General features: G+C 37.9%; 1 protein-coding gene across 1 annotated transcript; it reads left to right on the top strand.

Annotated features, from left to right (window-relative positions):
* The first annotated feature begins 59,975 nt into the window (after positions 1-59,975).
* Positions 59,976-137,502, top strand: LOC149226734 (uncharacterized protein At4g15970-like). Its single transcript, XM_089380283.1, has 4 exons — positions 59,976-60,222; positions 131,990-132,210; positions 134,114-134,500; positions 137,008-137,502. Exons 1-4 carry the CDS (start codon positions 59,976-59,978, stop codon positions 137,500-137,502), a joined length of 1,350 nt encoding a protein of 449 aa, XP_089236409.1.
* Positions 137,503-144,179: the final 6,677 nt, after the last annotated feature.

Below are 144,179 nucleotides of genomic sequence, written 5' to 3'. Positions count from 1 at the left end.
AGCTTGATCTAATTTGAATATGTTGTTACAATTTCGTTGCAGAAGTGTCTATGATCCACACTTGATCAGTTTGAAGTTGTGATGGTGTCTTCAAAAATTTGTTTTCTAAATGTAGCATACCTTGTTGCTCACTTGGAACGGGGAAGGACTTCTGTGACGATCTCGGGGCTGCTTTTACTTTTGTCGAGAATGTTGAAGAGTTGATTTCACTTGAGCATGTATGTGAACAATGTTCATATAATTATTGTGTTACCTTGCGAAATCGCAGGTGAGAGAGCCATGTTAAGAATAAAATATTTATACTAACATCACATAAATCATGATATAATTTATTTTGGAATTTTTTTATCAATAAAAATGAAATTGTAGTAAAATTTTGGAAAAATTATGTATATAAAATGTTTATACTAACATCGCATAAATCATGATATAATTTATTTTGGAAATTTTTTAGTAGGAAAAATGAAATTGTAGTAAATTTTTGGAAAAATTATGTATTATTGTGTAGAGAAGCACTTTTCAAAGTAGTATGGTAACAATGTTGTGATGTTAACATAAACATTTTTATTTGGTAAAAAATAAGTTAAAATTAAAAATAATAATAATAAAATAAAATAAACACAAATCTCTTGATAATTAAAACTATAAAATTATAAAGTTAAATTAAATTATAAATTTTCCTTGGTTTACATGCCCATGGTATTGGTTCATGGTATAAGGAAATACATTATGGAATGCTAGAGTAGTAGGTTAGATCCATCTTACTTCCATACTTGATCCCTCTCGACCCTTGTAGATTGGACTTAAAATACATCTAGATGGATATAGTTAAAAGAGTGTTACAATCCATAATACTAAGTTGGTTAAATTGATAGGATTTTTATGGTGAGGTTCCTCCTCACGACACTGTAGAAAATTCGCAAACCTTCATAGAATATACCATTTCGATGGTGTGATTAACTGTGAGCCTCTGATCTGTGATTTGCTTTGCCTAAGGTTCTTTGACTCTTAATAACCACGCACCAACCACATGGCATAGTGTGACATCATAACTGTGGAAATGACATTACTTCATAAAGACAGTGACCAGTGCCTTCTGAGGCTAGGCCCTTTAGCTTGGGACAGGGGGCCAATTCTTTAGAATAATGCGCTACAAATTGTTCCAATGTGTAATGCATGGGACCACATCACACGTGCATGGGCCTTTATAATATCATGAAATCACAATCAATGATTTCACAATGTAGCATTTGGTTGCAGTCCTAAAACTTGCAATCTCCGATGAGTGACGTGGCCTGATCTACATGGAGAGGAAATGGATGAAGCCCCAAATCAGAGCCCTCTCTATTGGCGATTTCCAATCAGAGGTGTAACCTTGGTGCATGACATGTCAATTCGTTGATCGCCGATTGCCAATCACCTTCTACGTTTGGGCCTTAGTCCTATGGCTCTTCATGTGACCGCAGTCTGGCCCCTGTATCAAAGCCCTTCAATTAGAGGTTATCAATCAGAGGTTTCAATTCGATGCACAGTACACCTCAACCTACGATCGCTGACATCCCATATGTGATGTCATCACTGCCACATATCTGCCACATGTCACCTTTTGAAAAATGCCATGTTCTGCCCTTGATTCCTTTGAACTCTTTATGATCGTGGTGTTAGCCCCAAAATCGAAGCTCTCTCTATCGGCGATTTCCAATCAGAGGTGTAATCTTTGTGCATGACATGTCAATTCACCGATTGTCAATCATCGATCACCTTCTACATTTGGGCGTTGGTCCTGTGGCTCTTCACGTGACTCCAGTCTAGCCCCCGTATCGGAGCTCTTCAATCGAAGGTTATCAATTAGAGGTTTCACTTTGATGCACAATACAACTTAACCTTTGATTGCTAATCTGCCATACGTGACGCCATCATTGCCATGTATCTGCCACGTGTCACATTTTGAATAATGCCATGTGCTGCCCTGTTTTGGCCTATTGTGAGCCTTGAAATTTTTGAATCAGCTTGCCACTTGTCAACCTTGTTGGCACATCGTGATGACGTCAGCCTCCACATGTCACTTGTCGCAACCAATTGTTGGCTTCAACGCATCCCTTAATGAATCCAATCACTGTTGGTCGTGTGTCTCTTATCAGAGCTAATGTTTTTGCTACCACATGTCCCTTTGGGAGGAGAGATAAAATGCTCAAGATTCTTTGGTTTTGCAGACAAATCATTTGTTAATTTGTTATCGTCCATCCCAACACTTTGACACTAGTGGTCCATTGCTAGTGGTTTCCTCGCATATTGCAACTTGTAACTCACAACTCGTCATATCGACACTTTTAAGATGTGGCTGAGAGGAGATGCGATGTTCTATTGAATTCCAGATATCAGAATGAATAACAATCTTCGAAGTCGGAAGTCGAAACTTGAAAAAATAGGGCATTTGGAGGCTGATAATGATCGCTAGATATCTAAAACAGATAAGGCAGTGACATCTTGGACCTACCAGACATTCCTATTGGTCTAATGGCCAGACGAACCTATTTATAAAAAGATTTCCATAAAGCAAGTAGGGATGAAGAAGAGTTCTGGAGACAGAAGTCCAGAAATATTTGGTTACATGCCGGAGACAAAAATACAAGCTACTTCCATAAGCAAGTTGAAGCACACAAGCACTTCAAAATAGTAAATGAAATTCACTATAAAAACACTGTGGTTAAAGATTTTGAAGGCACAAAGGAGCAACCCACTTCTTCTTCAAAGATATTTACTCAGCCCTGGGAGACCTTCCTATCGTTTCTCAAGCCTACCCGATTGATCGAATTCCTCATTGTGTTCAAGATTCTGATAATATTATGCTGACTTCTCCGATCAATATGAATGAGCTTAAAAAAGCTTTGGATTGCATGGAACTGAATAAAGCTCCTGGCCCTGATGGTTTCACAGCAAGGTTTTACCTGACTTGCTGGCCTACAATTAAAAAATATCTTCTGAGAATGGTCAGGAAATCTTAGACATGTACCAAAATTGGAGGCAGTACCAAATTGACCTTCCTTGCCTTGATTCCGAAAGATAAAGGCACCACCGACTTCAGCAGATTCCGGCCCATCTTTCGGTGTAATGCAAGTTATAAGCTGGTTACCAAATAATAGCCAACCATCTTAAGAAAATTCTGCTGGTCATCATCCCTGAAAACCAAGGACGATTCATCAAAAGGAGAAAGATTCTTGACAGTATTGAAGCAATTCACTCAGGCTGTCATTGAAAAGAGAAAGGTATGGTGATTAAGCTAGATTTGGCAAATGCCTTTGATAGGGTGAGACATGAATTCTTGTTTTCTGTGATGGAGAAATTTGGCTTCTCAAAAGCTCTCATAAATTGGGTGAAAGCCTGCATAGCCTCCCCTTATATAGAGCCATTGGTTAATGGTCGATCAACGGAATTATTCCAAGCCTCGAGGGGGCTAAGACAAGGTTGCCCATTGTCCCCGCTTCTTTACGCCATTCAAGATTTGGTGCTCAGCTTCTAGCTAGACTATTGTCAACAGATCCAAACACAGCTAAGCCTTAGGATGGCTCACAATGTTAAAGACATAAATCATGTCCAGTTTGCTAATGATACATTATTGCTTGGAGGAGATAGCATAAATTCTTCTAGGTCCTTCAAGAAGGAGCTGGACATTTATAGGGAGGTTTTGGGCAGTAAGATCAACTACCTAAAAAGCACAATCTATGGTTGGAATTGCTCGATCAAGGAATTGACAGACATAGAAAGGCTGTTAGAAATGGAAGGAATCCTGACCTAGGAGTCATTTAAGTATCTTTGGATCCCAATCTTCAAATCAAATCCTAAAGTAGCTCACTGGATGCCCTTGCTAGACAAGCTAAAACTCAGAATACAAGCTTGGGGAGCCTCATGGTTGAATAATGCTGGGAAGGTAATCCTAATGAAATCTATTCTCATAAGTCTTCCTTTATATCAGAATTCCATTCTACTTGCCCCTAAAATATTTATTAGTAAAGTGGATGGTCTTCTGAGAAGATTTCTGTGGGAGGGGGGGAATAATGAAAGAAGGCTCCATTTAGTAAACTGGGACACTCTTGAGAAGCCATTCTTGGAAGGAGGTCTCCAAATATGTGATCTGGCAGCCCAAAATCTTGCTCTGGGTTCCAAGCTCCTTTGGAACATTGTTTCTGGGAATCCTAGTTAGAGCACGAGAGTTTTGTGGAAAAAATATTTTCATGGGCAGCGCTTGAGGTGTTTGTACCAACCTCCAATAATAACCAAAGGATCATTGGTATTCAAACTCTGTCTCACAGCTATGGAGCATTTCAGTCACAAGCTATATTGGATCCTAGGTAATGGGAAAAAAATAAGAATTTGGGAACATTCGATCCTTGGAGATCAGCCCTTGAATCATATGGAAGAACTTGTAAATATCAGAGTTTGGCTTCAAGCCAGCAATCTGAAAATCCTTTGGGACATCTCCAATTGGACTGTTGATGCAGGAAGTCTTTGGGACGATTGGAATCTAGGGGAGGTCCCTCAATGGTTGGATGGTGAAGCCACTTTATTGTTGGATTTTCTCCAAGGAAAATCTCCTTTAAAGGCCTCTTCTAAGGACAAAAGAGGGTGGGGCTCACTTTCAGGCTCATATTCAATAGCAGAAGGTTACAAAAGTATGATGGCTATCCCAAACGTTCCCCCAGAGCCAACTTAATGGAAATCTATTTGGTATTTTCCTCCTCTTCCCAAAAATTGACTTCTTTTGCTGGACATTGGCGCATAAAAATATCCTCATTAGAGATAACCTGAGAAGGCGTGGAATGGAAGGACGCTCTAGGTGCCCTCTCTATGTTTCGGATGAAGAAACAACGAATCATCTATTGTTAATGTGCCCCTTTGCTCAACAAGTTTGGAGGGGTGTCCTGATGTTAGGACCTAACAAAATAGAGCTTCCCAGAAACATTCCAGACCTACTAAGAAACTGGGCCAAGTTATCCCTATTCTATCTCTCCAAAAAAAGACTTCTCAAGGCTGGCTGGATGTGGATTCCCAAATTCACATGCTAGAAATTGTGGCTGGAGAGGAACAACCAAATTTTCAGGGAGCAGAGTTGTAATCCTCTCAAAATTATCACTAAAATCAAAGCTCTGTTGGGTGAGGCCTTAGAAGCCAAACCCGCCATAAGAAATGGTATGATTCTGGACAACGAGGAAGATCAACGGCTAAAAGAGCTAGTTCCAAACCATCAGGATAGACCCATTCCTCCTGCAAAAGCCTTTTCTCATTGGGAAATTTGTCTGGAAGAACAGGAATTCATTAAATGGAGATCAACTCTAGATGATCACTGCCTTTTCTTTGATGAGGCCTCTAAAGGTAACACAGGAGCGATGGGTGGGTGGAGTTATCTTGAGTCCTGGAGGCTCAATTGAGCTGCATTTTGCATGGGGTTTGGGCCATGAAACAAACAACAGAGTGGAGGCTCTTGCTCTGTGGCAGGTTCTAAATCTGGCTATCAAGAGGAATTTCCCATCCATCTCAGTCTTTGGAGACTCTAGACTAAGGCTATGAACTCTCAAAAGAACCCTTATCAGGTACAATTAGCCTCCACACTTAAAAAAATCAGGCTAGTTTTGCCCAAGTTTCACAAAATCTCCTTCTTTCATATTTTGAGGAAGTTAAACTCACATGCGGACTTGGAAGCCAATCTAGGCTCTCTCTGGAGCAGGAGATCACTGTTAGTAAATGATATTGAATCGAACTGCAACATTCCATAATTCTGGAGAAGACTGGGCCTCTGTTCCTCTGAGCAATCCTCTGTTTCATATTACTCTCCAATACCCAGAGCTTCGGGACCGGACCAAAATGAGCTGGCAGCTGTTAGGAGACTCGGACTCATCTACAAGGAAAAAATCAGAACGCAACCCCGTCATTTTTGCTCTCTGCTCTCTGTTGGAATTCATTGTTGCGTCATTCTGCAATCAGTTGGGTAGGTGCTGGGGGGTTCACAAGGGCTACATCAAGGCTAGTTTAGATAGTAGAAAGGCCTCTGCTACAATTTATGATGAAACGACAAGCAATGCCGGCAATGTTGACACCTCACTTGGAAAACTTGAGCACAAAGTAAGAATCCACCAGACAAACCAAAAGAAAACAAGCAATGAGCTATTGGAAGACTCGGCAATGAAAGTCCAGTGCGATGGGTCTCCTCTCTGCAAGCTAGGAAGTAGAGCTAAGACGCGGCAAGCAAACGCAACGGAAAATCAAGATGCCACTCTGAAACCAGATCAAGTGCATATTCAAGCCATTATCTGCAAACACAGTGTAATCCCTTCAATGTACTTATCAGAAGCTAAATGTACTCTCCTCACCTCCTATCAAAACAAAAGCAAAATCTGTAACAAGGAAACATAGAGTAGCCCTGTTAAAGCCTTTGGCAGCTGTTTTTCCGAATCTTAAATAAAATCTAGCCGTTATTGTCAAAAATAAAAAAATCGTGGAAATTATTTTTGAAATTTCCAATACATGCAGCATTGGTCCTGTATAATAATAAATAAATATCTAAATTCTGAATCTCCGAACTGTGTTATGGACCTCCAACCACTAATATGCCGTTGAAAATAGCAACAAGAAATGCTAAAAAATAGAAATGCTATAAATAGCATTTCAGGTACCAGTGTTGAAAATAGCAACAAGGAATGATAAAATAGAAATGCTAAAAATAGCATTGCTATAAATAGCATTTCAGGATATATTCCAATTTTAATTAGTCCTTGAATTAAAATTGAGAATTAAAATTCCAATTTGGTATCAGCAGCGATTTGAAAAATAATTAGTTAATTCATCTTGAGTTAATTAGTTGGAGAAAATCAAACATGAAGTCTTTGTGAAGACATGCAACAATTATCCCTTTGATTGAGGAAGTTATCCCTTAATTAAGGAGATAAGGATGAGTTGTATTTGAGTTTGGATTAGTTAGCTCAGTTAACTGAGTCAAGTCCAGTTAAATTAGTTCCAAACAGTTTGTGGAACTAATTGTGAGTTAAGTCAGTTATTATGCATGCATGCAGCTAGTGTTCTCCAGATAACTGAATATTCTCCCATAAATAGCTCATGCATGTTAGTTCAGAGAAAGATCTAGTTGAGATTAAAGGAAGGGATAGTGTACTATCAGTTGGAGGAAATTTCCTATAAAGGAAACTCATCCATGCAGAAGGAATCATCTCCTTCAGGATTGCGTAGTTATTTCAGAGGTGAGTGAGCAGTGTGTGAGGTAATTACACACAGGTGGCAGCTTGAGGACCCATGAGAAACTGCGCAAGGAAATAGGAGGCTTGGAGGACTGAAGGAAGGCATATGTGTTGTCTATTCTGTCTATGAGTAGCAGTGAGGGATTGTACTGAGAGTTGGATAGCTTGAGAGCTACAGCTTTGTGTAATCCTGAGATATTTCCACTTGTATGATAATACAGATAGCAGGGTTTTTAGCTGAGGCTTTCCCCAGGGTATTCTTCTGCGTTTCATGTGTATGATTTCTTCTTCATCTGTTATATGTGTTCTATTTGATCTAGCTCAAAATCGATTAAGCTTCTGCAAGTTTATTTGTAGAATTAGATCAAGTATTTTGCTTTAGTTACATTGCATTATCACGTGATCTATAGTGGGAATTTCTACATATGAAACCTCGATTGTTTTATCATACTAAACTTAAATGTAAAATCGCATCCGCACCTTAATTTAGATTTTGGAATAAAACCTCCGATAAGATCCACTATCTATGCATGTATCTTGCTCTCGATGTCTATTTTATTCATTAATTACCACCAGTTAGCCGATTATGTGCATTACTATCGTTTTATTCTCCCTCATATGAAGATCACATGTTTTACGCTATTTTACATAGGTAAATTAATATGATCAATAGACCTTTTTATTTTCCACAGATTTCCAAAATATTTCTTCTGGTGTCAAGGTTTCAATGCCCAAAAACTATGACATATATTTAATCAATATGCCACATTTTTTAAATGATTGCAACTTAAATCCTCTACATGCATCTTGGTCTCGGCGGCTACTCTATTCATTAATCTAATTAATGGACCGACTATGTGCATTTATTTTCGCTTTATTCTCTCTTGCACAAAATTGATATGTTTTATGCCCTGGACACTTTATATGCATTTATTCAAATGAGCCACATTGATATGCTGGATCAAACTTTTGACTTGCAAGATTTCGAAAAGGATTCTTCTCATGTCAAAGTTTCAAAATCCCAAAACTCCCATGTATATTTAATTAATATGTCACATTTTCGTGTGATTAAGGTTTGAAAATTATCCACACATCCTGATGTCGAGGAATGTTCTATTCAATAATATAATTAATGGCCCGCCTATGTGCATTTATTATCACTTTAATCTTGCTTAGACGAGCATCTCTATTATTTTCTCTATAATTGGTAACCCCGTGACCTCTGCCACATGTCCTGACTCTGATTTATTGCTCCTGCTGCTTAGCTGGTAGATGGGCGTGTGCTCTATTTAGCCTCTTCACGTCGCACTATTCCGCTGTTCTTTTGAATTGCATTTTCTTCTGTTGTTGTTATGCTATTCATGGTCTCTTGTTGTTGCTCTTACTATTGCCACTACATGTCATGCTACTACCTTCAACCAGATAAATTCCTCGAAATTTCAATAACAAACAGGTGAGAATCGAGAACCTGCTAACCATATCATCTTCTGCACTCAAATGGAAAGTATCAATGTTTTCATACTATGTATATAGCTTAGAAATGTGCATTGTCATGACGTATAACACACCCACCTATAGAGTTTCTGAAATGCCATATATAGACAACCAACTTTCTATGCTTAAACATTTCAATTTTCCTTTCCCCTTATCTTTGACTATTGGCAACAATCTAAATTGTAAATCTTTCTTCTTTCATTTGACTCCAAGTATGCCAATCCTGTGAATGACATCGCTTACTACTTTATTTCCGCTTCTCTTCCAATGTTGACAGCATTTTATGGGGTTTCACCTTTCAGGACATCTCCTTTCCTCGTCATCATGGAAGTTTCCTTGACAACGAATGCCACCACTTTGTTTCTCGTTGGATCTACAATGATCCAACCATCGCTCTAAATTGTTGAGCTCGACCTTCCTTCTTCCACAAAGACATTGTCCCAATGCTACCACATTTCCCTCTCTAACAGTACCTCTTAGCATAGAACTTTGCTTCCATCTGCTTACAATGGCCATGTTATCTCTGGTGCCCTCCAGTTGGGCTCGATTATCATTCTCAAAGAAGTCAGTTGCACTTTTTTGCACAACTATGCATATGTTCACTCTTCACCATATTCTTGATGTTTTTCTATTCCTTCCATCTCTCCACCGTTGTCACTCCGACGAATGCCACATTTATTTTCTATTTCTTTCCTTCTTTTCAAGACTCTGCAAACTATTGAATTGGAATTTCTCGAACGTCATGCAACTTTGATTGGTGACCTACACCTTCTTCAAATTGTACAAACATCGACATACCAACCTGGCTCTTCAACGTCACATGCCCACACCTCATCTATTGTTGCTTCAACATAGGATTCCGCGTCATCATCAACTCAGTTGTCCTCCACTTTGCCTACTGCCATTCCATTCATGGCGCTAAGACCCTATCATAAACAATGGTCGATCCAGGGTAGGGTGCTTGGAAAAACATCAGTGCACTCCTACAACAATGCTTGAGGCTCTGGAAAGATCTTTGGATTTGACATCATTGATTATTCCAATGATACAATCGATATCTCTTCCTTTGGTGACCTGGAAGATTCCTTGCATGACCTTGTCCAAATTGGGAAGCTTTACATGGTTTCAAATGGCACTGTGAAACAAACAAACACAAATTACAACCATCTGGATAGCAAATGGGAAGTCTCCCTCTCTGTAACTTCCACTGTTGAACCTTCATTAGATGGTGTTCCCACAATTCCTTTTCCATCATTTTCGTTTTAAATCTATAGATGAAATCAGATCTGCAAACCTCGGCTCAATTGTCGACATCATTGGCATTGTCAAGTCCACTTCTCCAACTTCCACCATTCATCGAAGAGATGGCTCTGAAACACCTAGGAAAACTCTCAGCTTGGAAGACATGTCTTACTATAGTATCGACACCACCCTATAGGGGGAGCATTGCCACACCTTGGGTAAGAAACTCGTTGAACTCGCCTCTTCTGGTGCTTTGACCATGCTTGCAATGAAGGGGGTTGCATAGTCGAATTTAATGGAAGAACTGTTGGGACTATCTCGACCACCAGCCTCATGCTAGATCCCACCATTCTATAGATTGAAGAGATGAAATCATGGCTTCATCAAAGAGACTACTTGGCCTCTTCACCATTGTTAAATAGAAAATTCTCGGGGCCTTCCAAGTGGTGCCACCCACAACATACAATTATCTACCTCATAGAATCGCATCCCGCCAGAAAACCAAGATGGTTCTTTGTTTGTGGAACCATCACCTCTATTGACATGGAATATTTCTACTTCCTTGCATGCCCTCTCTCATATATAGCATGCAATGCATGAAAAAAGTTTTCAACCACTCAAATGGAATGTGTCACTACACAAAATGTGGTGGGGCCTTCCTGGAATGTGACTATCGATGTGTGCTTAAACTTGAAATGCATGACCACACAAGCGTACTAGAAAATTTCATTACATTTGATGATGCTACAACTAAACTCATGGGTGACCAAGCATAATACTTGTTCATACTCTCCAGTGATCCTGGTGCTATCCACGAGCTTCATGCAAGGGTTTCATGCCATCCTTTCCTCTTCACATTGTCTGTGAAAACAAATATCTTCAATGGTGTGGACCATTTGAAGTTTGTACTAATCAATTCAGAAGAAGTCACCTATAGCTATGCATGTTTCATTCTCCTCCAGGAAATTGAAAAGATGTCTATTGCTTCATTTGTTTGACATCTTTGAAAGTCTATCTCTTTTCCCCATGCCACCCTGAAGTGTAAACAATAAATTCTATATGGTTTTCCGTTCATTGTCATTTCATTCCTTGCCACCCCCCTTATTTTTGTTCACTTCATCATTGTACTTCTCTTCTTTATGTATATACACCTATGGTACATGTTGCAGCTTCCACCTTTGCATATTTCTCCATCTTTTGATTTTACATATAGTATATATGTTTTTTTTCTTCTTCCTTCTAAACAAAATAGAATATTTACATCCTTTATATTGTTCTTTGTGCACCTAAATACAAATTGTGGCTTCTTACAAAGGGTTTTCGTTTGGTTGCCTTAAATATACTTAGTAAATGAATGATAGATAGTTATCAATCACCACAAAAATACTTCATTGAAACAAGATTGATTCTAATCTCATTCTACACTCGAAAGATAGCTTTGACAAAGTTCCAACAACAACATTTGAATAGAAAGACATTACTACATAAACTCTATTATAAAAAGGTTTCTTTGCCCACTAAACTTCAACTACTTTTTCAAAAGACACATCTACTTTATAAGCTAGAAGGCACTATTTCAAAAATATACCCACTAATGAAGTTCTTTATTTTGGGGGCTATGTACCTTATCTTTGTGCTTAAGACAAGTCTTTCTCATCTCCTATATTCACTTGAACTTGTGTCCCCATATTTGTATCAGGATGGACATGCCAACATCTTCTGCAAACCCTTCAAGAAATGCTCATAAGAGACTCCTTTATGTACAAAATAAAGACTCCTCCAACAAACAAAGACGACTCAAATATAAAGCTGATTTAAACACCCAAACATTTCCAGCTATAGCCCCGTCTAATGTTTCTCTTCCCCAACATCCCAAAGCTTCACTTGAAAACCCATCTCCCTCAACATTCCCCGCTTCGGTTGTACCTACCCTTCAATTTCCTCCATTCACTTCCACTTCTTTCCCATATACATTGCACACCCCGACCATCGACTCATCCTCCTTCACCCTCCCATCCCCATATTTTGGTCAACCCTGCCCTTAACCATGCACATCGCTGATTTTGTGAAAGGATAGATGACCTCTCTCCATTGCATATCTTCTCCATATGCGAAGAATCATACCCAAATATGAAAACAAAATTCTTACATGGTAACCTCTATTGCTCCCGATGTGCAACTACAAAATCCACCTACCGATTCTCCCTTGTGAACAACATGGACCTTGGCGACCAACCTTTTTTACTTGCTGCTCTAACACAAATAGAAGAAATGCTCATATCACATGTCAGCCCAATCTTGCAAGTCACCCATGCACGAGGTGTAAAATACAAATACATTGGTCATACTATTTGTTTCCCGCAATACATCAATGCCATCGCCAAAAATTTACCACTTGGTTTCCGAATTGGACATTGTCGTTGTTACTAGGCATGACTCTGACCACAAAACATATGATTTCATTGTTAGTCATGCACATGTTCTTGCAGCTTCAATGTACAAACTAGCCCATGATCCCTACTACAAGGATGTCCAACTGGACCAAGCTACAATATCTACCTTGCCGACTCACCCTACCGATATGTCTTCTCTCGTGTGCCGCATCTCCCCCTCCTCTCTTGAACCACGACTTGTATTCCCTACTTTTGATGATAACATTATTTCACACCCCACTCCAACAAACCTCCAACCATTCTCTTCTATATCAACACTCCCTAATTCCCATACTGAGCTTGAAGAAATACACAACTAACTGTAATCTCCCCATCTTAATTGCACTACTTCACTTTCCTAGCCCTTTATTTCCCCCTCCGCTATCAATGGATATATCAAAGAAGGCCTCTTTGCTATGGCGTTCCCCACACTCTTCCCCACAGGGGCTGCCATGCTTGGTCAACCACGTCTTAGAAAAGTTGAAATGCAAGAATATGTTGTTCACCTCATACGCTACTATGATAACCATTTTTCCCAACATCAAAGGTTCCAGTATTACTTGTACAATCTTATGTTGCGGCATCGTAGTCAAGCAACTGCTACTGTTTTCATGAAGAGAAACCTTGAAGAGGTCTTTCCAATGGTTGTTACAGACCTTCATGCACACCTTCATGACATGCCTAATTCCATGCTTCCCAACCAAATTATGCGCTTCGAATCAAGCCTTAGAGGAACACGCTCGTTCTGGAACAAATGCAGAGGTGAAATTCTAATATGATCATACAAATAGGTACACAACTCTGACATGCTATACATATGGAGAGAAAACATCGATTGCCAACTGGCTTTGTCTCGGCATGTTGTTTTCTGCTACATCGCGAAATATGCATCAAAACTAGAAACAAAATCAAAATTTTATTGACAAATGTTGTCACGTGTCTCCTAGGCTGTCCACCCCAAAACACTTGTTGTTAATGTTGTATAAAATTTTTTAACAGAAACAATTGTCGAGAGGGACATCAACGCACATGAAACATGCCACATGCTACAAAAACTGCCCCTTTCACTTTATAGCCTCTCATTTGTTTCCCTCAATGTTACTTGAATTGTTTTCCGATGTATTTCGCATGGTCTAGGTTCCCCCTTCCCAACACCACCCTTCATTGTAGCATACATGAATAGTCCTGCTTCGGTTCTTGAAGTTGCAATTTCCTGGTCTTTCTTTGCTCGTCAAAAACATAACCAATGGAAACAAATAAATCTTTGCAATATTGTTCATGTCCTCCCTTTCTATTCCTTTATCACTTCTCATACTAATGCATACTACGCTTCTTTCTGCTGGAGTGAACTACGTCTATACTTCCCTTTTCACACACTCACATCAGACATAGGCTCCACTGATGAATCAATCATTTCGAATTGGGAACAAAAAATATATGCGTATATTCCATGGCATGTTCATCGAGCCCTTAAACCCCCCTTTCCCCTTGCTCTGATGACACCTCCACTAATGATATGTCGAACTCCCCTGAATCTAAAGACATTAATGAATGGAAATTCCTTTCTTAGCTACACCCTGGAAACAACATGGAAATTGATGACATTGACATGCTTGGACATCATGACTTTGACTCTAACCACAATTGGGCCCATACTACCATCCCTCTCCCTTTGCAAGAGACAACTATATGTTTCATAGACTTTAGTCGCTCATCCACCCAAATCCATTCTAGCCCGTCTCCAGTTCCCTGCTCTCTCACCTTACTATCGGCCACCCAACAAGTTTCTTTCACCATTGTCCTCACCCACTTTAGGACCACTTCCTCCATTCCTCCATTTAGAATGCTCATCTAAGGTACTGCTGGCATGGAGAAGTCTCATTTAATTGATTTCTTGAAAGATACATTTCTTGTTGAATCTCTTCCCAATTCAAGTCCATTGCTCCTATTCGCTCCAACAAGTGTTGCAACGTTTAACATAAAGGTGCTTACAATCCATTCTGCCCTTAGAATTCCTTTAGTGTAAATGCGTCCTTTTGAGGTCCAACGACTTTTTCATCTCCAAGAAAAACTTCATCACATCAAATACATTTTAATTGACGAAATGATATTTATTGGCCCTAATTTTTTTTCACACATATATGATCGCTTAAGGGAGGTATTTCCTTCATATCAGAATGTGCCTGTTAGCAACCAGTCTATCATACTTGTTGGTGATACTAGGAAATTACCTCCTGTGAAGGACATCCCCATGTATGTCAGCACATCATGCGGAAATTCCCCTTGGCGCACCATTGACATGGTTGTCACACTATCTACCATCTTTCGTCAACAAGGGGTAGACCCTCTTCAAATTGTATTCCGACAATTGCTCACAAATCTCAGAAATGAAACACCAACAGTAGAAGACTAGAATCTTCTCATGTCAAGGAAAAATTCCTTTTTGTCAAAGGATGAGCAGCGGGAATTTGATAATGCAATGCACCTATATCCAACCAACCTAGCTGTCAAATTGCATAACAAACAAATTCTCAAAAAATTGAACATGCCAATTGCACGATGCTACATAGAGAAAAGGAACCACCATCCTACTGGTGCACACGACTGAGATGAACAGTTGGATGCAAAAGTTATTATTTGCAATGAACAACATGTTTCCTCACATGTAACTTGTGGGTTGAAGTAGGTCTTGTAAACAGAGCACTTGGAAAAGTAATTTCCATTTTCTATGCAGCTAGATCAAAACCCCCTCAATTACCATCCTTTGTTGTTGTTGACTTCTTCCAATACAAAGGCCCGCCATGGGACACCTTCAACCCATCTTATGTTCCACTTCCCCCAATAATGCGAGGGTCTCATAGGCAAATTCCCCTTCGAATGGCATGGGGTTTGACAATACATAAATCACAAGGAATGACATTACCAAAGGTGACAGTGGACATTGGCAACATAGACCAACAAGGCTTAACATTCATTGCTATCTCCAGAGTTCAAACATTGGCTGATCTTCGCATCTCTCCACCATTTTCCTTCAACCGCTACTCTTGCATGCAAGGCAATGCTTACATCAAGCGTAAGCAACAAGAGGAATCCATACTAGCATCAAAGTCTTTACAACCACCTGCAGTTTGATCGCTGCGTCTAGCCCCTTTTGATTCCATTTCAGTAAGCATACTTTGCATTCAATTTCACAATAGTTGCTTTCTTTTACAAGTAGTTGTTGTGAAACTCAGTTAAAATTCCATAAATTTCCCCCTTTGTACATTAATCTTTAGAAAAAAAAGGCGAACTTTACAAATTCCATTTCACTGATTGATATGAGCATACTTTTACAACTTTGCTTCAAATCAAATACTTTCAAAAATGCTTGTCAAGGAAATAGAAACTAAAATATCTGTTCTCAGTTATTACCAAATCTCTTTTCAGCTCTCCAAGGAGTGACTTATGACAGAAGTTCGCAGTGATTTTTTGAAACAACAAAAGGACTCAAAACCTACTCTAAACAAACTCTCCAAACTGTTGTTGTAAAAAATACAACACCCTCAACTTGACTTTATTATTATCATATTGGTAATGGGAACCCCTATTTATTTGCAACTCCCTTTTGGATCATTTTTTATTTCACTTTTTCTTATGCTGTCGTTCTATTTTATTTTTCAATTTGACTTCATCTTCTTTTTTAAAGCTTCTTTTTTATTATTCATTAATTAGAATAAATGAAACAAATAGCCCCTGAGTCCAACACTTGTATTGCCGTGTGACTTTAACCCTTTTATATTGAACTAGCCCCTTCCGATTTCATTTCAGTAAGCATACTTTTGATTCAATTTTAAAATAGTTACTTTATTTTACGAATAGTTGTTGTGAAACTCAGTTAAAATTCCAAAACTTTTCCCCTTTCTAAAAAAATATAATGTTCACTTGTGTTTAGGCTTTTTTTTTTTTTACAAGTTTGCATTTTTGTGATTGATGTGAGCATGGTTTTACAACTCTGATTCAAATAAAATACTTTCAAAATGCTTGGCAACAAAAAAAAACAAAACTTCTCTCAGTTACTCGCAAATCTTTTTTCATCCTTAAAGGTGTCCGTTCCGATAAACGATTACCTCCGACCTCCGATATTAGAGAACTTGCGAGATTAGCATATCTCAATATCGCAGGGCAACCCTTTATCGCATATTAGAGAGTAGAGATTTTGAATCATGTCACATAATAAAAACGCCGATAGGGAATCTTTGGTTTGCCAAAATAGAGTATAATATGCCACGTGGGCTCCTTCCATATTGCTTATTATAATATGCCGAAAACGTTTAAAAGGGATATCACTTATGTGTTTTAGAGTTTAGATATTTGCTTATTATTATAAAGAACCAATGTTATATGTATTAGAGTTTTAGTATCAAATATTTCTAAAATAATTCCTCCAATGTCATAACTCTAATATAACTCTATTATCAAAAGGGTCCTCCTACCAATAGACTACAACCACTCTATGGATTTTTTTCCACGTCATTCCGACCAATCATGCAAGGCAAAATTTGGTTCCACCAATCAGAAACCTCCTTTGACTAGAGTTTTGACCATCCAAAGGATAAGGTTATCCCAAAATTTCCTTTAAGTTCATAGCCTCACTCCTATGCATCGAAACAAGGCCTTCTCTCTGATTCTTGTCATGACTCGACCAAGGGACCTCGACTCAGCATCGCATAGTGTCTTAGACGAAGAGCTCTAGAACCTCCCTGGTTCTAATCTCTATTGTTGCAAAGGTTTCTTTGACCCAGTCTTTCTGACTATGTCTCTATCTCAGGAATCTCATAGACTCCCAGATGTGCTTCACGGTTTGCTGAAGATACCTTTGGTTACTTAGGAAAATCTACGACGTTATCCATCCTGAGCTTGGGTGATATGTTCTGCAATGGATTCTTGGTCGACAAGTCTTCCGTTCCCACTGGGGGGGAATCCTGTCCAAGGTGGCATAGGCGCTCCTGCATCTCTTACGTACCACGGGTTTGGTGTACACTCCTAAGAGGTTCCTACATTGCCTACCACACATTGATAGTGCTAAACCCTATGCCGAGCCTACAAGCAACTCCATGGCGCTTGAAGAAATCTTCAAGTGCCTCGAAAACCATCCTAAGACGCTAATAGTAGGTATCTAGCCTACTGAGAAGGCTAGGTTGAACGTCATTTAGGCAAAGCTGTCGGCTTGTCTGATCCCAGGGGAAAACTCCCCTTGACATTAATCCAATGCTTGCCATGCAACACAACAACTTGTAACTTGGAAAACAAAAGGCATGCAAGTGGATAAGGACCCTACTATCCAACGAGTCTTCCATGTAATATTCATATTAATAAAAGGGTCTTAGACCCCACTATCTTTCAAGTTTGATCCAACCTCTCATGGATCGACCATGACATGTAATGAGTTCTATCTCTTCCTTAATAAGTTATTAATCTTTGTTATCATGCAGTTTGTTATATCATGCAATTTATTATGACTCTTAAGCATCAAACATTCTATGTTTACCTTTAGCATTCATTACACACATATTTGCCTTCAGATTTTACACACATGTATATATATATATATATATATATATATATATATATATATAACTCATCCCCATAGGGATTTACCACATATGCAAACATATCAACATAATGCATTCCTTCAATCCAGAACTAGTAGTGGAATCATAGGTTTACCCATCACAACTTTCAAAATGAGACAACACAAAACATTTGCGATATGGGTACCTCCAATGTGGAACGGATGTGATAACATAATTAACTCATTTTAATAATTGTATCAGGTCCATAATATCAGAGGTTTTGATATCAGAGATAATCACAACATGCCATAGTTTGCAAACTTGTGCTATAATAAAGCTCCGATATGGTGGACACCAAATTATAATTAAACTCGTTTTAATATAAATATTTCATCCATATTGTTGACCATTTTAGATGATGGCACATAACGAAAGTTCCGATAAACGGCTGTGATCTTAGATTAAATCCAATCTTATAATTATATTAGGTCTGCAAGTGAATCGATGATCGATGATTTGATATTAGAGGTTTCATTCAAAAGTCTTGATATCAAGGCAGACGCAAAATTCTTATTAATAAACGTTAATATACCATATCAATTCCAGATATCAGAGATTGGAGCAAATCCGAGGTTGAAGATTATCGCATATCGTAGCACACGCCTTTAAGAATATTGGCGGGATATGGATATCAAAGGAAGTGCTCTATCGCAAGTTAGAGATCAGGGGGTTTCAAGTGCTAACATATAACAAAAACACCAAATCATCAACTGCACATATATGATATCATTGTTCGTCTGTATACTTAACAAATTTTGATTAAAACACATCAATGGTGATACTAATCTAATCACATGCAATAACATATATGACAAACTTGATTTAAAACAAACTTCAATTAAAATAGTACTTCAGCTCAAAAACATAGCATCAACGTAAAGATAATAGTACCCGATACACATTCACTCTGCTCATAAGTAAAATCAGTGTGGTTCTTCTTTCTATTAAGACTTGTTTACAACTATAGTAGTAAAAACCAAAATACTTCTCGCAAAATTTCAGAACCCCCTTTCTTCATAACAATGAAGGGGATTTAAAGTTTAAAATCAAAACTCAAATATAGAAAAGTCCATAAAATGTTGCCTTGGTCCAAACAAACCACACTTAAAAATAAAAATACAAACTAATAGTACACTAATGTTACAAAAAGTTGATTAAGACTTGGACGAAGATTGCTTTGCCAATCGCTATTGAAGTTCACATATATCTGTCATTGGCTTCAATTCAGGTGGATGTTCAGGCCTAATGTGCATATGTGTAGTGAATAATGCATCATTGAGTGTTGGCAACACCTAACTGGTTGTATTTAGAAGACACCTCAGCATCAACCATTGCCCATGTGGTTTGACTAGGAAATGGCAATGGCATTCCAAGTCAATCTTTGATAGAGCTTTTATCCGCTCAACCTTCTTCTTTGATGATTCTTGCCAAGATTTTTTCAATATTTTAACATCAGGCAACGTATCTTTTGGGTACTCTGAGATTAAATTTACTTGCAACAAGCTATCGTTGATTGATTCAATCATGTTACTAGATATGTCCCTGGCACTATAGATTTACATCTCCACATTTCTAAGCCTTATCTCCCATTGTTGGAAGACAATCTCTTTTTGAGATTCTTCAATTTTGGGTAAATTTCCTAATTGACCCTCAGAGCTATTCTGCCCGTCAATAAAATCAAAAATTTTCTCTTCAACTTCCTTGCTATATGTCCTCATATTGGATAGATGATTCACAAGTGTATCAACTGATTGGCACATCTCTTCGATTATGGCCAACTTTTGGAAAAATAGAACTTGTTGATGAGTAAGCAGGTTATTCATCTCCTCCGATTCTTTCATGAATTTTGCTGTCTCAAGATTAGCCTTCAGTTGCTCAATCCTGCGCTCTAGCTCTTGTATATGGGCATCCCAACTATTCATGTCAGATTCATATTGAATCTTCAGCCCATCAAAACTGGTTTGCAATTATAAAAATTGAGCTTGCCATTGTTGGACGATTCCTTGTTTTTCATTTTCTAAATTTTGTTCAAGGTACCTTATTCTATCATCTTTCTCCCTTAGGAGTTGTTGCACTTTTGTGGCTTTCTCAATTATTGCACTAGAATACACTCATGCATATTATGATAGTCTCCCAAGATCTTCAATAGGGGTCACTTGGGCATATTTCCACAATACAAAGCCTGCCTTTGTTCAATCCTTCTCCTCTTTCTCTACCTGCTAACTACTGCTCTATGTTTGGGACTATAAAATACATCCAGAGGAGGAATCTCCTCAATATTGAGAATGACCTCAGAGTTCGAAAAAAACTGGGATGATTTCTAGATCATTAGTGTCCATAGTTTCTTTAGAAGCCTCAACAATGAACGAGGTCTTCTAAGTGATTACAAGAGTTTGAGCAATTTGTGTCTGTGACGAAGTTTGTTGTTTTTTAAGGTCAGTATCTTTAAGAAACTGATCCCAAATCACATCCAAACTTTCTTCTGTCGTTACCTTCTTTGCCTTTGATTTTCTAGCTGCCGATTTTTTAGTTACATGAACTCCATCCTGACTTTGAGATGCGCTCGTTCATGTGTCTTGTTCCGTGTTTTGGTGATTTAGATTCAAAATTTCACTAGGCAAATGGGAAATCCTTTTTACCCCATATTGATGAAACTGCACTAATTCCTCGAGGCTGAGCTATGTTGTTGCTTCTTTTTCAACCTCTGTATAATTTGAGGCCGATTGAAAGAAATCGTCAAATTTATAAAGCTCGTTTGTTAACTGCCTGATCTTTGCCTGTGTTGTAATATTTTTGGTAGTATTAATTGGATCATACTACTAATTTGGAATGGTTTGGAAGTTCATCTATTGGATTTCATCCATCTCCTTAGTAGCATGTTTGAAATTCTTTAAAGAATATAATCCACAATGAAACAGAAAAAAAAGCCACATTGTCTTCTCGCTTTCTTTCATGACCTTAGACAGGCCATTTCCCACAGTCTGGTAGGATATTTCTCGGGCTAGGAGCTTATCGGGGACATACAAGGGCAACACATGAGGTTATGCAAGGCTGTCAAAAATTCGAACATGGGTAAATGATTCCTCCCCAGACCATCTTCCACCTGATAATGTTAGGTCCCTATACTACTAGTGTAACCCCTTATTGTTATTAGTGCAACCCCCTTATTGTATTATTGTGCGCATATAGTCCCCATGTTGTTATTATTATTCCCCACAGAAGCCCACTATTGTTATTATTGTGCCCCTACAATATTATTGTTATGTAGGCTCTGATTGTATTGGGACAGCTTAGACTCCTATATATAGAAAGGAGGTATTGTCATTTGTATGATCCAAGAATTGTTCATTTGTGTAATGTAAAGGAGATTTCCCCCTCGAAGAGGCTGATTTTGAAGTTGTTGATCTATATTTTCTATCTTTTTGTGAGCTCGTTTCATAACATTTGGTATTAGAGCTTTGGATTCTAGGGTTTCGTTGCTCCAAACAGGTCATCATGGCATGTTCGCTTTAAATTTTTCTTTGTGAAGTTTCAGAAGCTAAAAAAACAACCCATTTGAGCCAAAATCGTTTTGAACCTTGGGTACGAATTTAAGATCTTGTATAGCTATATTTTCAGAGATATGATCTGAGGAAGTTAGGGTTTTTGCAAGCTCTAGAATTCCATCTCAAACAGGTCATCGTGGAATTTTCACTATAATTTTGTTTCTATGAAGGTTCAGACTCTAAAATTAAAACCCATTTGAGCTGAAATCTTGGTGAATCTCAGGCCCAAATTGAAGATCTTGTTTCGTTATATTTTCAGAGATATGGTCCAAGATATTTATGGTTTTTGCAGGCTCCCTAATTACATCCCAAATAGGTGACCTTGGGAAAAGCATCATAACTTTCTCTTTGAGCATCGTATTGAAATTTCGACAGAAGTTACAAAAATAGGACAGACTGTACTTCTCTGTGCATTGTTTTCAGGTCCGAAGGTTGAAATAGCGACATGTGCCACTTCTTACAATTTCTCTCTACTTAAAAAGTATATAATCAAGTCGTCTTAGGAGATTGGGCATAACCCTTTCTTGGAGAATCAAATTTTGATCAGACTTGTTGCATTGGAAGGAGGACGTAGAGGGATACCACAGGTCGTAATTCCAGACCTTGGTGATCCGAACTTGCAGAGATACAATAGATTCAAGATAGATATCCTAAAAGCAAGAAAAAGAATGACTTGAATCAAGAAAATAGAAACACTTAGTAATCAAAATTGGATGGATGATTTGAATAATGTGATCCAAGCTAATATAAATAGTTTTATCTATTCCATGGAAGTGGATATCGATGGTATGGAAGCATATTGGAAGAAAGGCATGGAATATTTGTAGAAATACATGGAAGGTTTGAAGGAAGGTGGGACAAAGCTGCTACAAGAAAAACCTCCTAATGACGAAAAGGTAGTAGAGGAAACTCATGATCAGAAAAAAATAAATGTTAATCATGATTTCATAAAATATAACATTGGATTGAAGACCCACCATATTCCAAAGATTGATATGAGGAAGTTTGATGGCAGGGATCCCATAACATGGATACTACATATGGAAAAATGTTTTGATCTACGTGATGTGCAATTGTTACAAAAGGTACGTATTGCATCTTTATATTTAGAACCAAATCAAATTTTAGGGTATAAAGGGCTTTGTTCTCGTAAACCACTTGTCACCTGGTCAATTTTCATGGAGGAAATGATAGCACATTATGAGGATACAAAGAGAAACACATTCTTTAGCCAATTGATAAATCTCAAACAAAAGGGTTCAAGGATTCCAAAAATTGAGTATAAGGGTAAATGATATTCCAAATAAACAGATGATTGATGTCTTCATAGGGATGTTAAAGGATAACATTCAACATGAGTTTCATCTTTGGGAACCTGATTAATTGGAGAAGGCATACATATTGGCAAGAAAAAATGAAAGAAAAATTATGGCAACAAGGAAGCTTACCACTCATAACTATAAATATGGAAGTGTTGTTGCTCCTAGCTTTTCACCACCTACAAGGTTGACACCACAACAATTGGAAGAAAAAATAGCAAAAGGGCTTTGTTACAATTGTGATAGAAAATACACTAAAGGTCATAAGTGTGATGAGAAGAAATTAATCTACATAGATGGGGAAGAGGAGCAAGAAAAGGACCAAGAAACGTTAAAAGAAGAGGATATACACCAGGAACCAATCCTAGAGAAAGAAGAAATGAATCTAACAATATCTTGTAATGCATTGACAGGAATTACCACTCCTCAAACTCTCAATATATAAGGGCATATCAAGAAGAAAAAGGTAATAATGTTGATTGATTCGGGTAGTACCTGTTAGCGCTTGAAATTTCACCTCAGGCTGAGAAAGGTAAACTCCAAGGCAACATCAAACCACTTAGCCTCGTTGCTAGCCCTACGGGGCAGGAGAGGGCTCTCTCCGGTCTATCTCAGTAAAGATCTTCAATGGGCGAGATGACCAATAGGGAAACACTGATTTTAGGCTAGTAAACTCATCAAAAGGGTTGATTTTGGGTTTTTAGGGTTTTTGGTGGCAAATTGAGGAGATGGCAATTTTGGGTGCGGGGATTGGACACAGTTTCTGCAGGGGGTTCTTTGGGGCGAGGTAGGAGACAGTATTGATGCCTTTGATTGAGGTGGATGATTAAGAATGACAGATGAGGAGTTAAGGAGAGCAAACAATAACTTTGAATTCTCCTTAAACAGTAGAAAACATTGAAATTAAGCAAACTTAAAAGCAGAGCATGACAGTCATGAGTTCTACTTTAACACTTCATTTGCTTAATGCGCAGAAGGAAAAGAAAGGAAATGATTCACATAACACACTTACAAGTACATAGAGAAACACACCATCAATACATGTAACCACAAGAATCCCAAAAAGGACTGCAAAACCCTGGTCTTCCTTAGCCAAAAATTGCAGAGATACAGTGAATAATACAATGATAGCTTCTCCCTCAAGAGTCCAACCTCTCCAACCATGAAAATGATTGAGAAAATACATAATATATGCAAGCTAACACCTTTCCTTGCCTCTAGGGGTCGAGCTCATCCTTCTAGGAGCTGTTTCAACCAATTCTAAACTGAGCACTAAAATCTAGGCAGTCAAAACAACTTGCCTCTATAAGCTAGGAAACCAATTCATTCATTAAATGTTTGCCTATCTGATGTATGAATCTTCTAGAAGAGATAAATAAGTGTAAAAGTGTCATAAAATTACATCATTTACAACAAAGAGGATAAAAATCAACTCCAAAAAGTCAAACATAGTCAAAACTGCGTTTTGCTGAGCTGTAGGCTAAAATCCTGAGCAATTTGCCTGACGGGTCGCGCGCCTTTGAGAGCACTTTTGGGGCACTTCCATGTGTTCAAATGAGGCAAGAGTAGCTTTGTTGGAAAGTTCTGTGAGTCTACTTTCCAACCCAACTAGAATTTCTGAATTTGGTTGTCATTTGCCCCTCCAAAATGGCAATCTCCCGAGACTGCTTTATGTGTGTCAAAAATGTGGCAGAAAGTCATTTTTTGCTTGTTTTTTGACTTTCTGGAGGCCCAAAACTTCATAAAATCCCTTGGCAATGGATGAGCATGTGTAACTTTTCATGAAAAATCCAGAAATGCTGATTTTTTTGAAAATAGAGTTGCCAAGTGAAAGGGTCGCGCGGGGGGTGAGACCCGTCAAGCGGAAAAACCTGTGTTTGGCACAAAAAATTCACAATTGACAAAATTTTCTCCTAATTTCTTAAAATTTGGGCTGGGAGTCCCCAATAAAGTACCATGCTCAGTCAAAGAGGCTTTGGCCAAAATTTGGAGTGGATCGGGCCTTTTCCGTCGTTTTAGTGCCTTGGCCAACCTCCTTGGATCCGACGATTGCAATTTTGATATTTCTCTAAAACCATGACACCTGTGCAAAAAGTGAAGGAGGTTTTTATTTTTTGGTATGTTATGGAAAAAAACCTCTCTCAGTTTTCAAAAATTCATTTTTGATTGCTCTGAAACGGCTTTTGAGTGAGACTGATCCCGATGTGTGAAGCAAGGAATTTCGTGGAAATGAAGCGAAATGAAGGGGATAGGGGGATTCTAAATTCTTGGGGAAATTTTTGGGAGTGGGGAGGGATGTTAGGAAGTAGGGGAAATTGGAATCGCAGAGATTGAGTGAGGGGAAGGGGTCCAAAAGGGCAGAACACAGGCCAAACCTAGAAAATTGCCAGGTTGTAGCTAGAAACTAGGGTTTGTGCACAAATGAGTAATTTGGCGGATCTAAGGGATGGGAAGTGTTTGATAAGGTACTTTAAAGATAGGGGAAGGTGTATGAACATCAGGATACAAGTTTTGCCGATGATTTGACCATCCAAGAGAAATTAGCTTCAAAACCCTAGGAGAGGAAAATGACCTTACCTAGGCACAACTGAAGCATGGACAAGGTGTAAAATGACTCATTAGACACTGACATGATAATGAAAACCATATGAATGATGATAGACTCAGCTGAATGATGACATGGACCGCCATTTGGAAAACTTTAGAAGGAGTGAAAGCAAACCCTAGACCTAATGCCTAGTGACCAAATTTTGCTTGAAGACTAACTGAAATGACAAAATATGACCTTGACACTTTAAAATCATTTTGTAAGAGCATATTTGATCACTGGAGGAAGGCTGGAAAGACTGACACTAACAGTACCCATAATTTTATTCATTGTAAGATAGCCAAGGAATTGAATTACTTCCTATATCCAGCACCATAGTGTCAAGTAATGGTTGAAAATGGAGGAACCATAAATTTCTCTGGAAGGTGTCATAATATCAAGCTATCCATGGGAGAATATGTCTTGAATAGTCCAATGTTTTCCATTCCAATGGGTGGGGCAAATGTTGTACTAGGAGTCCAATGGATACAATCTTTGGGTACGATAGCTTTTAATTTTCAAGAACTTTTCTTGATTTTTTTTGGGAAGGAAAGGAAGTTGAATTAAGGGTTATCGCAAGGAATCAGGGAATGATAATCAGCTCTAACAACATGACAAAGCTTCTAAATAAAGAACAATGGGGCATAATTGCAAAATTATGTTCACTAGAGGTTCCCACATCAAAATCATCTATTTCTCGAGATCTCCAAAATGTTTTGGACAATTATTCCAAAGTATTTGAGACTCCCAAAGGCCTCCCACCTATTCATGATCATGATCATTCCATTCATTTGATTCCAAGAAGTGTTCCCCTAAACATCAGGCCTTACAGATATCCATATGCCCAAAAGAGTGAAATTGAACATATGGTTGCAGAAATGTTAGAAGTTGGTATAATTCAACCTAGTCAAAGTACTTTCTCTACTCTAGTGGTATTGGTACACAAGAAGGATGGATCATGACGCATGTGTCCGAATTATAGGGATCTCAACAAGATTAATAGTAAAGATAAATTTCCCCTTCCTGTCATTGATGAATTATTGGATGAATCACATGGAGAAATTTAGTTCACCAAGTTGGATCTTCGTTCAGGATATCATCAAATCAGAATGCAGACTAAACACATTCCAAAACCAACATTTAGAACTCATGAGGGTCATTATGAATTTTTGGTCATGCCTTTTGCCTTACCAATGCACCTTCTACATTTCAAGGTTTGATGAATTCGATTTCAAACCCTTCCTTAGAAAATATGTGTTAGTATTTTTTGATGATATACTAATCTAAAGAAAGTCTTGGAAGGATCGTGTTAAACATGTTGACAGGGTGCCAAACTATTGGAGGAGAAACAATTATATGCAAAAAGTTCCAAATGATTCTTTTGAGTACAAGAGGCGGAATATTTGGGTGCTCAGTTAGCATAGATCATCTTATCATCCTCAATCTGATGGGAAAACTGAGATAGTGAACAAATGTTTGGAAGGATATATTCGTTGCTTTGTTTCTGATAAACAAACATAATGGGTCAAGTGGTTTCCTCTTGCTAAATGTTGGTATAACACTTCCTTCCATACTGCAGAAAAAATGACCCCATTTATGGCACTTTATGTATATCATCCACTGTCCATCACATCATCTTTAAAACAAAATTCTAAGGTTCAAGCAGTGGAAGATCATATCGAGCATCAACAAAAAGGTTCTCAAACTCTTAAAGGATAACCTCACTTTGGCGTAAAATAGAATGAAACAACAGACATATCAACAATGAAGCAAAATAAGTTTTGATGTAGGTGACTGGGTATTTCTATGACTACAACCATATAAACAAATGTCCCTCAAGCAAGCTAAGATGGATAATAAATTATCACCAAAGTATTATGGTCCATAAAAGGTGTTACAGAATATTGGTACTATGGCATATAAATTGGAGCTTCCTGCGTCTTCCCGAGTGCACCCAGTTTTCCATGTTTCATGCTTAAAGAAGAATATAGGTGAGAATATCCCAGTTCAAACAATATTTCCAAAACTTGACGAGGAAGGAAAAATCATATTGGAACCGGAAGCAGTCACAAAAATAAGAAATCGACAGCTACGAAATCGATCAATTTTAGAGTATCTCATCAAGTGGAAGAACTTACCCACTAAAGATTCCACATGGGAGGATGAGAATTTTATACAGAAACATCCAGAACTGCTTAAGCATTGAGGAAAACACCTTTTTAAGGATAGGGGCATGTTAGGTCCCTATACTACTAGTGTAACCCCTTATTGTTATTAGTGAAACTCCCTTACTGTATTATTGTGTCCATATAGTCCCCATTGTTGTTATTATTATGCCCCATAGAAGCCCACCATTGTTATTGTTGTGCCCCTACAATATTATTGTTATGTAGGCTCTGATTGTATTGGGACCCCTTGTACTCTTATATATAGAAAGGAGGTCTTGTCATTTGTATGATCCAAGAATTGTTCATTTTTGTAATGTAAAGGAGGTTGCCCCCTCGAAGAGGTTGATTTTGAAGTCATTGATCTATATTTTCTATCTTTTTGTAAGTTGGTTTCATAACAGATAAGAGGTCAATGTTTCCTTCAGCAGAGATTCTAGGGCACTTCTCATTGAAAACAAAATGGTAAATAAGAAGGACGACACCATGGCTAATATTGTAAAAATGGGGTCTATATCTCGACTCCCATAGAATATTATCTTAAATGTGAATAGGCAAAGGGTCTTCAATAGTCCATTTCCATCCTATGGGTGGAAAAGATGAAGTGAAACAAATACAATCCATAATGTAGGCACTCATGTAGGATGGGAGAACAATAGCTTTAGAAAAAGTATGTTTTTTCCCATATTATAGGATTTCATTGCTTAAGTTGTTGGACATAATAGTTTCCTAGTCCATTACATAACTATTATACGCAGCTTCAATCAAGGGTACCCATTGGTCTGAAAATTTATGGGTATTGTAATAACCAAACAATCTACACATCATTGCAATAACAAAACAATAGGGTGCATTAATAGAGGCTATAACATACATACCCTTGTCCTTCCGCTTATGCTTTCTTGGGTCTCTTCTTCATCCTTGAATGACCTCATATTGGTGTTCATTTTCCTGCATGAACTTATCAATGGAGTCTTTATCATATTTCATTTGAGCTGGTGGGAGGTGGTACATTGTAGACAAATATTTTCCAGTGAAAGAGTTGATGACCATCTGTCTCTTGGTCATAAAGTTCCTATCTGTGGTGTTCATATGATCAATGACCCATCTGATCATATCCATATAAGGCAATATGCTTGGCTGAGTGCCAATTCTATGAAGAAACTAATTGGCCACATCACTGTATGTAATTTTTGAAACATGAACCCTATCCTCTACTGTGATTATTCTTCGTGTGACTTTTGGCCCTTCATATTCAAAAATCTTATACATGTCCTCCCAGCTAGAGACCCTAGCATCAAGGGTGCATGTCGTGTCAGAAAATAACACAGGAATTTCTGTGACCTTAAGAGGAGGAGAAAATATCTATTTTTGAATGAGAATTTTCCTTCTAGGTTTAGCCAATCGAGACATTTCTTGTGAATTCTATTTATCGGGACTAGCCTGCGAGGAAAAAGCACAAGAATTACCAATGCCTACACTTAGAGAAATTGACCAATTAGGCATGAAACCAATAATTTTATGAGATCAATCTTCAAGAATCGTTAGTATTAATGAAAGCATTTAGAATATCGAAAACCATAAATTCACTGCATTTCACCATTAATTGACAAAACGTGCATCCACATGTCCTTTGACACATGCCAGCTTTACCAGAGATTTTTATCGGAGAAATCCCTCTATCTCCGGACCCGATTACTTTTATCAGAACACCTTTAATATAAAATCGCATCCGCCCTTCATCACAACTTTTGGAATGAAAACTTCGCTTAGATCTGTCGATCTCCAATTGCAATATGTATTATGCCCTCAATTACCTTTATTATAAAGACTTCAATGTAATATTGTACACACCAGCTTTACCAGAGATTTTATCGCAGAAATCAGATGGTTTTTCTAGTAAAAATTGTGATCTCATCTATCTCTGAGCCCGATTAATTTTATCAGAACATCTTTAATATAAAATCGCATTCACCCTTCATCACAGTTTTGGAATGAAACTTTTGCTTACATCCACCGATCTCCAATTGCGATATGCTAATAGCTGTTGATTCCTTTGAACTCTTTGTGACCGTCGTACTAACCCCCAAATCGAAGCCCTCTCTATTGTCCATTTCCAATCAGAGGTGTAACGTTGGTGCACGACATGTCAATTCGCTGATTTTTGATCACCGATCACCTTCTGCATTTTTCCCTTGGTCTGGTGGATCTTCACGTGACTATAGTCTAACCCCCGTATCAGAGCCCTTCAATAGAAGGTTAATAATCGAAGGTTTCACTTCGATGCAAAATATGCCTCAACCACTGATCACTGATCTCCCATATGTGACGCCATCGCTCACGCATATTTTCCATCTGTCACCTTGTGAGTAATTCCACGTGTTACCATTTTTTGACCTATTGTAAGCCTTGAAACTATCAAATCTGCCTACCACGTATCAATCGTGTTGGTACGCTGTGATTATGTCAGCCTCTACGTGTCACTTCTTGTAACCGATTACTGGCTGCCATGCATCCCTTAACGCATACAATCACTGTTTTCTATCGGATCTAGTATTTTGCTACCACTCATCCCTTTGGGAGGAGAGAGAAAAGGCTCCAACTTATTTTGTTTTGCAGACAAATCCTTCGTTAATTTGTTATTGCCCATCCTGACATATTAACACTAGTGACCCATTCCCAGCGATTTCATTGTGTATCACAACTTGCATATTGCCATTTTTGAAACATTGTTCCTCTGCCTCAATTCCAAAGATAAAGTACATAGCTTGGACCCCTGACCGCCGATTGTCGATATCATAGGACTTCCGACTACCGATATTGACTTTCATATAGTGTCACCTCTAATAATCATTGATCGCCGATATCATATGTGGATGCAATTCGTTTTTTTATAATGTTTTCGTGTGATTTCGCCTCCATTGTGTCACAACTTTCCAATATCGCATATTTGTGACGCTTGTCATGTTAAAACCTCTGATATCAAAACCTTTGATACCTAATAAGCTCTCTTTTTGGCTCAAACAAGGATGAACTCAGGGTCCGCATGCCCTATCAGCGCTGCTTTGCGCGTCTTAGTGCAAATGCTATTTTATAGATTTTATTATATTTATATTTATATAAATTATATAGTTAACAAGACAATTAAGTAAATTACTTATGTTTATCATATCTTTTCGATTATTTAAAAATATGTAATCAAACTATGCTTAGTACTTCCTTACATGTATGCCATGCTATAGATCTATATGATTTTGAAATATTTTAAATTTTGTAATCCAACTACGTCAACATTTTATCATATATGTTTTGGAAATATTCCAAAATATGTATTCTATTTATACCCAACACTTTATTACATGTTAATGTTATACCATGGTCACTAATACGATATGACTGTAAACTAAATTCATTGGCTATATATATGTTAAATTTAATAGAAAATATCTATGAATCACTTAAATTGCGTGGTCAAGTATATGATAATTTACAATTCAAACATATTTATGATGATTTACAGGTCAAACATATCTATAGAGATCTTAATGCTATTGAAAGAAGAAATGCTCTTGGTCACTAGTGAATGTCATCTAAATTATTATTATATGGGTATTTGCAGGTCAAGTAATGTTTTTCCCATGTTTGAATTGAAAGGCCACTATTAGACTCTGTTTGATGATAACTGAATAGTAAAAATATTAGTTATGTCTTGAAAAATGCATGTGCACTATTTTTGAAAGCTAAAAACTTTAACTTTTTATTTAGTAATGAATTAATGAATCATAACCAAATGAGCTCTATCCATCCATGGATATGGTATTTAATGCATTATACACTAACACATATATCGACCTATTTATAAATTATACGAGTAAGAGACCTTCAGAACATATTAATTCTGAATCCTGATACCTTCAGAACATGCCAATTACTCTCTGTTTTGGCAAAAAGTGTCTCACTTTTTCTCATGAAATTGGAAAAACTGACTCTCAAACTTAGATGCAAGATCGATCTTGTTTAATTGTTGAATTTGATTTAATTGTAGTTTTCCGAATTTTAAAGGACAAGAGTGAAGTAAACTGTTTAATTTTGTTACTGTCTTTTAAATTTCTAAAATATTTGGTAATCTGTAATCTAGTTAAGGATGACCTACTTACAATAGTGTGTCCTCTACTAAGTCAAAGTTAATAGTTGACATTGTTTCTGTGGAGTGTTGAAGTTGACTTGATTATAGATTTCCCAAATTTGATGGATAAGAATGAAGTCAATTATTTGACTTTGCTCCTATCTCTCAAAATATTTGAAAATGTCATAGTCTATCTGTTAGAAGTTTTGGAGGCTTTTAAGTCTTATTTTCCGGTCTAATTTTCCTAGAGTATGGCAAAGATTTGTTGGAATCACATGTTTTATTTGTGAACTATCTACAATCCAAGTGCCCCAGGGTAGGGTCCTGAATCCATATATGCAGTAAAAAACCAAGTGTAAACAACACACATCAAGATCTGACCAAAAAAAGTTTCACCAGATTTCAACCAAGAACTCCATAATGTCTAATAGTTAGAAAACACTTTTGAAAATCTGTAATCTAGATAAGGATGGCCTACTTGGAATAGGGTGTCCTCCACTTAGTCAAAGTTAACACTTGATTTTTTTTGTATCCAATATGATCACCTAAACATATGAACTTTGCTTCTGCTCAGTTTGATTACTTGAACTATTACAATTTATTCAAATTTGAAAATTGAATATTTCCTTAATAATGAAAAGGACTTAAACCAACTTATTTAAGTTTTGGAACTTTTCCAGCCAATTTTCCTTCAAATTCTATAGATATTTATTAAAATGACAAAATTTAGTTATGTAATTTGCACTATTCAAGTGCTCCAAATTTTTTTTAGACAGATGAATCTATTTGTGTAATAAACAAAGCATTTAAAAAAACTAAAAATCATAGTCTCACCCACCATTGTATCACCGAATTCCAGGAAAAACAATCCAAATCATAGAATAGTTAAACAATGCATAATGAAAAGAATTTTCTATTTCTCTTGACTAGAAAGGTTCATACAATTTGAACATTAATTACTTCATGAAGTCCCAGCTGTGAGGTTAATCTAATTTGAATATGTTGTTACAAATTTGTTATAGAAGTGTCTATGATCCACACTTGATCAATTTGATGTTGTGATGGTGTCGTAAAACAATTTTTTTTCTAAATGTAACCATACCTTGTTGCCCACCTGGAACAGGAAGGACTTCTGTGATGGTCTGAGGGTTGCTTTTACTTTTGTAAAGAATGTTGAAGAGTTGATTTCACTTGAGCACATATCTGAACAATGTTAATATATTCATTGTGTTACCTTGTGAAATTGTAGGTGCGAGAGCCATGTTAAGGATTTTATACTAACATCACATAAATCATGATATAGTTTATTTTGGAGAACTTTTAGCAATAAAAATGAAATTGTAGTAAATTTTTGGAAAAATTATGTATATAAATTGTTTATACTAACATCACATAAATCATGATATAATTTATTCTGGAATTTTTTAGTAAGAAAAATGGAATTGCAGTAAATTTTTGGAAAAATTATGTATTAATGTGTCGAGAAGCATTCTTCAAAGTAGTAAGACAACAATATTGTAATATTAACATAAACATTTTGATTTGGTAAAAAAAAAATTAAAAAAAAATACAAATCTCTTAATATTTAAAACTATAAAATTATAAAGTTAAACTAAATTATAAAATTACCTTGGTTTACATGCCCATCAGATTGGTTCATGGTATTAGGAAATCCATTATAGAATATTAGAGTAGTAAGTTAAATCCACTTACTTCCAAACTTAATCTTTGTCAGCACTGGTAAATTAAACTTAAAATACATCTAAATGAATATAGTTAAACAAATGTTACAATCCATAATATCAAATTTATTTATAAATTTTATTATATTTATAATTATATAAACTATAAATTTAAAGGAAAATTAAATCAGAAAAATTAAATCAATTACTTATCTTTATCATATTTTTCCCTTATTTAAAAATATGTAATTAAATTATGCTTAGTACTTCCATACATGCCATACAATAAATCATTAATATTATATGATTTTTAAATATTTTAAAATTTGTAATCCAATTACGTCTATTTATACCCAACACTTTATTACATGGTAACGCTATACCATGGATCACTAATACGATATGAAGAAAATGAGATACTGTAAACTAAATTCATTTGTTAAATTTAATAGGAATTTATTCTATGAATCACATAAATTGAGTGGTCAAACATATCTATAATGATTTGCAGGTCAAACATATTTAAAGAGATCTTAATACTAATGAAATAAGCAATACTCTTGGAATTTATGACATTTAAATTATTATTATTATATGGGTATTTGTCAGTGAAGTAGTGTCTTTTCCAGGTTTGATTTGAAAAATCATCATTAGATTCTGTTTAATGATAGCTGAATAGTACAACAATTAATTGTGTCTTGAAAAATGCATGTGCATTATTTTTGAAAGCTAAAAACTTTAATTTTTGATTGAGTAATGAGTTAATGAATCATAACTAAATGAGATATATCCATCCATGGATATGGTCTTTAATGCATTACACATTAACACGTAGATTGACCTAGTAAGAGATCTTCACAACATATCAATTATGAATCTTGATATCTTTAGAATGTGCCATTTACTTTATGTTTTGGTAGAAAGTGTCTCACTTTTTCTCATGAAGTTGGAAAAATCCACTGTCAAACTTAGATGCAAAATCAATCTTATTTAATTGCTGAATTTGATTTGATTGTAATTTTCTTAAATTTAATGGAAAAGAGTAAAGTAAATTATTTGACTTTGTTTCGTCTTTTAAATTTCTAAAATATTCGGTAATCTGTAATCTAGGTAAGGATGAACTATTTATAGTACTGTGTCCTCTACTAAGTCAAAGTTAATAGTTGACTTTGTTTATATGGAGTGTTGAAGTTGACTTGATTGTAGATTTCCCAAATTTGATGGATAGGAGTGAAGTCAACTATTTGACTTTGCTCCTATCTCTCAAATTTCCGAAATATTTGAAAATGTCGTAGTATATTTATTAGGAGTTTTGGAGACATTCAAGTCTTATTTTCTGGTCTAATTTTCCTAGAATATGGCAAGGATTTGTTGTAATCACAAGTTTGAGTTGTGAACTCCCTACAATTAAAGTGCCCCAGGGTAGGGTGCTGAATCCATATATGTAGTCAAAAACCCAGTTTAAACAACACACATCAAGATCTGACAAAAAAAAGTTTCACCAGATTTCGACCAAGAGCTCCATAATGTCTGACAATTAGACAACACTTTTGAAACTCTATAATCTAGATAAGGATGCCCTAATTGGAATAGGGTGTCCTCCACTCAGTCAAAGTTAACACTGGATTCTTTTTGTATCTAGTATGATCACCTAAACATATGAACTTTTCTTTTCTTCTGCTAAGTTTGATTACTTGAACTATTATAATTGATTCAAAATTGTGGTTTGTTGAAATTTGAATATTGCCATGATAATGAAAAGTTCTTAACCTAAATTTTTTAAGTTTTGGATTCTTTTCGGGTCAATTTTCCCCAAAATTCAGTAGATATTTGTTAAAATTACAAATTTGAGTTGTGAAATTTGCATAATTCAAGTGCTCCAAAAGTTCTTTAATAAGTTGAATCTATTTTTGTAATAAAAAAGCATTTTAAACAACCAAATATCACTGTCTCACCCCCATTGTATCATCGAATTCTAAGAAAAACAATCCAAATCATAGAATAATTAGACAATGCCCAATGGAAAGACTTTGCTATTTCTTCTTACTGGGAAGGTTCATACAATTTGAACATTAATTACATCATGAAGGCCGATCTGTGAGGTCAATCTAATTTGAATATGTTGCTACAAATTTGTTGTAGAAGTGTCTATGATCCACACTTGATTAGTTTGAAGTTGTGATGGTGTCTTCAAACATTTGTTTTCTAAATGTAACCATACCTTGTTGCCCACCTAGAATGGGGAAGGACTTCTATGACAGTCTCGGGGCTGCTTTTACTTTTGTTGAGAATGTTGAAGAGTTGATTTCACTTCAACATGTATGCGAACAATGTTCATCTAATCATTGTGTTACCTTGTGACATCGCAGGTGCGAGAGCCATGTTAAGAATAAAATGTTTATACTAACATCACATAAATCATGATATAATTTATTTTGGAAAATTTTTAGCAATCAAAATGAGATTGTAATAGATTTTAAGAAAAAATATCTATATAAAATGTTTATACTAACATCACATAAATCATGATATAATTTATTTTGGAATTTTTTTAGAAAGAAAACTAAAATTGTAGTAATTTTTTGGAAAAGTTATGTATTAATGTGTCAAGAAGCACTCTTCAAAGTAGTATGACAACAATGTTGTAATGTTAACATAAACATTTTGATTTGGTCAAAAATAAATTAAAATTAGAAGCACTCTTCAAACTAGTATGACAACAATGCTGTAATGTTAACATAAACATTTTGATTTGGTCAAAAATAAATTAAAATTAAAAAAATAATAATGAAATAATAATAAAAAAAACACAAATCTCTTGATAATTAAAATTATAAAATTATAAAGTTAAATTAAATTATTAAATTACCTTGGTTTACATGCCCATGGTATTGGTTCATGGTATGAGGAAATCCATTATAGAATGCTAGAGTAATAGGTTAGATCCATTTTACTTTGGTACTTGATCCCCTTAACGCCTTGGTATATTGGACTTACAATACATCTAGATTGATATAGTTAAAAAAGTGTTACAATCCATAATACCAAGTTTATTTATAGATTTTTGTTTTTGTTTTTGTTTTTTTGTTTTTTTTGTTTGTTTTTGTTTTTGTTTTTTATTTTTTATTTTTTATGTAAGGCTAATTCTATTAATAAAAACAAAAATATAATTACAAAGAGGCCCCGCCTCAACCGTTGTCATTGGAGTTCATCAAGAAAGTCTAAACTGCCCCAGATTTGGGGAAACCAGTTTGACATGGAAAAAAACCAAACATATATCCCGAGACCGTCACCAAAGGAAACCCATACATAAGACCTAGATCCATGTTTTAAAGCAAAAACCAGAAGAAGATTCAACACAGCACCATCGGATGCGACAGCAAAATGACAAACCCGCTGATCGTTCATACAAACAGCAAAAACAATAAGTGACTGGATCAAACCCGTCAGCAACAGAAGTCCGAGTTGGCTCGTGGGTGGCAACGGATGCCACGTGGCATCATTTGTTATCATCCTCGTCAAGTGTCTCCTCGACAATGAGGCAGGCGTACCGGTCCCAATCTTCATCCTCCGCCGCCACGTCGCCTTTCGCTACGCCACCTGGAGGCTCCCTTGCATGCTGGGTGCCGCTTGAACTGCCAGCTAACTCCATCGTTATTGCAGCTCCGGCTGAGCTGCCACCAGCTTGCTGAATGTCACCAACGTGAACTCCTTCACCATGCAGACGGCCATGCCTAATGCCCCTGCAATCATCCTTCGTGCTTTTCTCAGAACCACTACCCACTCCCTGATTTCTCTCCTCTTGAGAAGGCACTTCAGAATTTCTCGCCTGGGCACTGTTCTGCTCATTTTCTTCAGAGAAAACTATAGTCACATTGGCAGTAATGATGGGCCTGTTCAGGCTACTCTAGAACCTGAACTGGGTAGAGTGAGGGACGGAGCCTGGATGCAGAGGAGAAATTGCAGTGTGGAGCCAGAAATCCCTGTGCGCAGCCATTGAGGCCGGCCCTTGCCCCCGTCCACTGCACGTATGGGGATAGTGACTGTGCGGCGACCTGGGAGGAGGTGAATTCTCATGGGGATGAGGGGGAGAGGCAGGAACTGAGCTCTGCGCTGCTTGTGGGCGAGCGCTGCCACCGCGGGTGCCTCCTCTGCGACTCCTCATGTGGTGACGGACCATATCAGTGTGGTTGGAGTGCAATTCAGCTGGACAAGAGGTCGGGAAGGAGAACAGGTTGTGTACAGAGGGCTCCTGAGCAGGATTCAAAGGGCAATGCCTGGAATGGGAGTAATGGTGCCCATTTCCCAGGTCAATACAACAGAGAAGCCAACATCGGCTCCTTGTGGCAGTTCTGCTGCAAGAATTTTCAGCCTGAGGCAGACAGAGGCTGAGGGAAGGAGGATAAACAGAGGGTTCGAGAGGCTCCATCTTATTTCCAACTGCGTCCGGATCTCGGCCTGAGGGGCCATTTAATGCTACGTGCAGGCTGGCCAGGTTTCGTCTCAGGTGAGCTTGGAGCAGAGCGCTACCCACCGTCTGGCAGGTCCTAGCGCTGGCGGTCCGATGGGTGGCCATTAATGGTCTTGGATTTCACCCGCATCCTGGTAGTTTATTTATAGATTTTATTATACTTATATTTATATAAATTGTAGATTTAACAAAAACAATTAAGTCAATTACTTACAGTTATCATATTTTTTGATTAATTATACTTAATACTTCCTTACATGCCATGCTCTAGATCATTAATATTATATGATTTTGAAATATTTTAAAATTTGTAATCCAACTATGTCCTTTAGTGGCCACCATAAAGTAAACAACAATAAGGCATTTGAATTTGGAACATATATATGATTTAATCGGTATGGTCACCCATCACATGATGATTAATGTGAGAGGGTTATGCAATTTGGTTCTTGTAATGCTTTTATCATCGAGTTGGGATTGCCACACACAATAATTTTCACCTTCGTAGGCTCATCAAGTTTATGCAATACATGAACTGGGGTGACTTAAAATTTGTGCTACGCGATTGGTGCGTTTTTCTGTGTTGAATTACCCAATGAAATTTTCATTAAAAAAAAAAAATTGAAACAACAACAAACAAAAATATAGTAATTTCTAGTTATGTTCTTTTATTATTTGAAAAAACCTTCAAAATGAGAATACAAAAATTAAAACAAAAACAAAAACAAGCTCAATTTAGAAGTCCCCATTTATTTACTAGCAACATTAACTGCTCTAATTACCAAACACTATGACAACAACTGCACTTTATTTATTTATATGGAAGCAGGTTGTAGAACATACACCAAAGGTTCCACACTCCCTCTTAATTTATACCATTGCATATTTCAACATTTACAATTTCTAAATTCTCTTTTTGAAATTTAAAATTATCTTCTATCAATATTTTACAAAATTTCAAATAAATTTTACCATTTCTTACTAATTTTCTAGTAAGATGATATCTCGTGTCGATATGTTTGTTGTAGTGGAATACATGGTTCTTTGATTTGTAAACTGTTGTAAATGTACCACTAGACAATCCATCACAATGTCATAACAAATCTACTAAAATATATTGGAAAATCCAAAATCTACACTGAGAGTTTAATTCTCCTTAGATTTTTGGATCTCTTAATCACTGTTTATTGCATATACATGGAAATTATAATTATGTAGAAAATATATACCATAAATTTACACAAAATATGACTTGGGAAACCCTTTCGCAAGAAAACCTATCTGGAAAGTGAAGTTGCTTTGCTCTCTTTTTTTGAATGGAAAATGGATGGAAATACAAATAAAATAGGCTTGTGGCCCATGGGATGCTATAGTGAATAAATCCTCTATGTTTTCTCTCTCCCTATCATTTCTCAGCTACTCTACCCATCTATGGAACAAAATGCATTCGAATAGAATGACAACCCTTTTCCTCCTAGTGGCTCAGTTATAACACAACCCAATAGCCTACTAGTGGTTAAATCAAAATCCTTCAAATATTAACTAGAGATAAAATATTGACTCTTATATAGTCTTCTTCATCATGGTCGTGTGGCTAGCACCTTTTCCATGAATAATGGGGTTGACGTGGCATTCTTTTGAATTTTGGTGGTCAAACATGAAGGTCAATGTCCAATTGGCATAAATTTTGTATACGAACTCCAATTGAAATGATTCTTGTGTTATTGGAAAGATCTCTATCTGTAGAATAGTGAAAATAGGTGCGACACTCAAGTGGCAAAGTTTTACCCCACTAAAAATGCCATTTGATACATGAAGTTGCTTCTAGAAGAACTTAGACCCTAATTTGCCAAACTGGGTCCCACCAGTAAAAATGGTCTTGCAAATTGATTCATCCATCTTTTCCACTTTGAAAGAATCAAGATGCATGGAAAACTATACAATGATCCAATTCGAATCACATCTCCCATCCTTTCCACTTTGAAAGCATCAAGATGCATAAAAAACTATACACTGATCTAATTCGAATCGTTCCTCCCCATTTTGGGGACCTTCTAGTTTCCAAAAGCTTCTACTGAATTAGGCGAGGAATTGTTTCCTCCACCCTCTCTCGGGGGTACCATTTAGCTTTACCTAGAAGATGTCCTTGGAAGTTGTTGTTCCAACCCAATCTGCCAAAGTTCATGTTCTTTGTAATGAACAAGATTTATATACGAAATACTCAAAATATTTGAAATATGTAATAATCCATTATATATATGTTGAATGTACAGAAGATATGATATATGATATAATTATAAATGAGGGCCCACATTTATACATAGGTAGATGCCTTTTCATGAACATTCATTCCCTTTAAGACATGCATGTTCAATATAATAGTCATTATTATGATTATTATTATTATTATTGCTATTATTTAAATCTTTTATATATATTATCTTTATAACAAGGTGAAAATGTTTGTCCCCATGTAATAACCCTTCCTAAATTATTTTGGAACATGATTAATTTCTATATTTTGGGGCTGATTTTGGAGGTGATGGGGCCCATTCGATTTTTATTAGGAGATTAGACTTAGGAGAAGTTATTTTGTTGTGGTTAAATTACACATGGGGGCCACCCACACTAGGGAAAGATGCACTTCCTAGTTTGGTTTGCATGAAGGTGGTTAAGTTTTGCATGTAGGTGGTTAAGTGAGGGCCCATGATGGAGGTAAAATTGGAGGGAAAAGTGCTCCACGAAATCTATATAAGGAAGGTAGCTCTCCTCATTTCATTCATCTTATTGGAGTATATCGATTTCTCTTTGGTTCCTCGAGCTACTTAGCCGAGTCACTGGTTGTTTAGCACGAGTTCTTCAAGTGAAGAGCTCACCCTTTCTTCAGGGGACTTCAAGTGCCACCCTAGGAAGGTTTTCTTTGTTTCTTCAAGAGGAGGATCACATTGTGATTCCGAGTAGTAGCATTCCCTTCCAGGTTGTGCGTATTACTGGGGGACGCAGTGGAGAGGAGGCTGAGTTCATTGGTGGTTCTTAGCAGTGGAGATTTGACGTGAGATTTTCCAGAGAGGAGGCTAGGGGTATTGTCAGCATCTAGGAGAGTTTGGGAGCTGATTGAGCTTTTGGCTTGGCAATGTGACTTTTGCACTACCTGGGCTAGCGCAGAGGCAGTGTGTGGGAGCTCATTTGGTGGGTAGAGTATCAGTCGTCGAGGTTGAGATTTGCTGTGGAGGTTAGAGAAGATGTTTGGAGTTGTGTTTGCTTCCATTTCACAACTTGGAGGAGGACTTTGTGGTCATTCCTTACAGGCCGTATTTCTAGAGTTGTTTGGAGGGCGTGAGCCATAGAAGAGGTCGAATTCTGGAGGTCAAAATCTGGCCAAACCATTTCTGGGTTTTTGACAAGGATATGAGATATAAAGCTTCAGAATTTTTTGAGCATTGGAAGTGGGTTTTTCAGCCATATATTTACAGCAGACAATGCATAATTGCTAGGGATTGCACAGTGCCTTTGGGGGTCGATTTTGGGAGGTCAAAATCAAGCCAAAACATTTATTTGTTTTTGTGGGTTTTGGCGAAGGAGCTTGTGGCTAAAGTTTCATCACTTTCTAAGCACCGGAGGTGGGGTTTCTTGTAGCTCCTTTTCAGCCAACAATTTTAGTTACTGGGAGACAGCGCAAAGCATTAGAGGAGCAGTTGTTTCCAACATTGAGATTACTATTTGACACCTGAGTTTTGTCAAGATTTTCTTTGAGGCAAGCCCAGGTGCATTTTCCGCACTATTGTACTTGCTCCACTCCATTAATAAAATGGCTCAGCTGGTTCACATTTTTGTTGTGTATTAAGCATTTTTTGTTTGTTTAATTTTTCTGCGTATGAATCACATTTGATTTTGTATATCACTGTCTGATCCAATTTTTTTGCATTTGGGAGATTACAATGGTATTAGAGCATGATCTTGGCCCAATTGTGGAAAACTAGTAGGAAGATCATGGAAGATTTGGGTATGAGTGCATAGTGACGGGTGAATTCAAAGATAAACCCATGGCTTAAGGGAAATCCAGTATGCAGAAATTATGGGGTAGAATTCATTGGGATGATGAGCGGTTATCCCGATTGAGGAGGGTGATAGATCAAACCCATCCTCACCCTTACAATAAAGACGTTAGAGTTGAGCAGGCCATGGGGATGCAACCATCTACATCATGTGGGGAAATTTGACCAAACCAAGGCACCAGATCTCCTGAAAAGGAGCAGGCAGGATAGAGACAATTAGAGGGTGAGATGAGGGAGTGCTTTTGGTGGTGGAGACATGGATTTAGATATCAAGAGCCCGAGGAGGAGGTTGAGCATGATGCTGAGAGCCCACATGATGGTGTGGAGCACATCGATATACCGGGTGTGGCATAGGAGTCTCCTTTATTAGAGACCTCTTTGATAGCTCCAGTTGACACCTTGGTGGAGAAGATAGAGCCTACACACATAGAGCCATCTGTTGAGGAGGAGCCACCCATGGATGAGATGCCAACAATTGTTGAGGTATTTGAAGCCGTGATCAAGTTTACAGGCGATAGATGCCCACGAAAATTCCACTAGTTTCAGGCTGACCTTCTAACATTAAAAAGGAAGGTCGCATTAGTGTGCGAGGCTATTTTGTAGTATAACGAGGAGTTGGAGGGCATGAGAGTGGTTTGTGCTGAGTCCATGACCAAATTGACTCACGTTGGGGGGTAGCTGGATTCTCTAATAGTGCAATTAGAGTGCATGTTGAAGCGTGAGAGAAGCCCTCTTCGGGCATACATAGATGGGGATGGAAACACTCTTAGGTTACCTTGGCCCATTGGACAGAGAGAGACAGAGCTACCTAGTCATATTTTATGTATTGACTAGGATAGAAATATGAGATGACTTGAGTTGCACAGGGTGCAACACTCGCATGCTGGGGTTGTTCTATGTGTGGGAGTTCATGCATTCGATCCCTCTCTTGGGGTTGGGTGGCAAGAGATTCTGAGTTGTTACCGGGTGGAGTGGGCTATGGAGATGGTAGTGGACCCAGGTGGAGCTCAGCAGGAGTTTTCAGGCACTAGGGATGCTAGAAGCCCCGACTAGCATTGGGATCCAGGAGGGATGACCAATAATTTCCCAGGTATACCGGTTGATTATGACCTAGAGGGTATAGTTGACTTAGTAGTCGAGCGTGCACCACCACTAGGAGAGTTTTAGTCAGCACTAGTGGCCAACCAGTTTATGGACAAGCTTCTTGGGTTGACTTGGTACAACGTTTGTACACAGGATCACAGGGTGATCAACACACTCTGGCAGGAGTTTTTCGGAGGAGGTGGCATTGGCAAGGCACCAGATGGAGCCTTTTATGGAGTTGGGGATTATTCACTTTTACGTGGGTGTTTCGGGGAAAACTAGTGTCTTTTCAAACGACTAGCCCTCTAGGTTTGGCAGCTACCCTAGAAACAACATCTTAAAGAAATTCAACGATTTCTTCTACGTGAAACAGATAAGAGAAAGATAAAGGAACCAACTTGGAACTTCCATTTAATCCCTTGCTTGATCTCTCTCCCCCTTGACAGGGCTTGTAATTCCTCTCCGTACTTAACCCGCTTGGAGAGTACCTGCACAAGTACAACAACAAAGAACTGTCAAAGCATCATGATCTATTACAACATAAACATTATAGAATCAGATATATAATGAACAAATGATAGCATTCACAAATGATAACATTCACAATTGCACAATCATATGAAAGAAAACTTGAAGAACTTTATTAAATAGAAGGGAGAATTACAACCTAGTTGTCTGATCCAGCATCATCCTCCCAACTTAAATCCCTCTTCACCTCATGAAATAGAAAGATCACACCAACAATACAATGCTCTTTCCTCAATTACAAACTATCAACACTTCCTTGCAATTCACAATATTCCAGCCCCTAGATCTCTTAGATGAGGGATCCATTTATAGATGTGTGCAAGGGTGTGAGTCATCCATGGGGTTTGATTAGTGTCATTCCACTTGTTACAATTGGTTCCACTTGGAGATTTCTTGGATCTCTTACTCATCCCTGGGTGAATTCAGAGAGGCAAGTGGAATAGGAGTAGTTTCTAGAAGATTCCATGAACAACCACCTAGCAAACTATCTCGGACATTTTTCCATCCTCACCCATCGCACCCTATAGAAGGCATAATCAGTATGCATCGCACCCTCACAGTGTACCACTCAGTATGCATCACACCCTGCCAGTGGAGCAGTCAGTATGGTTCAATTTAGGCCATTTCTGGATGGTTTCTCAGGTGGAACTTTTGGGGAATGATGTAATCAGATGACTATGTTCTTTTAGGGTATGAAACAACTCTTTTAGGGGTCGAATAGCCCTAGTTTATCGACATATAATTTTGGGGTTGATGTGCCCAAATATATCTATAATAGTTGCCCCCTAAAGCATGAAGTCGTAAATATTGATGTCGAGTGAAATGCTTTATCATGAGGATCCGAGGTTTTGAACTGGAAGGTGACCTGCATAAGTTACAATACAATACATCATCATAATATAATTTTCATGATCTAGCTGAGGGAGGCATTCCCATGCTCAGCTTTATAAATTCATTTCATGTACATAGATTAGATAGTCGTCTGTAGATGCAGACTGGTGATTCTTCAGATGTAGAGTCATCATCCTTGGTTCGGATGACCATTTGTGCAGTGCCTTTGTACATTTGATGTTTTTATATCCCTAAATATATCGCAACCCGGATGGATGAAACTAGATATGGGGTCTTCAAACTCGTTCATTCTTTTCTTGATGTACAAGTCAATCCATGTGAAGAGATGTTCTGAAGTCGAACATGGAAACACATCATCTGATTACCAGCCAATAATGTGAGCTATTAACAGACGCAAGAGGAGTCACCGATAATGATAATGACCCTCAAGGTACTATAGTACAATTCACGGGGTGTGAATATATGATCCGATGTCAAACACCACTCAAAATCTTTCGGTCGAAGGCCATTGATGTCAACCTGTTGCCAGAAGTGAGAAACTTGCCAATGATGCATGCAAGCTTCAAAGCACTGAAAGGGGTGTTTCTAAGTCAACTTCTTGGATAAAGAGCTGATGTCGACAAGAAGTGACTCGTCGTAGGAGGGCCTTAAAGTATCCCACATCTACGACACAAAATGAAGCAAATGATTTCTGGAGGTGAAAACGGACTGACGACACAAGGTTAAGGAATGGCAGTCATGAAAAATGAAGGTTGGAGGTATTGCAGTGGATGAGACATTAACTAGATTGTGGTTTCTCAACTGAATGACTTCTCTTGAACATGTCAGAGAAACTGAGATGGATTGGTAGCGTTAACCCCAAAATATGGATGGTGTGAAAGACCAATACTGAGATGACCGGTGAACGGAATAACCCAACCTGACTAAATAATTGTGATGGAGTGAAAGTGTCATGTTCAAGAGCGACCTGCTACCATAAATTCTTCAAGTTTTTTCCCTTTTTCGCCAGTCATTGCTAACCAGTACCTCTTTATATTTTTCAAGCTTGAGGAGTATAACATATGATTGTTCTATAATTTTCCCTTCGGGAAAAACTGTCGCTATGTTTTACGAGTCTAGCGACAGTGAAACTCGACCTCATCTAGAATGGACAAGTTTGTCACTATTGTTTTAATGAGTTTAATGACAAGGATAACTCAGTTCTTTTCATGTTTAGGGAGTTCGAAAAGGGACGAAAAGAAAAATCCATAAGTTCTTTTTTGTAAAATAATCCCTCAAGTCCGAAAAAGGATAAAATAATACAAAAGGGATGACTTTTCCGATCACTTTAACGAGCCGAAAAAGATAAGCGCTCCGCTTTTTTGTAAGACAATCCATCGGGTCCAAAAAAGTATAAAATCATACAGGAGGGATGACATTTCCAATCACTTTAACGAGCTGGAAAGGCTGGCACTCGACAATCTTTTCATATTTAACGAGTCTGAAAAGGGCTTAAAGGAGACTCGATTTGAGGAATGAGTGGTGTCTAGGGTAGCAACTGGTTCCAGTGAATTTGGAACTTCTCAAAACATGGTGAATTTTGTGAAGAGGCTGGCTAATAATATCACTCATCGCAACTGTTCCTCAAAAAGGGTAAAGCAACCAAGTCGAAGCATATGATCGGCCAAAGGAATGGTGGCGATGAGATGTAAATGACCAAGGTTCAAAAGGCTGATAGAATGGAAATCACAGAGGTTAATTACCTGAAGGTGGGTTCATTTTTTGACAAGCTTGAACCATGGGGGAACTATGCTTGGATTCGGTTTCAATTTTTTACACAAGCTTGAAACGAGAAAACTATGATTGGAGTCAGTTTCAGTTTTACTCAAGCTCGAAATGACAAAACTATGCTTGGAGCAGTGGTCAAAGATGTTCAATTCACTGTTTAGCACATCAGATTCTTTCTTTAGTCGTTCAACCTGCTCAATCACTCCATCAAATTGATTAGAAATACATATATATGGACGAAAAAGAACTAAAACTAACATTTTACTTGAAGTACATGAATAGTAAACATAAAAAGTAGTTTTACTTTTCACTTTCATCATTTCTTTTCAAATTTGGGATTTTGGAGCTCTGGAGCGGTTTTCCCCCTCAAATTTCACCAGTTGATTTCGGGAGATCCTGTGGACCATTCTCCGTGCCGTCAGGACCCGATAGGAGATATCTTTGAGCTCTTCATTTTCATTCCACCTTTTCTTGATTTTGAGCTAGTTTTTCCACATTTATGGGAAATTGGGGTTTAAAGATTTCATTCCCCAATCATCACACCTAGCTTATATCGAAAGGTGAGATGCATACTGAGCTGTACACTGGCCAGTCAGTATGCATCTCACCTTGCTCAAAGGCAGGGTGTGATGGGCGTAGAATGGAAACTTTACACTTTTTTTTCATCAAATTTTTGCCTGTTTTTGCTCAAATTTGGATCCTAATTCATCTTTTGTCTGAATTTCAGATATTTGTTGGATCAAGATGGTTGTCACATGGCGTGAATGAGAACATGAAGAGGAGGACATGCTTGCTTTACATGACTAGGGCACAGTGGATGCATTAAGAAACTGTGGCTTGCTGAAGTTCTTCCGCATATCCAGTACGAGACAACATATCAGTTTGTTGCAGTATTTTCTTGATGCTTGGGATCCTATTGACCAGGTATTCCAGATCAGAGGTAAATCTATTCCTCTCACGGTTGAGGATATTTACTTTCTGACGGGGTTGTCGAGGCGTGGTGCCCCTCTTTCACTATCAGGATTTGCTCGTGGGGGCGAAGCTGTGAAAGATTACATTCATCAGTTCTGCAGGGACGGATATCAACCTAATAGAGATGGTAAGATTAACATCCAGGACGTCACTAATTGACCTTTGAGGACCTTTTTTTTAATTTACCTTTGCTAGATTGGCTGGCAGTGCGGCCTTACATTCAACGAACAGATCTTACATGCAGTATGCCCTGGAATGTCTAGAACCAAAGGTGTTCAATTGGTGTGAGGCGATACTTCCTGTCATAAAAGAATAACTGTCCAAAGTAAAGAATGGAAGAACCAAGAACTTTGGTTATGGATCCATATTGATTGCTTTTGCTTTGGAGAGAATTCCACCAATGTAACCTCAAAACATTTCACTGAGATTGCCTACACCGAGGGAACCACAAATGTAGATATGGGTGGATCTTATGGCTAGACATGCTGGCCAATCACATATTGCCTTCTCTGATGCCTTTTTCGAGTGGTTTAACCACCAAGAGATGGTATTTGTGGAGTATCCATACGTCGGGATGGATTTCCGAGGTGACTCGAATTTGGAATTACCAGCTGGTGAGCAGTGGAGTGCTATAGGTAAAATGATTCGACCACATCTTTGTTTTTTAGTTTTATAATGTTTTTTGTGTTTTTGATGTTACCAAGACTAAACAAACTTATATGTATGTGCAGATATTGGACCAGTGCGACCAGTGGCATGCCCACGGGTGGCAGATGATGCTCCAGCTGGGGAGGCTATAGGGAGGGCCGTCCTTCGGGATCCAGACATATCAGAAACCCTGGAAGTGTTGCAGGATTAGATCGAGGGCCTCACTCTCGGCATTCAGGATGTCAGGACCGATGAGTTACCTTTGAGGTTACAGCGCCATACTACTGGTGTACCGAGTCGTTGGACTAGGCTCCTGCGCATGATAGCACAGGTGGTGACATGTTATCACTAGCGTCACTAGTCTAGGATGTTTTTCTACATTCATTTTAAATTTCTTGGTCAGATGAATGATTTTGTCTTGAATACAAAACATTTTGTAAAACTATAAACAACTATCTACTTTTGATTTTTGGAGTTTTATTTTGGCTAAGTGGTGCAAATGTTGATGTGAAATTCCTTCTTTACAAATGTTGCAAATTTCCATTTAACACATAGTTTGCTAATGAATCAGTTAATGTGTTTGAGTTTCTAGAAATGTGTTGATATTGTATGGAATCAAAATGCCTTTCCAAAATCCTAACTCTTACGAACATGCAATAAATAGTTGGGTTCCGAACGGAATAAATGCTAGTAACCTGTAGAATGACGAGCTGTGAATCTAGCCTGACAATGAGTCGGCGTATGCCATGTGAAATGGCATCAGAGAGAAGTTTAATAAACGCACTATACTCAGCGATGTTGTTCGTCAATCGACCAATACATATCCCCCTGAAACTCACTAACTTGCTGCTTGGAGCGAAAATGGCCTAGGCTGCAGAAGCTAGGTTCTGCGTACTACGACTAGCTCCGTCGGTATACCCAACAAACGATTCCAGAAAGTCTAACATCTGCAACAAATGTAAAGTGGATTACCTAACCAAACTGACAACTCTAAAAGAAAACACTCAAAAATTCAATAAAAGCATATGTACAATGAGTTTACTATACTTAATCAAGCATAGTAACATTTAAGATACAACTCGTTCCAGGGCTGCGACAGTGGAATCCCATCATAATTGACTAGCTCGTAGGCTCCTTTTGTTAATACTCATTTAACAATGTAAGGGTCCATCCATAATGATTTGAATTTACCTGCTCCTAATTTGTCAGAATCCTGATCGTAAAGTAAGGCCAGGTCACCTTCTAAGAAGACACGAGGCTTGACATTTTTGTCATATTGCGCCTTGAAGCGTTTCTTATGTGCTTCGTTAGCCAACATGGCGTCACGACGGGTTTCATCCAGATGGATTGATTCCAAGAAATGAGTCTCTTCTTCAGAAGTTTCGGGAAGTAGATCGATGGCAAGCTTGAGGGATGAGATTTCGAATTGAATTGGTAAGACTGTTTCTAGACCATACACCAACTAAAAGGGCATAAATCCGGTCACGTTTCTCACCGAAGTCCTATATGCCCATAGAGCTGAGTACATGATTAAATTCCAATTCCGTTTGTGGACTCCAATCATTCTCTGCAGCATGCGCTTAAGGACTTTGTTGATTGCCTCAACTTGTCCGTTAGCCTGCAGATAATATGGAGTAGAACTATCATGGGACAGTCCTAATTTGGTAGTCAATTTGATCATCATGTGATTGCGAAAATGCGACCCATGATCTGTGACTATAGCTTGTGGTACACCAAATCTAGAAACTACATGATTGAAAAAGAAAAGAGCAGCCATTTCGCCACTGTTGTTTAATGTAGGCATCGCCTCGGCCCATTTTGTAAAATAGTCGATAGCGACTATAATATACCCATGCCCCCGGCCGAGGTGGGGTTACATGTCATGAAATCAATGCCCCATTTAGCGAATGGCCCAACAGCAATGACTGGATGCAGTGGTGTAGGTGGTAATCTGGTTTTGCGATCAAAAATCTAACAAGCATGGCAACTTCTGACTGCAATTATGCAATCTTTGAATATGGTGGGCCAGAAGTAACTAGCTCGTAAGATCTTTTGTGCAATAGCATAACCAGATAGATGTCCCCCACAAGCACCTGAATGACAATCATTCAAAACTTTTTTGGCCTCCTCATGCGTGAGGCACCTTCGTAGAACTATATCGACACCACGACGGTAAAGTGTATCACCAATGATCAGATAGTCTTTGGCTTGGTATCGAGTACGTCGCTGTTCAGAGCGAGAGGTGTTAGGCCTAAAAGTTTGGGTTTGGAGATAGACCAGTATATCCCTGTACCATGGATCACTTGATGATATCAGAAACAGAGTCTCATCCACGATTGATGCTTGGGATGTTAAATCGTTGGATGATGAAGGAAGGTCACAAAGTAACTCCGCAAAGATGAGAGACTTCTTTGATTTGGATTTGGTGAATTCCAGATCAAACTCCTGCAAAATGGCTATCCATTTGGAATATTTCCCCCCCAGTAATTGACGACAGAATGTAGGTCATAGGGTTGCAATCTGACACAATGGTAGTTTTGCGAAAGAGAACATAGTGTCGAAATCTCTGTACTGCTTGAACAGCTACTAAAGCCAACTTTTCAACATAAGAGTAATTTCTTTCTGTATCATTAAGATTGCGAATTAAATAATATGTAGGATGTTTAATTCCATTATCTTCTTGCACTAAAACCATAGAGATGGTTGTATCTGTAGCGACGAGATATAGGTTGAAGTCTTTTTGATAGTCAGAATCGTACATTAATGATGTTTTTATCAGGGAATCTTTTAAAGCATCAAGGGAAGCTTGTGAAACCTGATCCCAGTGGAAGGGTACTCCTTTTTTCAAAAGACGTGTGTAACCTTTAGCGATCTCAGCATAATGTGGAATGAACCTCCTCAGAAAGTTAGCTTTCCCTTGGAGTCTCTGAGTTTGAAGCAAATTTGAAGGTGGAGGCATGTTAAGGATTGCCTGAACCTTAAATGGGTCAAGTCAAATTATGTCCTTAGAAACTATAAAACCAAGCAATCGACCAGAATCAACACAAAACACACATTTGTGCGGATTGAGTTGTATCTTGTATTATCGACAACGTAAAAATATGGCTCTCAAATGCTGTGGATGATCAGTCCATTTTCGCGAATAGGCAGGTAAATCGTCGAGATATGGTTGAACGATGTGCTTGATGTCATGGAAGGCATAATGCATTGCCGTCTGAAATTTTTCCCTTGCATTCTTCAAACTGAATGGTAATTTACGATATGCGAATGTACCCCACGGACATATAAATGTAGTTTTTCACTGGTCCAACGAATATTGATTTGATTGTATCTGGAAAATCCATCCATGAATGAAAAGATTTTGCATCCGACACATTCATCAATAATCTGATTGATAAAGGGTGTAGGATAGTTGTCCTTCGGACATGCTTGATTTACATCCCTATAATCGACACACACTCTAATGGTTCCTTGTTTTTTCATTAGAGGAACAATATTCGATACCCAATCAGTGAGAGGAACAGGGTAAATGAAGCCAGCATGCAAAATTTTTTCAACCTCTGCTTTAATGGCATCAACTTTTTTCGGATGGACAAGTCGAAGCCGTTATCATACTGGTTTGACATCTGGATACATCTTGATTTCATGTTCAACAATTCTCGAGTCAATGCCTAGCATTTCTTCATATGACCATGCAAAGACATCTCTGAATTCGTGAAAAAGAGCACAGTAAATCTCTAGTTCTGATGGAGAATAGGATTTGCCAACGTGAATATTCTCTACAATATTAGGTTTGGTCGAAATATTAATGGCGATAGTTTCTTCAATGTTGGACATATTTCGCTCGGAATCTACTGTGTTTACAAAATTTAATAAAAAATAAAAAATTGAAGGATGATTGAGGTCATTCGAATAATCTTCATCGTCATCTTGAAGGTGGGAACGATGGTGGTAATCTTCCCACGGCGTCTCTTCTATCATCATTGATTAGATGATCCCTTCATCTGTAGAATGTATACGAGACCAAGGATCAGAAGAGGTACCATATTCTAAAGACCTATCTACCCAAACACTCGTCGAGTGATGATTCGGGTTTGCCGCCCAAGCCCAGAAAACTGATTGCTACAAAAATTCGATGGGGCTAGGTGGCAATGCCTTGCGATGATCCTCACTATCAAAATAGTCGGAACTCTTCTTAAACTCAGATGATGTAGAATATATTGTTTGACAAGTTTCCACTGTGGCCACTTCCGCGAAACCAGATGGAGGCGGGAGGGAAAAAGTACCCATTAATGAAGGGTCTTTTAGGAGACCTACTCCAACATTTTGAAGTGATTGTGAACTTCCATGGATCAATGGAATGCTTCTAGTAGCTTGTGAATTGTTAGCAAAAAAGGCTAGTTGGTCAACGATTGTGATTCCACCTTGGAAGGGAAATGCAATTTTTCTTAAATATGTAGACACAACGGCAACCATATCATAAATCCAGGGCCTTCCTAGTAAAATATTATAATCAAGGTTTCCATAAATGACCTCGACTTCAATTTCCACTGTCTTGCCCCTTAGTTCAACTTGAAAGTTACTTAAGGTCCCATATGGAGTGTATGTTCTTCCATTGAATTCTTTTAATGTTGTTGGTGATCGCAACAAGGGTGGTGAACCAAGAGTTTTCCAGCAACTCATTGACAATACAGGTGGATGCCCCCTCATCGATGATGGTTCGATGAACATTTTATTGAGGGCTTTTACCTGTATAAGGAAAGCGAGTTGGGCTGGTAACTGAGGTGTATATCCTTTATTATGAAAGCCCACAATATTGGAATCCATTGGATCGATCCCACTTATTGCTGATAACAAAGCCTGCTTTTGGGAGGGACAATTTTGCAATACCTCAAGTGTCGACATAGCAGATGGTGATTGAGCCAGATCCTCCACTATATTATAATTCTAAGCAGCACGAGCACGAGGATTAAATGTCGATTTATGTACAACTCCCTTTGGTGGATTTACAGTTAATTCATGAATAATGGGTGGAACAACTTCTGGCAAAGTCGTTGTCGAACTACTAGGTTGATTAGTAACCTGGTTGTCTGACGATGATGGATTCCCATAATCTTTACTCCTTGTTGATACCAAAGCATCATTTTTCTTTTTCGAGATGGATAGCATTAGCACTTGGGATGTGGAAGCATTATCGATAGCAACCAGATTAGTTTTTGGGTTTGGAAACGGATCAGTCAACACCGCTGAGGTTTTCGAAACCTTCAAAAGTTTTGAAACCTCAGATCGATGTGGACATTCCCTCGCATAATGCTCCTCGTTGCATATTAAACATGGAAAACGAGGAGGTTTCTTTGGCCCAGTAGGGTTTCTAGATGATTTTTCAGGAGTTGAATTTTCCTGTTTCTTTTTATTATTTTTCCCTTTCTTCTTGCCCCCTGGTTGCTTTGGAATTTTGCCCTTGTCAGATGACACGGCATTAATATCCGAGGCAAGAGGTTTGCTATTTGCATTCTGACTAGAAACAACAAGAGCTTTACCAGATGGACCCCTCGCGGTTTGCGTGCTTGGGGCACCGATCACACCATCACCGGCATGAGAGTCCCTATTCAATTTAAGAGGGGGTGGAATGGAAAATTCTGGTCTAGAAGTGTCAGGGATTTTGTCGTAGAGTGTGCCAGACTGAGTATAGATCAAGTCTAAATATTGGGCATGAGCAATGACTTGTTCTTAAGTGACAACTCCTCCTTTCGCCACGTCCTCAGTGATAGATGGCAATAAGGAATTTATAAACCAATCAGCTAGAAGTTGATCAGGAACATGCGTCTTTACCATTCGATGACGACGCTGCCACTCATGAATATGATCAGATATGTGAGTGGCCATGGTCTGTTTAAATTTGGTAAGGAATTCTATTCCCGTTTCATACATGATGGGTAACTGAAAGTGGGTTAGAAAAGTAGTGGTAAGGGTGCTAAAGTTATCAAATGAAGCTCTAGGCAATTCAATATACCATTTCGCTGCTAGACCAGTGAGCGTTCTATGAAAAAGGCGAAGCCTAATTGAATCATCTTTTAGGGTGTTAGATGAGCACCACAAATGAAAAGTCATTACGTGATTCGATGGATCTTCACCTGGATTTCCATTGAATTTAGGAATATTAGAGGGAAGTTTATGAGGAATCACTAGCCACCAAGGGGCATATGCAATTGGATCATTCATTAGCCGGTTCAAATCTGGTAATTCCAGAGTTGCTACAAAAGGAAACTGCTGATTCAAGTTAGGTGAAGCATACCCAGGATAAGATGGAATCGCCTTAGTAGTAGGTCTTTGCATACCAACATAATGTATCTGATGCTGGTAACTTTGATAAGGCTGTTGGACATAACCAGTATAGTGTGGTTGTTGATAACTGTTTTGAAAATACAGCTGCCCATAACCTACAAAGCCTTGTTTCTCAGGTCCTTGGTAGGCTTGGTATTGACCAAGCCCAGTTTGAGCTTGTAAACCGAGCCCAAATTGAGGTTGGGTTTGTTGGAATTGTGGTTGTTGGTATTGGGCCAGCCATGGTTGTTGGACCATTTGTTGTTGCCCAATACTCGAAGATTGACCAAGATGCGGATTGACAATACCCGTTTGTGCCTGAGTCGTTCCAGATAAAGAAGCACTAACCTGAGGTTGTGATTGGGCCGTAGAGACAAGTGGTTGTTGTATCGCAACCTGAGAGACTTGAGGTTGAGACACAACAAGCTGTTCTTGTGTTTACGACATGGTCATAATAGCAGGTGTAGTGGGAATATTCGACACAGGTTGGATCGATTGCATTGGATATACAACCCTTGGTTGTTGTGGTAGCATTGGTATCCAACCATTGGATGTAATTCCAGTTTGATCTGAATTTTGTTGGAAACTCTCATATGGTTGTTCCCCAGGAGGAAACAGTGAAAAGGCATACTGCCCCCCATATGGTGGCAGTCCAGTTTTTAAAGGATATATCGGTCTTTGAAGGCTGGTTTGCCCAAATTGATACTGGCATGCAGGATCAAATTACTGAGTTTCAACATAAGAAATACCAGATGGGACTCTGGATGAATAAATAGGAGTGGACCATGTTACTGAAGCAACCCCTGAGTGGACTCCAACTAGTGATTGATAACTAGCCGAAACAGATGGTATACCAGCAAAAATTGTAGGAATGGTAGTAGGAAGTTCTGCCGTAGCTGCATCAGATGACACATTCCTAGATGTCGATGGTTGCTCAGACATGTTTAATCTATCCAAAAGATTTCCCAGCGATTCGATAGGAACTTGTGATGAAGGATGATTAAAAGAACCAAACTCAGAAGTAGAAGGACACAAATGAATCCCAGTTCCAAAATGTAACAGGGTACTAAATGGAGGATCCTCTACTATCTCCTCTATAGCAATCAGACCAAGTGGAAGAGGTAGACTGTCCGGTCGTAAAAGATTCCTGGAGCTGAAGAAGGTATAACTTTTGTAGTGACAGACACTGGAGGGTTGACACCTTCTGAATTCTAAAACTCAAATTCCAGATGTTCAGGTAAGTGAACTTCAGTTTCAAAGGGAGGTTCTTGAACAACTACTGGTTCCAATGTAGCCTCAGTTTGAACTAAGATGGGTTCTGTATCAACTCTAGATGGAGTTGTTTCCGGTAGAGAAGTGTCTACCGTTACACTAGGATCAGTTCTAATGTCCTCTTGTAACTGCGGAACTTCTTCTCTAAAGGCAGATGTACTAGAAATAATTGGAGTAACTAAGTCTCTAACGATGTTGAAACCAAAGTTTTAAATAAACCATATGAATTAGACTCAGTTAAACGAGACCGCTTTGTCCGGATTGGTTTCGCTTTCAGAGTCAAAGATGGTTGACTCGCTAGTCTCCACGAACGACGGGGTTTTGATTGACTTTCTTCCACGATTGCAGATTACTTGATCAACTCAAAATTAAGGGGGAAAAATTGCTATTCCGAATTCAATTAATTTTAATGATGCTTTGACACAACTTTTCTTTTTCAGTTTTTAAGAATCGAGAAAAAGCTAAAGATGACTCTAGTCTCCTTCGATTTTTAATGAGCCTGAAGTGACAAGTGCTCAGATGGAATTTTTCTTTTAAAGAGTCGAAAAGGAACAAAAGTGACTATTCTGGAAAATCTAGACAGAGGGATTACCAAACCAATCGCAAAACTGCAATATACACCTTGGTGATAAATTAAAGAGAAATTGCCAAGGACTTATGTACGGCAATCAATCTTCCCGAATGCTGTGTTCAGTGCATTGCGATCAATAAGGCGGCAGACTCAACTTCCTATGGATAAAGGATATAAGCCTATTGTGGTCTCCCAATATATATGCGATGGTACGGGGAGAACAAGTCTGTGCTAGTACTTGTCATATCAAGGAGGAGGAATCATCCAACCTTCAATGAAAACGATAACCACTAGTTTTTATGACGCCGGAACATGTCTCTAGCCTAGACCTCTAGATGTGTCGTGTTAAGTTCCAAAGCATTGTTAGGTTCATTGAATTTTTTTTTAGAGTTGATCTTGTTTAGAGTTTTCCTTTCAATGGTTCACCGCGGGATGATGATTTTGAAAATGCAATGTACAATGATAAACAATCTTTGTTTATTTTGAGCAATGAAAATCCTGGCTACTAGGGAAAGAAGATTACAATTCTTTCAAACAAAGAGCAAAGAGCACACACTAGTGAATTTTCCTAAATCATTTTTTCACACACAAACTAAAAAATGGTAAATGCTAATGCATGTATTTGTTTTCGTTCTCCTTAATGCGAAAAATGCCAAAAAGGAAAACTAAATGCAGCAAATATATGAAATATTTTACTCAAAATGACATTTTCGACAATTTCTTTTTCAAAAGAGAAAGGAAGACTAAATGTCACTTTTCAATTTTGAATAAAAAAAATTCTTTTGACACTTCTAATATAAACAAATCAAATCAAATACATGAAGAAAAGTTCAATCGATTATCAAGGGAAGGAAGAATTCACGACACTTCTCTTTTCGACACAAAATGACAATTACGACATTTTTGTACCAAAGCGACAGATCGATTTAAGCAAATTTTCGACAAAGGATTGTAAATGATGAAAAAATACAAACAAACATTTACTAATCCTAACCTAATGGAGGCTGATCTATGTGATGCAGGTAGGCTTCAGTAATGAGGCACTATTCATAAGCAGCAAAACAACTAAGCAATACTGAAAACAAGGTAAAAAACCCCCAATTTCTAGAATGGAAAAAGGGTTCAGTCAGTCATCGCAGCTGGGCTTCACAGAAACAGGGATGCATTGCACTTACTACACTCGGGAGGTGCGATGCATACTGGGTTACAGTGGAAGACAATGCGATGGGCCAGGGAGCACAACTGAAGTGTGTTTTGGCTCAGATGTGCAGCTGTTTTCAATGAGTTATGCTGAGCTCTGATGGAAAGTAAAGAGAAAATTATAGAGGAAGGTCTTTAGATGTCACTAAGCTACCAAAATGGCATCTAGAATGCTTGTAATTCTAATGTTTAATTCATAAATTAAACCAGAGATTGATTGAAGCAACATTCATCTACTATGCAATTGCAGAGCAAGAGTAGTTCGAAGGCTACCTAACTGACTTCAGGCTCTGTCTATAGTTTATAAAACAAAAAATAACAACAAACAAACATTATTCTTCCCCAGCGGGGGTCGCCAATTTGTTTCGGGGAAAACTAGTGTCTTGTCGAACGACTAGCGCTCTAGGTTTGGCAGCTACCCTAGAAACAATAGCGTAAAGCAATTCAACGATTTCTTCTATGTGCAAAAGATAAGAGAAAGATAAAGGAACCAACCTGGAACTTTCGCTTAATCCCTTGCTTGATCTCTCTCCCCCTTGACAGAGCTTGCAACACCTCTCCATACTTAACCCGCTTGGAGAGTACCTGCACATGTACATCAACAAAGAACCGTCAAAGTATTGTGATCTATTACAACATAAACATTACAGAATCAGATATATAATGAACAAATGATAGCATTCAAAAATGATAACATTAACAATTGCACAATCATATGGAAGAAAACTTGAAGAACTTTATTAAATAGAAGGGAGAATTACAACCCAGTTGTCTGATCCAGCATCATCCTCCCAGCTTCAATCCCTCTTCACCTCATGAAATAGCAAGATCACACCAACAATACAATGCTCTTTCCTCAATTACAAACTATCAACACTTCCTTGCAATTCACAATATTCTAGCCCCTAGATCTCTTAGATGAGGGATCCATTTATAGATGTGTGCAAGGGTGTGAGTCATCCATGGGGTTTGATTAGTGTCATTCCACTTGGATATTTCTTGGATCTCTTACTCATCCTTGGGCGAATTCAGAGAGGCAAGTGGCATAGGAGAAGTTTCTAGAAGATTCCATGAGCAACCACCTAGCAAACTGTCTCGGACATTTGTCCATCCTCGCCCATCACACCCTATAGAAGGCCTAATCAGTATGCATCGCACCTTGGTAGTGTACCACTCAGTATGCATCGCACCCTGCCAGTGGAGCAGTCAGTATGGTTTAGTTTAGGCCATTTTTGGATGGTTTCTCAGGTGGAACTTTTGGGGAATGATGTAATCAGATGACTATGTTCTTTTAGGGTATGAAACAAATATTTTATGGGTCAAAGAGCCCTAGTTTATCGACATATAAGTTTGGGGTTGATGAGCCCAAATATGTCTATAATAGTGGGGCACAGAGGACGTAGAGGAGTAGTGCAGGGGTAGCATCACTATTGAAACATATGGAGATTCACTTCTCGGATCCCTCAGGGAGGATTTGGAGCGAATATCCATTCACTGGAGGGTATGATGATGCAACGATCGAGGTGATGATACCAGTCAGGTGTGGGCCGACGCATAGGGACACAACTTTAGGCCATCTCATTCGGGAATGGGTAGGAGCATCTAGCATGGAGAATTAGTCTGTAGATGGACATGGAGACGCATGGGGGAGTGCCTCACGTCACATTGAGTACATGCGGGGAGTGACTGGTGCAGTGACATAGGACAATACAGGATGGCATAGCTGTAGCTGGGGGTACCCAGTGGTGTACAGGGACAGGTTGCGCCATATGGTGGCATGTCGAGGAATGCAATGTTTCTTGGTGGTGTGTAGTGATGCATGGTGCGACGTAGTAGGCTTTTGGAGTGTTGCCTCCAAGGAGGCATATGGGAAGGTTCATTAGGTGTACTGTTGGATGCAGCTCACCTAGGATCGATGAGGAGATTGTTGAGCACTTGGGGACACCATGATTAGCAGAGACAAAGCTTCAAGGGAGTTATCAACAGATCTGAGGTAGAGAGAGTGTCGTCTGTAGGATCACTCTTGGGCATTATGGTAGAATGTTGATCATACCGTTTGGGATATACTCACCCATCATCCTCCAGTGTTGCTTACAATCACAGAATGTTTGGTTGTTTCCCCTTGACACTCTTCATTTAGGCAATAGGGTATGAGAGGCTCACCCTAGACAATTGGATGAGACACCGTGTTCCATTAGTCGAGAGGAGACTCTTCAGTTGAGACCCTTGGTAGGAGCACGAGCTGTAAGATACAGGCTTAGGGATGGCATGGTTGGTAATTGAGGTAGCATATATTCCACCCCTGAGCTCACACTTGAGGGATGACGGATGGTAGACTTTGTCTACATGAGGGTACCCAGACTCTGAGTAATGTTGAGGTGTATCATCAGGAGTTGGGATAACAGTTTTCACTGTGTGGTCTAGCAGGAGCAGGGAAGGTTCACAGGCATGAGACCTACTCCTTATACTTGGGGTCCAAACAGGGAATATAGATAGGGATCATAGATGAGGGCCAGATGGGTTCTAGTTGGTAACGAACTTACATAGCGACATCCTTTGAGGAGTGGGAGTTATGAGCTCCTCGTATGTTTGGGGAATCCAGGGATCCAGTTGGTGGGAAGATCACTCCACTTTGTGATGAGCAACGTGATGGTAGAGGAGGATCTAGTTCACTTTGGGTTTGAAACATGGGGGATCACTGAAACCTCCACTGCATGGTGAGGCATAATTTTCCTTTTATGGGTCAAAGTTGAGATTGGTAGTGGAGGGGTAGACATTGGCATCATGGAGATGCCCGGGCAGGATGAGCTTGACTCTCACAAATGTTTCACCACTAGGCCTCAGGAGGAGAGGATACTGTCTGCACACGATGGGGAGTATGTCATAGTCAGAGTAGTGAAATATCAGCATGGTGGAACCAATCTGGGACTAGCAGGGAGCTGGGGCATCACAAATCTTTACAACTCAATAACCTTTAGGGATGCATTGGCTACTACAGGGGGAGATCATGCAAATCTTCTATTGGGATTTAGTGAGTCACTGATGGAGTAGAGGACTTCTAGTACTTACACCGGGTAGGATAATGAGTGGAGAGAGAGGAGCTTCATGGTGGACATGATGGCATGGGATCATGGTATTGAAGGCTTATTTCATATCAGGACAGTGCGGAGGTCAGGCACAATCCAGTGGCACATTTGGGACTCTGGCACATTTTGCAGTGACAGTGGGGAGCAACAGTTAGAGAGGATGCTTTCTCAAGAATTTCTTGAGGACAAGCAATTTTTTTTGGTGCATTGGAGGAGCTTGCTGGATGAGGATGCTAACTGGGAGGGTGAGCACATACTTGAGCATCCAGCACTAAAATTGCTTGGGGACAAGCAACATGTGGGAGGGGAGGACTATAATGTCCCTTCCTAAATTATTTTGGAACATGAATAATTTCTATATTTTGGGGCCAATTTTGGAGGTGATGGGGCCCATTCGATTTTTATTATGATATTAGATGGAGGAGAAGTTATTTTTTTGTGGTTAAATTACACTTGGGGGCCACCCACACTAGGGAAAGATGCACTTCCTAGTTCGGTTTGCATGAAGGTGGTTAAGTTTCGCATGTAGGTGGTTAAGTGAGGTCCCTCGATGGAGGTAAAATTGAAGGGAAAAGTGCTCCATGAAATCTATATAAGGAAGGTAGCTCTCCTCATCTGATTCATCTTATTGGAGTATATTGATTTCTCTCTGGTTGCTCGAGCAGCTTAGTCGAGTCACTGGCTATTTAGCACGAGTTCTTCAGGCGAAAAGCTCACCCTTTTTTCAGGGAACTTCGAGTGCCACCTTAGGAAGATTTTCTTCATTTATTCAGGAGGAGGATCATATTGTGATTCCAAACAGTAGCATTCTGTTCCAGTTTGTGTGTATTACTGGGGGACGCAGTGGAGAGGAGGTCGAGTTCATTGGTGGAGCTTAGCGGTGGAGATTTGACATGAGATTTTCCGGAGAAGAGGCTATGGATGATTGTCAACATCTAGGACAGTTTGGCAGATGATTAAGCTTCTAGCTTCACAGTGTGACTTTCGCACTACTTGGGCTAGTGCAGAGGCAGTGTGTGGGAGCTCATTTGGTGGGTAGAGCATCAGTCCTTGAGGTTGAGCTTTACCATGGGGGTTTTTATCACCCTAAATTTTTTTGTAAACTTTGGAAAGTTTTCCTCCTTTCTAGTTATGGTTTTATAATAAGTTTTGAGTCATCGCATGCTTAGAGTCTAAGTCATAGGGTTAGAGTCTCATTTCCATCATCAAATAAAGTTCAACAACCTTGTTTTTCTCCTTATGGATCCCATATCATGTTTAAAGTTTCATGTGTCTGGTCATTTCAAAAATTTGAACGCATTATGAAACTGTCTAGGTGTTTTCATAGTGAAAAGTCCTGAAATTACACTACCTGCACTATGAAATCAAGGATTCGTAGTTAGGCGTTTTCGTAGCACAAAACCCCGAATTTACACTGTATGCACTATGAAATCGGGGATTCGTGAACAATCATGTCTAGCTATCAAATCCACCAGAATACATTAAAATTTCATCATCAGGTGTTAGCCCATGAACCTTACCTCTCACATGCAACCATTCATATCCATCATTAGATTCGTTAGGGGTCATTTGTCCGCAGTCATTTCAAGTTTCAAAAAGGGAAAGGGTTAGTTGATCCTGGTCATATTCATGTTGATCTTGGTCATATTCATCCAAGAGACACTTGATGCTATTCTTAAGTTTGAGTAAACAAGCCCAAGGTGAGCAGAGACCAGAATTCTTCCGCAAGCTTCAAGCAAGGCAACTCTTCATCAAATTCAAGCAAGGCAGTTCCTCAATTAGGCAAGGAAGTTTCTTCCAGGTCTTCTATCTACAAAGATTTCAAAGGAGAAATGTCGGAAGAAAGAAGAAATCACAAGTCAGGTCGATGTTTGAGAACTGAACCTGAAGGCTTAGATGCTCTCACGAAGGATAAAACATTTGAAGAAGCCTTCAAAAAAGTAGGTTGCTGGAGGTTCTGTGAGAAACTACAGGGAGGACATAACCAAGTGACCAAGGATTTTTCTCTAAATTTCACAGGTTTACATACAAAGATTGGAGTGTTAGAATTGCCAATTTCTCCTGAAGTTATATATTTAGTCACAGAAATTCCTAGAGGCCAGGAAAAGTGGTTTAAGAATTTCAAGTTTGAAATGGCACCTTGCAAGATATTCTTGAAGCCAAAGTTTGTAGACACAGATTTAACTAAAGTAGTGCTAAGGGGTTATGTCAAAGATTCATATGCCAGCCTACTATCATGCATACAAATGTTCTTGACCTATGAAGGAAGATACCACAAGTTGTATTCTTATCATTTAAAACTCCTATTGCATTTCACTGGGATAATATCTCTAGATCTACCTTTCTTTTAGTTTCAGAGTTTAGGCAAGATGTCTGATAAAATATAGTTGAAGAAAGAGGCATGTGAAACATCATTATTCCATCATGGCTTAGTTAAATTAATTGTCTTGCATGAACTTCAGAAGGTAGATAGAGAGTGGTCTTCATTTCTCTTTATGTCTGGTTTTAGAGTTGAAACAGGACTTAGCCCTAGGGCTAAGGAAATATCATCACCAGTGACTAGTCACCATGCAGAAGAAAGGTCAAGCAGGTTTGTTAAACTGAAGGCCAGAAAGCAAGTTAAGGAGCCAGTGACTAGAACACCATTGGCTATTCAAGATACTCCTCAACACAAATGAACAAGAAAGTAAGTGATGAAACCCTAATAACAAATTTGGTTGAAACAAAAACATTACTTTTTGAAGATGTTTCAAGAATGGGTGATGTTAGGTATATGTGGCATATGTACATAATGAAACAACTGTGAAGAATCCTTAGAAGGAAAGTTTTTGGAAAAAATTGTGTAAATTGATTCACACAATAGTTTCGTAGTGCGCTACAAAATTGCTGTAGGTGCAGTTTTAGTGTTTTGATCACTCTTCAAAGGAAAGAAGCGGCTATTTTTGGATAATGATGCTGCTGGAGAACGTGAGGAGGTCACTTGTGAATGTTTAAAGCTCAAGTAAGGGAAAAAATCAAAGAATAAAGGAGATATGTAAAAAACCTGTTTTGCGCTACGAAATGACTGAAACAACATTTTTCAGCAGAGAAAACTCTTTTCTGCTTTAAGTAGTCAACTCTAAGGGGTTTCTTGAGCAGCTGAAAACATATTTTGGAAAACTGAAAGAGGTTTTTATTCCTAACATACTAAATGACAAAAAACTCTTTCATTTTCTTCAAATTCAGTACGAGGTGGGAGAAATTGGTGGTTTAACTTACGCTACAAAACTGCTGTAGCTGTAGTTTCTGAGCAGCCAGATCAGCTCTCATTATACTACTTCAAGGAGTTTAATTTTTTGCAAAAGTTTAAGAGAAGGGTTCTATGGCTAATTCAACATTTATTATATGATTAAAGGGGCTAGTTTGGTTAGTAGGAGATTCAAGGAACACCATTAAAGACCAAGGCTACACTGCAGGGGACATTTTCCTAGTTTTCAGGACAGATGAAGGAGAAGTTATTGAAGGCCAGCAGGAGGGTTGTGGACATCACCAAGGTCGAATTTAAGGAGGAGCAGCTGCCAAGTATCGAATTGAATTCCTAGTTTAAGTTGTTACTATCATAATAAGGAGTTGTACTACTAATTGTATTAGGATTCTAAGGTTGTTAGATAACTACTACTTGTAATTAATAGTCTGTTTTAGGAATGAATAGGTGTCAAGATAGGAAATTCGAATTCCCGTCATGTTGGATTAGGGAATACAAGATTGGAATGATAACTCTACAAAAGGAAAGAGCTGGAACTCCTTAGAGGTTGGAAAATGTTATAGAAAAAGATTAATTTTGTAAATGCTGTGCAGGAACTGATATATACAGAAGCAGTTTGGATTTTCTGAATCTGATATTCTTAGTGTACTTAAGTGAGCTTTATATTTTATCTTTGATATGTTTTACTTCCATAGTCTTAATGCTTATTACTCATAATTCACGGAGGAACATTCTTTGACTTCCTTTAGGTGTTAAACTATGGTGAATTGAGTTCTTGGGTCCTATCTTTGGATGTTTTTCTTCAATGTTATAATAATTATTACTCAGAATTCATGGTTACTCATGCTCTGACTTCCTTTAAGTATTAAACTCTGATGTTTTAAATACTTTCCTTTAGAATACCTTGATGTGTTATTACTCAGAATTCATGCCCACATGCTCTGACTTCTATGAACTTCAAGTTATTGAGACTTTCCTGAATGTGTTACTCTTTCATTGAAGTATATACAAGCCTCAGATTTATAAGAAGAGCTATTTGTTATCTTTATCTCTATCACTGACTCCATAGCCCAATGGTAGCAAGTTTCCATCTTTTAACCTATAAGCATATAAAATCACAAACCATATATTTAGCCATCTATCTATATCTTTAATCAATATCATTAACCCTTTGAGAGAGCCCTCTCAGGCTGAGGAGGCTAAGCCTTAGCTAAAATATTGGTTTGAAATAGTTACACTGAGCTAGTCTGATCAGTAGCGTATCAGGGTCTTATTTTGGTGATAAAATTTTGGTGTGTCTGCCGGGAGTCTGAAGATATACATATCCTGAAAAATCATGAAGCTGAACTCTTGAAGGTAGTAGGAGCTTCAGAATCCGTTCGAGGCTGCAAAACTACCTTGGCGACTCCACACATCAAATAACAAATTGGAAGGTGACTCCTATGCTAAGAAGATCAGTTGCCTAGATGAAGTTTCAGGATGAGTTCCATTGCAAGAAAAAATTCCAGGTATGCTCCTATGAATTGGTCTCATATCCCTGGTTTTCCAAATCCTATGTCAAAGGTTGATTGGTTAGATGATCTTCCAGTATTCAGAAATGAAAAGAAAGACAATACTGCTCTTCATTTAGTTAGGTTTCATTTGCATGTACATAGTCTTAAGGTTCAGTTCCCTGAAGGCTGTCTTATGAAGATGTTGATGATTGCTCTAGAAGGAAAAGCATGGTCTTGGTATAAAGGATTAGTAGATGGTTTATTGTATTCTCTTGCTATTTTTCATGATGAATTCTATGAGATGTATAAAGAATGTCATCTTTCCTTATTGCTGGTCAAAGATTGCTGTAAACATTTTGTGAGTCTTATTTAGTATTTGAAGGATTGTTATGATGATGATGAATTTATGAATGAAGAAATTTTAGAGGCTCTTCATAACAACACATTTCAACAACTAGAAGAAAGGATAACATCCCATGACATGCAACATAGAAATCAGCAAGAGTATACCTATGAAAATCATATTACGTTCTTCGAGATTGATGTAGTGATGCAGCAGACTTGTCAGTCTTCGAATCATAATGAAGATGAAAATAATTATAAACACCAAGAAGAAATACTGGAAGAAATTTTTTATAACCCTCAGGTAGATGGAAAGGTTGATCAGTTCTGTAATTCCTTGCAGCAGATTACTTCAAAGAATGATCATAATAGTGAGGAAAATTACATTGTCTATGCGAATCATGCAGAAAAGCAGTTGGATAACTTATCAAATAAATGTTGTGTGACTAAAGATCAGTTGTTAGAAGTAACAGGATTTTATGAGGATCATCAAGATGATCATGTATTCTGGGATCCTATAGCTAAATACATGGAAGAGTTTTACTCTCCAGTGTTTCAGTTGTTCTATGAAGATCAGAGGAAATTTCAGTGGTAGTGGTCATCACAATATCATAGCTGCTTTGAATTCCAATGCAGTCGAAAAACTCAAATATAAGATAAAAAAAATGATTGGCTACATTGGAAATTTCACATTGATTGAGCTGAAAGAAGTTTACAATTGATAGGGTAGGTAGGTAGGAAAATGCAAATAAGCTCAAGGTTGACTAGGCAATTTTTACTAGGTACAATTTGAAACAGATTGGGCAGAATTTCAGAGCTTTTATTTTTTAAAGGAATGGATTGTAGCACTAGAGCTACTAGTTGTTAGCATACCGCAGGGAGCATACTATCCCTAGTGGAGCCACTGTTATCACCCTAATTTTTTTTTTTTTTAAGTTTGGAAAGTTTGCCTTGTTTCTAGTCATGGTTTTATAATAAGTTTTGAGTCACCGCATGCTTAGAGTCTAAGTCATAGGGTTAGAGCCTCATGTTCATCATCAAATAAAGTTCAACAACCTTGTTTTTCTCCTTGTGGATCCCATATCATGTTTACAGTTTCATGTGTCTTGTCATTTCAAAAATTTGAACGCACTACGAAACTGTCTACGCGTTTTCATAGCGCAAAGTCCTGAAATTACACTACCTACGCTACGAAATCGGGGATTCGTAGTTAGGCGTTTTCGTAGCACAAAACCCTGAATTTACACTAGATGTGCTACGAAATCGGGGATTCGTGAACAATCATGTATAGCTGCCAAATCCACCAGAATACGTTAAAATTTCATCATCAGGTGTCAGTCCATGAACCTTACCTCTCACATGCAACCATTCATATCCATCATTAGATTCGTTAGGGGTCATTTGTCCACAGCCATTTCAAATTTCAAAAAGGGAAAGGGTTAGTTGATCCTGGTCATATTCATGTTGATCTTGGTCATATTCATCCAAGAGACACTTGATGCTATTCTTAAGTTCAAGTAAACAAGCCCAAGGTGAGCAGAGACCATAATTCTTCTGTAGGCTTCAAGCGAGGTAGCTCTTCATCAAATTCAAGCGACGTAGTTCCTCAATTAAGCAAGGCAGTTTCTTCCAAGTCTTCTATCTACAGAGATTTCAAAGGAGAAATGTGGGAAGAAAGAAGAAATTACAGATCAGGTCAATGTTTGAGAACTAACCTTGAAGGCTTAGATGCTCTCACGAAGGATAAAATAGTTGAAGAAGCCTTCAAAAAAGTAGGTTGCTGGAGGTTCTGTAAGAAGCTACAGGGAGGACATAACCAAGTGACCAACGAATTTTCTCTAAATTTCATAGGTTTACATGCAAAGATTGGAGTGTTAGAATTGCCAATTTCTCCTAAAGTTATATCTTTATTCACATAAATTCCTAGAGGTCAGGAAAAGTGGTTTACGAATTTCAAGTTTGAAATGGCACCTTGCAAGATATTCTTGAAGCCAGAGTTTGTAGACATAGATTTAACTAAAGCAGTAACAATGAGTTATGTCAAAGATTAATATGCCAACCTACTCTCATGCATACAAAGGTACTTCACCTGTGAAGGAAGATACCGCAAGCTGTATTCTTATCATTTCAAACTCCTATTGCATTTCATTGGGATAATATCTCTAGATCTACCTTTCTTTCTATTTCAGAGTTTAGGCAAGATGTCTGATAAAATACAGTTGAAGAAAGAGGCATGTGATGTTGGAAATAATACTGAGAGGGGGGGTGAATCAGTATTATCAAGTCAAATATTCCCTTTTCAAATCCAGATAATATACGCTACTTCAGTTAATTAAACCCGCGTATATACACAACTATGTAGAAGGAAACTCGCATACACAATGCAAACTTATAATTTACTTCATCTTTCAGATGTTGATTGTTAATCTGTGTATCAGAATTAAATAACCAGTAACCAGAAACAGTAAAAAAGAGCAGAAGACAATCACACACAAGAACACAAGATATAAGGTGGAAACCCAATGTGGGTGAAAACCACCTGCTGCAATTCGTCTCTATCTTCTTATAATTAGAAACTTCTTTTTACAATGTACTGGTGTAGTCCTTTACCAGTACGCACGCTGCAACCTGCAGAGAGCTACAACCCTCTCTCGTTCTCCAGCTTCTCCTAGAAGGAAGCTATAACCCCCTTAGCTCTTGCACTAGCCAAGATACTAGTACGTAGGTGTTGGCCTACAGAAGGCTACAACCTTCTATTTCTTCCAGGGACCACGTTTCATAAATTTTCAAACTGGATCCATGAACATCAATCAATCATTAAGAATTTCAACATCAAACAATCTCCTTTTCACCAATTAGAACTGAATCAAGTAAATACTTCTCTGACAACTGTACCCAAAACACAGACAGTAACAACACACCAAATTCTGAAACCAGACCACTGCAACAATAAACAGAAGCAGCTAGATCACAACTCAAAAGATATATGCTACTTCAATAACCTGAAACCTGCGTGCATACGCTTCTGAGTGACGTACTACTATTCGGGAATACCCTTGACCCCCTACTACTTACCTCTTGGACAGTGACCGGGGGTTGCAGCCGAGAATACATCGTCTACATCCACACATTAGCCGACAAGCTGGGTTAGCCCATTCCACTTCGAAGTCAATTCCATGGGTAGTGGTAGGGTTGGGTAGGACCTGAGGCAGTAAGGAACACTAATACACTTGGGATTCATTACCTTAAACCATACCATATCTAGACCATACCTCTCTCTTAGCTAGGAGGGGAGGGAAGAAGTACCTTAGCTCGCAGGGAATAAGGCCAGCGGAGAAGGACAGGAGTATAGATGGGGCATACGCTTCTGAGTGTGGACCAACCTGCATATACGCTGTTTGTATTCACTGAACTAGCGTGTATACGCGCCTTCGCTTCACTGAACCTGCGTACATATCTATAAAGGATAATTCACTCTTTCAAATATTCAGACAGTAATTAACCCATATTATCAGATTTATAGATCAAGCCTGCGCCACATATAACAGATCAAAATCATACAAAGATACTATCATTCAAGCCTTAAGATTATGACCCATCAATATAACTTATCCTTCTCTTTGCGTTAAGGTTCCTCCTTCATTCAGATCCAGATCTGCACCATAACCCCAATCACCAATATTTCAGATCTAGCACTTATTAGATATTCAATTAATTCAGATAATCCTTTGCCAAATGATCTCCTTCCTCTTTTATAGTCTTAGGCCTTTCACAATACCACGGTCCAAAACCATAATAAAACAATACCATGGACCCAATACTTGGGATCAACACTTTTGACGAGATACCATGGTCCAAAACCATAGGTTCAAATACCAAGGACTAACTACCACGGACCAAATGTAAGTTCTCCAACATATACACGCTTTTCTTTGCGTGAAAGTGTGTGTATATGCATACGCGCCTTTGTAACGTCTAACCCGCGTGTATACGCGCCTTTGTCTAGGTGAACCTGTGTATATATCTTTTTCCTTCATTCTGAGCCTGTACTGAGATCTGTCACCAAAGAGAGTTGCCATCAAGGACAACACCTGTGCCATAGCTCCAAACCTGTGCCATAATGCGAACAATCTCCCCCTTTGGACTTGATGGCAACCCCAAGATTCTCAAAGTCATTCTCTCCCTTTGTCATCAAGGGAAAAGGGTTGTGCTCCCCCTGAGTACATGCTAAAATCTTGGCCCTGCTGCGCTGACCATGTTCCCCCCTGACTGTAGGCAAGATCTGAAAAAAGATGTTCTTCAAGAAGAACCATGACTTATACATCATAAAAGACCTTCCTATCACCAAAAGACTCAATACATACATCCATCACCCAACCAAGTGGGGATCATCCACCCAACCAAGTGGGGATACATTAGAAACATATGACAACCAAGTACATTACATCTTCATCCCAGGCATAGTGGGGAAACCAAAATAGGCCGTTACATGACCTTGACACCTTAAAAGAGATACATGACATAGAGACGAAATAACTAGAGCAAGACTTATGAAAGTCACCAATAACTGATATCAGCAACATTTGACAATCACCATTCAGATCAGCAACCAAGATTTCCTTCTGTTCTCCCTCTGCCTTTGTTCCACCTGAAACCAACAACAGCTGAGAACTAGAACCAAAAGCTTCTAAGACAATGCCAACAATGCATCATTAGAAGTTTATCTGCTCCCCCTGAACCTGTACAGGATGGTCTCTGTCAGACCCATATCAGAATATCTTCAACCAGAGCCTGTCCCTACTGATATCCATCAAACCTCCATATACGCGACTGTCTCTGCAAAAACGGGCGTATGTACGCGGATCCTTCTCAGGAAACTCACGTACACCCATTTTTCTCTGAAACAGACAAGTTTTAACAACAAGATGATGCATCAACTACTCCCAGCTTCTGTCTGAGGTATTCAAAAGTTTCCATGGGCAGTGGTTTGGCGAGTATATCAACAACTTGTTCCTTAGAAGGAACATACTCCAATTTGACCTTTTGTTCCAACACTTGTTCCCGGAGAAAGTGATACTTGATCGGTATATGCTTGGTCTTTGAATGCATGACTGGGTTCTTTGAAATGTTGATTGCACTTGTATTATCACATAAGATGGAGATAGGTGGAGTACAAGTGATTTGAAAATCCTACAAGGTCTACATCATCCAAAGGAGTTGAGTGCAACAAGATGTAGCAACCACATATTCCGCTTCAGCTGTAGATAAGGAAATCGAACTTTGTTTCTTGCTGAACCAAGATACTAATCTGGAATCCATAAAGAATGCACCACCACTTGTGCTCTTTCTGTCATCCACGCTTCCAGCCCAATCTGCATCTGTATAAGCATGAAGAGTGAGATATATATCTCTAGGATACCATAAGCCATAGTTTTGAGTTCCTTGAATATGATTGAAAATTCTCTTCACTGCCTGAAGATGGGTTTCCTTAGGATTTGCCTGAAATCTTCCAACTGTTTCCACTGCATGCATGATGTCTGGTCGAGTGCTTGTCAAATAAAGAAGATTTCCAATCATGGATCTATAGGTTGGTTGATGCACTATTGCTGATTCATCATTTGCACTGAGATTGCATCCTGTAACCATAGGGATACATACTGGTTTTGCATCTTCCATGCCATATTTCTTCAAGATCTGCTTGAGATACTTGGTTTGAGATAAAAAGATACCGCCTTCATTTTGTTGGATTTGCAATCCAAGAAAATATGTCAGTTCTCTAAGCAAGGACATTTCAAATTCTTTCTGCATCACCAAGGCAAAGCTTTGACTCATAGCTTCTTCATTGCTGCCAAAGATAATATCATCTACATACAAAACAAGTATTAGCAATTTGTCATTTTCAATTTTTATATAAAGATTTCTATTTGTTGATCCTTTTGAAAAACCTTGTTGATGAAGATATTTGTCCAAATGGTAGTACCAAGCCCTTGGAGCCTGTTTAAGACCATAGAGAGCCTTTTTTAGTCTGCATACAAGATTTGGATCATTCCCAAGAATGAAACCATCTGGTTGCTCAATGTACACTTCTTCTCCTAAGTCTCCATTCAGAAAGGCTGATTTCATGTCCATTTGAAATACTTTGAACTTCTGAAAGCTTGAGAGAGCAAGGAACATTCGGATGGCCTCAAGTCTAGCAACGACAACAAAAGTTTCTTCAAAGTCTATTCTTTCTTGTTGAGAATACCCTTTACAAACAAGTCTGGCCTTGTTTCTAATCACTTCCCCATTTTCATTCAACTTGTTTTTAAAGATCCATTTTGTCCCTATGACATTCTTATCTTTTGGTCTAGGAACCAACTCCCAAGTGTTATTCCTTTCGATCTACTCAAGTTCTTCATCCATTGCCTTGACCCAACATTCATCTTTGCATGCCTCTTTTACATTTTGTGGTTCAGTGGAGGAGAGCAATTCCAAATAGCTTGAGGCTTCTACAATTGTTCTTCTTGTTTGTATACCTGCCTCTTTCTGCCCCAAAATTTGAGATTCTGGATGATTCTTCTGAACGTACCTGGATGGAGTCTTCTCTTCTATCCTTATCTGTTCCTCTGGTGCCTCTTGAGTTTCTTCTTCATCATCAATTTGATTTGAAGGATGGTCTTCATCCTCTCCGATATTTTCATAATTTACTTGCCTAGGAATGTTTCCTTCTTCATCAACCACTACATCAATGCTGTCAACAATTCTTCCAAGTCTTTTATTGTAACACTTATATGCTTTGTTGTGGGGAGAATAACCAAGGAGAATGCCTTCATCTACTCTAAGTTCAAATTTGCCAAGATGTTCATCATTATTCTTAATACAGCATTTGCTTCCAAAAATTTTGAAATGTTTTACCGAAGGAGTCTCACCATACCAGAGCTCATGAGGAGTTTGAGTGCTATTCACCCGGACATTTGTTTTTTTGAGAATAACAACCGCAACAAATGCAGCTTCACCCCAGAAGGTTTCCGGAGTTCCAGACTCATCAAGCATAGCACGAGCCATTTGTTGAATCGTTCTTTTCATCCTTTCCAATATTCCATTTTGCTGAGGAGTCCTAGCTGTTAAGAATTCCCTTCTTATTCCATGTTCTTCACAAAAATTGAAAAATTCATTTGAGGTAAACTCCCCACCTCTATCAGACCTGAGGCACTTAATTTTGTGATCTGATTCGTTTTCAACCAAGGCTTTGAAAGATTTGAATTTTCGAAGGCTTCGTCTTTATGCTTCATAAGTCTTATCCAAACCACCCTGGAGAAGTCGTCAATGAATAATATAAAGTATTCTTCTCCTCGAGGTGACCTTTTCCTAGATGGACCACATACATCTGTATGGACTAGTTCAAGAGGCTTGCTAGCTGATCCTTCCTTCTCAGGGAAGTTAGTTCTGGTTTGCTTACCAAATTGACATGATTTGCATATTGTATTGTCTAGAATTTTGATGTCTGGAAGACCACAAACTGCCTGGTATTTGCATGCTTTCCTTATCTGTGAAAAGCTTAGATGCCCCAACCTCCAGTGCCATAACCAGTGTTCATCATTCTTGCTCAAATAGCATTGTTGTTGTCCTTCTTCAAATATGTTTATTTGGTGTTCTTATGCCTTTGATCATTGTTTTTCCTGTATCAAGATCACGAACACTACATCCATTTGATCGAAATATTACCTCAGTTCCTTGATCGCACATATGACTGACACTTAGTAGATTATGCCTCAAGCCATCAACATACAAAACATTTCCAGCTTTGACTTTTTCTTTCAACTGAACAGTGCCTTTTCCTTTTATGACTGTAGGGGTATCATTTCCAAAAGAAAATTTCTTTCCTTTTTCTAAAGCACTATATGATTGAAGTTTTTCTTTATCACCTATCATATGCTTCGAACATCCACTGTCGATGTACCATTGATTTTCCTGTCCTTCTGCATATAAAGCTATCCCACATCTTTCTGGTTGCAGTTCCTTCATTCTCCATGTTCTGGCACTTGAGATTTGTTCCTTCTGAGTTGTCTTCCGAAACCTGCTCCTGCATTCAGAATCTTCATGACCGAAGTTATTACAAATAGAACATTCAATTTCATTTTCAAGGGCGGAAAAGTTGTTATAGGTCCTTTTCGTGATTCCAGTCATACTTCTTTGTTTTTGAGCTTCTCTAGTCATGATTGTTTTATAGGCAACACATTGAGCTGCTTTGTGGCCAAAGTTATGGCAAGAGAAACATTGGCCATTGAAGAAACTCCTGCGATTATCAAATCTACCAGCCAAATGATTGTAGTTTCTATTTTCATCCATTCTTGAGGAAAATTGAGAAGATTTTACCTGTGGTTGGTTGTAGCTTTTGTTCATCCTTAAGGTGGATTGCCCCCGATTTACCTGGTAGCCTTTGTTTATTCTTGATGTAAATCGTCCCTGTTTTACCTGGTGATCTCCATTGGGCTTTTGCTCATTCCTCCTTGCTGCATCAAGATAACTTTTTGAGGTGGATGGTTTCTGCGCTTGAGATGCTTCTTCATTATATCCCAGACCTGTCTTGATTAGTGGGGAACGTTGCACATTGATAATCTCATCTAGAGTTTCAGATCCTTTAACAAATCTAAGATTAAGAGCTTTAGTTTTCTCAATCTCTTTTCTAAGTCCCACAATTTCACATTCCAATTTTTCTTGATGTTTTTCCCTTTCAGTCAGTTGACATTGCAGAGAATCAATAATCACATTTTTCTTTTTCTAAACAAATTTTGAGTTTAGAAATCTCTTCATAAAGACCTTCTTCATCTATAGCATCCATGTAATCATCATCTTCAAAAGCCATTAAAAGTTTATAATTATTACCTCGTTCATCTTCGTCACTATTTGAAATTCCATCACTATGTTCATGAGTGTAATAACTTTTCTTATTTGCATTCTGTTTCTTGTTCCATCTAATAGGTTCCTTCCCCTTGTCAATCTTATCCTTATGAGGACATTTGGTAGCATAGTGACTGACTCTTCCACAAGCAAATCATTTGAAAGGTAACTTACCTCGGAATCATCCAGCACCCCGTTGAAGGTTTTTGACAAAATTTGATTCTTCTTCTTCTTCTAACACGTGTCTTGACTCATAGTAATCTCCTTTGCCTGAAGCCTTGAAGGCAGCTTCTCTCATGTCTGATGGTCCTCCTTTCCTCATTTCATAAGCAGTCAGAATTCCGTGCAGCTGTGACATGGTAAGGTTTCGTAGATTCTCTTTTTCTTCTATTGCAGAAACTTTAGATTCAAACCTAGGGGACAAAGATCTTAGAACCTTTTCAACCACAACAGCCTCTTTTATTTCTTCACCCAAATTTTTCATGCAATTAACAATCTCATCTACAAGAAGGAAATAGTTAGCCACACTTTCATCATTGTGCATTCTGAGATTTTCATACTGAATTCTGAGGGTTTGAAGTTTTGCTCGTTTTACATGTTCATCTCCTTCATAGCTCAGAACAATCTTGTCCCATATTTCTTTTGCAAATTTATACTGCATAACCTTCACGAATTCTGATTGAGATAGACATCCTAATAGAGTATTGACAACCTTTGCATTTGTTTCATATTTCTTCTTCTCAGCTGGATTTGTAGGAGTTGCTGATGGAAAAGTGTACCCTGTATCTATGATATCCCAGACTTCTGTACCAAGAGATTGAAGATAGGCAGTAACTCTTACCTTCCAATATACGAAGTTTGTTCCGTCAAAAATTGGTGACCTGATAGATGCTTCTCTCTCGTAGTTGCTCATGATGATGGATCTTCCTTCAAGCAATCAAGCTTCTTCAGAAGGACCTGCTCCGATACCAATTGTTGGAAATAATACTGAGAGAGGGGGTGAATCAGTATTATCAAGTCAAATATTCCCTTTTTCAAATCCAGATAATATACGCTACTTCAATTAATTAAACCCGCATATATACGCAACTATGTAGAAGGAAACCCGCGTATACAATGCAACTTATAATTTACTTTATCTTTTGTATGTTGATTGTTAATCTGTGTATCAGAATTAAATAACGAGTTACTATAAACAGTAAAACAGAGCAGAAGACAATCACACACAAGAACACAAGATATAAGGTGGAAACCTAATGTGGGTGAAAACCACCTGCTGCAATTCGTCTCTATCTTATTTTAATTAGAAACTTATTTTTACAATGTACTGGTGCAGTCCTTTACCAGTACGCAGGCTGCAACCCGCAGAGAGCTACAACCCTCTCTCATTCTCCAGCTTCTCCTGGAAGGGAGCTACAACCCCCTTAGCTCTTGCACTAGCTAAGATACTAGTACGTAGGTGATGGCCTACAAAAGGCTACAACCTTATCTGTCTTCCAGGGACCACGTTTCATAAATTTTCAGACTGGATCCATGAACATCAATCAATCATCAAGAATTTCTGCATCAAAAAATATCCTTTTCACCAATTAGAATTGAATCAAGTAGATACTTCTCTGACAGCTGTACCCAAAACACAGTTAACAGTAACAACACACCAAATTCTGAAACCAGACCACTGCAGCAATAAGCAGAAGCAGCTAGATCACTACTCAAAAGATATACGCTACTTCAATAACCTAAAACCTACGTGCATACGCTTCTGAGTGTGGACCAACCTGCATATACGCTGTTTGTATTCACTGAACCAGCATGTATACGCGCCTTCGCTTCACTGAACCTGCGTACATATCTATAAAGGATAATTCACTCTTTCAAATATTCAGACAGTAACTAACCCAGATTATCAGATTTATAGATCAAGCCTGCGCCACATATAACAGATCAAAATCATACAAAGATACTATCATTCAAGCCTTAAGATTATGACCCATCAATAGAACTTATCCTTCTCTTTGCGTTAAGGTTCCTCCTTCATTCAGATCCAGATCTGCACCATAACCCCAATCACCAATATTTCAGATCTAGCACTTATTTGATATTCAATTAATTCAGATAATCCTTTGCCAAATGATCTCCTTCCTCTTTTATAGTCTTAGGCCTTTCACAATACCACAGTGCAAAACCATAATAAAACAATACCATGGACCCAATACTTGGGATCAACACTTCTGATGAGATACCATGGTCCAAAACCATAGGTTCAAATACCAAGGACTAACTACCACGGACCAAAGGTAAGTTCTCCAACATATACGCGATTTTCTTTGCGTGAAAGTGCGTGTATATGCATACGCGCCTTTGTAACGTCTAACCCGCGTGTATACGCGCCTTTGTCTAGGTGAACCTGCGTATATATATTTTTCCTTCATTCTGAGCCTGTATTGAGATCTGTCACCAAAGAGAGTTGCCATCAAGGACAACACCTGTGCCATAGCTCCAAACCTGTGCCATAATGCCAACATATGAAACATCATTGTTCAATCATGGCTTAGTTAAATTAATTGTCTTGCATGAACTTCAGAAGGTAGATAGAGAGTGGTCTTCATTTCTCTTTATGTCTGGTTTTAGAGCTGAAACAGGACTTAGCCCTAGGGCTAAGGAAATATCATCACCAGTGACTAGTCACCATGCAGAGAAAAGGTCAAGCAGGTTTGTTAAATTGAAGGCCAGAAAGCAAGTTAAGGAGCTAGTGACTAGAACACCATTGGCTATTCAAGATACTCCTCCGCACAAATGAACAAGAAAGTAAGTGATGAAACCCTAATAACAATTTTGGTTGAAACAAAAACATTACTTTTTGAAGATGTTTCAAGAACGAGTGATGTTAGGTATATGTGGCATATGTACATAATGAAATAGCTGTGAAGAATCCTTAGAAGGAAAGTTTTTGGAAAAAATTGTGTAAATTGATTCACACAGCAGTTTCGTAGCACGCTACGAAACTACTGTAGGTGCAGTTTTGGTGTTTTGATCACTCTTCAAAGGAAAGAAGCGACTATTTTTGGAGAATGATGCTGCTGGAGAATGTGAGGAGGTCACTTGTGAATGTTTAAAGCTCAAGTAAGGGAAAAACTAAAAGAATAAAGGAGATATGTAAAAAACCTATTTTGCGCTACGAAATGACTGAAGCAACATTTTTTCAACAGAGAAAACTCTATTTTTTGTTTTAAGTAGTCAACTTCTAGGGGTTTCTTGAGCAGCTGAAAGCATATTTTGGAAAACTGAAAGAGGTTTTTATTCCTAACATACTGAACTACAAAAATGTCTTTCAGTTTCTTCAAATTCAATATGAGGTGGGAGAAATTGATGGTTTAACTTTCACTACGAAACTGCTGTAGCTGCAGTTTTTGAGCAGCCAGATCAGTTCTCATTATACTACTTCAAGGAGTTTAATTTTTTGCACAAGTGTAAGAGCAGAGTTCTATGGCTAATTCAACATATGTTATATGATTAAAGGGGCTAGTTTGTTTAGCAAGAGATTCAAGGAACACCATTAAAGACCAAGGCTACACTGCAGGGGATATTTTCCTAGTTTTCAGGACAGATGAAGGAGAAGTTATTGAAGGCCAGCAGGAGGGTTATGGACATCACCATGGTCAAAGTTAAGGAGGAGCAGCGACTCAAGTATCAAATTTAATTCCTAGTTTAAGTTGTTACTATCATAATAAGGAGTTGTACTCCTAATTTTATTAGGATTATAAGACTGTTAGATAACTGCTACTTGTAATTAATAGTCTGTTTTAGGAATGAATAGGTGTCAAGATAGGAAATTCGAATTCCCCTCATGTTGGATCAGGGAATCCAAGATTGGAACCATAAATTTATAAAAGGCAAGAGCTGGAACTCCTTAGAGGTTGGAAAATGTTATAGAAAAAGACTACTTTTGTAAATGCTATGCAATGATTGATATATACAGAAGCAATTGGTCTTTTCTGAATCTGAGATTCTTAGTGTGCTTAAGTGAGATTTATCTTTTATCTTTGATATGTTTTACTTCCATAGCCTTAATTATTACTTAGAATTCATGGCGGAACATGCTCTGAATTCCTTCAAGTGTTAAACTATGGTGAATTGAGTTCTTGGGTCCTATCTTTGGATGTTTTTCTTCAATGTTATAATACTTATTACTCATAATTCATGGTTACTCATGCTCTGACTTCCTTTAAGTATTAAACTCGGATGAATCATTTTAAATACTTTCGTTTAGAATGCCTTGATGTGTCATTACTCAGAATTCATGCCCACATGCTTTGACTTCTATGAACTTCAAGTTATTGAGACTATCCTGAATGTGTTACTCTTTCATTGAAGTATATACAAGCCTCCATTTTATAAGAAGAGCTATTTGTTATCTTTATCTCTATCACTGGCTCCATAGCCCAATGATAGCAAGTCTCCATCTTTCAACCTATAAACATATAAAATCACAAACCATAGAGTAAGCCATATATCTATATCTTTAATCAATATCATTAACCCTTTGAGAGAGCCCTCTCGAGCTGAGGAGGCTAAGCCTTAGCTAAAATATTGGTTTGAAATAGTTACACTGAGGTAGTCTGATCAACAACCTATCAGGGTCCTATTTTGGTGATAATAGAGGTTAGAGGAAATATTTAGAGTGGTGTTTGCTTCCATTTTAGAGATTAGAGGAGGAATTTGTGGTCATTCCTCGCAGGCCATATTTCTGGAGCTGTTTGGAGGGCATGGACCATAGAATAGGTCGAATTCTGGAGGTAAAAATATGGCCAAACCATTTCTAGTTTTTTTTTTGGGTTTTTGACAAGGATCCCAGATATAAAATTTCAGAATTTTCTGAGCAACAGAAGTGGGTTTTTAAGCTGTATCTGTCAGTGCATAATTGCTGGGGATTAGACACTACCTTTGGGGGTCGATTTTGGGAGGTAAAAATAGAGCCAAACTATTTCTGGGTTTTTGTGGGTTTTGGCCAAGGAATTTGTGGCTAAAGTTTCATCACTTCCTGAGCACCGGAGGTGGGGTTTCTTGCAGCTCCTTTCCAGCTAACAGTTGTAGTTGCTAGGAGACAACACAGAGCATTAGAAGAGCAGTTCTTTCCAGCATCGAGATCACTGTATGACACCCGAGTTTTGTCAAGATTGCCATTGAGGCAAACCCAGGTGCATTTTCCACACTATTTTACTTGCTCCACTCCATTAATAAAATGGCTTAGCTGGTTCACATTTCTGTTGTGTATTGAACATTTGTTGTTCGTTTAATTTTTCTGTGTATGAATCACATTTGCTTTTGTATATCATTGTTTGTTCCAAATTTTCTACATTTGGGACATTACACCCCAAAGCTGATTGTTGACAATGTGTGTCATCTGTTTCTTTATTTTGTAATCTATTTGTATCTTTCAAAGTTCTTTGAGTTGTCTTATTTGATAATACAAGCTGATAGCATTTTTTGAGTGATGAACAAAATTGTCAAACTGAGAAGGGATTTGATAGTACTAAATCAATCTTTTGTGAAATTTTGTAATACACTGATAACTAGGATAAATTGCTATTGTAAGACTGAATTGTGTAGAAATTAGTGTTCCTCAAAACATAAGTTTGTTGTTTATGTTCTAAGTGATACATATACACAAACTAATTGAGATGTTTTCTCTTGTGATTTAGATGCCGAAAAGGAGTCCTTGTGGTTTTATTTTTTCTTATCATGTGTGTAGAAATTTCCTGATTTACTTCAGGTACTGAGGTTGTTGAGTTGGTTACATAATCTACACTTGGAATTTTCAATATCTGAACTACAACATCTGAATATGTTTTCACGTCAGCTGGTTTTTCATATTCTTGACTTGTGATATTGATTGGATCAGTATTCATTCCCTTTTCTTCAACTTGTACTGTTACTTCTAAATACTTTGATACTTCTTTCATGATAAGTTATTCTAATTTGTTTTTCAATTATTTCTTATCATTTTTAAGTTTCTTAATTTGAGTGAGTATAATTTGATTATGAATTATGAGATCTAATAGTTCTTTAATTTTTTATTCATCAACCTTATTTTTAGTGTTTTGATGTTTAAACTTTTCATCTTTTAAATATCTGATTTATTCTAATAACCTTTGATTAAGGGTTTTTAATCACAAACTTTCTTCTCTTTTCTCTGATAGATTCTCATTGAGTTTCTTCTCAAACCTTTCCTTTTCTTGCTTTAACTTTTGATTCTTAGCCCTGGACTCGACTTTTTCACGTAATTTTTGACTATGGTCCCTTCAACACAAAATTTCCTTGTCCCTTTTTTTTTACTCTTTGTAAAACATATCTTCGAGATCTTTATGTTTATTTTCTAATGCATTACTTTTTTGCTCAAGTTTTGTAATTTCTTCCTCTAATATTTTTATTTGTGTTTGTGTATTACCTTGATGTTCTTCCGTACCAAATAATTTCCCACATGTTGAACAACACAATTTGCAATTTTTAAGAATCTATAAATACATAATTTTCATTTAAAAAATAGACATTTAGTCCAAAATGTTGACGTATATGTAGAAATCATCTTTCGTTATTTCTTACCTTTTTTGAAGTATATTTCCTTACAATTTATAAATTAATTTATTTTTTAAATAATTTAGATGCTATATTTATATTGCTTCTTTTTCTAAAATTTTATTTATTAATTTTTCAACTCCTTAAATATAAGTTGAAGACATGTAAACTTTACCTTTTTTTTTTTTTTTGATATATTTTCTTTAAACCCCTTCACTTATAAAAGTACCTACTCAATGTTGATACTTTATAGCGCCTTCCCTTTTTTTTGGCATTTAATTACTTGGAGTATAATATAAAATGGAATTATGTGCAACTTTGGGAACTTTTAACCTTTCAATATAAACCTTGGATTTTAACTTGATTTTTTTTTTTTTTTAACTGGATTTCTAAATGTCAACTATCACATTCCTTCAGTAAATTATTCATTGTACCTCTTTCTCTTAAGAAAATACAATGGCAATTTAGTCTATAATGGATCCAAATTCTCGGATGTATCCCTTGTTCGTGAGCAGTGCAATGAATTCGAAATTTAATTCGGAGAGAAGTGGTTGAATTTAATACAGATGAAAAGCAATGTCTCATTGAAATGTACCACTTGTACGATGGTATTAGATAGAGCAGACGACAATGGTGGATTGATGGTGGTGGCTGTGAGTCAATGGTGACAGTTGGAGAACGTCTGACACTAGTTGCATATCAACGGTGGCTACATGCAATTGATCTGGATCTGTGACAGTTGGAGAACGTCTGACACTAGTTGCATATCAACGGTGGCTACATGCAATTGATCTGGATCTTGGGGGGAGACCCCCAAGATTTGAAAAATTGAAATGCTACGAGAAAAGAGGAGAACACATAATAACAAAAACACAAAGATTTTTTTTATTAAAACAAATAATAACTGTAAATGCTACATTGTGGTGGACCATTCCCCCTTTTACAAAATGCGACTTGTTACTTATGGTCTTTTTTGGTCACAATACCATAGGTAAATTCCATGGGTGGGTAAATACCATGGGTGAATGAATACCATGGGTGGATGTTACTTACAATACCATGGGTAAATTCCATGAGTTGATAAATACCATGGGAGGATGAATACCAAGGGTCTATTCCATTTACAATACCATGGGAAAATACCATGGGTGAATGAATACCATGGGTCGATGCCACTTACAATATCATGGGTAAATTCTATGGGTGGATAAATACCAAGGGTGGATCAATACCATGGGCGGATGCCACTTACAATACTATGGGTGAATGAATACTATGGGTGGATGAATACCATAGATGGATGCCATTTTCCATTCGGATCAACAGCGGGTGGGTAGCGAGGAATGGAGGTGGTGTCAACGAGTTATAGTGGAGGCTAGTTAGTGAGAAGCAACAATGGGGTTTGTAAGGAGCAGCAATGGCTACACCTTTTTTTCTCAATTTTTTTGTTTTTAATATATATATATATATATATATATATATATATATTTTGTTTTTTCATATATAAATATATATTCTGAATGTACAAAATATATGATATATGAGATTATTACAAATGAATGCCCATTTATATACCTAGGCATGTGCTTTTTCATGAATGGTCATTCCCTTTAAGACATGAATCTTCAATATAATAATCATTATTATAATTATTACTATATATATATATATATATATATATACTGCCCCTATCTTGTAGTTTTGGATCTCTTCTACAAAATTGTATTTATGTCAACTCTGCTTGAGCATTTAGTTCTAAATCTTATACCGAAGGTAGGACTTGTTCCTCTTCCTGATCTAGCATGGAAGACTCATAAATTTTCATATTCTCTCCGTTCACCACTGAATAAATGTGCATGTATGGGGGTAGATTGAATCCATAGGCATTATTTCCCACCTTTTCCCATATCTAAAAAATACCATATTGTAGAGCCTTCATTTTCTTACAAAGACCTTGTAGCCTCTCCTTGTTCCACTATAACCACACTTTGTCTCCCACCTTAAAGTACTTCTCTATTCTACGCTGGTCATGCCCAACATTATATTTTTCCTATGAATTATGCAGTGTCTCTTGTACTTGTATATGAATTTTCCTGATCTTCTCAATAATTTTTTCTACCCTTAAGGAATCCCCTATAAGATCCTCCCTTGCTCCTTACTATCCATATGCAACATCCGAAGGAGAAGGTGGAAAATATCCAAAACAAGTTTCAAATGGGGAATTAATAGTAAAAGTGTGGACTACTTTGTTATAAGAGTATTGTATATATACCATATTTTACTTCCAAGTCTTCAGATGCTTTTGATTGCACCCCCTCAAAGTTTCAACAAAGTAATATTGAATACTTTTTTTTCCCATATGTCTTGTTGTGGACCTATTTAACTTCATTTCCTTCTTCTTCCACAATGTAGTCCAAAATGCATTGATAAATCTTGTGTCCCTATCTGAAATAATGCTCCTTGGTATCCCAAAGTGCACCTCAACCTATCCAAAGAGCAAGTTCGCTACTTCTTGACTATTGATGGTCTTTTTACAAGGCATTAGAACATACATCTTGTTGAACCTATCTACTACCACAAAAGGTAGTCACGTCCCTTCATTCTCGTTGGTAAACCTCCCACAAAGTCATGGAAATTCTTTCCTAAGGGTGAGTGGGTACAAACAAGGGATGATATAGCCCCTATTTACTATTACTATGCTTACTAGTACAATAAAGTATGCATCCTCTTATGAAGATAACTACTTGTTCTTGCATCTTGGGCCAATACACATACCTCTGCAAGTTGTCCATTGTCTTCCCTACACCAAAGTGCCTTGCAACCTTGAAGGTGTGAGCCTCTCTAGTCAACTACAATCACTCACCTTTAAGAATGCATAACTTAGAGTAACACATTTTGGAGATGGTATTTGACAATGCTCATGATGCAACTTCTAACACTTCTCGTTTGTACGACTATCAATGTTATAACGATTGTAGTGGTGGTTAGGATCTTCACATAGGTGTGCTATGGTTGCCATATTTTTATCTTTTCCCCCTTTCCACTTCTTCTTACCCTCCCTAGAAGCATCTAAGTGCTCCTTTTACTTTGACCGACTTGATTTCCTTTTCTTCTGGCCTATGTTCTCCAAGTAGTGTGCTTGTACACAAGCCTCATCCACCGATCTACACTTGAACATCATCACTTGCTTCTGCAGATGGCTTTGTATCCCCCCAAGATACTTGAGGAGTACATCTTTTTAAATTATGTGGTGTACTCTTATACATTCTGCCCCTACTTCTACCTGAAGTAATGTCATCAGAACCACTAGTCATCTACATACCCAATAGGGTAAATTTGTGACGGTATGAGGTTTTTGAAATCCTCCCACTTAGTCATTCGAGGATATCCCTCCAATTGCAAGGTCTTCATGTGGCTTTACCACCAGGTTAAGGCATGGCCCTCCAATTCAACTAAGAAAATGAAATATTCTATTTTCCCTCTATATGATGAACACTACAATAAACTTATAATTGATGCAACCAACGAATTAGCTTCAGAGCATCAATATCAAATTGATATGGCTTGATGTCAACCTTCACTCCGTTTTGAATAGGGATTATGAGTGGTTCATGGCACTCAAACTAGGTTGATCCTTTTCATTTTCTTTCTTAGATTCCCTCTCTGATTCTTCCCAATTTGTCGATTTCCCTTTCACTTTTAAATCTACATTAGAACCTCCAGCTTATCTAAATAACCCAATATTATTTTTTAGGGTCACCATGAGGAGTTCCACATTTATGGTTTATATCTACATCCCATTCTTCTAGCTATGCAAACCTCTCCTCTATGGGATCTTGAAGGTTATTCACAAATTTATTAGACATGGCCAGGGTTTTATGACTTTTGTCTTAGCCAATTTGGACCCCTTGAAACTCCCCACAATGTACCCACATAAATTCACTTTGATGCCAATATGATCTATAAAATTCCATGTATATTCCCCTAGACAATTCATCACAATAGATCTACTAAAATATATTGGAAAATCCAAAATCTGCAATATGAGGGTTTATTTCTCCTCAATTTTTTGATATTTTAATTGATGTTTATTGCATACGCATGAAGTTATAATTATATATAAAATAGAGAACAATGAAATAAAACTCATAATCCACAAATTAACATAAGATATAACTTGAGAAACCCTTTTGGGAGAAAACCTAATTGGAAGGTGAGGCCGATCAACTCTCTTTCTTTGAATGGAAAATGGATGCAAGTACAAGAAGTGAGGCTTGTGGCCCAGGCCATACCTTTTCAAAAATACTCTCTATTTTCTCTCTCCCTATCCTCTCTTGACTACTTTTCTCACCTATGGAACAAAAATGCACTTGAATAGAATGAAACCCCTTTCCTTCCCAGTGGCCTAGTTACAATAAACCCTGATAGCTTACTAGTGGTTAAGTTTGACTCCTTCAACTCTTAAATAGAGATAAAATATGGATTATTATAGAGTATTTTTAATTATGGTCATGTGGCAAGCCATTTTTCCTGGAATACTTGGGGCTAATGTGGCCTCCTCTTGAATTATGGTGGTGAAAACTATAAGGTCAACTTCCGGGTGGCATAACTTTTGCATAAGGACTCAAATTAAAATGATTCTTGCGCCATTAGAAGGGTATCTCTATGTATAATAGTGTTAAATGGTATAACACTTAAATGGAATAGTTTTACCCCCAAAAATTCCATTTGATGTATCAAACTTCTTTTGGAAGGTTTCATACCCCAATTTTCCAAACTATCCCATAGGTAAAAATGGTCTTGTGAGTTGATTCCTCCAAATTTTTCACTCTAGAAGCTGTAGAAAATATGATGGTAGGTTAACCCGATAATACAATATAAATCAAAGCAGAATAATATAACCTATTTCTACTATCAATTTGCGGAAGCTTAAAGATCGAGCTGAACAATATAACTAGAAGAAGAAGAATCAATGGCACAATACACATGAAAATACTTTGGGGAAAGCCTTATCTAAAAACCCCACACTATTGTATTATCATACATGGTGGAAATACATAGGAGTTATACAAAGCCTTAGCTCTCACAACTAGCCAGCTCTTAGTAAAATCCTCACATATGCTCACAGGCAATCTTGGCTCCTCTCCAGCCTTTCTCTCTACCCTCCAAGCTCCTATTTCCTTGTGCTATTCCTTATGGATGATTGTCCTTTTACCAAGTGGATGATAAACCTTAAAAACTACGCAATCCTTAAGGATTAATCTTTGACTGCATGCATGAGTTTTATCGATGAGAAAACACATGCAACCGATAGTACAATGGCCTTGAACATTTATCTCAACTGGGTCTTTCTTAGAATAGACATGCATGAGTTTCTGATGAGGGAATCTTCAGTTAACTGGAGTAGCACTAGTTGAGTGCATTAATGCATCAACTGACTGTTAACTCACTATTAGTTCTTCAAAAAGTTTGAAACTAATTTAACTGGACTTAAATTAGTAAATTGAGTTAACTAATTAAAACTCAAATATAATTAAATCTTATCTCCTTAATTTAAGGGATAACTCTTGCGTGACTTCAAAAAGACTTCTAACTTGAATTTCTCCAACTAATTAATTTAAAATAAATTAATTAATTATTTCCAAGTAGCTGTTAAGACTAAATTCAATTTTAATTCACAATTTAATTCAAGGACAAATTAAATTAGAATATTCTTGTTGCCATATTTCAACACTCCCTCTCATAAAGAAAAGGATTATCTGCTACCCTGATCCTGTCTCTATGGAACTCAAATTTACACTTTGACAATGCCTTTGTCAAAATGTCAACATCTTGCTCCTTTGTTGAAATATACTACATCAACATGATCCTCTCGACCTGTGAAAAGCCACGGGCAACAAATCTTGCCTTATGCATCTCCACACTACCATCAACAGCTTATTTTACTTGTAAATCCAACGGGAACTCACAACTAACTTGTTCTTCGGTCTCGGAACCACATCCCAAACACTGTCACGAACTATGGAGTCATACTCCTCCATCATAGCATCAACCCAAATCGGCTGCTACACTGCTTCCTCAAAGGAAGATGGCTTAGTCTCAACACATTCCCTAGCAAGGGCCATGTATCCAGTGTACCTCTCAGGTGACCTCCTTTGTTTGCACTGAGAAGATGGTTCTCCCACATTCTCTCTCGCATCCTCCAAAAATCTGTCAGCTTCTCTTGTGAGCTTTTGTCCATCTCTAGAAGACTCTTCTTGAGTGGATGTCTCCACTCCTAGAACCTCTGCATGTGGCTAATCCGCATCAGTCTAAGGCTCCTCCTCCTTAGGAACCAACAATTCCTCCATAGCCTGTAGTTAGAGCTCCCTCTCAAGAGAAACTCGCATGGCTTTCTGCTCATCAAACTTGAGATTTCTGTGAACCACTGTCTTATGACTGGTAGGCAAGTACACCCGATAGTTGTGAGGTGTATCAGTGTACCCCACAAATATCCCCAACTCTGTTGTCGGCTCAAGCTTCTTTTGTGCATCCTTTGTCACATGGCAATATACCGATGAGCGAAAGATCCTGAAGTGACCCACATTTGGTCTCTTACCAGAGAAAGCTTCCTTTGGTGTCTTCATCTCAAGTATGCAATGCAGGCTTCTATTATGCAAATAGACCACTGTGTTGCATGCCTTAGCCCACAAGTGAAGTGGTAGGACTTGGTCATGCAACATTTCCCATGTTGCCCCTACAACAGTTCTGTTCTTTCTCTCGGCTACCCCATTCTGTTGTGGGTTATGAGGTGCCATCAACTCTCGTTTAATTCCTTCCACTGCACAGAAGTCCTTAATCTATTGAGAGACATATTCTCCACTTTTTTCACTTCTCAAGGCCTTGATCTTCTTCCCTAACTCTTTCTCAACCAAAGCTTTGATCTCACAAAACTTTGTGAAGGTTTGGTCCTTCTTCTGCATGAAATAAATCCAGCATTTACAAGAATAGTCATCAATGAAAATCACATAATACCTTTGCTTCGCTATGGATGCCATCGAGAATGGTTGACACAAATTAGTATGAACTCGCTCTAAGATAGCCTCTGCTCGACTTTCTCGATCATGAAAGGAAGACTTAGTGTACTTTCCCAAGGTACAACCTTTGCATGTGTCAACTTGCTCAAGTTTACCTTTGGGAAGTCCTGTAGATATCCGCTGCATTATCTTCAAAGCCCCATGATGCAAATGGTCTAACCGCTTGTGCCACAACTCACCACTGTCTTGGCTTTACACCAATTCTGCTTTTGTACTCAGTGCTGCACAATCATCTACCTCTAGTTTATAGAGATTATTCATCCGAATCCCTATCCTCTTGGTTTGACCCATGGCTATGTGTCTTAGGAATGCCTTTCCTTTACTGAAGACAACATCGTAGCCTTTTTATCCTCCAACATTGCGACCGATACCAAGTTCTTCTTTAGTCCAGGCACATACATCACATCTGTCAAGGTGAGAGGAGCTCCATCCTCCCTCTAAAAAGAAACCGTGCCCGCTCCTGAAACACTATACCTTCCGTCGTCACCCATCTCTATGCGCATATTGAGGTCTTTCTCCTCCAAGGAACTGAATAAATTTTTATCACCGGTCATGTGGAATGAGGCTCCACTGTCAAGATACCAGACAAAACCCATCATCGATGACACCATGCATGCGATGAGGGTAAAGTCCATTTCGAATTGAGAGCCTAATGCCTCACCTTCTGATCCTTCCGAGGATCCCTTCTTGGACTTCTTTGATGGGAAATTAGTCACTTAATGCCCCATCTTGTGACAATTAAAGCATCTTACTTTAGACATGTCACCCTTCTTCCCTCCATGAGAAGAATTCGATTTGAAATGGGAAGCCTTCCCCTTCCCTTTCCTTGCCTTACTTGCTAAGGCCAGATTTTCTTCATCATCATTCTTGGATGAAGAACCATCTCGTGTGCTCCTCCTGATCTGGTCCTGCATAAGATTTGACCACAGTCGTTCCCAATCTGGAAGTTTCTCCCTTCCATTCATAGAGTCCTGGTAGCTATTCTAACTCTTTGGAAGTCCAAGGAGAGTGAGGCTCACCATATCATTGTTGGCAGTAGTTATTCCCACACTGCCAAGCTCATCTCTGCAGGTGGTGAGCTTGTTCAGATATGTGGAAATAGTATCACCCTTCGCCATCTTTATTCTTCAAAGCTTATCCTTGAGCACAAATTTCCTCTGGTCGCTACTGTTCTGGTAGAGGTCTTTCAATGTCTTCCATATTGAAAATGGAGTATCCTTCTCATGGAGACTCGAGACAATATGGTCTCGAAATCCCTCAAGGATGATCCGTCTCGCCTTTGCCACACACTTCTTCCACTCAACCAACTCTTGTTCATTAGTTGAAGCTGGCTTTGGGATTTCTTGATCAATGAATTCCTTCAAGCCATTGTCTTCTAATACAGCCTCCATTCTATCTTTCCATGCTATGTAATTCAAGCTACCTTCCAAGGCATACTCAAGCCTCAAGCCATAGAATGCCATTGGCCAACCTTGAAGTATGATATGAATTTGATTTGCACCTGCAACCCCGAAATTCAAACTTCGAACTCTTCTCAGTATACTGTTCACAGCTCTAATAACATGTAGAAAATTTGATGGTAGGTTAACCCAATAATGCAATATAAATCAAACCAGAATACTATAACCTACTTCTACTATCAATTTGTGGAAGCCTAAAGACTGAGCTGAACAATATAACCAGAAGAAGAATCAATGGCACAATACACATGAAAATACTTTGGGGAAAGCCTCAGCTAAAAATCCCACACTATTGTATTATCATACGTGGTGGAAATACATAGGAATTATACAAAGCCTTAACTCTCACAGCTAGCAAGCTCTCAGTACAATCCTCACAGATGCTCACAGGCAATCTTGGCTTCTCTCCAGCCTTCCTCTCTATCCTCCAAGCTCCTATTTCCTTGCGCTGCTCCTTATGGACGATTTTCCTTTTACCAAGCGGATGATCAACCTTCAAAACTGTGCAATCCTTAGGGATGAATCCTTGATTGCATGCATGAGTTTTATCCATGAGAAGACACATGCAACTGATAGTACACTGTCCTTGAACATTTATCTCAATTAGGTCTTTCTCAGAAAAGACATGCATGAGTTTCAGATGAGGGAATCTTCAGTTAACTGGAGTAGCACTAGTTGAGTGCATTAATGCATCAACTGACTGTTAACTCACTATTAGTTCCTCAAACAATTTGAAACTAATTTAACTAGACTTAACTTAATAAACCGAGTTAAATAATTACAACTCAAATATAACTTAATCTTATCTTTTTAACTAAAGGGATAACTCTTGCATGAATTCAAAAATAATTCTAACTTGAATTTCTCCAACTAATTAATTTAAAATAAATTAATTAATTATTTCCAAGTAGCTGTTAAGACTAAATTCGATTTTAATTCACAATTTAATTCAAGGACAAATTAAATTGAATTTCAACAGAAGCATCAATATAGATGAAAAGAAATATAATCATCCAATCCAAATCATTCTTTGACAAAGAAATCATTGAAATGTTATCACAATAAACATGATTTTATTCCTTCTATTACTAAAGATTAACTAATATTATTTTTAGCCAAACAACATGACAAGCTACTAAAATGGTTACCGTGTACTCTACTTCTGTTGAAGATATGATGACAATGGGAAATTTCTTGGATTCCCATAAAATCAACCTTGAACCAAAATGAAATTTAGAACCAAATGTAATCTCTCTATCATCAACACAACCAGCAAAATCACTGTCAGTTTAACCAAATAAATAGTCATAATTAGTGCATGAATACATAATTCCATACTCTGTTGTCTCTACAATATATCATAGAGTTCTTTTATTGAATTATGTGGGCCTTTGGAAGTTTCCATGAATTTGGAATTTAAGCTAATTGTACACATAATAGCCAGACTTGTTGTTGTGAGATACAAGGGGTTGCTAAGAAGCCTCTTAAACAAAGTAGGATCAACCCTTGATCTGATCTGAATTATATCATTATATTTTTTTCGTCCATCTCGATGCATTTGGAGTGGAAAAAGTGGAGGAATCAGCTCACGGGACTGTTTTTACTGGCGGGACCCAGTTTGGTGAAACAGGGTCTGAAACCTTCCGGGAGCATTTTGGGGCATCAAATGACGTTTTCTGGGGGTAAAAATTTTCTGCATAAGAGTAGCACCTTTTCATGCTATTCTACACACAGGGAGCTTTCCAATGGTTCAAGAATAACGTCAATCGGAGTCTGTATGAAAAATTTATGCCACTCAGAAGTTGACCTTCCTGTTTTCACACCTATAGTTCGGGAGGATGTCGCGTCAGCCCCATTATTCATGGAGAAGAGGCTAGCCACATGTTTGTGATGTAAAAGACTCTATAAGATTCTATTTTGTAACTCTAGTTAAGATTTGATGCAGTCAAACTTAACCACTAGTAGGCTATCACATTGTGTTATAACCGGGCCACTAGGAGGTAGAGGCATTCCATTCTTTCGAGAGAATTTTGTTCCATAGTTGAGTAAAGATAGCCAGGAGAGATATGAGGTAGAGTACACAGAGAGGATATATGCACTGTAGCAGCCCATGGGCCACAAACATTATTTCTTTGTATCTGCAGCCATATTTCCAGATAGAGAAAGAGAGCAAAGCGACCTCACCTTCTAGCTGAGTTTTCTCCTGAAAGGTTTTCCCAGAGAGAATATCTTGTGTGTTATGTGTGTGTGAGATTATTTTTTCATTCTCTAATTTTCCTCTTGATTTACTTTTACATGCATGCACTAATTACAATTAATTTTACAGATCTAGAAACTAAATAAAACTGTAATAGTGTAGAATCTCAGATATTTAGTTATAATATTATTAGATCTGTTCTCACGAACTGTCCAGTGAAATATCCACGATATTTTATGGATCATTTGGTATCAAAGTTGGTTTCTTTTGTTATTTTTTGGAGATTACAGGGATCTAGATCAACGAGGCTGAAAATTGTAAAACCTTAATCATGAGCGACGAATTTGTAAACAAACCTCATGATCCTGTAGAGGTGAGGTTTTCACGGCTCAAAGAACAAGTCGCATATATAAATTGTAATGTCAACCTCCTCATGGTAGACCTAAGCAATAAGCTAGAGATATTTGGAGAAGAAGGGGTTCGAATGTAGAGGACAAATCAGAAGGGGGATTGGGGGATCAGGAAGACACAAACAACCAATCGAAGAGAAAACATGGAAAAGATCAACCCAGTTCAAGTGTCGTGAACCAATCCCTGTTTAAAGTGGAAGAAAAAGTTGATATCAAGCCATACCATGGCAAGATCGATGCTCTGAAGCTGAACCAATGGTTGCAAAAACTGGAAGTTTATTTCAGTGTCCATCAGATCGAGGAAGGGCAGAAGATCTCATTTGCACAGTTGAAATTGGAGGGCCATGCACTGACTTGGTGGGAGAGCCACACAAAAACCATAAGGTTTGAGGGAGAACCTCTAGTGATTAAGTGGGAGGATTTCAAAACCATCATTAAGTCATAGTTTTATCCCATTGGGTACATGGAAGACTAGTGGATCTGGTGGCATTACTTTAGGAAAAAGCCAGGTCAAAGCGTGCAGGAGTACACCACAAAATTAAGAAAGATGGCTATAATGTTGGGTATCTCTCCAAAGAACCCATATGTACTCGTGAAGTATGTGGGGGGTCTGCACCACCATCTGCGTGAGCAAGTGATGTTGTTCAAGCCAAAAATTGTGGATGAGGCTTATGTAGAGGCACAATACTTGGAGAACATAGGCTTGAAAAGAGTGCAATCAAGTGGATTGAAGAAAAAGGAGCAACAAGATACTTCTACGGATGGGAAGAAGAAGTAAAAAGGGCGAAATGATAAAAATATGGCAACCACAACACACCAGTGCAAAGATTCTAGAAACCACTGCAACCACTGCAACATTGATGACCATACAGAGGAGAAGTGTTGGAAGTTGCATCCATAGCTAAACCTGAAGAACAAGAAGAAGAATCTTATAGCTATTGATTTGAGCAACCAAGTTGAAAGAGACTTAGATGTGAATGAGAATATCGTTTGTACATCAATGCAGAAGGAGGTGAATTTGAGTAGCCTTCAACAACATGAAGAGAAAGAAATGACCAAACTCTTCCATGTAAAGATACAGGTCAAGAAGACGAAAATTGATGCTTTGTTTGACTTAGGATCATAGGAATATCTCATTACAACAAATTGTTGAACTAGGTTGTCATTGATGTCAATATGGCAATATTTTGGATACTAGAGGATGACATGAAGCCAAGGGGATGCAGAGCAGATTCATGAAGAGACAGGAGCAAAGGCCATCAGTATAGCCGAGCCATATATATATATATATATATATATATATATATATCATATATATATGCGGAAACAGACTTATATGCAAGGAGGTCTTTGAAAGACACTGCCAAGCCAGAGGAGTAGATGGAGACTAGAAGCCAGAGGAGCCACATTGGACATGACTAAAAGGAGCTGCAGGAGGAGCCACATACATATATACATATGCCAAAAGAGGCATATCAGAGAGGAGCAGATGGAACAAGAGGAGCCAAGAGGAGACGGACCGAGAAGAGCAGATGGACCAAGAGGAACCAAGAGGAGCCATATATATGTATATGTCACATATATATGCCAAAGAAGAGGAGCACACAGAGACCGATCAAAAGAGCATAGAAAAAGAGCGGAGGACACAACCATCGAAGCAACAGAGGAGTAAACAGAGCTATCGGAGCCATAGAGGAAGCAGACAGAGTTATCAGGAGCCTATCGGGAGTAGAATAACTATCAGAGAGCCATATCGGAGTAAGAGGATCCATATAGGAGCTATCAGAGCTATCAGAGCATATAGGAATTCATTTGATGGCGATCAAATGAACAACTAATATATACATGCCCAGAATTTCCATCAGAACGACGAGAGCATACACAGGAGCCATTTGGCCTTCCAGATCAACGGTCCAGGAGACATGGGAATAGTGCGATGAGCTGTGAGCCGTCCGATCACTAATCCAGATCGACGGTCCTGATCTAATCAGCGATCGGGAGATCGGAGGAATGGAGCCTTTCGGGACTGCAAAGTGGAGAGCTCCGATATCCGGAGCCGAAGTCATATTAGAGAGCAGCCTAAAGGGAGATCGGGTCCGATAAAGAATTGCTTGCGAAGTGGGGAGCTTCGATATCCGGAGCCGAAGTCATATTAGAGAGCAGCCTAAAGGGAGATCGGGTCCGGTTTTGTATCGGCGGATGCACACAGATATAACCCGCGACGAGCGATCGCCGATCGCCGACGAATTACCTTTGGGCGGAGGCGGATGCGATAAAATATAAACTGTGGTGCATAGCATATCGGGTCCGTGGAGCAGAGAATCCTTATCACATCAGCAAAATCCGGAGCCAAAACTCTTATCAAGAAAAATAGAAAGCATATCGTGTCCACGGAGCAGAGAATCCTTATCGCATCAGCGAAATCCGGAGCCGAAACTCTTATCAAGCAAAATAGAAAGCATATCGGGTCCGCGGAGGACTTGTATCATTTCGGAGGTAGCGACAAGCGAGTGTCGATATACATCGGACCCGAAACCAGTATAGAAGGGAGTCTAAAAGAGCATCGGGTCCGCTCCTCATCGGAGGTCGGAGTAAAGGGATTTATTGTGATCGCCGAAATCCGGACCCGCCGATAACTATAAAGGTGGGCGGATAAGATTTGAAATCCGCGAATGTTCATTTGAGCGGATTTACATGGGTTCCTGTGTAGTAATGTATATGTGACCGAAATCTTTATAAAGGGGTTTTATAATGTTTCCCATATATTATATGTGGCTGTGGGTTTAAGCCTTAAGACATATATTGAAATGCTTGTGTTGATTGTATGTGTGGACACGGTTGGGCGGTGGCTTCCGATGGGTGATTAAAAGCGCCGATAAAAAGGTGGCTCTGATTCTAAGTAAGTCCAAGGTTTATAGAAGGCACATAGCCTAAGGAAAGCTTTCGATAGACATAAAAGCGGTGATAAAAGGGTGGCTCCGATTCTTAAGTGTGGAGGCGAAAATACTGTGAGGAACAGTCCCGATAGTGCGGGAGACCAAATCATGGCGACTATGATTGTGATAAGGACGTGGCTGTCCGTTAAAAAATGCCATCCCTGTGTATGCCCACAATCATTGGCAAAGCAACGCTGTTACAAGTTTTTGAACTTGTGTTCTCTACGGATGACTCGATCCTTGCTCATTGATTCAACGTGTCCTGTGAAAACGAATGGACAGAGGAAGCTACAGCGACAAACAAGCCAACAAGTGAGGAAGCTGAAGCAGGCGAGAAGGAAGCCGAAGAGCCAGCAAGAAAGAGGAAATGAATGGACAAAGATAGGTATGCATAAAACTGTAAACAGAGAACTACATGTGTGATGGTTGTTGCAAATAAACCAGAATATGAGGTAGCAGAAGCAGCAGAGGTGGTGGAGCATTATTTGAATTTGCTAGTGAACATTGCTGCGGCTGTTGAACACTGTTGGAGCTGATGTGGGGGTGAAGAACCAGAGTGTGAGGTAGTAAAAGCAGCAGAGGCTGCAGAAGCAGCGGAGGTTATAGAGGCAGCAGCAGCAAAAAAGGCTATTGGAGACTATGCGTGGGTAGTGTGCAGAGCTGTGAAGACTCATCCATAAGAAGACATGGTTGTCATTGATACTGTAGTTTGGAGACTACAGTGAAGTTGTAAATAGACAGAACTCAGCAGAGAAGAGTTCTGAGAGCAGAAGGATTGGAGTCCTTGGGGTTGGAGCCTTAAAAGTGAGAAGGATGGGAGTCCTTGAGGCTGGTGCCTCAGAAGTGAGATTGGATTGGAGTCCTTGGGGTTAGTGCCTCAAAAGCAGGAAGGATTGAAGTCCTTGGGAGTTGGTGCTCTTAAGTCCAAGATTGGTGTCTTGGGAAAATAGAGTTGGTGCTCTGGAGGTTGGAGCCTAACCAAAGTCCAAGTTGGAGCTTGGCAACCGATTGTGACCATCTATATATTGTATTCATTTTACTGCACAATTATATTAATAAAAGCATTTATTCTTGCTGTTCGTATTGTGTTCTGAATATATATGTTTTAACTGGTAAAACAATAGTGGGAAAAAGAAATACTGATTCACCCCCCTCTCAGTATTTCCAACAATTGGTATCAGAGTGAGGTTCCTTCATTCAAATCTTAACAGCTTGAAGGTTGACTCTCAGAACACAAATGGCGAGATCAAGGAAGAAAGTCTCCAATCCTCCTAAGGACGTGTCTCCCTCTACTACTAAAATAGAAGACAATGAATTTGAGGAGGCTCCAAGGCTCAATGGGAACTTTAATATATGGGAAGTAAGAATGAGGAATTTCTTACAGACTCAAGGCTTTGAAATATGGAAATCTGTGATTGATGATAGTAGTATGGATGAAAAATCCAAGGAGTACAATTCAAAAGTAGTAAAGGCAATCTTGAATGGGCTACCTGATTCTGTAAAGAACAATCTAGGAAAATGTTCATTAGCAAAGGGTATATGGGACAAACTTCATGACCTTCACTCAAAAGGAGCATTGACCATGAACATAAATCAAGAAGATAATGGAAATCTAAAAGGAAATCCAGAACCCATCATAGAAGCTGAAAATAAGAATGATGACATCAAGACTGTAGCAGACCAAAAAGATGAAGAGAATGAAAAAGACTTCGTAGAAGAACTCCTTGCTCGACTTATGACTGTCATGGAAGAGAATAATAATTTGAAAAAGGAAAATGAGGCACTTAAGAAGACAGCTCCAGTTGGTGACCAAGATCAAACAAGGATGAAAGTTGATCTCATCAAGCTTCAAGTACAATAAAGGGATGAAGAGCTTGCCAAGCTTAAGAAGGAATATCATAAAGCAAAGAAGCAGGAAGATATCTTGTCAAGTCAACTTGAACAAAGGCACAAGAGTGTGAACAAACTTGAAGAAGAGATTGGTCAGTACAAGGTAGAGGTATCCTCCCTTAAGTCTCAATTACAAGAAGCCAGGAAACATGCACAAGGAGCTGAGAAGAGAATGGAGAGCAGTCAAGCAAAGAATGAAGAAATCTTCAAAATGAAGTCAGATGTCATCTCCCTCAAAATAGTAGCAGCTGAAGCTACTCATAGCAAGGAAGAAACTGAGGAACAGCTTGCAAAGAAGAATAATGAGTGTGAAAGATTGGAAGAAGAGATTGTCCTCCTCAGGAAAAAGGTTTAAGGGATGAACAAAATCATGAAGAGCTCTCAGGCCTTGGATGACATGCTCAGCTATCACAGATGTCCATCTGATAAATCAGGTCTCGGATATGTAGGTGAATCCTCAAACAAGAATGAAAATGCTTCAAACAAAAGAGATGTGAAGAAGCTAGAAAGAAATAGTGATGCTCCCAGTTCCAGCAAAGGCAAGGAGAAAAATCAAGGCTACAATAGAACAAATCCTGCTCCAAGAAGAAATCCTGCTCCAAGAAGAAAACCTGCTCCAAGAAGAAATATAGATGATGACAAAGATGCGAGAGGCAATGTTTATCATCAAAGGATCTCAAGGCAGCAAGGCTTTAGAAGTACACCGAAGAAACCTCCATCTCCCAGGTACCAAAGTTCATTTTTTGGTTATTGTTATTCCTGTTCAAACTTTGGTCATATGGAAAAAGACTGTAAAGTATATCATAAAGATAGATGTTGTGGTCCCCAACCATCTCATAGAGATAGATGTTATAGCCTCCGACAACCTCCAAGAAACAATTTTGCAAGAGGAAACCATGAATTCTTATTCATGTACAATGTAGAATGCCTCAAGTGTCATAACATTGGTCATATGGCACGAGATTGTAACTTAACATGGGCTCTTACACAAGCTAGAACCATGCAAAAGAAGAAAGTTACACAAGTATGGAGAAGGAAGGAAATACAATCCGAAAGTCCCTTGAGTTCTTCAGCCAACAACATGTATCATTGGCCTAAATTCTGACAATCTAAGAATTTTATAAGAAGACTCTGTCAAGAGGAGATGATGCATACAGTTAGGGGGAGCCTATCATGTTTCAGAAGCACTCCATTGAAGCATATGATCCTGTAACCATTCTTTGGACTGTTGTTAAAGTAATAGGGCAAACATACATGGTGCTGTGATCACAGAGGTTTATGTCTTAACTCAGGAATTTAATGTGAGAACATATAAATTCTGGACAATAATAGAGGCAGTATTCAAACAAACAGATACATCTGGAATGGAGGTTGAAGTAAGAGCAACTAGCAGCATATAACAAATTGAAGCATAGTAAAAGGATGCAGATCAACAATTGGATTTAAAAGGCAGTCACAGATTGGATATTTGAATCTGCAGAGATATGTACAAGAACGCAAGGAAAAGATGGCTCACAGGAAGGAGAATGTTGTGCAGTCAAGCATAACTGAAGCTGATACAGATCACTTAAGGAATATAGCAACAACAAGGCACAACCCCTCACATTTTTTTTGTCCAAATGCAATGATGATTGAATACTAGATGGCAGTAACTTAAGGGGAAGCACAAAGACACAAATAAACTCAGATCTGAAGAAAGACAATCTCAATAGCAGTTTCTATCTTGATTCGAACCATGAAGGTCTCTCAATTCTGCCTATGGAGACATCAATATGGATTGAGCATGAAAGCCTGGACTTGGACACCTGTGTATGGCCATTTGCAATCTGAATGAAAGCATTAAAGTAGAGCATCCTGAAGCATTGTTGAAGCCATGATAAAGCAGTTCTGAGACATGAAGATGATAAAGCATCAATCCTTCTATCTTGAAGAAGAAGAGCACTATGACAGGGGGAGTCACAAACCCATGAAGATCTACCATTCATGAAGAACAGAAGCAGTTTGATAGGGGGAGTCCCAGAGCACTCCTTTGCCATTGATGTCAAAGGGGGAGAGAAGAAGAATATTGCCATCAATAACAAAGGGGGAGATTGTTGAACTAGGTTGTCTTTGATGTCAATATGGCAATATTCTGGATACTAGAGGATGACATGAAGCCAAGGGGATGCAGAGCAGATTCATGAAGAGACAGGAGCAAAGGCCATCAGTATAGCCGAGCCATATATATATCATATATATATGCGGAAACGGACTTATATGCAAGGAGGTCTTTGAAAGACACTGCCAAGCCAGAGGAGTAGATGGAGACGAGAAGCCAGAGGAGCCACATTGGACATGACTAAAAGGAGCTGCAGGAGGAGCCACATACATATATACATATGCCAAAACAGGCATATCAGAGAGGAGCCGATGGAACAAGAGGAGCCAAGAGGAGACGGACCGAGAAGAGCAGATGGACCAAGAGGAACCAAGAGGATCCATATATATGTATATGTCACATATATATGCCAAAGAAGAGGAGCACACAGAGACCGATCAAAAGAGCATAGAGAAAGAGCGGAGGACACAGCCATCGGAGCAACAAAGGAGTAAACAGAGCTATCGGAGCCATAGAGGAAGCAGACAGAGTTATCAGGAGCCTATCGGGAGCAGAACAGCTATCAGAGAGAAATATCGGAGCAAGAGGAGCCATCGGAGGAGCTATCGGAGCATATAGGAATTCATTTGATGGCGATCAAATGAACTACTAATATATACATGCCTAGACTTTCCATCAGAACGATGAGAGCATACACAGGAGCCATTTGGCCTTCCAGATCAATGGTCCAGGAGACATGGGAATAGTGCGATGAGCTGTGAGCCGTCCGATCACTAATCCGGATCGACGGTCCCGATCTAATCGGAAATCAGGAGATCGGAGGAGTGGAGCCTTTCGGGACTGCGAAGTGGAGAGCTCCGATATCCGGAGCTGAAGTCATATTAGAGAGCAGCCTAAAGGGAGATTGGGTCCGATAAAGAATTGCTTGCGAAGTGGGGAGCTCCGATATCCGGAGCCGAAGTCATATTAGAGAGCAGCCTAAAGGGAGATCGGGTCCGGTTTTGTATCGGCGGATGCACACAGATATAACCCGCGACGAGCGATCACCGATGAATTACCTTTGGGCAGAGGCGGATGCGATAAAATATAAACTGTGGTGCATAGCATATCGGGTCCGCGGAGCAGAGAATCCTTATCGCATCAGCGAAATCCGGAGCCGAAACTCTTATCAAGCAAAATAGAAAGCATATCGGGTCCGCGGAGCAGAGAATCCTTATCGCATCAGCGAAATCCGGAGCCGAAACTCTTATCAAGCAAAATAGAAAGCATATCGGGTCCGCGGAGGACTTGTATCATTTCGGAGGTAGCGACAAGCGAGCACCGATATACATTGGACCCGAAACCAATATAGAAGGGAGTCTAAAAGAGCATCGAGTCCGCTCCTCATCGGAGGTCGGAGTAAAGGGATTTATTGTGAGAAAGAGAACAAACAAAAATAGAATCGGATTTGTCCTCAAAGTGTTTATCAAAAGATTATCCAATCTCTTGGGCGAAAGAATTATTTACAGAAGATCAAAGATATACAGAAGAGAATTCCTTTCCTTTGGAGAGGAAAAGATTCATTGAAAATTTTACAAAATCAATTCGCTATTCTTTTTTTTACATATTGCCAATAGATGAACCGTGTATGGGTGGTCCTAGTGCTACTAAAAAGCCCATTGAAGATTTCAACTTATCCAAAAGGTTATTTAAAATAAAAAAAAATGTTTTTTCCCAAGATTTAAGGGATTCAAAATCCTATTCATTAATGAATAGGATAGTTGATCTATGGAAGATCAAAACATATTTTGAAATTGAAAATCCTTCCTTGAATTGTGCTATGCGGAGTTTTACTCTGCCTTGGAATCTATTTTCTGCATTCTGTGATCAAAGCAAAGGAAAATACATTCGCCGAAATCCGGACCCGCCGATAACTATAAAGGCGGGCGGATAATATTTGAAATCCGCGAATGTTCATTTGAGCGGATTTACATGGGTTCCTGTGTAGTAATGTATATGTGACCGAAATCTTTATAAAGGGGTTTTATAATGCTTCCCATATATTATATGTGGCTGTGGGTTTAAGCCTTAAGACATATATTGAAATGCTTGTGTTGATTGTATGTGTGGACACGGTTGGGTGGTGGCTTCTGATGGGTGATTAAAAGCGCTAATAAAAAGGTGGCTCTGATTCTAAGTAAGTCCAAGGTTTATAGAAGGCACATAGCCTAAAGAAAGCTTTCGATAGACATAAAAGCGGTGATAAAAGGGTGGTTCCGATTCTTAAGTGTGGAGGCGAAAATACTGTGAGGAACAGTCCCGATAGTGCGGGAGACCAAATCATGGCGACTATGATTGTGATAAGGACGTGGCTGTCCGTTAAAAAATTCCATCCCTGTGTATGCCCACAATCATTGGCAAAGCAGCGCTGTTACAAGTTTTTGAACTTGTGTTCTCTATGCATGACTCGATCCTTGCTCATTGATTCAACGTGTCCTGTGAAAACGAATGGACAGAGGAAGCTATAGCGACAAACAAGCCAACAAGTGAGGAAGCTGAAGCAGGCGAGAAGGAAGCCGAAGAGCCAGCAAGAAAGAGGAAACGAATGGACAAAGACAGGTATGCATAAAACTGTAAACAGAGGACTACATGTGTGATGGTTGTTGCAAACAAACTAGAATATGAGGTAGCAGAAGCAGCAGAGGTGGTGGAGCATTGTTTGAATTTGCTAGTGAACACTGCTGCGACTGTTGAACACTGTTGGAGCTGATGTGGGGGTGAAGAACCAGAGTGTAAGGTAGTAAAAGCAGCAGAGGCTGTAGAGGCTGCAGAAGCAGTGGAGGTTATAGAGGTAGCAGCAGCAGAAAAGGCTATTGGAGACTATGCGTGGGTAGTGTGCAGAGCTGTGAAGACTCATCCATAAGAAGACATGGTTGTCATTGATACTATAGTTTGGAGACTACAGTGAAGCTGTAAATAGACAGAACACAGCAGAGAAAAGTTCTGAGAGCAGAAGGATTAGAGTTCCTGGGGTTGGAGCCTTAAAAGTTAGAAGGATGGGAGTCCTTGAGGCTGGTGCCTCAGAAGTGAGATTGGATTTGAGTCCTTGGGGTTAGTGCCTCAAAAGCAGGAAGGATTGAAGTCCTTGGGAGTTGGTGCTCTTAAGTCCAAGATTGGTGTCTTGGGAAAATAGAGTTGGTGCTCTGGAGGTTGGAGCCTCACCAAAGTCCAAGTTGGAGCTTGGCAACCGATTGTGACCATCTATATATTGTATTCATTTTACTGCACAGTTATATTAATAAAAGCATTTATTCTTGCTGTTCATATTGTGTTCTGAATATATATGTTTTAAATGGTAAAACAATAGTGGGAAAAAGAAATACTGATTCACCCCCCCTCTCAGTATTTCCAACACAGATATGGTCAAAAAGTTGGGGCTGGAACTTCGTGATCATCCCAACCCATACCCACTGGGATGGGTATATAAGGATGCAGAGCTAAAGGTAACAATACAATGTAAAATTATATTTTCTATCAGTGTTGATTTTATTGATGAAGTAGATCTGGATGTGGTTCCCCTATGTAGAGTCGTGCTTGGGAGTCCATACATGTACATGTGTAATGCAATATTCATGAGGAGAGCTAACCAATCTATGGAAAATATCCTTAAGCTAGAATTAATTAAGAGGGCCCACCTCTTAGAACGCTATTTCGCTTGGTGATGATCCTGCTTCCTCACTCCAGCTATCTTCTGTTTCCTTCCTTTGAATACCTGAAACAAGAAAACAAATAACAACAACAAACATGATAGCATACAATATTGTATTCAGCCTACTTAATAGGTCAAGGGAAATTAAGCCATAAAGATGTAAAATAACACATCATGTAGGAAATCAATCAATAATTGTATTCATATAAATCAAAAAGAGATTACAACTAATGCCTTGATGTTGCTGGTCTCCTCCGACATATCCAAGTTCCCACACTTCTGCTAGCATCTCATGGATAGCCCCAACAATGAAAGTTTTAAGGCCTCTTCCCTCTAGTTTCAAACCAAACCAAAACACACTATTCTGTCTCAAACATACACTAGAAAGCTACAAGCTATAGATGTCTTTCTGATAATTCAAACTCACTCCAAAACTAGTTTAGCTTGGGAAAAGAGAGGTTTATATAGCTTGGATGGATGGAAGATGGTTCCTCTCATCATGGGAGAAGGTCTTATCTCTTGAGTTTGTTCCATCGTAATAGGGGAAAGGAGCCTAAAATGACTTCCTCAACTCCATCCAACCCAAACATCTACCAGACTTCCATTACGAAGCTTCCAGAGTTGGAAGCTTCGACTCCATATTTAAAAAACTTTCCAAAAGAAGATCAACATGACTGGAAAAGGGCTTAGTCACTCCGTATGATGCTAGGTATAGTTTTAATCTCTGCAAATTAGTGCGAGGAGTAAACTAGTCAGTAGTGCCGGTCTTGTAAACTAGGATAAAAGGAAGATTCTTGGGAAATGATGTAAAGGGGAATTATTCTACTCATGAAGAGGGACATACTAGGAGTTTCTTCATGATGGGAAAGCATGTCATGTTCACTGTAGAGGTCCTCTAGGATCATGGACGGGGAGTATAGGGACAGTGACAAAATGCTATGTAACAGATGCCCCCTAAAGCGTAAAGGTTGAACTAGAGTGAGGGGTGAAATGCTTTACAAGTGGATGCGGAGAAATGGAGTCTGTCGTCGAAAAACCTGCAAGCAAGCATACACGTACATATCTGAAATCTAATAGTCATGCTTGATAAACATGAGAGGCTTATAACAATACATGAATACATGGTATAGGCACATCTAACCATTCGACTAGAGGGATCATATGAAATAGATCCACGACATGGGCACAACTATCCGTCTAAAGAATCATGTATATAATCATGAATGACCCATTACTCCTTGCAACCTGGACTTTTGTAATCTATGCCGAGGGTCTTGCGCTCCAACAATACCCGATCAAAGCACAAATTCTAACATGTGAATAAATGTGTTGAAGTCGAACATAAATTCAATGATGTGAACTGTTATCAAGTGCGAGAAAAACCACCAATAATGACAATGGCTCTGAAGGTACTAGAAACACAATTCACGGGGTGTGAATAAGGAACTAAAGTCAAACACCCATGAAATCATTCGATCGAAGGCCAATGATGAGAACCTGTTGTCGAGTGCAAAGAACTTTCTGTTGAGGCATTCAAGCTCTAAGGTATTGGAAAAGAGTTTCTAGATCAACTTCCTGGATAATGAGCTGAAGTCAACATGAAGCAATCCACTGAAGGAAGGTCATAATGAATCCTTCATCATCGACACGAAATGGGAACATAATGAATGAGAGTAATCCAAGATGATCAGACAAGTTATAGGTAGGAAGAATTCTCTTGAACATATGGATGACACGACTCCGGAGTTTGGCAACATTTGACATCATATGATCAAAGGTCATGATGACATGGTAGAGATCATATGAGAGTTTTAAAATGGATAACTGAGAACCCAGGGACGCAAGTGACAGAGTGAGGATTTCCCAAAACCTGACAAGAAAAGCAGATGAGTGTCAATGTTCAAGAGTGACAATCTGCCTCAAATGAATACAACTGATGAAATACTTCCAATTTCCCCCACCATTTATGGCTAGTACCCTAGTTATTTTTACACAAGTTTGATGGGGATAGCATATGCTTGTAATATAAGTCCATCCTTCAGATGGATCCATACTAGTAAGTTTTACGAGCCCTAGGAAGGAGTAGCTCGGTCTCGTCATAATGAAAATTTCTATGTCTTTTAATTTTTTAACGAGTCCGACAAAGGTGAAACTCGACATATTTTTCATGTTTAGAGAGTTTGAAAAAGACACGGAAAAGAAAACTCCAAAAGGTCCCTTTTCGTACATTTGTGTCTCTCGAGCCCGAAAAGGTAGAAAACAATACTTGAGAGAAGCGCTTGACCATTTCAGTCAAGGAGTACCTTTTTTGTAAATAGTTTATCCCAACCCGAAAAAGGGGTAAACGTATACTGGGTAAATGATGTTTCACAGCCTTTAACGAGTTCAAAAATGACAAGAGCTCGACAATCTTTTCATGTTTTAAGAGTCGGAAAAGAGCTGAAAGCAGACGCCCCATTTTTATTCTCCTTAACGATTTAAAAAGGGAAAAAATACTTGGCAATATTCTCATCTTTTATGAGTTAGAAAAGACCTTAAAGGTGACTCATCCTAGAGGAACAAGTGGTATAAAGGGTAGCAACTGGTTTCGGCAATGGTGGAACTGCTCAAAACATGTAATGGTCAAGAGGCTGGCTAATAAAACCACCCATCATTGCAGTCCCTCAGGAAAGGAAAAACAACCAAGTGAAAGCATATGATCGGCCAAAGAGATGGTGGCAATGGAATGAAACAACCAAGGCTCATATAGTAGAAATTAGCTGATAAAAACGACAATCACGAGATGTAAATTGGGCATGGGTTCATTTTTACACAAGCTTGAACCATGGAGAACTCTGCTTGGATTCGGTTTCATGTTTACACAAGCTTGAAATGAAAAACTATGCTTGCTATAAGTTTGCATGCCCCTAGCATAATGAATCAATTGAGGTACATGCCCCCCAAGCTTCATTTCAGTCAACTAGGTGGATGGAATGAAGGTTCACTTTCGAGATCTTGGAAAGACTCGACTGGGATTTTACGAGATCTTAATCAAAGACTCAATTTGGAAAAGGGAGTTGCTTCATTTTTTAATAAGGTTGACACAGTAAAAGAACTATCCTCAAGACCCTTGTTTTATTTTTTAACGAGCTTGACACAAGACAAAGAACTATACTCACAACCTTTGTTTCATTTTTTAACAAGGTTGACACAAGACCAGGAACTATCCTCATGACCCTTGTTTCATTTTTTAATGAGCTTGACACAAGACAAGGAACTATGCTCACACATCTGTTCATGAACCATATGAGAACATGGCTCCCAAGAGGTCTTCACTAGATGGAAGAAGCACGCTTTGGGATGAATACATGTCATTGGTGCCAAATACACATCAGGTTCCATTGCCCCTAGTACATAATGTACAATACCATCTATGTGATCACTAGTAGATGCGGAGACAGAATGGGTAGCCACATAATTGACCTGTGGCAAGGAAGGTACTGCTTGCAAACAAGAGCTGATAGGGGACGATGGTTGCAAAGGAGGCACCTAGTGACCAATGGACGACAGTTGATTAATAGTCATAATTCTCCCTTCATGTGGAAAACAAAATACATGGAAAACTGAAGAAACAAGAGCTCCCATGACATAATCATAGTCGCGTCCAAGGAGAATACTGAAATATAATGGACCTTAGACTACCATTGCATCTATATAGACGGTCTTTCCTCCCAAAGTAATAGGGAACTTGGAAGGACCCCTAAGGGTTGACTAGTTCCTCTGTTGAAAGCCAATAGATTCTGAGTGATAGGCACAAGATGTGGGGAATCCAAAGCTTACCAAGTAGATGAAGACATGATGCTAACATATGCGCCTTCATCTAATATAGTGCCATGTCCTACCATATTATAGGCTTGTACTGTGATCTGGAAAGGCACATAAGATGGGAGGCGGAAAGCAGTCAATTGACTCCAATCAAAAGAAATGCCCTGCAGAAGAAGGAGAAGGACTCTCCTAAACAACTGGGACGGGAGGGTCACTTTTCAATTCATGAGAATCCGAGGAGACGAGAAGAACATGAGCTGTATGATCACTACTCTCTTCGCGAACAAAGTGAACAACTAAAGGTGGAGCCAAGTCGACAGTCTTTTCAACCAATGGTTAGTCAGGAATAGACACAAGAGAGTGATGCTCAGGAACAACAGGATGGGCAAGAGATGAATCCAAGTCAATCTCTTTACCAACTAGGAGAGGGTTAGAAGAAAGCCTTTGATAACCAAAAGGAAGTTGGGGTTGAGGAGCTGCAAGGTTTTCCAAACATTTGGTTATCAGAGGCCATCTCATTTGAGACTGTCCTGGAATTCTCTTCATCTTACTATAAGTTTCATGCCCGGTAATGGCAAGGGTCCACCACCACTGGGAAATTTAATCCCATAGCTAGTAGTTGATTTGGTTGATTTAATTTTTAATTCCTTTCTATGAATTGTTCTGAAAAGAATTTAAATCTAGTTTCTAGCAATTGATTGATCATGTTAATTTGTTTCCAGAGGTTCTTAATTCATTTTGCTTACATAACAACATTATGACATTCTGGCATATCTGGCTTTGGTATTTGAGTGAGCTAGTTTTCGTAAGGTTGGATTTGGTTACATGGAAAATGAGTGGTTTAATTAGAATTTACAGTTGATTGGATTGAGCATTCACTACAAGTTGATCTCAATAAGAACACATTCCTTTGATTTCTTTTTAGGAACTCTCTGTTTTCAAAATGAATTAATGGTGACCTTTGTTCACTTTTTCTTCAAACTAGCATGTTGATAGATTTGATTCTTTGCTTCTAATATTAAACGCCTTTCATAGCCTCTGCGTGATTGTTCCATCTCTTGTTGCACAACAATGTTGATCAATCATAGGTATAACCCAAATCACAAGCTTGTACGCATGCCTTTCTGAGTGAATTACACAACGATCATCTCAATTCCTCCATAAAAGCCCAATTACCAATACTTCTCTAAGCTCAAAGAATACTGAATGAATGTTGTGTGTAAGGTTTATGCAGCAAGAGAATTAGAATTCACAGTGTGGAGTATCGACTGATCGATCTCATAGAATCATTGAAACTTAACATAAAAATCCCAGAACTGTCAATTGAACTTGGTATTATAATGATTGGGATAATTGAGTTGCTAAGATAGTTAATTCCACTCTCTATTTCCATTCATAACTTGCAAACAAGAAGAACATGTGTTAAGCATTAAAAATAACATAATTGAAGAATAGTAGTTACTGGAGGATCATTTCTCTTTTTGATTGATTGGATTAGGTAGAAGCTTACTTTCAACTCAAATTTCTATTTGAAACAGAGTATAGGTTTGGAGTGACATAGGTTTATCAGTTTGAAGATAAGATTTCATTGGTTTGATAAGAAGAGTTGGCATCTCATTTAGTTAAGTTTTCCTTTCATGATGGTTGAATGCTAGAGGTTGTATTTTGTTAAGCTTGGGTTTGATAACAGATTGAAATTTGTTGTGTCCTCTTAATTTTAGGCATAGGATTTGGATTTGTCCTTAGTCAAACAAGCAAGATGACTAAAATAGGTTTTTAGTTGGAAATTCTTTTGAGTTGCGCTTGAGAGTGAAGCTTATCATAGAGTCCTAAAGATTTAAAGTTCCCTTTGAAAATTTTAGTTTCAAGTCAACTTTCCTTTCGAATATGCTTGAAAAAATTAGGATTTGGCACCTTTCATTCAAGAGTAGCATAGGTATCAGAATTATGGTTTCTTAGTGTTTTTATGGGATTTGAGTTATTTGATAAAGTGTTTTAATAAGAAGTTTTTTCTTAGCATATATCTCGTGATTCAGATTGGGATTTCATTTAAGTATAATAGTTTTAAAATATAGTTTCATTAAGGGTTTCAAATTTAAAATTTGATTATTGATTCTGCTTGCTAGAATTTGATGAATTGTTTGCTAGATTCGGCTAAATCATTTTATAAAGGAAACCGTTAGAACTCTGACCAAGAACTAAATTTAGAAAGCATAGTACAAATCGTGTTTATGAGCCTGGATTGACATATAGATGCAGGAGAATTAATACACCCATTAAATCTCTCAACATTTTGGCACCGTTGCTGGGGAGGTTGTAATTTCTTATTCATGTAACTGTTATTATTAGGGTTTCAGGATCTTGCAGGACTATCAGAGGGTGGAGAATGTATGGTAAGACATGAGTGAAGAGCCACACATCCACTTTTGTGGGGTTGCTCCAAAGTCTGTTTGATCAGTGCTTGTTCTTGAGTTTCTATTTCCTTTATCTTTATGTGTAGGAGTACAGGTAGACCTAGAGATGGTAAGAGTAGATTTATTTCCAATTCTAAATTCCTGCAACCTTTGGATCAATTAATATACCTCTTATTAATGCTGCTAATTGATATGTAGGACTGAGACAAGAAGGAGGAAGTGTTGATACCAACCTATTTTTGGATCGAGAGTTCTTAGATCAAGGAGAAAAGACCATTCAACAGGTTGTATTTGACAACACTTAAGGGATCGAGGTAGAAGAACTAGTAGAGTTGCAAGATAACATGGACATGCGATCAACCAACATCAACTGTGTTCCAATACCTCCTGTTCACACTATAATCAACAAACCTCTTTGGGTGCCCGTCACAAATATCAACAACCAAGACAAGGAGAATAGAAAAAATGAAGAACACCATGGAGAGGGAGAAGGCCCTCGACGCAATGTTAACTTCTTTGGAAGAAACAATCTGGAAGGACCAAGGGGAGGACCAAAGGAAGATGATGAGGAAACTACCTTCAGATTCCCTATTCTAAATGTGACTAGCAACATCAACATGAAAAACATCCCAATGGAATCTCTTCTGCTATTCTACGATAAATCATCTGAAGATCCCAATGCATTTCGCTTTGAATTTGATATTTTATGTCACAGTTATAATTACTCTGAGAATGCACATAAACTTGAATTGTTTCCCACCACTTTGAAAGATGTAACCCTTAGATGGTTCATGAGTCTAGGGGAACACACTATATACTCATGGGATGACATGAAATCAGTATTCCTTAAAAAGTATCAAGATTTTTGTAAGAGTAGGGACATTGTTGATATCCTTTGGATGCAACAAACATATGACGAAAACCTAGAGGAGTATCTTGAATGATTCCTATATAATTTTCACAAATTCCGTGGGTCAAACTTAGATGAAAATACTATCAAAACTGTGTTCCTAAAAGGACCGAGGGATGACTGCATTGAAACATTAAACCTTCTTAGCGGTGGGGACATCTATAAGAAGCCATTTTCTGAAGTAGTCAAGCTTTGTCGTACCTATTTTAGGAGCCAAGCTAAAGTACTAAAAAAGCTTCGCGAACTTAAAGATAATTACAGAGACTGTGCTAAAGAAAATTGTGGCTAATGCTATTACAAGAGTCGAACTGGGAAACTTATTAGAAAACTTTAAAATTGATATTTAATCAACACAATTAGTGACCAGATAGACACTATTAAAATCAAACAAAAACAAGAGGCCAAAAAATCAGCCATGGCAGTCTTTTGTCCTAAGTGTAGGCGCAAACATCCAGACAGGAAATTCCCTTTAAATGCCATTGAGATTTGTGGAATCTACACTCTATAACACTCGACCGAGAGGTTCCCATCACTTCTCGGTCTACAGGCTATATACAAAGGGAATACTGAAACCATTGACCAATATCAAGCCACCAAAAGACCCATCTAGAGATGCTAGAGTGAGAATGTATTCCCAGATCCAAATTCCCAAGGTTATGGTCAGACTCAGCCTTAGACCTTCCAAACATCTTACCCTCCTTGGGCTACTTCGCAACCAAAAAACACTCTCTGGAACCAGAATTGGAGGACAAACCCCTATACCAATGCCTATCAACCCCAAACCCAATTCTATGCACCTTACCCAAACCTGCCAAGTACCTCGTATAATCCAACCATGTAACTATATCAGCAAGGGCATAATCCCAACATGTATCAAAAACCCATGCTGCCACCACCTCCTTTGTATTAGTTGCTACCTACACCTTCTAACCCACCATCCTCATAGGCACCTACTACTTTGAACCCATCTCGACCTACATTGTTGCCTGTGCAACCCGTACCTAACCCAAGTCATAATAGGCTACCTAAACCTATGCAAAACATTGATATTTAGCCTTTTCCTACATATATGATCACCGCCATTCCTATGAATGAAATCCAATTACGATAGGGGAAGACAATTAACAAAGGAAAATCAGCTGTTTTTATCGAGGAAGAGGTGCCCTCTACATCATCCGAAAACCATTTGAAAAATGAAAAACAACAACAACCGCAGAAAGAAGAATCAAATGAACCACCATACTCAGAAAGACTGATTGTAAAGAAAGAAGAGATCCTTCTTGAATATGATTTGGAAAATGAACTAAGGAATGTCTACATTAAAATTCCACTTTTACAAGAAATTAGAGACATTCCTATCTACACCAAAATTGTTAAATATCTATGCATTAAGAAACTGGGGAGAAAGGGGCATAAGAACCAGAATGTCAAAATCATAAGCCAAATGTCCACTATGATTTATGACTTTCTTGTGAAATAAAATGACCCTAGGAATCCCATTGTCACCATTGAGATAAACGAAGTACTTTTGTGAAATACCCTCATGGATTTAGGAGTAGCGATAAATGCAATGACCTATGAAACAATGACATCTTTACAATTACCTGGACTTAAATCCACCCTTATCCTTCTAGAAATGGCAGACAAATCTATCGTCAAACCAATGGGAACCATAGAGGACATAGTGGTCACTATTTCTTCTTGGCAATATCCCATAGATTTCATTGTCATTTCTCCAAAAAACTCTAGGCCCGAAAACCCTGTGGTTCTAGGACGACCGTGGCTGGCAACTGCTGATGCTGTCATAGGATGTAGAAACAGAGAAATGATTATTTCTAATGGTCCCCACAACCAAACTTTTTCTATTTCCCCCATTCTCAGACAACTTTTGAAGTACCATTATGGCTCGAGAACCCATATGGAGACGAAGACTATATGTTTCCTTTGTATCATTAGATCAGTCTAGAGGTCTCCAGAAGCATTCTGATGAACATGTTTTGTAGCAGTTTTTCGCTGATAGCTCTTGTATTGATTATCCTATATCTTTTAATGGTTATCAACATGTGTTTAGTGATGAGTTTCAGGAAACTTGCCATCCAGCTGTCTTCACCTCTTTTGCAGCAATGGAGGAAAGCCATGAACCCACCACAAAACCTGTAGAAATTTTTGAAGGAAAGATCTTACATATCGGTACAAGATTGATTGCAGAACAGAGGCAACAATTGATGAGTATGATTCGCGAACAAACTGGAGCTTTTGCCTGGGATTACTTGGACATGAGGGGCATACATCTAGACACCTGCATCCACCATATCTATACAAATGAAGAAATGAGACCTATTTAGCAACCACAAAGGCGTATGAACCCAGAATTAAAAGACATTGTCAAAGATGAGCTTCAAAAAATTTTGGCTGTAGATTTCATTTACCCCATTTTTGACAGTAGGTGGGTGTCACCTCTGGTAGTGGCTCCAAAAGAAGAAAAACAAGTGGTGTATTTGTGTTGACTTCAGAGAATTAAACAAGGCCACATTGCGTGACTATTTTCCACTGCCCTTCATTGATCAAGTCCTCGACACACTTTCAAGTAAGAAGTACTTTTCTTTTCTAGATGGGTACAACAGTTATAATCAAATACAAATCGCTGAAGAAGACCAAGAGAAGACTAATTTTACATGCCCTTGGGGCACTTATGCATATAGAGTCCTCCCCTTTGGTCTTTGTAACGCCCCCGCCACTTTTCAAAGAGCTGTACTTTCCATTTTCTCTGATTTGATCCATGAATGTGTGGAGGTCTATATGGATGACTTCACAGTTTATGGAGATGACTTTTCACAGGCTTTGGAAAATCTAGAGAAAGTATTGATTCTTTTTCAAGAAGCTAATTGATCCAGGTGGATGTTGGTGGCCACCCACCAACCCATTTGGACCCCCACAACTGTCTCTTTCAGTCTTTTCAGTTTCCTAAATTACACCACAGTTTACTATTTTTAGCAGTTTTTTCGGGTCCCGAACTTCCGGAGCCGTTTTGAGGCCCTAAACGACGTTTTTTTGGGATTCTGGGGCAACATGGGTCGTAGACCCACGTTGCCTCCCAAAGTGGTAGTACTCGGATAGATCTTTCTAACGAGCTATCGTACGCGTCAAACGGAGATCGTATGCCAAAGTTACGACCCCGGGAAATTGATGTACCAATTTACCCAAACGGGGCCCACAATTTGGCGTTTCATCTTCTTGGGTTAGGTTTCGGGATGTGAAGGGTTTTCCATTGTTTCTCAACAATAAATAGGCCTTCGAGCCTCATTGTAACACAGTTCGGAACAGTTCAGAGGCATGTAGCCGCACATCTCTTCTCAGAGATAAGCTACCATCGCCCTAGCTGGTTTATTTCCATTTCTGGTTGTAAGCATATTTCAGTATTTTCCATTAATGAAATGAAGCATTATTTCCGCTGCATCTCTGTGTTTATGGTTATTTCATCTCTGTATTTATGGTTATCTCTGTAATCTATTGCGTTCCTATCTAAATCCGGATCAGTGGTATCAGAGCTGTCTGCTTTTTCTCTGTTTTTCTTTGCATGTCCCCAACGAGGTCGGGATATAAGGAGTTAGGGCTTGAACTGGTCGAACCTTTGCAAGACCAGCCCCGCAAATCCCGACGGCCTCCCATGGCGGATGAAAAGAAAGACGAGGGGGCAGGAGATCCTATCAAAATCTTGCTCGAAGAAGCGCTCGAGCGGCAAAGGAACGCGATGATGGATAGCTTTGCGCAGATCCTTCAACGGCTACCCAGAGGCGACGCATCGACTTCCAAAAGCGACTCTGGAAACGCCACGCTGTTTAAGGTACAAGTTAATTTTGAAATCCCCATCTTTGAGGGTCAAATAGACGCAGATGCCGTAGATAAATGGTTAAATCTGCTAGATGGGTATTTTTCTGTTCATGAATTTTCAAGTCGGGAAAAGATTGTTTTCGCTCTTCTCAAAGCAGCCCCCCACGTCAAGGACTGGTGGGAAACCTACTGCGAGCAGAAAGACGAAAGTACAGGCTCGCTATTTTCAGCCGCACCCACTTGGAATGACTTCCGGGATGCCATCAAGGAGCAGTACTACCCTGTCGGAACCTATGAGGACAAATACATCAAATGGACCACACTGCGGCAGGGACGAGACCAAGATGTGCCAGAGTTCACAAACATTTTTCATACCCTTCGCACACAGTTGGGTATCAAAGATTCTGAGCTGCATCTGGTACTCAAATACCGTGGCTGCCTGCATAGATACATCCAGGAAGAGATGGTGTTCTTGAACATCTCCTCACTTGGCACAGCATACCGATACGCTGTCAAAATCGAGCAAAAGTTCAAACAGAAGAAGCGAGACTTTGGATCTGCAAATCCGAAGCCCAAAGGACAAAGCCAAGGCGGGGTGACCCAAGATAACCCGTCGAAGCCACAAGAAAAGAACAACAACACGAAGCCGAAGAAGGACACAGGAAAGTGGTGTGAGTTCCACAAAAGTCCCACTCATAACACAAGTGAGTGCCGGACCAAGCAGTCGCTGGTGGCTGAGTTGAAGGCTTCCGAATCAGATGCATGTTCCAACCCTGAGCCAGAACCCGACAAGGGTAATGGAAAAGGGAAGCAGATCATTGATGCGGATCCCAGTGCCACTGTTGCCACCGCCAAGATCAAGAAAAATGAGCCCGAAGATCCAGAGGAGGGGGAGCGTCTTTTCCACTCACAGATGTGGGTGAAGGGTTCACCGCTGCGATTCATTGTCGACAGTGGTAGCCAAAAGAACCTTGTTTCAGCAGAGGTCGTGAAGCGGTTGGGCCTACCGACTACACCACACCCACAGCCGTACAGTATCGGGTGGCTTCATGAAGGACGAGATCTGAAAGTTCGCCAGCAGTGCCGCCTTCCCTACAGCATCAAACCCTTCACAGACGAGGTAGTGTGTGATGTTACACCTCTGGATGTTTGTGATGTATTATTAGGCCAGCCATACTTGTGGAGGCGACATGCTGTGTATGAGTCCAGGCCTCGTGCTGTCATTATTTCTTTGAATGATTCATTATACAGGATACCGGAGGTAGCCCCACCTACCACCACATCTTTGATCACTACCAAGAAAGGCAGCAAGCTCATATCACAGACCAGGAAATTCATCTGTCTAGTTCACTCCCAAAACAAGGGGAAGATCGTTGCTACATCCATGACCCCTGCAAAGGGTTCCTCCATGCAGCAGCAGCAGCAAAGGGATACGGTCATGACAAAACACAGGAACAACTTCTCCTCACCCACATGGGTACCACACAAGTTTCAGGTGGGCAACAAAGTCTGGTTGCATCGACAGAAAGAACGCCTTACCAGAACCCATCAGAAGCTCAGACCACTCCGACATGGTACTTACAACAGTACCAAGGCTATGGGGAACAATGCTTTGGAGCACATAATTCCTCCATTCCTCCGCCTGCACCAAATGTTCAATGTGGACCATCGTCGACCATGCTTCCCACCATCACAGGACACATCAGAGATTGCAGGACAAGTTCAGCAGATGGAGGAACTCAACGCAATGGGGACCATTGCTTCCTAAGGGGGGAGGAATGATCCAGGTGGATGTTGGTGGCCACCCACCAACCCATTTGGACCCCCACAACTGTCTCTTTCAGTCTTTTCAGTTTCCTAAATTACACCACAGTTTACTATTTTTAGCAGTTTTTTCGGGTCCCGAACTTCCGGAGCCGTTTTGAGGCCCTAAACGACGTTTTTTTGGGATTCTGGGGCAACATGGGTCGTAGACCCATGTTGCCTCCCAAAGTGGTAGTACTCGGATAGATCTTTCTAACGAGCTATCGTACGCGTCAAACGGAGATCGTATGCCAAAGTTACGACCCCGAGAAATTGATGTACCAATTTACCCAAACGGGGCCCACAATTTGGCGTTTCATCTTCTTGGGTTAGGTTTCGGGATGTGAAGGGTTTTCCATTGTTTCTCAACAATAAATAGGCCTTCGAGCCTCATTGTAACACAGTTCGGAACAGTTCAGAGGCATGTAGCCGCACATCTCTTCTCAGAGATAAGCTACCATCGCCCTAGCTGGTTTATTTCCATTTCTGGTTGTAAGCATATTTCAGTATTTTCCATTAATGAAATGAAGCATTATTTCCGCTGCATCTCTGTGTTTATGGTTATTTCATCTCTGTATTTATGGTTATCTCTGTAATCTATTGCGTTCCTATCTAAATCCGGATCACTAATCTAGCCCTTAATAGTGGTAAATGTAAGATGATGCAAACTAAGGGAATTGTTTTAGGCCATCATGTGTCATTAGAAGGAATTCAAGTTGATCTAGAAAAAATCGAGGTAATCTCGTGTATCCCTGTTCCTATTTCGCAAAAAGAGGTAAGAAGTTTTTTAGGGCATGCAGGTTATTATCGATGATTTGTTGAGAATTTCACTAGAATTGCAACACCATTACTTAAATTGTTAACTAAAGACGCTGACTTTGTATGGAATGTTGACTATCAACAGAATTTTCAAGTACTAAAGGAAAAGTTGTCCATTGCTCTGGTATTAAGAGGGCCAAATTGGTCCTTACCTTTTCATATTTGTACAGATGCTTCAGATACTGCACTGGGAGTGGTCTTGGGACAAAGGGAGGATAAATTTCCCTATTCTATTTATTTTGTAGCAAAAGTCTTTCTCCCGCTGAATTAAATTATACGGTTACTGAAAAAGAATTGTTAGCAGTTGTGCATGCTATAGGAAAGTTTAGGCATTATATTACTCGTTATTAGACATTTGTCCATACCGATCATTCTGCTGTTAGATTTTTAACGAATAAACCTATTACTAACGGTACAATAACAAGATGGTTGTTGCTTTTACAATAATTCAATATAACTGTAATTGATAGGCCTGGAAGGGATAACTTGGTAGCTAACTTCTTATCTCGTTTGAGCATTGCGTAGGGAAGCATGCCAACACTAGTGCTTGATGAATTTCCAGATGAGGCATTATTTTCCATTTCTACTATTACTCCTTGGTTCGTTGATGTTTCCAATTATATGGTATTAGGGAAACTACCTCAAAACATGTCGGCCCAAGAAAAACATAATATAGTGCAACATAGTGCTAATTTCTCCTAGATCAAAGGGGATCTATTTTATACAGGGCTAGACTTGATTATGGGGCGGTGTGTGTGGGAAGATGAAATGTATGATGTGCTGAGAGCCAGTCACAATGAGCCTTGTGGTGGCCATTTTGCCGATAAAAGGACTACATACAAAGTTCTCTGTACTGGATACTATTGGCCTACACTTTTTAAATATGCCAAGAAGTTTGTTTTGAGTTGTGACGCTTTCCAATGGATGGGGAGACCAGTTGCCTCCGATGAAATGCCTCTTCAACCACAAATCGCCATTGAACCTTTTGAGAAGTGGGCATTGGACTTCGTAGGGCCCATCTCCCCAATGTCAAAGAAGAAAAAATATATCTTGGTGTGCACTGACTACGTCACCAAGTGGGTGGAGGCTAAAGCATTGTATGCTGCCACTGAAAAGGTAGTAGTAGAATTTTTGTTCGAGGACATCTTTATGAGATTCAGTGTGCCTCATGAAATCGTCACTAACTAGGGTACACAATTTACATCAAATTTGGTCAAGGTAATCACGAAGTAGTATCAAATTAAGCATTGTAAATCGACTCCTTACCACCCCCAGGCTAACGGGCAAGTGGAGTCCACAAACAAAGTTTTGGAATCCATCCTCACAAAACTATTCAACTGCATCATATGGATTGGGCAGATAAGTTACTAGAGGCACTATGGGCTTATCGGATCACTTGGAGAAATGTGACAGGACACACACCTTATGAGTTAGTCTATGGTAAACAAGTGCTCTTGCCCATTGAGTTCCAAGTAAAAACATTCAGGACTGCCACCCAGTTGGGCATGAATCTAAATGAAGCTCAAGAGTAGAGGCTGATGCAATTGAATGAACTTGATGAAATCTGATAAGATGCCTACCATAGAACCGCGTTGGTGCAGAGCCAAAGATCTCGATGGCATGAAAAGTTGATCAAGAAGAAAGTCTTTCACCTAGGTGACTGGACCTTGTTATATGATAGTAAGTTTAAGAATTTTAAAGGTAAATTTTATACCAAATGGTTAGGATCGTATGAATTAAATGAAATTTTTGATAACGGTTCAGTTCGTATTTGTACTATCGATGATGATAAGACTTATTTTATAGTAAATGGTCATCGACTTAAAGTTGATCACAAATGATTAGTTTTTGCATGAAGTACGAAAGGATCTAGGTTGGAACTAATTCATGCAAATGACCAACCCCTTGCTGGTTCAGTTGATTAATATCTTTATATTTACTTGTATCTCTCTCTCTCTCTCTCTCTCTCTCTCTATATATATATATAAACCAATGGGTTGTTATTTTTCATATTTACAGGTGGTTCTCCCCTTGATGGTTCAGTTGATTAATTTCTTTATATTTACTTATATATATATATAAACCAATGGGCTATTATTTTTCATATTTACAGGTGGTTCTCCCCACAGCCCATGTAGAATAAAGGAGGAATTCACCAGGAGCAAGTTTATTCCTTTATCCAGGCCTGGTGGATTACTTATGGAAAAGGAACCTGCTGAGTCTTCTTTGGAGGCCTTCAGACTCTCTAAACATGAAGCTCTTGAGCATTGAATGATCTAGGCTCGCAAAATGATATGGACCAGTATTAGTCTAGGGATTCCTTGAGTATAGAATTGTTCTTTTCTGAGCTCAAGGAAATGTTTGCGGAAAGGAAACCCCTTGGAGTCTAGAGGGCGGCCAATGCATTATTTCTCTCGATGGCCATGACTCCAGCATGAAATACACGTTCCTTTATAAGTGCATTACCTTAAGTTCCATTCCCAAATTTTTGCTGCATCATTTCTATTTATTCACGATCACTCCAGACGAATTGTTCTCACCGTATAGGTGTCTCATAATTTCGATTGGGTGCTAATTATGGAGTGACATTTGCTATAAGAGATCCAGTTTGTTGGTTTAGTTGATTACTTTTCTGTGCCAGTGAATTCTACAGGTGCACTCAGAATTTGACCATGGGAGTGGATAAGCACGAGCCCAAATTTGGCCAGTTTTCACGGACCCTTGAATATCAGTCTTGTAAGGAAGTCATCGAAGAGAAGGGATGGACAATTTTTTCTCCAAAATTTTCAGGGGTACAACGATGCAGTTGCTTTGGCCTTTGCCCAAACGTTTAACATGAAGAGAGCCAAAGTTGGAAACTTGCAACTCAAGACTAGAAAGCAGTCTCTCAGTGAAGAAATAGGGCTACCTTCAAGTGGGGAGAATTTCTTCAAGGGCGACCAATTACACATTACCAATTGTGCAACATTTCTAAAACCGGCTTATCAGTCACTAATCCAGGCCAAAGGAGTCTTGCGTACCTGCATTCAGGATCAATGTCACCCCATGTTAACTATGATCCAATGTTTCTTAACCTGCAAAGGAAGGTATGACATTGTTTTTCTATATCATATCAGGCTCTTGATGCATTTTCTAGAGGATTGCTCCATAAATATTCCCCATTTCATGAAATTAAGCCTCCACAAGATGGCAAGGGGAGTACAATCTCAGGGTAATAAATCATAGACTTCCCTCTACCAACATAGTTTGATTAAAATTTTGATTGTGGTTGAATTGAGTAAGAGAAAGAAGTCTTGGGAATAATTTCTCATAGAGAAGCTTCCAGGAGAAGAGGTACAGGTCAAGTGGAGACAAAGGCCTATTGTTAGAACGTTGAAGTCTAGGAGGGAAACCACTGCACTTACCTGAAAAAGTACCCCTACTTCCCCCACTTCTCTTTCCCATTCTGTGTCACCTCCTCCCAAGAATTTTAAAATTCCTGATCCCTCTTTTAGCCAGGCAGCTGAGCCTTCAAAGATATAGTTAGAAAAAAAGCAAAAAAAGAAAAGGAGAAGGGAGGCCTTAACCTCCACAGATGAGCCAGCTGAAATTCCCTCAACAGGTCAAAAAAGTCACCAACCCAAGAACAAGGTTAGGAGAACCTTGTTTCCTGCTCACAAAACTTCAGCTCCTACTATAGAAACTCCTATACAAGGTGGAAGAAGGACTCGAAGCATGAAGAAAAATCCTCACACTCCATCTACATTTCGAGTTGCCAGTCCTCAACAAATATTTATAACCTCATCTCCAAAGTTCGTTGCTCAATCTCCATTATCTCTCCCTTAGTATCCTTCACCTCCATTGCAGTCCCAAATTCTCGATAAAATTGCCCAAGATTTACATACTTCCACTCAACCTTTAGCCAATCAACAACTGCAATTCTCTTCACCTAAAAATAGTGTAAGTTAGATGCTTAGAGGAAGTCCTTCCCAAAAATCCAAAGCTCTAGTAGCTCCAACAAGGACACATATTTTTGAAGAAGAAGAAGATAACCTAAGAATTAAGTTGACCAGACTCCAGAAAAGGATTGGTAAACTCAAAGATCAGGCTCATAAATTTAAGGTACTGTTTCACTATGTACGAGGAGTGAATGATCAGCTGCATGATAGTAACTTGAGACTCTTCACTCAAAATTATGCTTTGAAGAGAAAGAATATACAAATTTTGACATGGAAAGCAACTAGGACTCGTCCTGCAAAAAGGATAAATTCTTAAAAGTTAGCCAGGTAGTTCACCAAATGTTTAGTTTCTAGTGAAAAGAGGACTTGAAGTCTTGGTCAAGGTAGTTGGCCTTTGACCAGACACTTAGGTGATTCAATCTCTTTTTGGTTTGAGATGCATGATGACATGCATCACCTCAAGTGTGGGGGAGATGTTGGACCTCATTTTTGTCTATTCTCATACACTTTTCAAACTACTTTTTGCCCTGTTTTAACCTATAGTTGAACTCTTTTCATGTTATTTTGACCTCCTTGTGCCTGGACTATACCAAATTCCCATACAAGATAAAATCATTACAAATGGTGTTGTTTTAGCTATTTTGATGATCAATATTAGGTAGTTGAATGTGTGCTTGTTTGTTTACTAATCATTATGGGTGATAGATGTGAATATTTCTCTCACAGGGACCTAGGACTTCTGCATCAAAAGAGATTTTTTCACTCAAGGAAGGAACTATACTCAAGGCAACAATCCATAATTTCACTCTAGGAAATTACACTTGAAGATTTGCACTTAAGGATGAGCACAATAGTCAACGTGACCTCATCGAGTTAAACAAGGAAGATCGATGCTTCTTATGCATAGCCAACTTTCAGCTTCCAAAACAGAATTCGGTCTTATCATTTAGATCTTGTATGGAAAACTGTTGGTTTCTAAGCCTGGATTAGAATGGAAATCCGATTGGCATCTCCATGATTTGATTTTTACTAAATTGTAATATGTAAACTGGATTATAAATCTTGTAGAAACAATGTAGAAGGGAGATACACACATACATACTGAAGAATTTAAACTCTTTTGTTATTGTTCTACGAAGATTTTATCAATGGAAATTATCTTTGCCTTGGTTTTGCATTGAAGAAGAAATTGTGATTGCAAGAGTTGTAAATGTTTGATATAGTTATCTGATTCTCTTCATCTTACTGTAAGTTTCATACCCAGTAGTGGCAAGGGCCCACCACCACTGGGAAATTTAATCCTGTAGCTAGTAGTTGATTTGATTGCTTTAAGTTTTAATTCATTTCTCTGAATTGTTCTGAAAATAATTTAAATCTAGTTTCCAGCATTTGATTGATTGTGTTAATTTGTTTCCAGAGCTTCTAAATTCATTTTTCTTACATAACAATGTTCTGGCATATCTTGCTTTGGTCTCTGAGTGAGCTAGTTTTCGTAAGGTTGGATTTGGTTATATGGCGAATGAGTAGATTAATTAGAATTTACAGTTGATTGGATTGAGCATTCACTACAAGTTGATCTCAATAAAAACACATTCCTTTGATTTCTTTTTAGGCACTCTCTATTTTCAAAACGAATTAATGGTGACCTCTGTTCAATTCGTCTTCGACCCAACATGTTGATAGCTTCGATTCTTTGCTTCTAATCTTAAACACCTTTCATAGCCTCTACATGATTTTTCCATCTCTTGTTGCATAGCAGCATTGCCCAATCATAGGCATACCCCAAATCACAAGCCTATATGCATGCCTTTTTGAGTGAATTACACAACGATCAACTTAATTCCTCCATAAAAGGCCGATTACCAATACTTCTACGAGCTCAAAGAATACTGAATGAATGTTGTGTGTAAGGTTTATGCAGCAAGAGAATTAGAATTCAAGTGTGGAGTATCGACTGATCGATCTCATAAGAATCATTGAAACTTAAAATAAAAATCCCAAAACTGTCAATTGAACTTGGCATTATAATGGCTGGGATAATTGAGTTGCTGAGATAGTCAATTCCACTATCTATTTCCATACATGCAAACAAGCAGAACATGTGTTAAGCATTAAAAATCAGTTTCCAGAACATAATTGAAGAATAGTAGTTACTAGAGGATCGTTTCTCTTTTCGATTGATTGGATCAGGCAGAAGATTACTTTAGCTCAATTTTCTATTTGAAACATAGTATAGGTTTGGAGTGACATAGGTTTATCAGTTTGAAGACAAGCTTTCATTGGTTTGATAAGAAGAGTTGGCATCTCATTTAGTTAAGTTTTCCTTTCATGATGGTTGAATGCTAGAGGTTGTATTTTGTTAAGCTTGGGTTTGATAGCAGATTGAAAGTTATTGTGTCCTCTTAATTTCAGACATAGGATTTGGATTTGTCCTTAGTCAAACAAGCAAGATGATTGAAATAAGGTTTTAGTTGGAAATTCTTCTGAGTCGCGCCCAAGAGTGAAGCTTATCATAGAGTCCTAAAGATTTAAAGTTCCCTTTGAAAAGTTTAGTTTCAAGTCCACTTTTCTTTCGAATATGCTTGAAGTAATTATGATTTGCCACCTTTCATTCAAGAGTAGCATAGGTAACAAAATTAGGGTTTCTTAGGGTTTTTATAGGATTTGAGTTATTTGATAAAGTGTTTTAATCAGAAGTTTTTGCTTAGCATATATCTCGTGATTCAGATTGGGATTTCATTTAAGTATAATAGTTTTAAATATAGATTCATTAAGAGTTTCAAAGTTAAAATTTGATTATTGATTCTGCTTGCTAGAATTTGATGAATGTGTGCTAGATTCAGCTAAATCATTTTATAAAGGAAACCGTTAGAACTCTGACCAAGAACTAAATTTAGAAAGCACAATACAACTCGTGTTTATGAGCCCGGATTGACATATAGATGCAGGAGAATTAATACACATTAAATATCTCAATAGAGCACAAGTCCGTACTAGTGTTGTCTAATGCTGAAGAGAATGACAACTGCTAGATTTAAAGACGCTGGAACACATCTCTAGCCTAGAACACTAAATGTGAGCATTAAGTTTCAATGCTTCCTTAGGTTAATTCAATAGATTTTAAGGGTTGATCTTGAATTAGGTTTCAATTACAAGGCCCTACAGCTGTCAACTGAAAAAACTCCTACATGCAGCTATATGAGAATGGAAATATTTTTCTTTGATGAAAGTTAACACTAATTGAGAGATAGATAACACACAATCAATGCAACAATCAAAGATTAAAATCTTTCACTAATAAATCTCCAAAATGCACTAAATCTTCCTATCGAATGCACTTCAATTAGTTCTTTTAACCGTAAAGAGAATTCATTTATTTTTGAATACAAATGATGATGTGACTCTAGTCTTCAATGATGCTAGCTAATGTAACATATTGATTCAAAAAACTAGAATTATGTATTTTTCAATGGAATGATAACATGAATCTTTCACAAACACTTCATTGAAAATTTTTCAAAAAAATCAACATCAATCAAATGGAAAGCACAAAAAGAGAATTCCTTCCAAACCAATGATGCAACAATTCAATCAAGAACAAGGCGAGCAATGTAATCTATGCCCGAAAAGAGATGCTTAATTAAGAGAATAGCAAACGAAACTTTTCAAACTTGTTTAATTGAAATCAAAGCGATAAAAGGACTAAAAAATGAAAATGCATGGAGAAGCTAACCTACAACTTGACTTGCTGAGCACACAAACAACTGAATGGATGACAACTTATATGCCCTAGGGCCACAAACCATCCAAAGACTTAAAAATCAAGCAAAAGAAGGCAAACCAAACAAGCACACAAACCAAGCCAATGAAGCTTTTCAGTGAGGGAGAACATAGGCAAATCGAGCTAAGAGGAAAAAATTAAGAGGGCAAGACACACTGGTTATGATCCAGGAGAAACCCTAATCTTCACCTATAGGAATCAGCACAAGTGCCTAACTGACAACAAGCGCTGATCGACATGACTGGAGCGACTACCTAATTGAAAACAAGCGCTGATAGGCCTGATCAATGTGACTGTTTGGCCAAAAAGAGTGCTGATCAATGGATTCAAGAAAAAAATAAAAATTTTCAAAGGCTAAAACCAGACTTGCCACTGTAAATTTCAGGCTTAGAGCAGTAAAGTAGGCAAAGAAGAGAACACTAAAGGGAAAAGGTGATAATAGAAAAGTTCACACAAAACCATAAAATGAAAATCAATCAAACAGAAGGATTGGGTCCCCAACGGAGTCGCCAATTTGTGGTGCAGGTAAATTCTCAATGTGGACACAAACAATTCCTCTAGCCCGAGAGAGCGGGTATAGCCACAAACAAACAATCTATGGAAAATCTCCTTAAGGTAGAATCAATTAAGAGGGCCTACCTCTTAGAATGCTATTTTGCTTGGTGATGATCCTGCTTCCTCACTACAACTATCTTCCATTTTCTTCCTTCGAATACCTGAAACAAACAAATTAACAACAACAAAAAACGTGATAAAATACAATATTGTATTCAACCTATTTAATAGGTCAAGGAATATTAAGCCATAAATATGTAAAATAACACTTCATGTAGGAAATCAACCAATAATTGTATTCATATAAATCAGAAAGAGATTACAACCGATGCATTGACGTTGCCGGTCTCCTTCGACGTATCTAGGTTTCCACACTTCTGCTAGCATCTCATGGATAGCCCCAACAATGGAAGTTTTAAGGCCTCTTCCCTCTAGTTTCAAACCAAACCAAAATAAACTATTCTCCCTCACATATACACTAGAAAGCTACAAGCTATAAATGCCTTGTTGATCATTCAAACTCACTCCAAAACTAGTTTAGCTTGGGAAAAGAGAGGTTTATATAGCTTGGATGGATGGGAGATGGTTCCTATCATCATGGGATAAGTTATTATCTCTTGAGTTTGTTCCACCCTAATAGGGGAAAGGGGCCTAAACTGACTTCCTCAGCTCCATCCAGCCCAACCATCTACCAGAATTCCGTTACGAATCTTATAGAGATGGAAGCTTCGACTCCATATTTAAAAAACTTGCCAAAAGAGGATCGATGCCACTGGAAAAGCACTCAGTCGCTTTGTACGAACCTAGGGCTAGTTTTAATATCTGCAAATCGGTGCGAGGAGGAAACTAGTTAGTAGCACCGACCTTGGAAACTGGGATAAAAGGAATATTCTTGGGAAATGATGTAAAGGGGAATTATTCTGCTCATGAAGAGGGACATACTGAGAGTTTCTTCATGATTGGAAAGCATGTCAGATTCACTATAGAGGTCCTCCAGGATCATGGACAGGCAATACAGGGACAATGACAAAATGCTGTGTAACACCAGGGGATTGTATATTCCTTTGTATGAACTTAGACAAGAGTTGCGGTGAATTTTGTGTGTTAGTCCTGATGGGTTCTCTTTTTTTTTTTCTTTTCTTTTTAAATCATGAAAGGCTACATAGATTCATTATAGGCTTGAACCATTATGATATGATAGTAAGATAAATAAATATATTAATCAAGGTGACTCGGTGCGGGTATAAACCATACCATTTTTACAAAAATATGAATGATCAAATGAGTGGGAGTTTGGGTCGGTTTGATTTCTCATAAATTAACTATGTTACCCATAGTCATCAGTAGGAAAATATGAGCCTTTGTTGACTTGTAAATTATGAGTTTAAAGAACGGGGTTGAGACACGTGATAACCCAAGAACACGACAAAAAAAAAAAAATTAGGACTTGAACTGTATATTGAGTAGCAAAGACTGTGTGCTAAGAACAAGATCACTCATTGTTGTTATGAGTTTGGACTGTTCTAGTCATGTATGGAGGCTGGTTTGACAAATCAATATAAGGATAAGTTGAGATGATGAATGAGGCTATAGGTCTGTGACAGACCTTTAATCATGAACCATGTTGATCATAACCAAGGTTTTGCAAGCCAAGAAGGAAGTGGGATGGTGGGACAAAAATATCACATACGATGCATGGCTATAATGATCTAAGGCATGTTTTGTTGAGAACTCACACAACCAAAGGATCCATTGATAGAACAAGAGGTCATTGTTAACCTTACTACGTCAAAACGCTACTGCATGGGCTATGAAACAAAACAAGGTATGAAAGAGACTACAACTTATCTCAAGCATGCATGGAAGTCACGAACAAAATGGATGGAGAGACGAGCGATTGTGGAAGGGATTGATTTTTTGAAGAGGTTTGTATAGATTCCATAGAGGTGTGTGATTATTCCAACACTCTTTCAAACATAGTCTAATTTGGTCTAGGTTCTGATACATGAAGATGTTTGTCATTACACCAAAATCTACAGGTGTTGGTAAATTTTCCAAACCAGTACCTAGGATCCCTAGGGTGGAAATTATGGATTCCATAGAGCTGCAATGACACTCTTGCATGATGTTCAAACTAAATTAAATAAGCCTAAAATTTTCTAGAAAGAAACTAACCAAAGAATAGAGTCAATTTCTTTCCATACTTGTGAAAGTGGATTTTATTTCTTTCCATACTTGTGAAATTAGTTTCCAATGGTTCCCATAAGTTGTTGCAGGAGCCAAACCAATATTCTAGAGCTCTATAATTATTGGTTTTGTTACGAGGGATGAGATACACAATGAGAATGAGATGTCATTGGTATCAATTGTCTACTTTAGTTGAGAACCATAACAAGTTCCTCGAAGTTCAGTGCCATCAACCCACCATTTGGTCTCATTCACTTTGGTTAGTTACCAAATCCCTACCGGATAATTCCACCAGTGATCGTTGACAGTTGATTAAAACTCAACTTAAGTAAGTTAATTTTTACGGTGAGGTTTCAATCCACTTGATCTTTATGTTTATGACTTAGTTCATTTCCCAAGCCATATGATAGGTCACATATGACTCATCGATGGCCTTACCAACGAATCATGCCACATGCATGCTGTGAAATAATTCACAATCACATATGCTATGCTAGGTACAATTTGGCATACGTTTAGGGATCACTTGGCAGGTGCACCACATACTGAATGCATATATTTGTGTTATATTATGTGGCCCATGTTCTTTGAGAAACATAGCATATGGACCAATTGACACTGGATGAGTCACGTTGAGGCACTGTATTTTAAGATTTATTGAGATCAAGATTTACTGAGATCATGGGGTTTTATTGGGGAGCAATACCATTCCATGTGCATTCATATTGGCAGATATATATTGAGGAAAAAGTGACATGGGATATATAGGGTTAAAGGGTTTTTATATTGATTGGTATAAAAAATGGAGCTCAAAGTTAATGAAAAAATATGAAAGGGTATAAAAAATGTAAATGAAAAAAATGGATACCTACAATATCTAATGAAATTAGGGGTTTTTTAAAATGGGAAGGTGTATAGGATTATTGATAGGGGGTTAAAGAATGTGATATTTAGAGGTATTTTCCCATATGTAGTCAAATTAAAGTTATTGTTTAGTATACCATGAACACAAGTGTTATGCCAAAGGTTCATTAAGTGAAGCCCCATTGACTAAGATGAGCCCATATGTTTAATGCTTCACTGTGTATGCTTAATATTTTTTCATATGTGCTTATTGCATTGACCGGGTATTCAAATAAATTTTGAAATGATTTTTAGACCATATTCTAATGATTTCCATGGCTTGGCCATGGTTATCATACTTTTTTTTTAAACAAAAATAGTATAATTTTATATCCAAATATATGCATACGCTTTACATTTTTGAAGCTTTAATAATGTCTTCATAAGCCTGAACATGGTTGCCTTGGGGAGCGAATATCCAAAACTATTACATAACATAGATTGACTATATAAATGAGGCCAAAGTATGGGTGTAATAATATCACGGTCATTAATTTCATGAAGTTATCAACACTGAAAACAAGGTAGCAAAGAAAAATATGTGTATGCATGCATGAGCATATTGTCATTATGTAAAACATAATATATTGCCATATACTAAAAATAACATATTGATAATAATGTTGTAGTTGTCAAATTCATAAGTATATCAGTACCATCATGCAATGTGAACAAGAACAAATATATATCAATGTAAAACTTGTTGTAGCACGACACACTTGATGGATTATGCAATGATGTCAGGTTTATACTCTTTATTTCTTTTGGCACCCCACTTACTAAGATTAAAATTTAAATGCTTTAAGCTTATTATTTTTTAGGAGGGAGAATCATATTAATAATATAATGATTTGTGAAAAAATTATATGCAAGTGTATTTCATTTTTTTGTTTAAATTGAAGAAAAAGTTCTCTCACAAAGGAATTGGAGGAATATATTGTTATATAAAAAAAAGTGTCTCTTCTAACAATTAATTTCAAAAAATAGATTCTCTCAATAGGTACATTTGGATAGAAATATTTGACATTATCACAAAAAAGACTTATGTCACAATTTTTTATTTCTCACCTAACTCTAAAGAATGAAGGTAATATACTCTTTGTTAGGATACTTTAATTCTAGAACCACCTCTAATAAAGATATTATTCTAAGTAATGACTCAAACCCTAATCCTCTTTGGCTAGATGAGGACCTTGATTTAGCTAATATATTCAACAAAAAAATGAATACCTAATAGAGAATTTTTTTGGTACAAAGATAGTCAAAATATGTAGTTCTCAAGACCTTATAATTTGCAATGGCACAATCAAGTGGCTAAAATCCAAACAGATAGTTTGTATTCATGGGATTGGTAGTGGTGTCATTCATTATGTGATATATGATATCCCTATTTCCAACCAAATTGTAAACCTTGACCTCTTAATTGACCATGAGTCTAACTCTAACCATAAAGCTTTAACCTTAACTCTAAACTTTTCCATACATAACAAGGACATGCATGAGAATTGTGAGAACCAAAGCCACCTACTTTTTTCACAAGAGTAAAATGGATCTCTTCTTAAAGGATTTAAATGGGATTTACACCTATTTTATTATAACGATATTATTGAAAACCTCTATCATAATTTTAATACAACCCTCTCCCCTACTGTGAGCAAGTTCTTTATTAAAGTGTGATATAAAATGAATAATAGATATACCAACCCTTGGTATGATAATGATTGTAAAATTTCCAGAAAAGCAATTAGGGATGCTCCTAACTAAACCTTCAGACTTAATAAGACAAATATGTACAAAGCTCTTATTAAATGAAGAAAATATACTACATAAGTAGATAGAAAGAGAAATTACGGATCTCTCTAAGTTTGACCCTAGAAAGTTTTGGAGGAAAATTTTTATCCTCAAGACCAAGGAAAATGATTTGATGTTAAATTTTTATTCTTAAAACTAAAGTTTATTTATATATAGAGATGTTAAATTTATATGATTATAAATAATATTATAAAGAACCAACATATAGATCCATCTTAACTCGAGAACTATGAAGTGTCAAGAAGGATCAAATTTCTTGAAGTGTAAACCTTTTCTAAAGTTTTACACTCAAAAAAAGGTTTTCATCTTGAGGGATTTAATTCTTCTCAAAACTTGATAGATATAAAGTTAAGATAAAGCAATAGTGATTGTTACATCACTTAACATATGTTTAGACTTCACTTCATATTTTCACATAACTTTGCAAAGATTTACTACTTTGATTTCAATTGCTTTTTGATAATATGTATGATAATTTTTTTAAACAATAAATATATCATATATGCATAGATTTTAGTGAAATGAAATCATATACATGTTTGTTTGACTTTCTAAACAAATTTTTAAATTTTAAATTATATCCCAAAAAAATTCATGAAGTTAGTAAATACATCCATAATCAAAATTAAAATTATAACTCACCTAGAGTAATTAGTTTAAAAATGTTTATATAACCTATCACTTTAAATTTTGATTTAAAAAAAAATTCCATTCACATTAAAATATTAATTCATCCAAAACTGTCTAACATACTTATAATTTACTCTATTAATATGTATTTTTCTAAATTATTTACTTATAAGTTATAATTCGCTTTATTAACATGTATTTTTTAAATTTTTTAATAAATTAGAATTTTAGATTTTAGGCTTTTGTAATTTATAATGTAGTAACCAGTTTTTGAATTAATCACAACAATATTATTTGGTCGATGTTTAGAACCAATTAATGTAGTTCATCTTCACAACAAAAGTGAAAAAATCTATAAATTTTAATAAATAAATAGCCATTATTAAAAATTAGTTATTTAAACCTATGAGACTTTGGATTGATAGTGAATGGGTGCCTTATGTTAAAACACTTCTTGTGATGGATCACTTGTTCAAATCCCCAAAAGTGTTTACCTACCACAAAAAATTAATTATTTAATTAATAAAATAATATTCATTAATTTTTAAATTCTAATTAAAAATCAAATAAAACAAAAACATATTAATATTAAATAATACAAATTAACCCTCTTTCTATTTCAATCAATACATAAACTATGAAACAATTCCATCACTTTTTCTTCTGAATATGGCTTCCTCTTTCTCGAGTGTACACTGGACTTTGCCACTTCCTGCCCCTTGTTTCTCCATTGCATGCATGCCATTTTCTTAAGGATGCCTTGCCCCATAAATAGCACATGAACACAGCATAAATATTAAAATTGTAAGCAAAGATTCCGCCGAAATTGCAAATGAAGGTTTATCACAGAACGAGAATTACATGATCATGAACTATGCCATTATTTAATCTCTGCAAGGAAGCAAGAATTCCATGATCATCAACCATACTATTATTAAATCTCATCTACTTTACATTAGTTCCAACTATGCCATCGTTTAATCTCATCGGTTGAGAAGCGAGAATTCCATGATCATTACCTAAACATTCCTTAATCTCACCAATAAATTAAAAATCTCACCTATAAATTAAAAGGCAAGGATCCCATGTTCATCAAGAACAGAGTTCCTATTAGGTCTGGACGTGCGTCCAACGTATCCTCTATGTTCCTGGAAGTCAATGTTTGATATATCATTTTAGTGGAAAATTCACTGTCAAGAAAGATGACTCTCACGTTACAGAAGCCCACCCAGATGTTAACAGGTATTATTCTGATCCATACATCTCAGTCATTATTATTGCAAATATTCCAATACTGGGAGAAGATGTTTAAATTAATTTTTCATAACAGGGTTGTTGTTACTAAAATTTCTAGGTGTTTAAGCATTTTTTTTTGTTAGTATAGATGAATTTGGAGATTTAAACTTCATTTTCATGATTATGATCATGTTCTAAAAAATTTGTTTTATATATATATATATATATATTTATATTTATATTTATATTTATATTTATATTTATATTTATATTTATATTTATAGTCTTGAAAGATTTCTGTGGTTTGATGAGTTTTTGTTTCTTGATGTTATTGTGATAAGGAATCGTGTTTAAGTATATCTTTTCTGTCTATACAAGTAAATTAGAAAATTTGAACTTCGAACTTTTTAGCATATAATATTTTATTTTCATGATTATTACTTCAAAAGATATGTCATATTGTTTATTTTAGACTTTTGTAATCTATATTGATTTTATAAATTTTTTTGGAGTAATCATATTATGATTTTTTGATTTATATTTCGAATTATCTAATATGATTCATCCTCGAAACAAAATAAATATATCATATGACATTGAACAATTTCCGTAATTTGATGAGTTTCTGTTGCTTGATGTTACTGTGATACCCAATCATTTTATCAAACAGTATGTGGATTGCAACTCCGCTTGCTCGTCCAATGAGTTGTGGCAGTATGTAAATGATTATAATTCAAAATTGTTCAGCAGGGTATATTTAACACAGTGTGACGGGAATTGCTTGTATGTGTTTATTCAGGGAAACGAAAGAAATCAAGGCTTACGGCGGCCGGTCACAGCGAGGCGAAGATCGTGATCGCGGTCCTGCTCGGCGTAACGCTGATAGGGTTAATCTACATAACACTGTTGAATGAGGCACAAACGGCGTTCGCGAGTCCCATCGTTTTAAGCTCTGTTTCACGCAGATTTGTAGGCCTTTTCAAAATCAAAGGAACGGGCGCTGAAAGTCCAGATAATTCTGTAAGTCCGTACTCCCTCAAAATCATTACGTTGGCCTGGATCCTTGCAATTACGTTGGCCTGGATCCTTGCAATTGGAATTTATAAAGCAGCTTTATTAATTGAAAAGAAAAATAAAAAATTCGCTTATAACACAATTAATAAGAAAACAAGTCCCATGGCTTATGGAGTTTTAGTATTCTTGGTTGATGAAGGACTATTTCTTAACTATATTTATTTTCCTTGAGGTGAAAGAATTTTTTTCTATATTTTTTACTAGATCTTAATAAATATGTTTTCTTCTATTTTATTGTAGGAAATCTTATAGTGGCAGTATTTAAATCGTGTTTTTTTACTTGATCTTAATAAATATGTTTTCTTCTATTCTATTGTAGGAAATTTTATAGTGGCAGTATTTAAATCGTGTTTTTGATGGTGGAGATGGACTCAGGAACATCAAAAACGTCTAAAACACCTAAAATTTTAAAGTTTAACAACTATAACTTAGATTTACAAAAATCTTTACCGGATTTTCTATAAATATCACTGGAATTTCCATAACTTTCCAACCAACTCCTCCACCTCATTAAACTACGTGTTTATGAAATATATTATATTTAATTAATTTTTTAAATATAAAATTATATCCATTAAATATATTACAGTTTGGCTTTTATTTGATTAATTTTATTAAATATAAAATTATAATAACTTTCTATTAAATATAAAATTATAATAAAGGGAAGTTTAATGATTCAATTTCAAAAGAGTTATCTCAAGTTATCCATCACATTCTTATATCTATTACAGTTTTAATTTCAATGTGTTTAATATTTATGAAGCAAAGTCAAGTACTTTGTTCCATATTAGCTATTGAAAATTTTTATATGCTTTAAGGTAATAAATAAATATTTGAAATAATTAGTTAAGATAATGGAACAAAGTTAAATATAGATTATGATCTTTGTTCCATGTTATGAAAGATTAGAATTTTGCATGAGATTAATGTTGTAATCAAAATTGTTAGATAGTGGATTCCAATAATTACTACAAATTTGAAATCTACATATACATTAATGTAATAATCGATAGTTTATTAAATTTGAAATAGTTTACTGCGACAATGTAACAAAGTCAAATATAAATTATGGATTTTGCTTCATGTTATTAGAGATTAGAATTTTGCATAGATATTAATGTAGTAACCCAATTTTTAAGTTATTGATTGGAATAATTACCATTTTTGTCAGTAATAAATTACAAAATAAAATTAATTATTAATTTTATTTGATATCTCAATATTGATAGAAGTGGCCTTATTAAGTTATTTTTTGAAATTTGATAGCATAATTATAAATTACATTATATATGGGATTATTTTTTGAAATTTGATGATATAATTATAGATTATGAATGAGATTGTGATATTTGATTATTTAAATTATATAGTTTAAACTATGTAAATAAATTCAATATATTTAAATTTATTAAAACATTTAAATTAGCAGTTGTTTATGGAGGTGGAGGAATTGTTCGGAAAATCAAAAGTGGCGGGAATAAGGCCAAAACAATTTCAAAAAATCTTGTAGAGGCAGTGTTTGAATCGTGTTTTTGATGGTGGAAATGGATTCAGCACCATCAAAACGTCCAGGACACAAGTTTAACAACTATAACTTGGATTTACAAAAATCCTTGCCACATTTTCTCTAATCGAAATTTTCACCACTTACCGAACAATTCCTCATGTTAGTTAGACTATGGCCTTAAATTATATATAGTTTTCACACTTCAAGTTTATAATTTTAATAAATACCTACCCACGAGTAATATTAATAAATATCAGTCAAATCCAGGATAAAATTAGCGGAGGAAAAAAAAACTACTTCCTACTGATATACCAATGGGTTTGTATGTATAATGTGCAGAAGCATCACGTTACGATGGTGTCCAATTATAGTGCAGAGCTTGAATTACGACTATCTGAGGCTGCGAACCCAGACAAAACGGTTATTATCACGTCGTTGAACGCAGCATGGGCGCAGAATAATAGCATGTTCGACCTGTTCTTGCAGAGTTTCCGAGAAGGCAACGGAACTGAGCACTTGCTGCAGAATCTTCTCATCGTCGCGGTCGACAGCAAAGCACTCGACTTCTGCAGGCAGATTCACAAGCATTGTTATATGATGAACACCGAGGGGATAGATTTCTCAGCCGATAAGTACTATATGACTGATGGTTACTTGAAGATGATGTGGAGAAGGCTGCGCTTCTTTGGCCAGGTGTTGGAGGCAGGCTACAATTTCGTTTTCTCTGTAAGTATTCATATGATTATTGTGAATTTCATTTATATATGTAAATTTTTTTAACAAAAATGAGACTTATTTCCAATTTTTTTTTAGTTCCTGTTCATTATGAACCAATGTATAACCAATGTTTCTATTTTTCTTTTTTTCCGGTTCATTATAAGAAACCTTATACCAAAATGTTTGATGGTCATGTGTTTTAATTATTGTTTCTAATATTTTCATTATACGGTTCTTACTATTTCATTCGGTAGAATTAATATTTCATAAATGTTATAAAGATTAACATTTTTTTTCATAAATTTGAATTAGTGAACCATACTACTTAACCTAAGTTCTTTTAACAATTATAGAACTTTCTTTAATCACAAAGTAATAAGGAAATATTGTATAACAAGTTTTTGATTTTTCTAATATTTTTATTATGAATAAACGGCTGCTACTATTCTAGCTAGCAGAATCAGAATTTCATAAATGCTACAAAGGCCAACATCTTTCCATAGACTTAAACTTAATATTTCATAAATGCCACAAAGACCAACATCTTTCCATAGACTTGACTCACTAGTGAACCATACCACTTGCTAAGTTCCTTTGACAATTGCAAAAGCTCTTTTAATCACAACATAATAAGTAAATATTGTATAACAAGTTTTTGATTGTCATATGTTTTAGTTACTTTTGAGTTTAAAAATGGAATGTAGGATGATAGATTTTTATCCATTTTGTAAAGTATTTTATTATAAGTATTTGGTTTTCATATGTTTCAGTCTACTATTTTTATGTTAATTGTAGTTTTCAAAATATTTTGAAAATAAATGAAGATGAGTAAAATTAAATTGATGTTCATTTTGGGAATTACCCTTTAAGGTTTTAGTCCCTATTTGTGATGTTCAAAAATAATTTGTGATATTCAAAAATAACTTGTAAAATTCAAAAATAACTTGTGACAAAAAAATACTCAACTATATATAATTATTTTGTATCTTTCTCATTTTTTTACCATTCAACTTTAGATAATCCTAATTTAAATTCAAACTTAGATGTTCATTTTGAAATCTATGATAGAATTAAACTCTAAAGTTTTAGTATTTATTTGTGAGGTTCGAAAATAACTTGTGAAAAGAGAAATACACACACATATATTTCCTTTCCCTCTTTTTAATCTTCAACTTTTAATATGAAAGAGAATTCTAATTTCAAGTTATTGTTTATTTTGAAATTTGCAATAGAATTAAATTTTAAACTTTTAGTTCTATTATTTCTGATGTTCAAAAATAACTTGTGAAAAGAGAAATATTCAATTACATATTTCTTTTTTATTTTTATTTATAACTTTTAATATTAAAGACAAATTTAATTTAAATCAACATAGAACAAAAAGAAAATATAAAAATATTACAGTTTAGGTATATTATAATATAGTGGATTTAATGGTTAAAAGCATGTGTTTCCTCTTAAGATGTCATAGGTTCAAAAATCAGAAAAACCAAAGAGATAAAATATGTATACCTTAATAGATTTAGTAGTTAAATAGCTGCGCTGAGATGGATCCTTTGTCTCATAAACAAAAGAATTTCACCTTAAAATGAGATAATAATAATAATAAATTGTAAAAATATTTAAATTATTATGAAAAACAAAAATAAATCATTTCAAAATATTTTCATAATTGATGATAAATATAAGTTAAGCGGGGCGAACATAATCATCTATAACTCTAATCATGATTTCCTTTTTCCGTGTGGCAAACATTGTACCGTAGTGGTCTATTGGCCAAGCATATCATTGGCAAAAACCTATTTCAACCCATATAAAACCTAACTTTCCAGCACTTTCATACAAAACAATTTGGTAGGGGTTAACGAGCTTGTTATCATGCTTGTTTAGCTGCAAACTGGATAGCCATATAGCTTTCGGTAACGACTGAATGTTCAGAAAACACCACGGGCGTCTGTTTTATATGATTATCCTTCCCTAAATTCTGAAAAAAAACCCATTTTTTTCGATTCCCACCCCTGAACTCTCCCGTACTTATTTCCATTGCACGAGGAGGTTTTTACAAATTTGGACTCCCATATTCGCCATTATACCGAGATAACTCTGTTTTCTACATGCACTCCTAGTTATTCCCAGAGTATCGTGTTCAAGAAGAAACCACCTCTATTACCTTAAATGTAATCCCGTCTGTTTTAAACCTACATGGAAGTTTCTTCCACAAACCTACAGTTGTAGGTACTGTCGGACACATGATTTTTCTTTTATCAAAATTAATAGTAGGAATTTTTGAGGATAGTTACTCTCTTTTCTCAGTTGTGGTTTCAAAGTCTTCCCAGTTGACAAATTTATAAAATAGTTATATCTAATATGGCAACTAATCTCTCTAAATTATGGGTTCTCAACTTTCAATTAAAAAAAAGCTTACATTCACAATTATATTATTTATGAAACAAACTAAGGACATACAGAGGCTTTTAAATAAATTCATGACAGTATCATTATACTTTGGCTTGCAGGATACTGATATACTGTGGTTACGGGATCCCTTCACGAAATTCTTGCGGAGCGCAGACATCCAGATGGCTTCAGACCTCTACAATGGTCACCCACGTAGTCTCAGAAACCTCCCCAATTGCGGCTACATGTACATCCGTTCCAACCCACGGACAGTCAGTTTCTTTAGGTTCTGGTATGAGGCGCAAGCAACATATCCAGGTAAAAACGAACAGGAGGTATTAAACTTCATCAAAGCGCAAGAGATTCCTCGCAGAGGCCTTCAATTCATCTTCCTGGATACAAAATTCTTCAGAGGGTACTGCCAGAAGGACCCGGATTTGAGCCATATCTACACCATGCACGCCAACTGCTGCAGAGGAATGAAGGCGAAGTTCCATGATCTGCAAAACACTCTCTCCGATTGGAGAAACTACATGATGAATTCCCATTCAGCTACTACGAGCAGGGCAGTACACTGGACACCTATACAGAAATGTCGACAGTCTTGGCAGTGAATGGACATCATGCCCTCGAACGAATCTGGTAGCTGCAACGTGAACAATGCAAATTTGTAACCTCGTCATCTACGAATTACAGTTGAATTTTTTTGTGAATAATAACCAGGATCATTCAAAGTACAATGTGAACAATAAATTGACATCTAAACATATTTAGATCTGCCAATTCCCAACAAAAATTACAGCCATGGGAATCTGAGTGCCTCCATATTTACCATGTTCCAACAAAACTCATGGGGAATTGGGTTCCCCTTATCAAATTTCCATATTTAATTTATTGACCAGTATTATGATTTCACCTTGTTCCTCCACTGATTCGTGTAGTTGATCTTTATTCATCTCCATATTCACTTATTCTTGGGAGGCGTTAATGCCATGTTTAGGGAATGGTTTCAGCTCTGTGAATTGTTTTAATGTTTTTATGATGCAGGAGGTTATTATTAAATTTTGAAATAAAAAATATAGTTTATATCTTACTAATTTTATTTTAAATTAGTATTATTACTCATGATTATATAAAAAAAATTATTAATTAAATATATGTTTATTTTAAAAAACATGTAACAAGGGTTATGGAGATTTTTAACTTTTAAAAATAGGACATTTTTGTATATGTAATTAATTTAATTAAAATGGGAGAAACTACATAACTATTTATGAGATAAACTTCAATCTTAGATTTGCGAACACTATTAAGAATATTTTAGAATATTCCATAGAGATTAAATAGCTACCATCTACTTAATGATTATTGATAGTTATTCTAAAATAGACATGCCGATTGGTGTAATCTAGAAATTCTCTAAAAATGTATTGAACTCACAAGTTTGATATATTTAATTAGAGTTGAGTTTTTTAGGATATTGAATCCATTTAAGCATTCAAAAACTGATTTTAAAGAATAAGAAATCTCTAGTTGGCGAAAAATTATTTTGCCAATTGAATTAACATAAAATAATTAAACCACCCCATTTATAAAAAGATAATTTTTTCTCCTATTTTATATTGTTAGATAATTAATTTGTTTTCTTAAATTTCCTTTAAAACCAATTGAAAACACTTTTAAATTTTATAATTAAAATTTGTTTTAATCTAGATAATATTTATGAAAAAGATAATAAAATTATCTACTCTATCTTTATATTTGTTTAATAAAATCATATGAAATTATATACTAATATATATATTTTAATAGGATCATATATATTATGATAATATATTGGTTCAAAATGGATTTTGGATAGACTTTTAAGTCTAAAGTGTTCCTCACAGAGGAAAATGAAAGTCCAAGTATGCTCTTGGAAATAGTCTCATTGCGTAGATCTTTTCATTTTGAATCTATTGCAATTTGAATGAGCTAAAATGGACTTTGGATGAAGAAGTTATCGCAAAAAGAAAGTTGCATTTGTCCTTTGAAAAAGGAGGCATTTCTTCTAAAAATGGGCTAAAGGCCTTATAAAGGAAATTGCATCGCAAATGTGCAAAGGGGTGGACTTAAGGCCAGGGTGGAAGGACCCCCAATTAGTGATCTCTGACTCATCGCATCAGAGGCAGGAATATATGCGATATCAGGACCCAAGACTTGCGATAATCGGCGATCAGAGCGATTGGCTGATTGGTGATCAGAGGAGCAAGGACATAGACCCCTGCTGATGTGATACACGAGGTGCGATATCGGTAATCGGCAGATTGGTAGATCAACGATCGGGTGGTTGGAGATCCCCGATACAAAGGGCCGTTGGGCACACGACTTGCGATAAGCCAATAAGGGCCGGACCCAATGGGAATTATAGACCTTATTGCATAAAATTTCAAATCCAAGTTTTTCGGATTTTCTGTGTATTAGCGCATTTCTTTTATAAAACCGAAATACAAAGGAGTTCCATGGTAAACGGGATTTCGGGCGGACCTCAGGTGGTAAGTGTTATTGGATGGGCTTCGCTCGATCCCATACACTAGCCGACATGTGGCATGGCGCATGAGAGAGGAAATCGCCTTTTCGGGTGGGTAATCTCCGTGCACATAAGCTACCCGAAATGGTTGTCAGCCATTGGATCGGGGATCATGTAGATCAACGGTGGGCTTGTGACAACCATAAAAGGGCGGACCTGATAGGGATTTTAAGCACGATCCTATATTATTTGAAGTCCGGGATTTTACGCCCGATAGTGTATTTTCTGAAAAACTTTGTGTATTGGAATTTTGTTCCATTTTTGGGTTTTTGCCTAAAGAAAGGGCCCAATTTCTTTGTAATAGCCCCTGATCATTGTGCCATGCGACAAGTGGGCGTTTTGTAAACAATGATGCATTTGTAACGCGTAGAGCCACAGAGCCAGAAGCCAGAGGGCTAGATGAAGAGACAGAGGAATGATTATATGCAGAGAAACAGACAGGAAGCCGCAGAGCCAGAAGAATGCCTCAAAAAAGCCAGAGAGCATGATTGAGAGGTAGAGCAGGCAGAGCGGGCAACACAGGTAGCTGAGGGAGTTTTCGGGAGTTGCTTGGAGGTCGAGCGAAAAAACCAGAGAGCTGAAAGTTGCTAAGATAGTCGCTTGGAGGTCAAGTGAATTACAGAGGCACGCAGAGGCTGAGAGAGAGCTCACAGAAGCCAGAGTCAAGAGCTAAGAGCCAGAATGAGAGCCAGAGCGAGAGCGAGAGTTAGAGCCATGAGCCAGAGCCAAGAACCAGAGTAAGAGCCAGAGCCAAGAGCCAGAGCCAGAAAGCCAGAGAGCTTTAGTGCCAGGGATAAGATGGCGTTCTAAGCCCATTGTGTTCTGTGTAAACCTGTGGAGTTGAACGTGGAGCTTGTAAAAGGACTTATGCTATAATCCCAGAGAGCCTAGTCGAGTTGAATAGAGCTCAAGGAGACATAGCCCAAGAGTTTTGGGTGAACTCCATATTCCATTGCTATTCTATGTGCTTGTTTTATTGCTGCACTATTTACTGTTATATGTATTTTATATCAGCATGAGAAACAAAACTTACAACACATAAACAGTTTTAAAACAAACATAAGCATACACCTATTTTCAAGCACTTTTAATTCAGTAATTGGTTAATCACTAGATCTTGGGAATATTTAAGCTTTGGAAGTGGGAGAGGTTCTTATAAGCTTGACAAGAAGCCTTTAGGCCCCATTTTCAGATCAGGTGGTATCAGAGCCTGAGATTGATTAACCCCACCTTCAGGAAGGTGATATCAAAGTTGATTATACCAGAGCAAGTGGTATTAGATCAGAATGCTTGATTGACAGAGAAAATATTCCTTATCTGAAAGGTGTTTAAATAGTCAGAGGTTGATTGTATGCTCGTTTGCAGACTAACTATTGTTTGAGTTTGCAGAGGTGAAGGGAAAGCTATTGATAGCTCAGTCCAGGAAGGACAAGAAGGAAGAAGGGTTGAAGTTATTCTTCTTATCCCAAAGGACCTCAAAGCAATCATTGAATCACAAGAGGTTTGTTGCAAAAGGTTGCTTAGATAAGTTCTTTATTAATCTTGTTCGAAGTTCTTTTGTTCATTGGCATAATGACAACTTCTACAAGTGAGTCCTCATTCTTCTTTCTTCACAAGAGTCTTTGATGAAGACATGAAGCAATACTTGTCCACCATGATGGATATGGTGGGAGAAATGTATAAGGATGGAAGGAAGAAAATCATACTTAGAGAGCAGTTGAATTTCGTGGAGGAAGAGAAGCAGTTGCTTTCTGACAAATTGTAGGAAATGGAGAGGCATTTTCATATTGCAAATATGAACCTGAAAAGGATTCATGAGTTGGAGTCACAGCTCTTTGTTGCCAAGGAAGCCTTAGTCAAGTATCAACTTTAAGAAGAGGTAAGAAATTCCTATTTATCTTCAAATTCCTCTAAGAATGCTTATATTGGTTCTTTCAAAAAACATCCCAGAGGCATAGGTTCCAAGCTAATGTCCAAGATGGGCTATGAAGGAAAGGGCTTGGATAAACATGCACAAGGTATTGTTAAGCCAATAATAGTTGAGGAAAGGCCTAAGTATTTGGGTCTTGGATATGGACAATCTTATGGAGAAAGTTCCAAAGCTGCCGTGAAGGCCATTGAAACAACTCCAAGAAGGAGTTGCATTGCAGGTCTTCTACCTAAAGAGTGTGAAGATTGTATTCAGGAGGAATGCAATAGCTTGAAACATCATTTATAGGATGCAGGTGTTTAGAAGCACACACTTGAACCAGAGAGTTGTGGAAACTCTAACAATCTTGAAGAGATTGATAGTGTTCCAAAGGGATCCACTTCTTCATTTGATTCACCTCCTCATGAAGGAAATAAAGGTGAAAGAGAAAGGTATAAATCTGGTTCTAATCATCTTCCTTTTGATTTTGCAAAGCATGATAATTTTCCACATAGATATGGGAGAATAATTGCATGTTCCTTTTGTGGTTTGGATAACCATAATGTTTCTAGATGTTGGAAGAGAATGGCCACATACATGAAACTTTTGAAGGAAAGGAAGCAAGAAGCCAAAGGTCCATTGGACAAGGAAAATCATGTTGTCAAGATGATGCACATGTGTTGCACTTACTGCCATAAGCAAGGACATCTTGGTGCAAAATGTTGGACTTTGAATCCAACAATGCTTCCACCAAACTTGAAGAAGGTGGAAAGAGAAAATGGCAGAAATGGAAAGGAAGTTTCCATGAATGATGTGTTTCAGGATGATTCACATGTTGATGCTGATGTGTAGACAAAGGCAAGACCTTTGAAATGGATTGGTAAGAAATGGTTAGAGTTCTTATCCAATTAAGATTGCATGTCTATTGATGCATCTATTTGTATTTCTTTGTTAATGGAATGCAAGATTGCAGGATTTTGCCAAGAAGGTGAAAGGAAAAGTTGAGGAGGAGACTCACTTTGTTGCTACAACATTATGTTCATTTCAGCTTCGAAAGTACAGTGTGCTTAAGTGAAAGTTGAAGGATGAAATGCATGCATAAGCTTGATATGCATGAACAAAGGGATGTTGATATTGTCCTTGTATTTGAACATGTATGTGTAATTAACTTGAAGGGTTGGTCACTTTGGCATGCATATAATGTTAATATTGACTTGAGAAAAGTTGATTTGGTCTCCAAGATGGAGATAATGATGAAGTGTTTTCATCTTTGAAAAAGAGTCCTAGAGGTTTTTTTCTACATGCTTGACTCGAAGGGTCATTTGTTGTAAAGGCATGTTTTGTGGGCTTGGTATCTAATCCATCATTTGTATGCAGATGTAAGACATGGAGGTGTTCACAAGATGTGAAAATCTGTTTCTTTTGTCGAAGCAGGAGTTCAGGCCATCCAGTTGTTGTCTGTATTTTTGTTGTTGTTGATAGCTTGTCAAACAGGTACAAGTGAAAATTTTGTGAAGCAGATGTAACTTCACATTTGTTTGAGACACCTTGGATCAATGATCAAGGCAGAGAAGTTCAAACTACCTTTTATGACCATCTCAGCAGGAGTTTTGCATGAAGTCAAGGAGGAAAACAGTTCTTTCCAAGAGGACTAGCAAATCCAGGAAGGAAAGTGGTCAAAGGCTTTGGTTCAGAGCCACTATGCAAGGCAAGTGTATGGAGGTTGAAATAAGAGGGTGTTGTTACTCTCATTTACTGTTCAGATTAGTATGTCAGTCTTTTGGAGACCAAAATTTCTTTTAGTGGGAAGCTGTGATCCAAAATGGATCTTAGATAGACTTCTAAGTCTAAAGTGTTCCTCACAGAGGAAAATGAAAGTCTAAGGATGCTCTTGGAAATAGTCCCATTGCATAGATCTTTTCATTCTGAATCTACTGCAATTTGAATGGGCTAAAATGGACTTTGGATGAAGAAGTTATCGCAGAGAGAAGGTTGCCTTTGTCCTTTGAAAAATGAGGCATTTCTTCTAAAAATGGGCTAAAAGCCTTATAAAGGAAATCACATTGCAAATGTGCAAAGGGGTGGACTTAAGGCTAGGGCAGAAGGACCCCTGATCAACGATCTCCAACTCATCGCATCGGAGGCAGACATGTATGCGATATCGGGACCCCAGACTTGCGATAATGCGATTATGCGATTGTGATAATCGGTGATTGGAGGAGCAGGGACATAGACCCCGCCGATGCGATACGCGAGGTTCAATATCGGTGATTGGCGGATCGATGGATCAACAGATCGGCGATCGGGTGATCAGTGATCCCCGATACAAAGGGCCGTTGGACACGTGACTTGTGATAAGCCGATAGGACTGGACCCGATGGGAATTATAGACCCGATTGCATAAAATTTGAAATTCGGGTTTTTCAGATTTTCTGTGTATTAGCGCATTTCTATTATAAAACCGAAATACAAAGGAGTTTCGTGGTAAGTAGGATTTCAGGTGGACCTCAGGCGGTAAATGGTATTGAACGGGCTCCTCCCGATCCCATACACTGGCCGACATGTGGCATGGCGTAGGAGAGAGAAAACCGCTTTTCCGGGCGGGTAATCTTCATGCACATAAGCCACCCGAAATGGCTGTAAGCCGTTGGATCAGAGATCACGCAGATCAATGGTGGGTTTGCGACAACCATAAAAAGGTGGACCTAATAGGGATTTTAAGCGCGATCCTATATTATTTGAAGTCCAGGATTTTGCGCCCGATAGTGTATTTTCGGAAAAACTCTGTCTATTGGAATTTTGTTCCATTTTTG

The sequence above is a fragment of the Pinus tabuliformis genome, chromosome J, assembly GCF_031772625.1.
Source record: "Pinus tabuliformis cultivar Carrire ecotype Pingquan chromosome J, CPIR1, whole genome shotgun sequence".
NCBI lineage: Eukaryota > Viridiplantae > Streptophyta > Pinopsida > Pinales > Pinaceae > Pinus > Pinus tabuliformis.
The sequence above is the reverse complement of the archived record's forward strand: the minus strand, read 5'-3'. Positions and strand labels throughout refer to the sequence as shown.

What these genes read in the sequence shown, in the direction of transcription:
- LOC149226734 (XM_089380283.1), top strand. Translation starts at nt 59,976, where the DNA reads ATGGAGATGCCCGGGCAGGATGAGCTTGACTCTCACAAATGTTTCACC. An exon ending in AAATCTTCTATTGGGATTTA is followed by an intron (nt 60,223 to 131,989) that starts GTGAGTCACTGA and finishes GTGTTTATTCAG; the next exon opens with GGAAACGAAAGAAATCAAGG. An exon ending in CTGAAAGTCCAGATAATTCT is followed by an intron (nt 132,211 to 134,113) that starts GTAAGTCCGTAC and finishes TATAATGTGCAG; the next exon opens with AAGCATCACGTTACGATGGT.